This window comes from Lytechinus variegatus, chromosome 2 (genome assembly GCF_018143015.1).
Source record: "Lytechinus variegatus isolate NC3 chromosome 2, Lvar_3.0, whole genome shotgun sequence".
Taxonomy (NCBI): domain Eukaryota; kingdom Metazoa; phylum Echinodermata; class Echinoidea; order Temnopleuroida; family Toxopneustidae; genus Lytechinus; species Lytechinus variegatus.
Window position 1 is genome coordinate 69,846,192 of NC_054741.1, and position 110,654 is coordinate 69,956,845.

The following is a 110,654-nucleotide window of genomic DNA, read 5'->3' on the forward strand; positions in this document are numbered from 1 at the left end:
GTCAACATAACACAACTTTTCAGTTTTCCATTGATCATTGATGTATAATACATATTTCTACAAAGTGAAATGGCCAGACATAATGAGTAATGTAGTTGGACATTTATTGAGTCTTTATTACGCATACAGTAGTGTTATTAACACCTCCATGTATCACAAGTCAACCGCCTGTATGAATCATTTATTATTCTTTATCTCAAGTCTTCAGTTGATATAAAAATTTTAGGTTGAGTAATGACAATTTCTAGATGGAACATACTCCCCTCTGCCAGATTTAGAATATATTGCACATCAAATTTTCATATTCTACAAAAAAAATAATCTAACGAGGGTTCCACAACACGAAGGCAAGTGATTAATCATATGCTTGATTTTCATGGTTAAGGGTACTTTTGTAGTCAATGCAATCAACTGTGAAAAAAATGTTCTATGATTGCTAAACTTTCCCGTCATGAGTTTGTGCACACAACCATGGACATTTTTTAAGTTGATGCTTTAAATGAATGAGACAATCTTTGTCACACCAGGGCTCAGTAACACAAAGATTAGCGATCGATCGATAAATGAATTGACCAATCAAGTTCAATAATACATGCGCATTTAGCACAAAACACTGACCAGGAACCACTCAAAAATGTTCTCTCATATTTGGTATTCATCACTAATCTTTGTGTTACCGGGTGCTGGACGCAATAAGTCCATATCCATGGCATACATAGGTACAGGAAAAGTTTTTTTAATGATTAGGAAACCAGACACTATATTAATCTATTTTTCTAGATATGTTGAATATGAGCCTAAAGAACATTACAATGAATTTCACAAAAATTGATGGTGCACCAAGGGATTTAAACATAGTGGCATTAGATTATCTGGGAAAAAGAACAACTTAGCCTTTTCGTGCTTTCATTTTCACTTCTTGCATAACAATGAAGTTACCTGAAGATTGCTATTTGAAATACATACTAATAATTACAAAAAAGGCTGTGAATGAGGTAGAACCCAATATACTAACTGTCTTATTACTTAAATAGCTAAGGTAAATAATGAAATAACTACTTTTTATTGAAAATATTATTAACATTGGAAATGAATTGAGAAGGGATTAATCATTATCATGACTATATTTAAACCCTATTCACATTGAGGGAAAATGACTAGTTCTGTTTTCAACATTTCTTCATACTCGGGTAGTGGCTGGTTTCTTCATTTGAACCTTGTTCATAATAAGAAGAGTTTAAGTTCTGAATGTAAACCACATTCTTATTAGGGAAGAAGGGGGGGGGGGGGTCTGAACTTCAATCCTGCTCATATTAGAGGAGTTTGGGTTTGGAATCAACTCCTATTCTTATAAGGGAAGAGGGATGGACTGAGTTTAAACCATAGTAGCAGAAGAGGGGGGGGGGTTCTGAGTTTAAACCCTGTTTATATTAGGAGAAAAGAGTGGTTTATGTTGAGTAATTTATCAATAATATATATGCTTTGTACACCAAAGCTATTACATTATTAGATGGATGATGTAGACAAACTTCTCCTCCTTTTCCTCGACTTCTTCCTCTTTTTCTTACCCTTTTTGCTCAATTTGGATCTGCAGGGATAGCAAAAAAAAAATTAAACAGAATAAACAAATTTATTCAAAGAGTTATTCTGCACAAGCCATACAATTAAAATCTGACACAAACACACATAAAACACCAGCTAAAATTTTCTCTTAATTAATTTCGGAGTGCTATGCGTGCAACTCACTGCAAAATAGCGTTGATTTGAGGTCATTTTGGTAACTTAAAAATCACACACCATACTCTTATTATTACATTATAACCGTTTGATCTCATGACAAGGGGAACTGTAACACAAAGATTATTGATTAATTGTATGCTTGATTTTCACAATTAATTGTACATTGTATACAATACAATCGATCATGAAAAAATGTTCAATGATTGCTAAGTTTCATGTTATGGGCTCCAGATTTCAGTAACACAAAGTTTAGCAATCAATCATACGCTTGATTTTCATGATTGATTGTACACTGTAGTCAATGGAATCAATTGTAAAAATGTTCTATGATTGATTGCTAAGTTTTGTGTTACGGGCCCCAGAACTTCTGTTTATGCTCAAAGATTACTTGAATATATTGTATCTGTACGTCGTCAGAGCAACCACAAGATCAAGTTGCAAAGATAGCGGTACAGATTGAGTTTACTATCCGCAGTGGGAACGCCAGATTGGTCATTGACATACCAACCCGGAGCAGACCATTTTGGTCTGACCTGCATAAGAAAATATATCATACCACAAAAAAGTAACTTTTCTTAATCTCAATCCACATTGTGGCCACCACCACCATCATCATTACCTATTTTCTATAGCAGCTATTGCTGTATCTAGAGCTGATCTGAATTCTCCCGACCTCTTGACCTCTGATCTTTCTTTCAATGTCTCTAGAACTGTCGATATCTCATCGTAGTCAGAAACCTATAAATAGTAATAATATGAAACAATAGCTTTACAAATGTATTCAAATTAGTTCTTCCATTACAAGAATAACTCAGAAAACTACACCAAGCAATTTCTTGAAATAGTGTTACAGTTGACTATTGGCAATAGAACTGAAACACAAAACGAAAATCCAGAAAATATATGTTTTCAAACATATTCAATTGTTTAGTATGCATAGTATACTTTTAGGCCTAGGAAGCTTGGAAAAGGCACACAAAATCGGCATGTAGACTTGATTATTAGTACTATGGATCATTCACTATTAATAAAATGCAATTGAAGAAATGATTTTTCAATGTTATCTTTTTATTCTATTTCATGTGTTCTCAACAGAATTATTTAGGTGACCCTTAGATATTGGATGCTGCTCAATGTCTAGTGCTATTATGCATGTGCCAATCCTGTGGAGATTTCTATGATTTAGATCGTCTAGTATGGAAATTAAATAAGTTACTAAATTTGTTTGATAAAATTTTTAGCATAATATTCTTGGGATGCTGTTCAGGAAAGAACACATCATTCTTTATAGCAATTAAAAAAAAAATTAAAAGGGAAAATATCCAAACCTTACCTTATTGAGATGGTGTCCAAGCAATGCACACTGCTGTACAGCATGGACAAACTGAATGGCCATCTTGGCTTTGAACTGAGACCCTTCTCCCAGCATGTCTTGTATGACCAACGTTGCAACCGACAGGATGTGCTTACTGACCTCTGGCCAAGACGAAAGTGATCCCTGGGAATGAATGATAGAAATCACAGATTGTAAATGGATCCTTGTGAGGACCCTGTTTTACAAAACTGATTGCATTGATGATGTGCAATCAATCAGTAATCAATTACAAAGCCTTGTTTTATAGGGCCATGATGAAGAATCAGAGAGGGTAACACTGCAGACTCCCCCTCATTTTATTTTTATGTCTCTCTCCTCTTTCAATTTCATGAAATGCTATCCATCCCCTCTTTCCCACAAATTGATAGTAAACAAAATAAGAAGTGGTAATTCGGGGGGGGGGGGGTGTCATAGGGCAGTTCATAAACCTGTTCTATAAAAGGTTTTACCAATATTTTGAATTTCAAGATTTTGGCAGGCACATTGCAACATTACAGCACAAATGAAATAAAAAATAAATAAATAGAGGGCACAGCATATTTTTTCAGGGCCAATCAAACAGACATCCTATGAAATGCTTTGGTCTTTGAATTAAACCATGCGAGGTTTAGACAACTGGGAAGTAGACCAAATGATGTTTTATAAAGGTTGGCACATGATGATAATAAAAACCACTTACTGAGTAAGGTCTCTTGCTGAGCAGTAAGGTAAGCATTCTACACGCTTGTGTCTGAGGAGAGAAGAAGCACACAACAGTTAAAAAAAAATCAATGCAATGTTAGTACTGCAAGTATGACTTTCATTGAAGATAATTTCAATAGAAAGATATTATCGGTTAATTTCAACAAAGGTTAAATCCTTGATATATTTTGAAAGGATGATCAATTTACCACATTTTTGTGTACAGTCTATATATCTGTAAATAATTTACCATGTAAAGTAGCAATTGTCCATGTTCATCTGTCAGAGTTAAAAATTATGTTCACTCCTAATAAGAATTTTATTTTGTAATTGGAAGCAATACAAAATAAAAATATTAACATCACAGTGTCTCTACAATCATTCATCATGGTTGCTCTGTTGGGATGAATATAATTCACAATTAGAAATAAACATGGAGAAAGTATAATATGCTGAGGTCATTATATTGATGAACAGCAGTATTTGAAGAAAATGTTAAGGATTTTGATACTCCAAGCTTCTTCCTCAGCCCCACATACTCACCCTCCTGTATAGCTGTACACCATTTTGAGCAGCAGTGGTAAGGGTGTCTGACAAATGCCACGCCAGAGCCTTTAATAAATAGAACAAACATTAATATTACTTATTATGAAAAAATAAACAATACATTAAATGCTCTATAATTTGAAACAATAAAACACTATAAATACTTCTGGTCATATTAGAACAGATTCAAGATAAATTTACAATGAAAACCCAATGGAAAAGACAAATAGCAGCCAAAATAAAACAAATATGATAATAAAAAACAAAAAGAAAATTGAAAAGTAAGTCTACCAAGAACTTTTTATTATTATTGCTGTTTCTGTTCAGCCAGTGACCTCAAAATCAGTTTACTCATTTAATAAAGACACCATCAACTTACAAATTATGAAAATGGTGATAATGTATCTATTTTATGGATTTTTATAAACAAGTTTTATTGTATGCTCCCTTTCACTGCATTCTGTTTAATTCAAATTTCACTCATTTTTGGGTGGGGGGCATGACAATAAATAACAATCTTATTTGTATTGATTACTCATATTTTTCAAATCTCAATGTATATATTGTTTTTCAAATCAAATGGAAATGTTAGTGATGAAATATGATATGACACTTACTGGGAATCTAACTATCAGATCTGTGAATAGATTTGGATGCAAACACGTTGCTCTGAAAGATAAAAAGATAAATAACTTAAATATTGATAATTTGAGAAAATTAACTATCATAAACATCAATAAAAGTTGGAAAACATACTGAACTAAATCCAAGATTAATTTGTGTCAAATAATTTCTGTAAAAATACTTCACTTTATTTAGATGCATTTCTTGTACAGTATATTCACAGATCTTTAGGCATTTAGGCAAAGATCTATTTCATCTGGTTGGCATAATACTTTTATGTACACATTCAATAAATTTCAAGACAATTCTCCAAGATGAATGCTAATTGAGGAAAGATGGCACATGGGAGGGGGTAAATCACAAACATCTGTAATTTATTAGAAGATGCTGAAAACCAATCAAATAAAAAAAAAAGAATTAACTTTTTTTTTTTTTTTTTTTTTTTTTTTTTTTTTTTTTTTTTTTTGTTGGTTGTGTGCGCCTGCTGGTGGCCCTTCCCCATTACTCTTACTTTTCTGCTCATTGTTGCTATTTTTGTGTATTTCCATGTTGTATTGATTATATCAAGTGTTTTGTTACTATGTTAGGAAGCAGGTAGACTATTTTGAGTGGCTGGTAAGCTTGTATTTCGTTGTAATTACTCATTTGATTTTTGGATCTTGACCACTCTGTTCACTGTACAGCCATTTTACTCTACTCTCCGTGTACATTGCCAGATAAGTTGCTGTTTAGTCACCTTTGTTGAATGCACCTTTGTTACTTTGAGAATTTGTGCAGTAGGTCTATTGTTAGCTTGTTAACAGTACTGTAATAATAATCTTGTACACAGTGATGCCTCTTGGACTTTGTTTAATCCTATTGTGCTGTTGTCAGCTCCAGCATCATGAATGTGCACTGGATTTCAGCTGTATGCACTCCTCTCAACCTTGTGTTTTAAAGGGGAAGTATGTTGGAGCCCCTGTACAATATTATGCAAACTCCGAATCTACATTTCAGACTTTGTTGCTGATATCTGGTGATATCAATCCGAATCCAGGTCCTAATAGTGATCAATCTAACCTGTCTCAAAAACACATTACTAGTTCCATTACTTCACACTACAAATATGATTCTCAAACACTTCATTCATTCAACACAAGGAATAATTCTCTTTTTAAGAGTTGGTTTGATGCCAACCAAACTGCCTGGAATCGGATTGTATCTCTTGGAATTAAAAGAAAGCGGAAGACACATCGTGGTAGGCGTAGTAACCATACCCATGTAGGTAGCTATATTAGATTAGGTATTCTTAATGTTCGTTCGATTCGCAACAAATCCTCTATTTTCCATGACTTTGTCTTAGATCACCATTTTGATTTTACATGTATCTGTGAAACTTGGCTAACAACCTCTGACGATGCTGTCATTGAAGATCTTCGACCTAGTGGTTACACCTTTCTCCATCGTCCTAGAGTCTCCAAGCGCGGAGGTGGTGTCGGTTTCCTGTACAAGAACGATCTCAATGTGGTTTTGAATCCACCACAAGAACATGACACTTTTGAATCAATGCACGGGACCATTTCTAACAGTTCATCATGCTTGGACATCATGGTTTTATATCGACCACCTGGCAATCAGTTTTTTTCTGCCTTTCTCGACGAATTTTCTGAGCTTCTTGATATGACTCTCCTCAAGCCATCTCCTATTGTCATCACAGGCGATCTGAACATCCACCTGGACAGTTTGTCCTCACCGAACACACAGAAGTTCAAAGATCTCCTTAGTAGTCATGGTGTATCTCAAATTGTCACCTCTCCTACCCACGACAAAGGTCATACACTTGATGCAGTCATCGTGAGGAACTCTGATAATCTGCTTTGCTCTGGTCTGAAGGTTATTCCTGGTATTTCAGACCACTCTGCCATCACCTGCCGGCTTCGTCATAAAAGGCCTCTTCGAACTGACTCCACGTTTACCTGTCGCAACATCAAGGCAATAAATAGAGAAGCGTTTGCCAATGATGTTGCCAGCTGCACCATTACAGCCTCTGATACGGACAGTGTATGCAATGCTGTGCGATTGTACAATCTTCAGCTCAGCACACTCCTGGATTCTCATGCACCGGCCAAGACGAGAACCATCAAGAACCGTAATGACTGTCCTTGGTTCAATCCTGATATCTCCGCAGCTAAGAGGAAACGCAGGAGACTTGAACGTAAATGGCGTTCCAACGGTAAGCTACACATCGACAGAGAACTATGGTGTGCTCAGAAGAACTTGGTAAACTCCATGCTGATGAAGGCGAAACGCTCACATTATGTTGGTCTTGTTGACGACTGTGGTAGCGACTCACGCAAGCTCTTCTCTCTTGCTAACCGTCTTTTGAATCGAAAGAAGTCTACCCCTCTACCGCGTCACACTGATAGTCATGTTATGGCTGAGACGTTCATCCAGTTCTTCCAAGCGAAAGTTCGGACTATCTGCGACACTCTTCACCCAGATGAGTCCTGTCCTCAACCGTTCACTGCGACCTTACTTGAGACTCTGCATCCTACCAATCCAGATGAGATTCAATCAATTCTTAGGAAAATACCACCTAAATCATGCCAGTTAGACCCGATTCCTACCATTTTGTTAAAAGAATGTTGCACTACATTTGCTCCCATTATTTCTCAGATAGTTAATTTAAGTATTGATCAGGCTGAAGTTCCTACTTGTTTGAAGGTTGCCTATATCACTCCACTACTGAAGAAAAGTTCTCTTGATCCAGAGGTACTGCAAAATTACCGTCCTGTATCTAATCTGCCATTCTTATTCAAAATTCTTGAAAGGGTTGTTTTTTCTAGACTTTCTGATTATTTTTCTGACAACAATTTATTTGATCCCTTTCAATCTGCATATCGTCCCAACCATAGTGTGGAAACTCTCTTGGTCAATGTGTCCAACTCTATTCTTCAGGGTATGGACAAAGGAAATATCTCAGCCATGTTCTTACTCGACTTGTCTTCCGCTTTCGATACTGTCAATCATACTGTTCTTCTTAATACACTCAGTTCATTTGGTGTTAGGGGTCAGGCATACAAATGGTTTCAGTCATATCTTTCCTGTCACTCGCAGATTGTCTGTATTAATGACTGCACATCTAGTAGTATGCCTCTCTCTCACGGTGTACCGCAGGGTTCTGTGGGCGGACCCACTTTGTTTTCGATTTACTTGATTAGTTTGGGACATATCTTACAACGTCATAATATCCATTATCATATCTATGCCGATGACATCCAACTCTATCTCTCCTTCAAACCCAACCAGGCTGATGCAACAAATGCAATTGCCCTTCTTGAGAATTGTTTAGCTGACATTCACTCCTGGCTGGATAGTCATTCATTGAAACTGAATCCCTCCAAAACTGAGTTCCTTCTATTTGGTTCAAGGGCTCAACTTAGTAAGGTCAAGTTGTCATCCGTCTCTTTTTCGGGATGTATCATTAATGTGTCCCAGACGTGTCGTAACCTAGGTGTCATGTTAGATTATGGAATGTCTATGTCAAATCAAATAACCAACATTTGTAGGTCTGTAAGGTATCAGCTCCGAAATATTGGGTTCATCAGGAAATATTTGTCAAAATCTGCTACTGAAAAATTGGTTCACGCTCTGATTTCTTCACGACTTGACTTCGGGAATGCCTTACTTTACAATTTACCCAACACCCAGTTGTCTAAACTCCAAAAGCTCCAGAACGCTGCAGCACGTTTGGTCACCCTATCTAAAAAACATGTTCATATCACACCCATTCTGAAATCCCTTCATTGGTTAAAGGTCAACGATCGCATCATCTTCAAAATCCTTCTCCTTGTATTCCATGCAATTAACGGCTCTGCTCCACAGTACAATATTAATCTAATCAGCAAATATACTCCAGTGAGGTCCCTCCGTTCATCAAACTCTGGTTCCCTAGTTATTCCCAAATCCGTTAAAACATGGGGGGCTCGGGCTTTTGCGCATGCTGGCCCTGTTCTATGGAATGGTCTTCCCCTGACAATTCGTGAATGCACGTCCATTGATACTTTTAAATGTTACCTTAAGACTCGTCTATTCAATGCCTCTTACTCTTAATTGTTCCTGGATCGATTATTATTATATTTGTACCTATTCTCTTTCGTTCTTTCTTTCTTCTCTCACTGCGCCTTGGGCATTCTGCCGAGTGGATTTGGCGCACTATAAATTACATATATTATTATTATTATTAACTTATGCTATCTTCCTAAGACTTTATTTCGGTAGTTTGTGAACCATCCCGAGGTCTTGGAAAGACAACGCATACTTTTATTTCGCTGCTTCCATTATGCAATTACTAACCTATGCATTGTGAAGTCTTCTAGAGCATCAGCGTACAGCCCTGTTATCCTTCCAACATCCATCAATCCCATTGCAGGTTCCTCTTCCTTCTCCTCTTCCACTTCCTCTTCTTCCTTTCCACTCTTCTTTTTGCCTTTCTTCTTCTCACTTCCCTTTGCCCTCTGACCTCTTGTTTTCAAGGGTGAGGGGTCTGTGTTGGCAACATTTCCTCGTAGAACTCTCATCTAAATCACCAATCATAACAAACAGGGCTTGATAAGTATCGATAGTGCTAGGTGTTCAGATTAGTATGTTCTCATAGCATGGTAAAATTATGAAACCTGTTTAAAAAGGCCACCCACAACTTCCACAAGAAGAATGGTATTTACGGACAGTTAATATGAAATACATGTTCCTAAGTGGAGAAATTACTCAAAGGAAAACAAACTGGAGTAGACTGGTGGCCCTCTCATACTGCTGTGTGCTAAATCAGGTTGGAATGTAGATCCAAACAAGAAATTCTTGTACCAGCTATGTACGAATGGGCTAGAACAAAGGACTTGTATTCCTAGTCATATGTACCATTACAACCCAACATACCTGGGCTTTAGAAATGTTTCAAATGTTTCAAACTAGCTGTCACGGGATGAAATGCTGTACTCTATACATGCAACTGTCATAAGCTTCCAAAATGATGCCATGTAATGGACTGAAATGTTTTCTAGCATTTAAACATGTTAATGAATCAGGACCCATTTTTGAAGCTTGTTGTCAAGGCCAAGTTACAAGCTTTTGAAATTCAGCCATTTCATTAACGAGAGCTGATTTCTAATAGAGTTCTTGTATCTACAATTGATAAAAAGCTTTATGAAATGTCTGAGGTTACTGGCCGTATCCACACGATTACAGACACGTGGAAAAAAGGCAATATCATGTATTATCTCCAGGACATGAATTCTTCTAGTCTACAAACACACATTCAAATTTAAAAGATGTATCTGCACGTCGTCAGAGCAACCACAAGATCAAGTTGCAAAGATAGCGGTACAGATTGAGTTACTATCCGCAGTGGGAACGCCGGATTGATCAATGATATACCAATCCGGAGCAGACCATTTTGGCCTGACCTGCGACCTTTTTAACATTCCTGTATCTTGTATATGATTATCATTATTTTGATTCATTAATGTGCGATATTCTGCACATATTGCATTCAAAGCTTGAAGCAAACAATTATATAATCCACTCATGCAATATCTGTTATCTATACAACTATTACTATTCGAGATATCAGTACCTGAAGAGAAAAAAAATGTCACAGATTTTTTTTGTTAACTCATTTTTAATTCCGATCATGAATCAGAGGGAATTACAAAGAAATATTGTTGAGCTTTTAGACCCCAGCAAAAGAAGCAAAGGCAAATTGGTGACCCAACTCTCATGGCAAAATATAAAATAAATGTTCAATTTTGAATCAATTACAAAAATAATCTGGAAAACAACCAAATGACAGCACCCCTCTCAATCTGTGCACTATTCACTACTTACCAGAAAGAGACAACCAGAGGAAACAAGTGACACGATGGTCATGGAGTGAGCTGTAAATGAAGAATAACAAGAAAATGAAGTCAGTGTCATATTTCACAACAGCTTGATCAATAATCAACTGTTACAAGCTACCAGTATCATGCCACTTGACTGCAGTAGCACATCCTCTGAACAGTGAGTAATCAATGTGATGTGTCAGAAAACCATAATCATGCTAAGTATGACTCTAAGGGGGTATTGCAAAAAATTCATAATCAAGTGCCAGTACAATTCTAGGTGATTGATTCTTCATTAAAACAATAATTATGATTTTTTTTATTCTAATATATTTATCATTTGCAATTTGTAATTAAATTTGCAATCCACTGCAAATAGGTTTCACTAAACTTTATGTTAAAACCTCCAAGAAGAAATCATCCATGGGAGGGAGTGATATTCTTACCTTTCTTGGCAATTTTTATGAGCTCTTCAATGGTATCATGAACACCGTCTTTGTGGTCAGAGAGATTGTGAGGATACTGGCATATAAAAGATACAAACATACTTCAATTAAATCCAATATTTCTTCTAAGCATACAAAAGGTGTTATTTAGTTTCTCCAATTCTTGTAATACAATATCGCAGGCATACCTATCCAGGTCAATTTCACACAAGTCTAATATCAACTGAAAATTCAAATTTCTAATATTTCATAGTTAAATGTGTTCAGAGTAGAAGGTTGGTCTGCGGTTCCAAGATATTGACCCTTGGACCAGCTGACCAAACAGTGAGCTGAACTGCAATTTGGTTGTATTAAAACAAATTTTGCGAATCAAGAGGGGAAAAAAATACTTCACTTCATGATTACTGCTTCATATAACAACATAACAAAAATAATGAATATGCTGACAAGGTCCATAATAACATTAGTCAATGAAATATCCCTAGATTAAGAGACTGGTGTAATGTTCACTCTGACAGGTACAGATAGTCTGATTATGATAACAGATCTTCTGAGTTTTAGGAGTGATGGGTTTACTCTACCCCCATGTATTACATAACCATGGAAAGAGATGGGCTACTCTAACCATGGGCGTTGATGGGGGAGAAAATATAAACCAATGAAGTCCGAACCCTTTGGAATCTGTTGAAAACTACTCATATTATATACATGTACATGCAGAGTATCCGTGACTGTTGATCATTACCAGTAGAGATGCATTAAAGGGTAACACAACATTTGATCCTGCCACAATTGCTCCAGGCCTAATTTTGCCTCTAAAATGTAGGGTTAGGGTTGCAATAGGGTTTGATGTTAGGTTTATGGTAGGTTTAGTGTAAAACCCAGGGTTGTAGTTGGTCAGTCGATTAGTGTGTGGAATTTAGAGCAGAGCAATTGTCGCCAGATCAAATGTCATGGAACCCATTAAAGATGTCTTTATTCAAATGAAACCAAGTCTGGTAATGGTTGAGTTGACATGCTAGGCAGAACTTCTGTGAAAGGATGGCACACAAATGTGGTTGATTACTATACTACCCCTATCTATTACTATTATTCACCTGTTTAGATATTCTTTGTGTTTTATTTCAAGTAAACAGTTTTAGCCGTGACTATTGTTTCCTAATATGCATACCAGGTGGGTGTTTCATAAAGCTGTTAGTAAGTTAAGAGCGACTTTAAGAACGACTGGTGAACCTTTCTTACACCCTTAACCATCGTCAATGAATATACCATTTTCCACAAGAAAGGATCACCAGTCGTTCTTATAGTTGCTCGTAACTTAAGAACAGCATTATGAAACATCCATCTGGCACGACAGCTTTTGCATTGTAATGCTCAAGTGTAACGACAAATTCTGAACAACCACACTACTCACCTTCTTTATCCTACATAGTTTATTGCGATAGATGTTGAGAGCTTTCTCTGCCAATAATTGGTTGTCTTTATGTCCAGCAGATGATTCTATCACCTTCAGAAGGGGAACCACAAGATCCTGACAAAAAAAAGGAAAATAAACAATGAGCACACTTCATATTTTCCCAAACATATATAAGGTCTTATGGGATAATGCAAGATATTAGCAATTCAGCATAACTGGAATTGATATAACAATGCCATCTAAAGCAAATCAAATGATTCCACACCGAAAATGTCATAAAAATATGAATAAAGAATACTGAAGTTACTGAATTCTAAAGTTTGGCAATATTTTGTGAAAACTACCATACTGTATGCAAGCCATCATTAATATGCAATAGGTTGGCTAATGATGCCATGTCCCCTCTTTCCTTTTCCTTATTTTATTACATGAATCAAAATTATTAATATTTTCATACATATGTGTAATATATTTAAGCAGTTATTATCTCCTGCAGTATATCAAAGACAAGAATATTTTTACGTTCTTGGAAGACAAAAATTGCTTAAATATAATTATATATGATAAAATGCAAAAGAAAAAGAGTGGGGATGACACTATCAGCTGTTCATTGCAAATTCATGACATGCAGACTTCCATAACTTTGTTATTTCTTGTCTAATTTTGATGAAATTTTTAGTGTTCACTTGTCTAATTTTACTCTATCTGTTCAAATTTATAGCCTAGAGTACGCAGCACAATAATAACTTCTGTTGCAAGAACAACACCAGCAATTAACTGCTACTTTACAATTACATGCATAACTTGTTGTTTATCTTGGGGACCTAAAATTGACTTGCAGTTAAGTGGAAGTTTCTTGCAATGCCCCCTTTGGATAGAGATTAAGATGTATGTTTTGCTTTGGGTGCGGATTTTCATGGAGCAATCGTAGCAGGGACATGTCAAGGAATGACTGGTAGGAACTCAACTTACCAGGATAAGAGGGTTGTTTTGTTGCCTCTTGATGAAGATATCCAGAAGATCCAGGACCCTTAGTTTGAAATGAAGCATGATGGTGGATGCTTCCTTCTTGCTCTTCCTCGACCGAGATGCCATGGCTTTGAATGCCTGACTGAGGGCGGCATCATGGGCTATCATTGCATCGTCATCCAGTTCAAAGTCGGTTCCACTGTCCTGAGTGGGTAAGGACATCGAAAGGGAAGATGACAAGGATTGTTTGTTTACTGATCATAATCTCCTTATTCAACTTTGTAACTATTTATAACATTATCATTATCTTCTTCTTTATCACCACCATCACCACCACCACCATCACCATCATCATCATCATCATCATCATCAAGAACATTATAACTGCCATTATCATAATCATTACCATCAAACATCATCATGTCTTCAGATGTGATGCTAACATTCCCCATAACAGCATCAGAGTTATAAACGTAAAGAAAAAGCTGCAGCCTCTGCCTACATTATAGGTCAATGTAATGTTCACTCTGACAGGTACAGATAGTCTGATTATGATAACAGATCTTCTGAGTTTTAGGAGTGATGGGTTTACTCTACCCCCATGTCTTACATAACCATGGAAAGAGATGGGTTACTCTGACCTTGGGCGTTGATGGGGGAAGTCTATGAGCAAACATAATTATGACACCATTAACACCAACACAACACACAAACTACATTAAAGTAACATTCCTTTGGGCGAGAGTCAAAGGTTAATCATTTTTTTATATATATATATGAAGAATAAAATAAGATGAGATTATATAGAGCAGCATTATTAGAAGAAATTTGTAGCAAAAGTTGAAAAACGCCTCCTGGGCTCCGTAACACGATTGCAATCAATCGCTAAATACCACTGACCAATCAAGGTCATCGTAGCATGCGCACTCTGTTTAAAATACTGACCGGGAACCAATCAGTGTAGTTCTTTCATTTGTTCAATCCACTGCAAACCTTTGTTATGGAGCCCAGGGCTATTAACTTTTCTGGAGTGCTGACTTGGATGTCTCCTGATACCATTTTTTGCAGACATTTCTGCAAATGTACATTAAAAAACCCAAGAGGCCCACAACCATGGATCCACAAGAGTTTCAGAATAAAAGTTTGACTAGGAGGTGCAAATTCAAATTAAGGAAAAATGTTAATTCAACACAAGTTTTACCTCTGCATCTGATTGGACTGCTGCATTTCCTAAAGCTGCCTTGATTTGATCTTTCATTGCAGGATCTCCAGCATGCTCATCTTCCTCTTCTTCATCATCGTCATCATCATCATCGTCTTCATCGGAGTCTTCGTCAGAATCATCTGAATCTGCCTTTCTGTGCTGCAAGGGAAAGATTTCAAGGAATAGCAATAACCAACCAAATTCATTTTAAATACATATTTTTTTCTCTAGAGCCTTCAATACTACTTTGAAATGAATGTAAAGACTTATAATCTTGAATGCACTGCAGGAAAAAAAAATTCTTGGGAACATCAGAGCAACAGGAATCTTAAGACATCAAGTTTTACCCCCCAAAATCATACTGTAAAGAGTTGGGACAGCTGGCATATCTCAAAAATATATGTATTGAACTTTTACTGAAACAAAGCAGCTCTTTTACAATGATCATGTTTTAGATAATTTGTTTAATGCCATTTATCCATTTAAAACTATTTAATGTTGGTTTGGATTGGCTAACTAGAGTGTTACGTCAATATTGAGACGCCTTTTAAAACTTTCTAGTTGTGATAGGGACATGTATTTAGTCTATCATCATTCTTGTTGTAATCAAATGACAACAAAAAGCTTACCTTTTTATGACCATTGGTTAATGGCTTTGTAGGCTTCAACTTGGTGAACTTACTTCCCTTTTCTTCCTCCTCTTCATCTTCTCCTTCCTCCTCCTCCTCTTCATCTAGTATGAATTGAAAACCCCAAATTAACAAGTACTACATTAACAACCATTAACAGTCTAAATTACCACTGAAATATAAATCTTTATAGTTAAGAAACCTTCATATTTTAGAACAAATTTTAGTGAGTTATTAATTTTTCACCATTCTGCACTAAAATAAACATATTATGAGTCATACAAAGAGATCAACACCTGTAAAATATGATGTAGAGTTTAGGAATTGAATACAGAAGAATAAGGAATGACATTACAGATGGTATGCAACAAATAACACCCAGTGTCATGGGGGGGGGGGATAGTTTACAAAAACTAATAATTACTTCAATCACTGGACTATAAAATTCTCTTTATGAATGGTTGAACTTGATTTCCTAAATTTTCATGTTACAATCTTTGGGACTGGTTGTAAAACAATGTTAAACACAAATGACCTTCGATATCAATCATATGCAAATGCTTGACAGACCAATATATAAAATCAAACATGCTCATGAATTTCAATAGTTCTGTTTGAAATTATAGCAAATGAAAGAGAATGTACCTATACGTTATCAGTGGCAAACCACTAGGTTTGTCACAGTAGCTGTACAGATTGTGTTTATTATTCGCAGTGGGAACGCCAGATTGGTCATTGATATACCAACCCGGAGCAGACCATTCTGGTCTGACCTGCGATTTTCAAATGTATTGCATTTATTTCCAGCACAGATATTTTTTTAATAAAGTATATTTTCATTTTAGCAAGAAAATCATCCCCTCATGGAATTGCTCAGGTGTTCTATGACCAGCAACCTGTTGAGCGAATACTTCATTAACGTTCATATAATTGTAGCAGTAAACAATCCTATATACCTGAATCTTGGCTGACTTGAACGTTGCTATTAGCAGGATCCAAGACCTATAAGTGTAAGTGACAAGAAAAATATAAGAATGAAGTTCTCTAGGTCTCCCTAATTGCTAAAACATATTTTGGAAAAAAATATAAGACTGATTCAGAAATCTCTTTAACATTTTCTAACCTGTAAATTACTTTAATACACTGTATCTGTACGTCGTCAGAGCAACCACAAGATCAAGTTGCAAAGATAGCGGTACAGATTGATTTTACTATCCGCAGTGGGAACGCCAGATTGATCATTGAGATACCAATCCGGAGCAGACCATTTTGGTCTGACCTGCGATCTTCAAATTTGATTGGCAATGTAAGGGTGCATTCATAATATAATACATTAATAATATGATGATGATGACCATGTATTGCATTAGTTTTCACTCTCAGTTTTAGGCCCATATTACATATGATATTACAAATACATGGATGAATAAATAAATGAAATAAATAAATAAATAATACAATTGAATGTCAAGAAAATAGAGCCTTGGGTTTACTCTGCAGGGAGTCTAGAAAGTGCATATGTCATGTGCTGGGCAAACTAATATGCAATAATCAGGGTAATAATTAATAACTGTAAAAGCACTAGAAAACATTGTATGAACGTTGAGCTGCGTGTTATTGATTTGACATTGTTTTAAGTGTTGTTATCATTACTGTCATATAATTGCGATAGATGTGTTGACTTACATCAAGTAGCTGCTGCAAGGCAGGCTGTGTCATGTGAGGGCAAATCATCTTGAAAGCTAGATCAACCACCGTTCTTAGGAGATGAGAAGGTTTGGAGAGTAGACTAAGAAGGATCTCTACAATGACCTCTACCCACTCAGGTTCTGTAACAGAATGGCAAGTGGAATAAGAAAAATTGATTTAAAAAGATATTGGCATGGAACAAAAGTGTGTGGAAAAAAAAGTATGAAAAATCATCTTTTTTTAATATCAAGGTTGAATTGTAGAAAGAGATAGAGAGGTTAACAACTCAGTGAATTTTAAAGTGTTATATTTGAAATTAAGGCTTTTCATTCACTTTTAAAGTGGTCCTCACTGAAGAAATAAACAGTTATTCCTGTGTATAAGAGGCACCATACCTTTAAAATTATTTCAGAGGGGGTGGGAATACATCTGCCTAAAAAGTAGGCATTTTACATAAAGATTTTGGGTAACAGGAAAGTAAAGCTTTGTCTTTTTGAAGGAAGAAATAATATACGTCACTTCATAATTACTGTTTCATAAAACAATACAACAAAAATAATGAATACGCTGACAAGGTACATAATAACATCAGCCAATGGAATATCCCTAGATAAAGCGACTGGTGTAATGTTCACTCTGACAGGTACAGATAGTCTGATTATGATAACAGATCTTCTGAGTTTTAGGAGTGATGGGTTTACTCTACCCCCATGTATTACATAACCATGGAAAGAGATGGATTACTCTGACATTGGGCGTTGATGGGGGATGTACTGTATTTCAAATTTGTTTCCCTTTCTGTCTGATGGCAAGAATTAATCAATGTGACAGTTAAAGTGCTTCGAGACATTGTACAGTCAACACAAATACACAATTTCATTATAACTACAATTCATTTGCAGGTGGTGGTAGTAAAATCTACATTCCAGTTTATCCAAATTTCATTTACATCATCCATGAAAGAAAAAAATGAATAATAACACCATAGTTTCTCATCCTAGTAATCTCTATTATCTTCTATTATTCATGCTACTCACCATCTTTATCCTTCTTTGTTGATCTTCTCCTTTGTTGAGCCCTCTTATAACATGACTGAAGGTCCTAATATATATACAAGTGATGAAAAATATATATAATGAGGCTTTGGATTATACTGGCTTGCATTCAAACAGACTTGCGATTTCTTCTGTTTAATTAGAATCTGTTTTTCTAAATGTTGCAAGTTACATACCATAGTAAAAAGCAACTGACATTGTGCAATTTGATTTGCCAAAAGCATATTTGCAATAGAATTCAAGCATTTGTAATAACTTTCATAAATCAGATCCAATACTCCTTAAGAAATTATACTGACTTCCATTCATATCATATATGCACATGACTTCCTTCATTGAACGTCTGTCACGTGAAATCTCTATTTTCAGTGTTTTCAGAATGCAACTGGATCGTTGTTTGTGCAACCATTGCTCCTAAATTCTGCACATTGATATCTAAAATCTGCACATCAACTTAAAGGAAATTCTGAACAAAGACTAAACCTGAACCATAACCTAATTGTAAAAGTAAACTGGGCCAAACACTGGATCACAACTCAAACAAGAAAGAAGTTCTATAGAAAAATTTTCAGATAAATATGCATTAGGCACTTTATAAGCAATTGTAATATTTGTTATAATTATTGTCGAAGGAGTGAAGGGTGGTCACCTATAAATATCATAGATACATGTTGCATCTGTGAAAGTACAGGGCTCAAACAACTGTTTCATATTAGTAGACTTTTAAAATGAATATATGCAACAAGGTTCATACAAATAGATATTCTACCAAATGTCTTAGAATATGTTATGACATTGTAATTTCTCATATTTTGCAAACCCTCCAATTCACACACAAACAAGTAAAAAAAAAATCAACATGAAGATGCATCTTAACATCATCAGAGCAACCACATAATCAAATTGCAAAGATAGCAGTACAGATTGAATGAGTGGATGTGAAACTGTAAATGAAATTATATAGCAAATCAAAGAGAATGTACCTATACGTTATCAGTGGCAAACCACTAGGTTTGTCACAGTAGCTGTACAGATTGTGTTTATTATCCGCAGTGGGAACGCCAGATTGGTCATTGATATACCAACCCGGAGCAGACCATTCTAGTCTGACCTGCGATATTTTTCAAATTCTTGTATCAAAATATTTTAATTCATTTGTACATCTATTGAATATTGGCAAATAAAATTATCCCCCCCCCAAAAAAAAAAATAATAAATAAAAAAAATTAATTAACATATAAGCTAAGGTAACTCTCTTACTTGGAGTATGTCTGCACTCTGCTTGGGTTCTGAAAACATTTGCAGTCCCACATGTAAAAAAAGAAGTTGGAAAGCCAGGCCAGAAGACATAGCACTGGTCTTCCCAGACTTTGTCTGTATGGCTGAAACAGAGACCATCATGGAGGACCATGCAGCCAGTGCCTGAAAACAAGTAAGATAGAAAAAATGTAAGACATATAGAGAGATACACACAAAGCAATTTAATTCCCCACATAACACAATTTCTACTGCAATTGATGGAGGAAAGCAATGTCTATATTTGGACCAGGGAAGGGGGCGGGGAGGAAAACAAAAGACATTTCCTGCTGAAAGAAGATCTGTCCAATATTCTAAGATCTCACCACTGCTTTGTGGAAAAAACAGAATATCATCCAATCTGAATGGGAAATTTCTATCTAATTTCAGAGAACAGAGTTTTTGAAGGTAAATCACACCCAAGAAGTCATAGACTGATTAATATGCACAAGTACACATTAAAAGCTTTGATGACCATTTTCATTCATAAAGTGATCAAATCATTTACAACTTATTGAATTCTAACCATTCTCATCTAAAATCTTGGAAGCACTAATCAGTATCATTGATTCGAAAAAACCTTAGAGAAAATAGTGTTTTTATTGAAAAAGAAGAATTAATTCAGTACCAAAACACGTGTTTCAGAAGGTTTGAATGTCAGGAATGTATCAGTACTTCAGTCTATATCAACCACATGGTCAGGTTGTACAGAAAAGCTGTACAGATTGGGTTTCATATCCGCAGTGGGAATGCCAGATTGGTCATTGATATACCAACCCGGAGCAGACCATTCTGGTCTGACCTGCGATTGTTTGTACTAATGTTTGAATGACTATAAACATCAGAGCAATGAAAAGCGTGAACAGTCAATTACATCGGATTTGATATCCTATGACCTCACTGAGCTCACTGAAAATCACATTTAAAAATGTATTTCCATATTTTTTTATATCTTACCTTGCCTGGAAACTCCACATTGCAGGTTACACTTTCACTAGTAAAAAGTTCCTATGAAACAGAATAAAGAATGAAGAATATTTAGTTCTTGTGAAACAAAACCTGGAAGTATCAAATTGAAGGTCTCTCTTGACTGGCCTGAATTTTTGTCTTTGATATAAGCCTATGGGTATTTTGGTTGTCCTTTAATTTGTGCTGGCTATAATAAAGAAATAAGTCTCACAGTAAAGAAATTGAAATTGACAGCCTGCTGATCATTGTCAAATATATCTAGGTGTCCATTTCATAAAACTTGTTAAAACAACAAATTTGCAATTTAAAACTACTGACATCAGTAGTAGTAAATTTGTTATATAAATTGCGTATTTGTAATCATAACAAATCTTCATGAAATGGGACCATGTTTAAAAACAAATCTATCTGTATCAATCATGGTCAGGGAGTATGAGGTAGTCATACCAAAGAAACTGACACTAGACTAATCAAAGCTAATGCATCATTTTGAATGCACTACCATTGGTCAGTTTTGAGTTGGCCTCCTAGGTGTGACTGTCTCAGTTTCTGTCATCCACGCAAATTGTAAACATTCGAGTTCAGCATCACTCTTTTCAAGTTTGTTTCAAGTATTTTTCAAGGGGTAAAAATAGAATACACCTGTACATGTCAGGAAATGTATCAGTACTTCAGTCTATATCAACCACACGATCAGGTTGTACAGAAAAGCTGTACAGATTGGGTTTAATATCCGCAGTGGGAACGCCAGACTGGTCATTGATATACCAACCCGGAGCAGACCATTCTGGTCTGACCTGCGATTTTCTCCTTTTAATATTCTGGAAAGGAAATTGGTACCCTTCTTTTCAAAGTCTGTTGAGGAATACCAGTGCAATGAATGAACACTTACTTCATTGAAAATAGTGATATAAATATTTATACATCAGAAATGTGTTTTAATAAATTTGATATGAAGTGTTTTTATTTTGATATCAGTCTATTGGCCCCATATGATCTTTGACCCTTGCATAGCGACCCGATTTACATTCACCCATTTGCCTATACTGAATAAGCAAGTTAATTTTTATGGAGTAGGGATTCATATTTTCAAAATTATCTTGAAATCCCATGTTTTGCTTGTGCTATGCATGGCAAAAATTGGCTGAACCATGCAAAAATGAGCTATGTCTTTGGGAAGAAAATTCAGAGAAAACTTATAGTGAGAGTAAACCCTATTAGACTGTACAACATACCTGTGCATAATGACCAAGCAGGGACACCCACAGCTCTCCACTTGATGTGGTTCCCATATGTCTTGACTCGGGACTAGAAGAGCGTTCTTCACTCTCGCTCTCCTTCTCTGCAAACAAAAAAAATATATATCATCCGTTCACTTTGGTGAATTGCATGTATTAAGTAATTCAATATGTTGCTTATATGTAAAATTTTAGTACTGTGGTGTGTCATAAAGTCATATGTTCGCTTTATATATGACTGGTGACCCGTTCTTCAGTGCCAAATCAGAACTCAAATCATTATGATTCCCATCAGCTAAAGGCAATATTATTGGAAGATTTTATTAAATAAAACAATCATCTATATTCGAGGTAGTCTCTATGTTGACCAGGCTCATTTGTACATCTACTGGTATTCAAAGAGTTCATAAGGAATTCAATACACTAGATATAGACTATACAAGCTGTATTACTTTGTAAAATTGATTTGAACATATCTAAATGGAAATGTATCTATACATCGTCAGAGCAACCACAAGATCAAGTTGCAAAGATAGCGGTACAGATTGATTTTACTATCCGCAGTGGGAACGCCAGATTGGTCATTGATATACCAACCCGGAGCAGACCATTTTGGTCTGACCTGCGATATTCTAAGGGTAGAATAGATATTCTGAACTTGAAGATGAAACATTTATCAAAGTCAATTCATTCACCTTATCACGTAAATGAGATAAATTCTAACTTTTATATTATGTTACTAAGCAATATACGGCAGCATTTCCAAAACTAGCATGAAATTCTCTTCTCTTTCTCGCTCTTTACATCATAAATGCAACAACGTTCTTTTCACTCTACTTCATTCAAGGAACACCAACAAACATCATCTGTAGACCATACCTTCTGCACCTGGTCTGAGAGAGATTGTACTGAGGACACCAAGAGCTCCATAGAAATGACTGCTTATCACCTTACGCAGTTCAGTGCTAACAGGGGTCTCAAGAACGCTGGAACACTGAAAGTATAAAAATAAACAAATTCAATTGGTAGTTTTATAACATACCTAATTCCGACCCGTATACGTTTCTTTTCCTTAATTTTCTTTTCATAGAAAAGGAAAGATGGTATTTACTACTTACAATCACTTACAAGATACAAGATAATGCTCGTAATTGAAATCAGTGAAAACTATTACTCTGAAGTTACCCCCATACTTGCCCTTATATCAATCCAGAGTCTGTAGTATATCAACCCAGTGTCTGTAGAATGTGTAGCATGTATACAAATATGTACCAGTTCCAAAAATAGCAGGATAAGAAAGTTTGTGTTCAACATCAGAAATAACATAGAAACTCAGAATATCTTTGTTCCTTTCCGTTAACATCAAAATTGTCTTGGTAGTCTGGTCTGTTAGCGTCAAAAATGCCCTACTTGTGGACACGGTGGACAAAAGCATGATTTTTTCTCCAGACCTTTGTTTATGTATAAGAATTAAGAATGGGGTATGCTCCAAAAAATCTGGCTGCAGGAACAGTGAAAAATTGGGTGAAAACGTCAGAATTTATGAGTTCAGATTTGTCTGATATATAGACTAGCGCTAGTGCAAAACTCAATAGCAGTGCATTATTTTGCATTGGATTAGTTCTTGAATTCAGACCCTTTTTGAACAGATCTTCTGTTTGTCCTCGCATCTCAATGCACCAAATATCTGAATGAAGATGCTAACCAAGCCGAAGGGTGACAGTGGAGGGGGTTGAATGTTGGTGTGTGTGTACATATTTTGGTCTTGGGGTAAAGGTGTGCAAGACACATTTTTTGCATGTGTTGGAAATTGTGTTGCCATGGTAACAGTGTATTATTGCAAAAATAAGGTAAAAATCTTGCAGTTAGAACCACTTCCTCTGTTTTTAACCGGTTCTCATGAAATTTGGCACACACATTGGTCTTGAGGTGAAGATGTCTTAGACATACTTTTGTGTGTCTTTCAGAAATCTTGTTGCCATGGTAACAACATATTATATGGTGAAAATTGGGGGGAAAACCTTACAATTCAAACTGTTTCATCAGTTTTCAATCAATTTTCATGAAATTTGGCACACACATTGGTATTGAAGTAAAGATGTACAAGGCACTTTTTGTGTGTGTTTCCAAAATTGTGTTGCCATGGGAACAACATATTATATGGCGAAATTTAGGTAAAAACCTTGCAATTTGAACTACTTCATCAGTTTTTTGTTGTTGTTGTTGTTTTGAACCAATTCCCATGAAATAATTATGGCTCACACATTGGCCTTGAGGTAAAGATGTGCAAGAACCTTTTGTCAGAGAGTGCATTGCCTTGGTAACCACATTTAGCCAGAAATATGGGGAAAACTAATTGTGGATCAGTCTACTTCTCAGTTTTCAGCCTGTGCTCATAAAAGTTGACACAAATATTCATTTTGGGTAAAGATTCATATTCAGTATTAAAAGGGAATCAAGCCTTGGTCATAATGTTTTGTGCATGGAAAGGAGAAAAATAAGAATGGTGAAAGTTTTAAAGAAATCAGACAAGCAAAATAAAGTTATGGCTGCTTTAAAATTAAGATCCCTAAGGCTACTAGTATGTAGAATTCAAATTGGCAACTGGGTAAGTAAATTATGACAAGGGGTGGGGCCGCAAGGACAACTTTCCCATAAGACTAGTAGTTATCAGGATTTTTGGTTTTCTCCTAAATCCCTATTCCATGGGGCCGTAATATAAACCCGGTAGTATGTTTTGTGTCCTCATGAAAGAAAGATATAATTTGAAGTAAAACTTTTGAAAAAAGAAATTTTAGCTAATTAATTATTCCAGTACATGGAAGAGTGGTCCTTGCCTTCTTAAATCACTGTGACATCACATATGCGGTCAATTTGAAGTCTTCATGGGTATAGTGATTACCAATGTTTATAACTTTAATATGTTCACAACTTTGTTATGGTTTGTCTGATATTGTTCAAACTTTGACCTATAAACTTGTCTGATTTTTCATTTTCCTCTAAAAACAAGTGTTTATTTGGGTTTGATTCCCCTTTATAACGTCATATAATAGCGCAGGGTATTAATCACCTTCAATAATATTTAAAGGCTTTTTGGGGGGGCGGAGAAGGTCCTTAAAAACTGACAACATAAAAATATAGAAGGTTAAAGCCCATGACCATGAGGAACTTAAACACTCTTAAAAAACACCCCTTACATTTTTTTTTGGGGGGGGGCTTTAGAAAATTGCCACATAAAGATTAAAATGAAATTATAACGACTAGGAGCTTAACCCCCCCAAAAAAAGGGAAATCCTTTACACTTCAGCATATTAATTTAAAGCCTCAAACATTCTGCTTTGAAAAAAAAAAGTTTCCGGTGTCCAATTAATCAATGTTTTATTTGAAGCATGAAGCAGGGGCTGTCACAGAAATATACTGAAAAAATTAAATGAAAGAAAATATAAGGCTAAAATCTCTTGTGCACATAGGTATATTTTTGACATGGTACGTTACTGAGTCATGGATTTGCAAGTGAATTTCTAAAACAAGTGCAGATATTTTTGTATATATTTATATTTCTATAAAAATTAGTTGCATGATTAAAGGTACACTTTAAAATATGTCAGAAAAAATATACTTAGAGAGAGACAGGAAACAGAAGGAGATGGCATGGTGAAGCTCAAAATCAAGAGTGATGTGAAAGTTAAAAAGAAAGAGTAGGAACGGAATATGAATAAAAGACCGAGTAGGAGCATATAAATGGTTAATTGGGTACTGTAAACAATTTTTTATCAAATCAGAATGCATTAAGCTTCAAATGAATGGTCTAAAGTGCAAAGGACTCTTCTTACCTTTGAAGGGGGGGGGGGGTTTCTGCTAAAAAGTATTATCAGCCCCCTATTTTTTCGGGGGGGGGGTGTTAAGTTCCTAGTCATAATCCTTTAACTGTAATTTTAATGAGGTCATTTTTTAAAGACCCCACCCCCCCCCAAAAAGAGAGTAATGTCTAGCTTTAAAAATGCATTGACCCCTGAGGGACAAAGGTGTAGACTGGTTTGAGCATGGGGAAGTAGAACTAAAAGTGGTATGGGGAGGGGTGCACATCTTGGGGAGGTGGAACTAAGGTTTGGAAAATCAGCTGTTGAAAGTAGAAGGGGTACACATTTTGTTTTGCTTGCCAGTGTTGGAACTCCTCTGCTTCAGCGGAAGGTTTCATATTCACCCAGTGTACCTCCAGCCTATATGCCCTTAAGGGGATGCGTTTTTTTTAAGAGTGTTTATCATTTTTATGTTTCTAACGGCCACTGCCTTTAACCTTCTTTGATGTCAGATTTAAAGGACTAATCCTGCCCCTTCCCCAAACCCAGAAATATTAATGAAGGTGATTAATACCCCCACATTTTAATGCAGAGAAGACATTTAGAATTTAATATGAATCTTTACCCTAAGATGAATATTTATGAGCACTGACTAAAAACAGGGGAAGAAGTTTGATCCACAATAAGTTTTCCTACATTTCTGGATATCATATGTGGCTACCCTGGTAATGCACTCTCTGACAAATGCAAAAAAAAGGTTCTTGTACATCTTTACCCCAAGGCAAATGTGTGAGCCAAATTTCACGAGAATTGGTTAAAAACTGATGAAGTAGTTCAAATTGCAAGTTTTTTACCTAAATTTTGCCATATGATAATTTGTTACCATGACAACACAGTTTCTGAAACACACACAAAAAGTGCCTAGTACATCTTTACTTCAATACCAATGTGTGTGCCAAATTTCATTAGAATTGATTGAAAACTGATGAAGCAGTTTGAATTGTAAGATTTTTTCCCAATTTTCACCATATAATATGTTGTTACCATGGCAACAAGATTTCTGAAAGACACACAAAAGTGTGTCTTAGACATCTTCACCTCAAGACCAATGTGTGTGCCAAATTTCATGAGAATCGGTTAAAAACAGAGGAAGTGGTTCTAACTGCAAGATTTTTTACCTTATTTTTGCAATAATACACTGTTACCATGGCAACACAATTTCCAACACATGCAAAAAATGTGTCTTGCACACCTTTATCCCAAGACCAAAATATGTACATACACACCAACATTCAACCCCCTCCACCATCACCCTTCGGCTTGGTTAGCATCTTCATTCAGATATTTGGTGCATTGAGATGTGAGGACAAACAGAAGATCTGTTCAAAAAGGGTCTGAATTCAAGAACTAATCCAATGCAAAATAATGCACTGCTATTGAGTTTTGCACTAGCGCTAGTCTATATACCAGACAAATCTGAACTCATAAATTCTGACATTTTCACCCATTTTTTTCACTGTTCCTGCAGCCAGATTTTTTGGAGCATACCCCATTCTTAATTCTTATACATAAACAAAGGTCTGGAGAAAAAATCACGCTTTTGTCCACCGTGTCCACATAATTCCGCTAACTGACCAGACTATGGTAGGTGTGTATTCACTACAAAGCAAAACCTTTTCCGAAGATAACGACAGTGCCTTACCTCTGGAATGTCTGGTTGTGCCGTTTCTACTGTGAAGAAGGCATGTAGGAAGAGAAACCTGGTAGCATCAAGCAGCCAGTCTTCTTCCCTAGGAATCTTAGGGTTCTTGATCAAAGTCAACACCTATAACAGAGAGTGAAAGGGATATGGAGTTAAACAAGTGGAATGCCTCTGGCTGTCTCATCTGCATCACGCGATTCAACATAGCAGCAGTGCTGACTTTGAAAACTACTCTAACTCGCACAAGATGTTCAGTTCAGTGACACTTGGTTACTCTTATTTCCACGTTTTATGAACTAGACCAATACACTTACAGAGATAGGATGGCAATTCAACAAATACCCCAATGTTGCCAAAATTCATTGACCTCACATGACCTTTGACCTTGATCATATGACCTGAAACTTGCACAGGATATTCAGTGATACTTGATTACTCTTATGTCCAAGTTTCAAAAGTCAGATCAATAAACTTGCAAAGTTATGATGGTAATTCAACAGATACCCCCATTATGGCCAAAGTTCATTGACCTTTGACCTTGGTCATGTGACCTAAAATGCGCACAGGATGTTCAGTGATACTTGATTACTCTTATGTCCAAGTTTTATGAACTAGACCAACATACTTTCAAAGTTATGATGGTATTTCAACAAATACCCCCAATTCGGCCAAAGTTTATTGACCCTAAATGACCTTTGACCTTGATCATGTGACCTGAAACTTGCACAGGATGTTGAGTGATACTTAATTACTATTATGTCCAAGTTTCATGAATCAGATCCAAAAACTTTTAAAGTTTTGATTGTAATTCAATAGATTCCACCAAATCGGCCAAAGTTCATTGACCCCAAGTGACCTTTGACCTTGGTCATGTGACGTGAAACTCATGCAGGATGTTTGGTGATACTTGATTAACCTTATGTCCAAGTTTAATGATCTAGGTCCATATATTTCCTAAGTTATGATGACATTTCAAAAACTTAACCTCAGGTTAAGATTTTGATGTTGATTCCCCCAACATGGTCTAAGTTCATTGACCCTAAATGACCTTTGACCTTGGTCATGTGACATGAAACTCTAATAGGATGTTCAGTAATACTTGATTAACCTTATGGCCAAGTTTCATGAACTAGGTCCATATACTTTCTAAGTTATGATGTCATTTCAAAAACTTAACCTCAGGTTAAGATTTGATGTTGACGCCGCTGCCGTCGGAAAAGCGGCGCCTATAGTCTCACTCTGCTATGCAGGTGAGACAAAAAGGATGTCATAAAGAAACATTTAGAACAGAAGGGAAAAAAAATTCTTCCTCTGAAGGGAGTTTGAGATTCTTTATAAAGAGATTAAGGTACACAAAAACAACCAAAAACCAAGTAAAGAAGCAAAAGAAAGTAACACATGGGTGACAATATTCCCCAAGAGTTTATGGTTCTTACTATTCCTTGCCCCATAGCTTATGGGGAAGATTTTTTCCAATTGATCATACACAATGATTAATACATTCATTCGCTAAACTTCATATTAAGGGACCCATGTATATCAGGTTTACTTACCTGCATACAGATCCATTTTCTGTCTTCATCAAGATTAGGTTCTTGCATTCTGTGACTGGATTAGAAAAAAAAGGCAATACTGAAATCAATGAACCAACCATTTATGAATATAAAATCTGTGTTCATATTTACAAATTGGCAAATTTGGCAAAATCTGTATCCAAATGTTGGTAAAGATAATAACACAGTATATGCAATATGCACTCAAATAGGTAAGGTGTTCAAAAATATATACCTTATACTTGCTGTCCCGCTGTGAAATAACCTCTTTAGCCATTTCAGATATAGCTTCACTGCTCCACAATTAAACTGAAGAGATGAATAAAAACACAATAATCAAATTTAATGCACTGTATATACCTGTTGGACAGCAAAGTTTCATATATAACAAAAGAAAAACATAAATACATACAGATAAATGTGAAATTAGACAATCAAAATTAAGTTCCAAGTTGTGTGACGAAAGGACTCTCCTATCCAGATTCTATTTGATGGACTATGGTCTGCACTTTTACTTCATAAAAAAGATAAGATTGTCCAACCTTTGGACTTGCTAGACACAGTAAAAGGTAATGTAACAAGAGTGGGTTATTAAACTTCGAAGTCAATACAATACATTTCACCAAGTTTCAGAGTGAATAATATCTCAAAATAGAATAGAATGATGGAAACATATTCCCTTGGAACAAGCAAACTGTCGTAACAAAAAAAAATGAACATGATGTTCAGTGTAATCAAACCATGCTATGTATCAGTACTTCAGTCTATATCAACCACATGGTCAGGTTGTACAGAAAAGCTGTACAGATTGGGTTTCATATCCGCAGTGGGAACGCCAGATTGGTCATTGATATACCAACCCGGAGCAGACCATTCTGGTCTGACCTGCGATCTGGAACTGAGGGGATGTAATCAAATTTTAATCACAACTTCAAATATGCTGTGGAAAACATATATCTTAAATCTTTTTCACTCTGGCTATAACCCAGACTATTTTGAAATTGTAAGGCCTGGGGGGGGGGGGGGTAATTTGCAGCCCTCCCCCGATATCGGCTAACTGAAACTTACATTACTGATGATGGAGTAGACTGTCTTTGACTTGGTGATATCATCAAACTTCACATGCCCAGGTCTTGACAACAGGCATTTGGCAACCGAGAACTGTACAAGTGGATCTTTGATGTTCTTCACAGCATTTGCTAGATTCTCACTCTATGGAAATATGAAAGACAGAATGCAAAATAGTGAGTAATGAAAATAAAATGGCAACATTCATTTAAGAAAGAATAAAGGAAAGGACATCAACAATTACTGTGTGGTTCACATGCAATTGGTTCAATAACCTAAAACTATGCTATAACACATTTGGTCTACAATAAATTTCATCAATAATCATTTGTGATAATCATTTATGGTCTCATTGACACTCAGTCTACTTGGTAAGTTGGTTATTTTTTATTTGTCTAATTTGATCTATAACCCATTTCTTGGTGATGGAACATTCTCTTTTCGGTCAATTGCTTAATTACTGCAACCATTATAAAACAAATTTAGGTGAGAATAAAATCACTAATTGGAACTGCCCAATTTTCTCTTATGAGTCAATCCCTAATCCAAGACTCTTGCAACAAAAAACCTACAAGAATAGCATCCAACAACTTATTTGTATTTACCATTTTGAGAGCAGCTGAATGGAGAATAGCCTGCTTGTTAGCCAAGTTGTTGATCATACTACGGATGAGCTTCTCACTAAACAGTGCCCTCAGTTGTTTAGCTTCAGACAGGGGGACTGCTCGTTCCAGCAAGGAAAATGCCAGGTACTTTGTCTCGTGTTTGGACGTGCACAGACCATCTTTGTACAAACAAATTTTTACCAATGAGTAGGAATGTAATTTTCATGATACAAATAGCCAAGAACTTAATAGATAATTTAAGATAATATGCTGAAATTCCTCATGATATTCTGAAATGTGAGATATCAAGAAGAAACTCTGAAACATTTTAAAGGCAATGTATGTTCATTTTCAAAGTTCAACTCATTCATGTTGTCTGCCCATCATAGCAGGTAATATAGAGGACCACCTGCAGCAGTTTCTGATCAGACATTCAATATCCGCAGTGGGAACGCCAGACTGGTCATTGACATACCAACCCGGAGCAGACCATCTTGGTCTGACCTGCGAGTGCGACTTTCTACTATATATTTCCTTTTCAGGACTACCTTACCTAAATTGTCACCCAGCATACAACAGGCATAGAGCATTGTAAGTGCTTTGTGGCATTGTGACTGGCAGAAATACATTCCTGGGGGCCATTGCATAAAAGTTACATTACGGTAACTTTGCCATCCAATGGTAACTACCATGGGAACAATGGTCAACAGCCAATCAGAATCAAGGATTCCATGCAAGTAACCACTGGATGGCAAAGTTACCGTAATAGCAACATTTATGCGACGGCCCCAGGAGTGGAGAATGTGCAAAGTTCATGTATGGGCAACACTGTAGCCAAGTATATAACATAGAATTGTAAAGAAGACATGAATGTGGAGACATATTACAGATGAATTCATATAGTGAATCATTCTGCAAGGAGTGGGTAGTCCCAAAGAAGTAAAGATGTGCACAGAGTATGTGTGCAGACAAGAAAACAAGTGATGAGTAGGAATGATACTAAAATATGTAACTTGGATTGACTGATTTCAAAAACATGTGATTGACTTGCAGTATAATGAAAGTGGATCATCATCATTATAGGGGCAGTAGTCCCACTAACTTACCATCTACAACAACCTTCCAGAATTGAGCCACTTTTGATGAATCCTGGAAGACCAATGCTAGCAACATATCACACACTGGATGGACAATAGGATGACTTATCATGGTGGATTTCTGGAAAATAAAAAGAATTCAAAAGGAGGTTCATGAGTAAAACGTGTGACCCAGAATCTTTAAATTATGAAATGAGAGACTATCAGTAAACCATCATGTTGCAATGCTAACCAAGAATGCAGATAACTGACAAACAGCTTCAATATTAACCCTAAAAAGAAGGGGGGGGCGAGCTGATTCAGCCCCCCCGACATTTTTCGTGATAAATCTGCCGCGCGAAATTTTTTGACCGCGTTGCTAGCTGACTTTTTACATTTAAGTCTTGCGCAACTTTTGAGACCAAATTTGCGACCCCCGGGTACGCGGTTCCAAAATTACGCAACATTTCGTAAGTGCATGCAGACCAAAAATTGCACAAAAAGGTGAATTTGTGTACAAATCCAATGCAAATAGAGGTTTTAGCCGAAATTCATAAATGTATCATTATTTTTCCTTTTATTGATTGAAATCAATTAATTCCATCTTATTAACAGACCTGCCATCATTTGAAAATGGAAAAAAGGAGTCCACGAATTGCGCGGAAAGCCGAACTCCCAACGGCGGGGGTCAAGGGGCCCGCCTTAGGCCTTAAGGCGGGCCCCTTGTGGGGTCCAGGGGCAAGGCCCCGGCGGGGGTGCAAGGGGACGGAGCCCCCTCGAAGCTGGAGGACATTTAGGAAATTTCACCTTAAAAACAAGCCTTCTGGAGCCCTTCTTGAGCTTTTTATGCCTTGTCCTTTCTCTGGAGCCTTTCATAAGTGGCTTTTTTGGCACCATGTATTACCTCTCTTGAGCAAGTATGGCATAGTTTCTTTCTACTCTCCATAGCCAATTTATGTACCATCAGAGAACTTAATGTTCTTGTGCTCAGGCTTGCTCTCTGCTTAGTTTTGTTCTTTACCACGATGGAAAATACTCTTTCACAGTCACTGTTGCTATGAAAAATTAGCAGAACTGCTTTCATTGTTTTGCATAGGATTAGGAGGGTGTCTCTGTCACTGTGTGCCTTTAACAGACTAAAAAAAAATACAGCAGGGGTCTAAAAGTTTGCAAGAATCGGCACTGAAACGGCAGACTTGTAAAATCCAAAGCATTTAGCTCACTAAGCACATATAAAAATATCAGGAAAACATATTAGTTTAAAATGTTACCGTTTCTAAACCCTCAGCTGGCGAAACAATCCATTTCCCACACGGTATTCCAGAACGGCAGTAGTATAGTAGCGGAGGCACGCAAGCGCTGCGCTGCATCGTATGCATAGAGTTACATTCGCTATGAATCCTCGCGATCGCGGGCGAACTGTCCAATGTCAATACACACGATCGCTGTCGGATAAATAGCGCGCTGGCCGTGGCTTGTTGCGCTTCGTATATGCACACACGGGGCACAGGCCCATCACGCGTTCTTATCCATTGAACTCCACGTACGCGCGCGTAGTGCATGCGTTTAATTAACGTTACGCACGGTATATAGGTACGATCCGACACACGTGCGTACGTACGTAAATGTAACATTGAGAGGACTCAGAGAGAGAGAGAGAAAGAGAGCCGTAGGCAGACGGAAAGTGCGTCATTTCCCAAAGAAAAAAGAAAATCATCTGAAATACAAAGAAAACGGAGTTCTCCGCTTTTGGGCCGCTATAAATTCTGAAAAACGGAGAAACTCCGGAAAACCCGGAGAAGTTGGCAGGCCTGTATTTATGGTCCAAATAAAGTCCCTGACAATTTCCATTGAAAAAACAACAAAAAGACAGAAAGTTGAAAAACAAAGAAATACATAGGAAATTTAGAAAACAATAAAATACATAAGAAAATAAATGTGATTTTGAAATTTTTTTCACTACATTTGATCAGATTCATATAAAGTGTTTGTGAATAAGAAATTAGCATTCTAGGGGCATTATTTAGTTACTTAAAGCAAACTTTTGATTTTATGCATAAATTAGCATAATTAATTAGCAATGAGATTTTTCGCAGAATTTGATCTTGTAGTTTTGTAGATTATGTCATGGGTAACGCGCGTGCCAAGTTTCGTCACGATCGGCGGCCGAGATCATGAGGGGGGCTGATTCAGCCCCCCCCCCCCCGTCTTCTTAGGCATCGAAATAGCCCAGTCTATTTAGGGTTAAATAGTGAAATGTTATCAAACCTAAGACTGGCTGCCAAAAGACAAGATTTTACACCAGGGTTTAGTACCTGAATCTTAATTTGCCACCCCCCCTAGAGAACTGAAATTCAATACTTAAAAAGATTATTTCCATACATAAGCGTGGATTTAATATTGATAGTAATCTACACATTTTGTGAAAACTGTGAACAGAGTCCTGAATAAAAGCAAAGTGATTAATCTAGGAGTGATTTTCACTATTGATTGCGTTGGTCAAATGTATAATCAATTGTATAATACTAATTAACGATATAGACTTAAGGAGCACAGAATCTTTTCACTAACATACATATTCTACTTCACTACATAAGACTCCTAATATGCTCAAAAAACATGAAAATTAAATTTACAATCTGGTTTGACCCCAGTCATTCTACATACTGAAAGAATCTGGATGATATGGTTGAAGTTGCTTGGGTGAACCAGATCAACATGGCCATAGTGATTCTGAAGAAACTTGGATTTCACAACGTCCTAGAATAAAACACATAAAAGACAGCACTCCTCAGATTTAAATCAAATTCGAAACAGCATCAGTATTGTACTTGAACAATATATTTGCTATAATGGTCACTGTTATTCAATTATTATTTCGTATTCATTTAATCACAATGGAATTCAAAAGGTAAATAAATATACAGTTTATATTACTAATATATAATGAGCTGCCATAGAAGAAAACCTTGGGAAAGATCAGTGAAAACTTGAGGAAAGGCAGACAGGGAGGAGGTTATTAAAGACGTATTTCAGACCCCTCTAATATTCTGGCAATGAAGAGCCAAAATAAACATAAAAATTTTCACTAGTCTTACCATAAACATGACAGCAGTGAAAGATCAAAATTAACTTTTAAATCTAAAAAATATTGAATTATCTATGACTGGTCGATCATCAACTAGATTCTGTGATAATAGGCGAATGCAAATAATTAGAATATAACAAATATCTGGGGACTTACTGGAAACTTTTGTCTGCAGACCATGAGAAGGGCCAAATTATTGGGTGAGATATCCTCCCATCCTTGCTTCAAATCGGACTTCAGCATAGGCCATATGTGATCAGAGAATAGCTCGGCCGATGACTAAAAGAGTTTGGAATACAAACATTGCACAATAATATTCCGTTCATGTGTCTTGCATAATGTCTTCATGAGCTTTGACAATACTTCAGATATTATAACCCTGGCTTTAGCCCAGCAACCTTTTAGAGTGCACAAGCATTTCAAGGAATGAATTTCTACATATCTGGAAACTCCAGTAAATTATAAGAATTTATCATAATAGTACTCAATAATTTATTTCATGCAATCTCACCTGCTTCAAGTTCTCATACATGTAATTCAAAATCTATAACTCACTGGAAAATTCAAGCATACAATATTTTAAAAAAATATCCCCAAATGGATATGAGGGATGTTTATCTTATATTCTCATACATGTTCTTATTAAATTCATCTTACTTTCAGACAGGGGAGACTTAACTCTGCTGGTACATAGAATACATGCACACATAACTAAAAAAAAAACTTTATTCTAAAAGACCACATTACAAACTATACTTCTGAAATTCCATGCACTGAATACAATCAACAAGTAAATAGGCCAATAATATCTTTTCTCCATTTTTGAGTGGTAGTTCAGTCCTCAAAAATATTGAGGCTACAAGAGCTGTTCAACAAGAACTTCTCTCTCTCTACTACATCAATAGTACTTACTCTCTTGATAAGGTCAATGACTCCTTGAAGACAGATCAATTGCAGATATGACTTCTGTTTTGACAAGGCATGTAGCTGCTCTAGGACGTACACAGAATCCGCTCCATTGTGCTGAAGATAAATCATATAATCATACATTACTTTAAACCACTGCTCCCTTTTCAACAACCTTTTGTCATGGATGCAATGGGGTAAATATTACATCGCTATAGTGTTGGAGGTCACATCGTGAGGTCAAAGGTCATTTGATGTAAAACATTCAAGTTTACCAGCAATACTTTCTTGTGCATTCAAACTTGGTTAGGGATGTGCTTGTTCAAACATTCACGTTATGAAGTCACAAGATGGCGAGACACAATCTGGCTATTGCCTTGATCTTGATTAATTCAAATCAACATTTTGTAAGGGTTGAACTTGACCTTTAAGCAATATGTACCTATTTTTCTTAAAAAGACAGAGAAGAAAGCAGACTTGTCTACTTGTATACAAACCTTGTTGAGTCTTCCACTCTGGATGACAGCAAGATAGGCAAAGACTTGACCAAAAGCATACTCTTTTTCTTCCTGTGCGTTGCAAAGAAAATATTTACAAAATGAGATGAATCTTTAAAATAAATTTAAAATCTTAACTTAAATTAACAAAATATATCACTTTTTTTTTAATTTGATGCAAAACTGAATATTTTTTTCACTGATATTGCTGACAGTCCTAGCTAGGCTAGCTTCTGAGTTTTGTATCCTGCATTTAAAGAGAAGAAACAAATCAAAATACACATCTAAAATGGAACTTTGATTTGGATGTGGGAATAAAAAGTTCTTTTCCACAATTTTTGATAAAAATGTTCATTCATTTTCATACTTTGTCCTTGTTAATATACAAATATAGCAATGACTTAACTGTTAAATGCATTGCAGTGAATCATCATCCCCTCTTTCAGGAACCACAAGAAGAAAATGATAAGAAAATGGGGTTTGTGTCACATATACCATATCTACCAAGCTTGCTTCATGTCTTCTTGGCTTACCACACAATTACAATAAGGTTTGTACATTATTCTTCATCAAACAGCCTATAAGTGAGGAAATGGTGATGCTTACACTCTTCTTTCCAGACACCTGAAGTTCTTGCTTCATAAGTTTGAATACATCTTCCAAAGCAATCTCTTTCACCTTACAAAGTAACTGGAAAATAAGGGGTAAATACATTAAAACACAGTCATGTCCATCCAAGCAAAAAGAAAAGAAATGGATTTATTTTATGCTGTTTATAATCTCAAAATGTCAACAACAAAAAAATATATAAGAAATTGAAAAAAAAAAACAATATGATACATGTACATAAGAAATTGATGCGATAGCCTAATTTTTTTCCACACACATTTGCTAAGAACACCACAATGTGTTTCTACATAAAAAAAATTAGAACATATCGAGCTATCTTTAGGGATTAAAATGAAAAAGTGCGATTTTGCATACTATTTAAGCATAAATTAGCATAATCAATTGATAGCAATTTGCATAAATAATAAAGAATTTTATAGAGCATACATGTCGCAGACAAACTGTGTGCCAATTTTTGGTGCAATCGACAGAGGCTCATAGATCTATACGGTTGTACTATATGTATTTACAGTGGTTGTAAAGGGGTACTACAAACTGAAATTGATATCTGAATAAATGGAGTAAAATTCAGCAAGCAAAATGCTAAATATTTCTTTTGAATATTAAAGGTACATTTAAGTTTGCTTTCCTCGAGAATCTGACACCATCCGGATATGTATCCAGAATGGAACAAGATTTATGACCAGCAGACGTTACGCAATGACACTAGAAATTGCCCGATGGTAAAAAGTCATAACCTCAACTTTCCCTGGTCAGACAGGATAGCCAAAGGATTTCCCACTGGTACACTAAAGTTTGCTTCCCAAAACAGAGGATCCCGAAAGATTTCTCACTGGTACACCAAGTTTGCTTTCCAAAAAAGAGGATCCCGAAAGATATCCGAAAAAAGAGGATCCCAAAAGATATCTGAAAGTTTGCTGGGACTACGACTCATGTTAACAATCCCACCCCCTCCCCTCCAATTTTTTTTTTCTAATTAAAAAAAATTGGAGAATTTGCCTTTGAAACTTACTTCAGTAAGGGCTATTGCATAACCCTGTCTGGCACCTTTCCTTGATGAAGCTAGACCTCGCACAAGTCTTCTCAGACTATATGATACCTCTGAACAGTATTCATCCTGGATAAAAGAAAAACAAAACGGCTAATCTTTAAAGGATTGCATTGTGGTACAGATTACGTAGAGGATGATACTGATTTTTCAAATCCCGTCTTTAAAATGTACCTGATAAATCAATAAGTTAGGCCATCTCAAGAGTGAAGGAAAAAGCTGCAGTGTAAGAAGACACAGGAACAGCTGCTCAAAAGAGCAAAAAAAGTTCTTGCAAAGGAATTTTTCTAATCGGTGTCAACAGAAGCCAGAATAAATTTAATAGGAGAGAATCCAGTGATGATCACAAGGAGGCCCAAGTCATATTGATTATTTTGTAAACCAGTGTTGGACAGCTTCGATTCGATCGAACATCGATGCATTGAATTTTGAAGGCGGGAAAAATCAAATATTTTAATACATGTAACCAGTGCAAGCCCCTCGGAATTAAATCAATCCAATATCCAACAGTTAGAGCTATCTAAAGGTCAAGTACTTGATTATAGAAAGGAAAATGGCCATGATTGTGCAAAATGGTTGCAGTCAACTTATTTGAGCAAGTGGGGGACTGAATCTTGTGCAACACTGTCAGCGTACAAAGAAAATGTTAAAGCCCTAATGCATTCAAAAAAGAAAATAAAAATAAATCCCGTAAAACAGATGGGCACGAAAGCTTCCTCTCATCCCCTTACAAGTTTCCTAGAAAACCAGCTGCAACAAGAAAACGTAAACATGTTGACCATGATATGGATGTTGAAGCAAGTCCAACAGTGGCATCAGTTCTACATACATCAATTGAAGATAAGGATAATGAAATAGGTCTATTGCATATATCTCTTGAGGAGAAGACAGGTGAGCTTGATGCTGAAAGGATTAAACTTGAACACCTCTCCTCCCAGCAAAGAGAAAAAAATGCTGAATTAAATAGAAGTTGATCTATGACATAGTACCATGAGGGGAAAGTCAAAATATTTAAGAAATATGATCCACAAAGTGACCACATAAACAGCTCTAGAAGATGGATTGATAACATTAGTTGAGACTATACAAGAGATGAAAAGTGAGCACGTTGCAATGTCAAAAAAAATAAAGAACCTTGATGAAAACAAGTCTCAAGAACACAACAGTAACCACCTTTGATGAAAATCAGTAGACCTATACAACAGAGCTTACATGCCATGTACACAAGCTCTTGGAGCATCGTGTTGGCTTCGATCACATTGGTCAGGTCATTAGAGACTGCCTAGAATTTGTCGATTTGAAACCATCAAAACTCCTATCTTGGGACACATCAGGACTCTCAGGAGTATAATGTCAGACAGGGCTTCGACTGAAAAGACATGGCATGAACTACTAGAGTCATTTCGTAAAGACATATTACCAGAAATAGCTCAGAACTGGGGTGATCTTACACCAGAGGATAGAGCACCTGCAGAATCTCTGACCAACTTTTTCTGTGGTTTACACAGCTTCGTTCAACTTGCTGAAGTAGCTGGTTCTTCACTACTGGAAGTTGAACAGTCTAGCCAAGAAGAATAGGTAAGCACTTCTACCCTTTGTACTCACACAACTCTACCCTTTGTACTCACGCAACAGAATGAATCAGAAACAGACTCTTCCGTACAGAATCAAAGGCATTTGCTCCAACAGGGGATCAAAATTCAGGATGTAATGGGGTTTTTAAACTCTTTGTAAAGCCCTATCTCGATGAACATGGTAGAGGTCATACTGATCAATACGAGGTGCAGCTTGATATGGTTTGCCTGTTTTGTTTTTATTTTCATGTCACATCCCTATTACAAGATAGGCCTATCTATACTTCTATACTTCTATCTATACTGAAAATAAAAAAATCATGTGGCCAGTAGAGGCGATGGCCAATATGGGAGACTGTCTCCCATGAAAGAGATTAAGCCTGAGTCGAATCGATTTTAAAATCGGTGTTCGATCGATGTCATCGAACACCGGTGCAGATTTTGCAAAATCGGTGCATCGAAAAAAAAAAAAATACGTCGGCCGGCCGATTCGTTTGGTTTACACAATCAATCATCAAAATATCAGTAATGTCCAACTTTACTACTACTTACTTGATTTCTATTGCCCCCAAAATGAAACCGAATGAGTAATTATGATGCTATTCACCATTAATTTGAAGTTTATTTCGATCATAGTTCGAGTCTTACTCGTCTGCTCGTGCCGAGATAATTTATGCACGATGAATTCATGAATGGAAGTCATGGCCATCGATCGTGCATGCGCAGTACTGTTCTTTAATCAAACCAGAAAATGGCCGGAAATTGACGCGATCAACGTAAAATAAATCTTGCTTTCATGAACAATATTAAAATCATGACCATAGAACATTATTTAATCGTAATATTTAACAATAATTTGCATATGATAATCATTAATATGAATTTAGAGCTTGATGTGAAACGTTTGTATTTCGTTTCAATTTTCAATGGCGGACATCTCATGACGATCGACTTGACTTGAGTCGAGCTAGTGCACTTGTCTAAAAAAAATAATCATCACGTCAGAATTGATTCTCGAACATTGTCTACATGCAAAAACTCTGTTCAAGTTCGTAATATCACCATATAATAACATTTAACATGACAAAACAGAGAAAATTGCGTTTGATATTTTTTCCCATCAATTTGAAGCTAGTTTGTGCCCATTTTTGGGCTCTGATTTCATGAATGGGAAAATGTGTCATACGTCATCAAACACGCATGCGCATTGTGCTTATTTTCTCGGAGCTTGGAGGAGACGTCCAGAGATGGAATAACAATAGAAATAATCCCAGTATTATTTCTTCCATATGAACATAACATACTTTGCTGACATCGTCAATATTCTTAGTATGACCATAAAATCTTGTTAAATCGTAATAATTTAGATGAATTTAGGGCTCGATTCGAAACATTCGTATTTATTTTGATCGCATGCTCATAATTGCGTCTAAAAAACTGGATTGTCATTATCAGGATTAATTCTCGAACATCGTCATAACTCATATTCCACAATCTTTCCTCACAATCGTTATATCAGCATTGAATAGCAATTCAAATGACCATCCAGAGAAAATTACGTATTTATTCCCATAAATTTATTTGGAGCTCATTTTGGATCCAACTACACAATCTCAGGCAAGTTGCAGTGCTCTCCGTTGATTGCACTTGTTTGCTGGCGCTGACGCCAAGCACGCCTGTCGTTTCGTGAGAGTGAGTGTACGGAGCTGCGGACGGGGCTGGTGAATGGACTGCGAATGCTAGTCGACCGAAAATCATTCGGATCGACTCTGCGTGATTCATGTCTTTATTATTGTTTCATTTTGAACTTATATGTTGTCATCTGCAAATATCATTGTTGAAGATATTTTGGGAAGAATTCTGCTTTGGTCCCCGGCCTTTTTTGTGTGTTTTGTGATCATGGAAAATACAAACGAACTTTGCTTTGTCATCTGCTTGTGCAACGCTCACCCGGCCAACACCAGCGCATGCATACCGTCAGTGCGTAGTGCATATGCAAAGCGCATCGCATCGACGCAAAAACAAAAGACTACAAATTTTCCCCGCCCAGTTATATTCGATGCATCGATGTTCGATCGAATTAGAGCTGTCGAACACCGGTTTTCAAAATAATCGATATGACTCAGGCTTAAAAGAGATTATCTCCAATATCAGAGACTTTTGTAAAGAATTTGGGTATCCAATTTCAGATCCAGTCTCCAATTTGGGAGACCAATTTCCTTTGATTACATTTACTGCAAAACCATTACCTGGCTTGGCAGCAAATAAAAATGTGATAAGCAGATTCCTCATGAAAAACTTTGATTTTGATAAGGAGTTTTGTTGTTATCCACGTACAAAACTAATGGGCTTCTGACCTCAGTGAGACAAAATTTTAGGTGGAAAAAGTTACACTTTTGTTGTAGTTTCTTTCGTTCTTTTGCAAAGCAAGTCTCGTATATGGGAGATTGTCTCCCATATTGACCGTGCGCCTCTAACTTTACTGACATAACAGAGTACTGGTGGAATTTCTACAAAATACTGCGTGCGAGGACGATTAATTACTACTTTTTTTTACTTGGCATGCTTTGCCTAACAACTAAATTGAATCACTGGGCCTGGGCCTAGCCTGGAGGCGTCTAGGGAGTAAAAGTCATCTACTCTATGTAGGCTTACTCCCCATTGACGCCTGGGACGCCATATATTCACGCACGGACGGCCACAAAACCTGAAACTTTCTCCCCCGAGATTTCTACTTTCCCTCTAAAAGATCTAGCCCTAAAACATGTACATGGGGTTCAACTTCATTTCCAACATTTCTGCGATATCAATTTCGTATTATCGTTTTTGAAGAATTCATTAAAAAATCGAGAAAAATGTTGTGAAAAGATGGGAAGAGCTTACGGCCGGGTTTACGTCGCTATCTTGATTTCTGTGTCTTCCACTAGGCGACTGCATTGCGTAACGCGCGATTTGCATGCTGTCTCCAAGTGGAAGACACAGAAATCAAGATGGCGACGTAAACACGGCCGTAAGCTCTTCCCATTTTCTCATTAACAAATCTCTCGTTATTTTAATGAATTCTTCTTTAAAAATGAAATCAAATATCGCAGAAATGTTGGAAATGAAGTTGGACCCCGTGTACATGTTTTAGGGCTAGATCTTTTAGAGGGAAAGTAGAATTCTCGGGGTGAAAGTTGAATTTTGTACCCGTATGTGGGGAAATACAGGGAGGGGTCCCAGGCATTAGTGGGGAGTGACCATACGTACAGTAGGGGAAGGCAGGTTAAGTTGAGCATAGGGGCAAGTTGAGCCACCAGCCCCAGGCCAATAATGAATGAGTCAGACATTGTGGTGGTGTCATGTATTGATGACCCATAGCATAACCCCTAACCCCACCACATTAGGTGGTTTCAAACCACCTCGATCACAAGACTCCTGCATTCAAACCGCCCCGAAACACATCTTTCGGGATAAGTTCCCGAAGTTACGAGCATGCGCAGTATGGTCTGATAAGCAGGCAGGGCGCGAGATTCAAAATCACTAGCCCAGCAGCCACCCACGCCGCCGCGCCCAACGACACGCTGGGCTAAAAGTTCCTGTAATTTGCTTTCACATCGCCGAAATACCTGCGACCTTGGAAAAATCCCCACGAAAGTTCTCGTAATTTCGCCAAGTACCTACTATTTAGCGGGTATTTTCTTTTGGGGAAATAAAGCGTAGTTTGCTTTCACATTACCAAAATACCTGGTATTTTCTGATCGGGGTAAATTTCCCGATCAGAGAATACCTGGAACTGGCGAACTTCGAGGCGGTCTGAAACCACCTATTGTTTTCCACTTTGAAACAAAAAGTAGTTTTTTAGATGGAAAAGTATGAATTTCAGCAAAAAAAGTAAAAAAAGAGTGTGAAATAGATAAGTGCTTTATTCACACACACATCTTTAAATATAGTAAAGACATTATAACAACATTGTTAGTCCAGGTATGGACCTTCATTCTTGTCATAGTCTTTTATATGATGGATGCATAATAAATGTGTGGATACAAAATTATCGCACTAAGTTCGGACTGGGGTAAGTTGAGCCAAACAGCATGGGGCAAGTTGAGCCATGGTAATTCTTATGGTAATCTATCTTAAAAAACAAACAAACCATAAAAATCGATTGAAATGCAGGCTGAAAGGAGCAAATTTACATGACTGCTCTTTTCCTTTTAGTGTTTATAGAGAATTAGCAAGTGAAAAGACTTCAAACAAAAAATTGACATGCTGGATCTCTCCCCATACATTTTGTACAGTTTTTGTGGCTCATCTTACCCCAGACGGTGGCACAACTTACCCCATAGGCCTACCGTATTTGCAGGCGTAAAGGCCGCACTTTTTTTTTATGAGAAAATGAAGAAAAGTCGGGGTGCAGCCTATACGTGACGATAGTCAAAAGCCGCGTCCAGCGAACGCTGAATACGTGGTCAAAACATCGCGTGTGCGTACGAATGGGACTACAGTGACGCTTTCATTGTAATGGTAGTTAAAACAGTGCGTTTATAGGATGAAACAGTAAAAATCTTTACTTATTTAATCAAACATTTTCAGTACCGGTACGTGATATCTTCTCAAATTTAATTCTGCTTAGGTGTAAAATTTGTTTCCATAAACGCAGTAGAGCTCAGAGACCGTGCCAGCGATCTGACTCTGTCTGGGGCCGGCAATGTCATGTTTAATACGTTTGCAATGCATGGCTTCCGCGCGCGCTTTAGCGCTCGCACCTACTGCGGGGTACTTGCCAATTGCAGGCTAGGCAGCTTGTTCGCGGCGATCCAAGACATGTATTGGTAGACTTTTGACGACAAAAGCATTGTAATTGTAATGAACGGTCATTACTATTTATTTATGAAATTATGTGGAACATTGATTTAACATGTTTTCATTTCTATCTTCCTTGCAGGAGCCAGGAAGATTAGTAGCACCTCGCTCTACATTTTTCAAATTTATTTTTACATTGTCATCGATCGTAATGGAAAATAAAATGAAAATATTTACCTTTTGATCTTTTTTTTGTTTTGCATCTCCAAGTCTCATCGGCCAATAAATAATAATAAAAACCTACCTTGCGATGTGTGCTGTGGTCTGCTGCGGTGATAATCTGATTAGGCTGGTTGGTAGTGAATAATATTTTGGATGAATATTTTGTCAATGAATTGCTATTTGAAAAATGATAATTAAAGTTACAACATTGAGATGAGTGATTTTAACTTGTTAGGCATTCTGGATTATGATGATGGTGACGACGAGGATGATGATAGAGCATGTATATGTTGACAATAGTAAATGATGATGCACGATTTGCGTGCGATAATAATGATGACACGGTGATACACGATGTTTGCATGCAATTTAATATTCTATTGCAGGTGGAAAAATAGCGTAAGTATTAAAAAAAGATATCATGCCGCCTTCAATATTTTCCCGCTCAGGAAGAGATCGAGGGAACATGACAAGGTATGTCATTTGAAATTGCTTTGTGCGTGAATTAATAACGGTCTTTTTCAAGACCACAAACTTCCAAGAAAGAATCCGTGTTCAACTTTATTCATAGGCGGCGGAAGCGTGGGGGGGGGCATGCAGTCCCCCAAAAAAATTGAGATGGGGGGGACGATCCCCCCTAAATTTTTAGTTGATAACCTTTTTTTTTGCTTGTCAATTTTGTTTCCTGCGTCCCCCCCCCTAAATTCTGGTGGACCCCCCTTAAAATGTCTCTTGCCCCCCCCCCTTAAATTAAGGTTGATGACCTTTTTTTTTTTGCTAGTCAAATTATTTTACATTTGTTACATTGTTACAATTTGAGATGAGGACGATCCCCCTAAATTGAAAAAACCCTTTTTTTTTGCTTGTCAATTTTGTTTCCTGCGTCCCCCGGCCCCCCTAAATTCTGGTGGACCCCCTTAAAATGTCTCTTGCCCCCCCTAAAATTTAGGTTGATGACCTTTTTTATTATTTTTTTTTGTCCATCACAAAATTTCAGGTAGACCCCATCTACTTTTTTGGGCTTCCGCCACCAGTGTCTTTATTTCACTTGGTCTTTACCTCTCTCTCAGTCTTTATTTCTCTCATACTACATCGCCGACTTCAATAAAAACAAACATTGAAACACCGCCCGTGCTTGTGTATTTATTCAACTTTATTTGTAAAAAAAGAAGTTAATTGAAAGAAATAAAACATTCGCCGCGCTTGTTTACCGTCGCAGCGCTTGTTTATCTCCGCCACGCTTGTCTACCTCCACAGCGCTTGTTTATCTCCGCCACGCTTGTTTATCTCCGCCACGCTTGTTTACCTCCGCAGCGCTTGTTTACCTCCGCAGCTCTCATTTACCTCTGCAGCGCTTGATTACCACGGCCGCTTCTTCACGTCTATGGTGGATTATTTTCCTTGCGTCGCCTTCCGAAAAAGATGAAATACGGTAGTAAGTTAGAAGAATTAAAGCATGCGTGTTTATTATTTCCCATTCCTCGGCGATTGTTGAACAATTTTCCAACCAAGATTTTGTCCGTCTTTGCCGGGAATTCTGTCATGCATTTTTTTTTTCAAAGATGATTCGCAAAATCGGGGGTGCGGCTTATATGCCGCCGCGGCCTTTATGCCGGCAAATACGGTATATGGGGCAAGTTGAGCCATTTGACATCGTTTTTTTCAAAGGTCACGATGACTTTCAGTGTAGGGGTAGAAAGTTATATGTAGGTGAAAAACGTTTCCCAAGAATCAAATTTAAAGGCAAGGTACGTGTTTTGGGGAACCACTCGTAGATTTGTGTAGGCGCACTTGTGTACGAAGTGAATGGAGGTGGAAATGGGGAACCATGCGTGTGACTGAATAAAGCACTGCTGTATGAACGGTGGTTCCCAATATCACGATAATGCCCAGCCATAGTCATGTACAGTAGAGGCGCACGGCCAATAATGGAGACTGTCTCCAATGTGGGAGATTATCTCCAATATCAGAGACTTTTGTAAAGAATTTGGGTATCCAATTTCAGAGACAGTCTCCAGTTTTGGAGTCCAATTTCCTTTGTTTACTTTGCTGCAAAAGGATTACCTTGGCGGCAAATAAAAATGTGATAAGCAGATTCCTCATGAAAAATTACCACTTTTCACCGTCTACTTTAAAAATTCACCGTCTACTTTTGTTTTGATAAGGATTTTTGTTGTCAATCACACACAAAACAAATGGGCTTCTGACCTCAGTGAGTCAAAATTTTGGGTGGGAAAAATCTTGCTTTTGTTGGTGTTGTTTCTTTTGTCCTTTTGGAAAGCAAGTCTCCAATGTGGGAGATTGTCTCCCCTATTTAGCGATCGCAACGGGTTCGCGTTTAACACATTTCCTATTCTGCCAACACGCAAAATGGGCAAAGTTCATTGAGCCAGTGTATCAACATTTCAAATCCTTTTTTCATAAAATGTTACGATCTTTTTCTATTATATCTAAACTTCTTATTTCTAGTCAATTTACTCACATTTGCATCGCCAAAATGTTGTTTTTAAGGCCGTTTTCGAGAGCACCACCTGTCCGTCGTCACACGATGGAAGTCGCCATTTTGGAAAATATGACTCCAGAACCGGGTTAATCTTGCAAGTTACTTTTACTTGTTGACGCCCTTTAGGGGCATCAAATAACCATGTGTTATGTATCATTAAAATCGGCAGACTTTCTTCTACAAGTTAGTGACGATTTCAGTTCAATGTCGGCAATGTTTTTCGTTATAAAAAGGAGTTTTTTGGACACTTAAGGTAAATCATGTTTCTATTTTCTTACTTCAAAGCCGTATAAACAGAAAATTTCCCAGGGAACAATCAAATATCAGATATAAATTAATTCTTTGAAGTGTATTTGTATCAGAAAATCTAATTTTGATATATAAGAATGTGTCGCATAGCTGCGCAAGAGGCGAATGCAAGCCCATGTTGTGCCGCCTAGAGTGTGATTTTGGTGCCATGGCTGACCGAAAGGAGTGGGCGTGGTGGCCGTGGGTGTGGTACTTGATGCATGTATGTTATTGTTAAACCCATTGAAATTAGTTGTAGGTGATAAGTTGTGCATTTGATTTCTGCATGAATTATGTGTATTGATGATAAATTAATGATAATTTCAACTTAATATTTCAAGAAAAAAAAAACAGGCGGGAATTAAAGCATGTTTAATTCCAGTCTCATTTTTTTTTCATGTACAGGCGCAGACCATGCATTGACTGCTGCCTGGTACTGGTATTAAAATGAATAGATACATGACTATATCTATATTCTGTTGTTTTGTGTCATCATATCAATAAGCTGTCTCATCAATTCACATGATGTACACAATAATGGGTCCCTGTTTTATTATGTTTACTAGGAGGGAGATTATTTTGTAAATGTGATTTTAAATGTAGTAGAAATTCAGATAATGTCAGAGACTTGCTTTTTAACTTTATATATTCCAATATATTTAATGTTAATATATTCTATAATTCTAAGCAGTGGAGTACATTTCTAGCTACTGTTGCAGCTCCAGCTGTCTGATCTCGTATTCTCGGATCTGCAAACAAGTTTGAGACATCATGGTAATTATACAGAATACAGAGTGAACATGGACAAACAGAAAGAAAAAAAAATTACTTGCGAAACTTAATTTTCTACTTTTGAATGATATAAATCTTACAGATACCGGGAAGTTTAGTGGGACATTCATTTTTATTTTCTGATTAAAGTCTGTTGAGGAATGAGACCCCCAAGAGTTGATTAATTTTTTTTAACAACGCAAAGCGTCCCATGCACTTCTCTTGTCTTATTCTAATTTGTTATCTTTCTTCTTGTATACTATATTTTCACAAATAGAAGCTGTTTAAATAAGAAAAACATGAAGGTAACACAGCCATGCTCTACAAGATCACCTCTTGTGTTGCATTTTAGTCAAATTAACTTAGTAACCTACATGAAAAAAAAGTATGGAAGTTTCTTAGATCTACAAGTACCTGTACTACTGTAGATCTGCCACCCAATGCAATGGGTACTTGTCTTGGGTGGCAGAAAAGTTCCGCGTATAGCGTCCCTTTAAGAGGCCATATCTTCAGTTATGGTGCTCCAATTGTATTGTAATTTGGTCTTCACCATTGAATTTGTCTTGAAAAAACCTTTCAAGTGATGTATAATTTGTCTGTATTTAAAAAAAAAAAAAAATCATGTAATATATGATATATTAATATAATATAATATTAATATAATATATATTAATATAATATAATATTAATATATATTAATATAATAATATAATATAATATAATATTAATATATGATATATTAATATAATATATGATATATGATATATTATATGGAACGTCTCATGAAACTAAAATTACCGAGTCTTGCTCATAGGCGAAGGAGAGGTGACATGATTGATGTCTACAAGTACATGACTGGAATATATTACACACAACACAACCCTTTCACTAAGTCACAGAGGAGGTCTAGACTCGAGGTCATAGGTTGAAGTTGGAGAAGAAATTTTCTAGGCTTGATATTAGAAAGTACTTTTTCAGTAACAGGGTTGTAGATGTGTGGAATAGTCTTCCTGACAGTGTTATTTCAGCCCCTTCAGTCAACTCCTTCAAAATTCGTCTAGATAGGCACTGGTCAAGGAATTATGATTTGCTCTATAAGCCAGTGTAGGCAGTATTGTCTTTGTCTTTCCACGGTTTCTAGCAGTAGCATACATGTACACACTTCTGTCAGTCCTTTCTCGTCTTAAGTACCGGTATATATATTTTGTTTTAATACAATGGATACTGTACTACCACCAGAGGAGATACTCCGATCGATGAACAGGCACTGCACTCAACTCAAGCCTACAGCATCGAGGACTTAAAGTAAAGTAAAGTAAATATAGCTACCCTATTGGAGAGTCTCCCAAATTGGCCGTGCGGCTACTGAGTCATATCAATTCTAACATGCAAAATGCAAAAAGTGTCACAACTTACCCCGCCTTCCCCTATAGGCTATAGGACTTTCACTCCCCAAACGCCTCCAGGCTAGGCGCCCGCATAAGGAACATCCCGGTCACGATCGGATTTGTATCTGTCTAGGCGCAGCCAGCTGCTCGATCGCCCGGCCCGTGCCGCGCGCCGTGCCCCTCTCTGCTGCTGGCCAGCAGGCCGCGCCGTGCTGCTAGCTCCGCTTCCAAACCACGACCACGTGGGTTCGACACACATTGCTCACCTTTTTGTTTTTATTCTGTTTCTCTATCAAAATTCGCAGCAAAGTCGTTGCTCCAGATATCCGTTCATTATCTGATGGTACTGCCAATTTCCAGAAAGTATCTAGAAATTGCTTGTCCGCAGGCATTTTCATTGAATTTTCATTTCTATTTGAAACACTAGAATTGACATGCTGTCTGCTGGTAGCCATCTTTTCATGTTAATGAGTAACAATGTTATTTTATTTATGTAATACAAATTGGATGGTTTTGACATGTAATTATCTTTATTACTCTCTTAAAAATTATTCTGAAATATTCAATATTCAACAATAATATCAACGATTCCGATATTTCAAGCATTGAATACACTCTGTAAAAATTTACAAATTGAAATACAAAAATTGGCAACTTTAAATTGAGACTTGGACAAAATGTCGAGTTTTCAAGATGATGACGATAGGCAAAGAGGTTATTCAGGAGGCGGTGGCGGTGGCTACGGAGGGTAAATAAGTTCGAAATATAGACGAAATAAATCTTTGAATATGTATCTTTGTATAAATTCTATTGAATATTTTGTATATCGTTTATCTGATTATGAAATGTAAGTTTTATTATTCAGTATGTTTATCGTTACTTGTCTGAGTCGTGCCAATGGCCTATGCAATCATGGCATTGGTGCCAATTCAATGCCGGTACCGCTATACCGTCCGTAGCGTAGACCACTCATTCAATGATCAAGCCTGGCTTGAATCCTGGAAGGGAGGGGGTGGGGGGCACTCACATATAGTAGTGGTACGGGGACATGCCGATTTGATGACCCCCTTTAGCTTTTTTCAGACATAATTTTCAGTTCTCTCGACATGCTACTGCTACATGTAGATACTCTGATTCCGAACGACAAAACTAAGTTCAGTCCAGCAGCATTAATCTGAATCAGAACTTAGCCGCCCAGTCGCAGCATCGCACAATGACACATGTCGCAAGACACCCGTTAAGAAGACATCATCAGTTCCCAAGCCCTGCCAAAATTGTCAAGCGCGAGCAACGCATGCGAGAGATGCACGTAGTGACGTACTTCCTCCTACTTCCTAGGCCTAGCATGCATGCCTAGTCATATTAGTACTAGCCGCTCGAAACAGGCCAGAGCCCAGGCCAGGACTCGTCCGTTAATATTAGGGCTTTACTTTAGGCAGAGGGTGTTCTCCAAAATCGGTAGAATGGGGTCGCAATAGCAATAAAACTTAAAAGGGAAAAAAAATCATGCGCTTACCTCGATTATATGGATGAAGGTCTATCGTGACACAGAACCCTGATCGAGGCACAAACTGGACCCTCAGAAAAATGTTGATTTGAATAAATAGAGAAAAATCAAACTAGCATAATGCTGAAAATTCCATCAAAATCGGATGTAAAATAAGAAAGTTGTGATATTTTTTTTCACAAAACAGTGATATGCACAACTCTGTTGCATGCAAATGAGACAGTGGATGATGTCCCTCACTATTTCTTTTGTTTTTTATTGTTTTGAATTATACAATATTTCATTTTTTACAGATTCTACAATAAGGACCAATTTGACTGAGCCATAGAGTATTAAACAATGTTAATTCCACATGTTCAGGGCGGAATTAATCGTTGTTTCACTTGTCAATGAGGAGAAAATTAGAATATTCCACATAAGAAAATAAAAAAGAAATAGTGAGTGGATGATGTCATCAGTCTCCTCATTTGTATACCGACCAGGATGTGCATATACATGATGTAACTGTTTATTGTGAAATTAAGCGAAACTTTAAAATATAACTTATTTTACATCAAATTTTGATGAAATTTTCAGTGTTATGTTTGTTGGATTTTTCTCTTTTTATTCAAACCAAATTTTTTTGGGGATGGACTTGTCCTTTAAGTACTATGAAGGTGCAGCAAAGAGCTCTTAGCTTGTTTTATCAAGCATAATGTCACTGCATCGTATGTAAACTTTGTGCATGCTGCCTGTGCCCCAGGCCGGCCCAAGACAGATTTCATTCATTAAAAAAGTGTGACTGAGCGCTGTGGCTTCTTGCACAAATACAGAACTTCAAGGGTGGGTATGAAAGTAGAATTTTAGTGATTAAAACTTTTGCAGCATCTGCAAATTTAGAATTAATGTGAGGTTGTGAGCATGATAATAGAATTGTGTTCAATTAAATAATTGTCATGGAATTCAGTACACGTGCACTGATTTGACCGGGTGTGTACACGTGTACCCGAAATGGGACTATTAGCAATGTATATTTCAGTTAAGTTGGTCCTTATTGTCAAATCTTTATAAAAAATGAAATATTGTATAGGCCCTAGGCCTAATTCAAACAATAAAAAACAAAAGAAACAGTGAGTGAGGGACATTATCGATTCTCAGCATTATGCTAGTTTGATTTTTCTCTAGAGTATCTGCGCTGGTGTGCGGCTGCTTAAAGATTTTCCCATCTTGTAACTATTTTACACAAACCATTTTAATCCATACATATGGTATTTACCAATTTTTCACAAAAATTGGCCGATAGCAATCGCAATGGTCAAAGTTGACCACCACTTCGGACCGCGATAGCATTCCCCAGTCGATGGCCGCCCTGTCTGCATTACAATGTAAAATTGCTATGGCGCTCCCACAAGCTCCGTGAGGCAGCTGCAATTCACCTCTAAACGGCTCGCGAACGTTGCTAAGTGCGCAGTTCCATTGCAAATGCATGTGAAAATAGCATGCGTACACACATCGGCCAAACTTAGGGCGCTACATTTTGAGGTGTTGTCGTATTTTTTCTATCATTTTTTAATCTTTGCATTGACTTCTGGATAAAAAGGGTGGCCAACATTGGCTTGCGAAAGTGCCAGTTTTTAGTGAAGACATGTTTTCAAAATCCTTTAACATCGGGAAAAACGTAAAAAATCCACTTTTTAGACCCCTTGTTCAGCACTGGCACTGGTCCGACAGTCCCAGACCAGTGTGTGTGTGTATTTGAGTTTTGTCAGACGTGTATCAATCAGATATGATTATTTACGTCTGGGACCGACCTTTAACGTCACCATCCGAAAGACGTGACCAGGGCTCGAACCTCTGCATCAATTTGTAACTTCCCCACAGCTTGGATTACAGGTGCACGCCACAACGCCCAGTTGCTGTTGGGCCAGTAACTTTTCAGAAATAGCCAGATTTACTGATCCGACATGAGCAGTAAGATATATATCAAGCTGATACAAATGATATTTTCTTGTCTTTTGTAAATTAATATTGTCATTATTACATCAAGTGAGGCCATTTAAAATCATATTTCAGGCAAGATATACGAGTATGTCTACAAACTTTGTGAAGTTCTTACACACCCATTATTGCTCCTTCCATAAAATAAATGGTGATGCTACTAGGCGGCTTTCGCAAATGGCAATGGGAGCCTCGAGTACGTGGGGGATTAGTCAACTGCGACCTTACCCAAACGAACCTCCAGTCTCGGCCAAATTGTTGTTTCACTGTTGTGTGTACGTAAACACCATTTTGTAATACTGTACAGCGTATCACATGAGCGTAGCTAGCGCTATGCATACACACCATGCATAAGTCATGATTACTGTTTCACACACAATTGCAACAACAGCGCTGATTGGCTGATTCCATGACAATGTATCGTGGCCGGACCAAACATTAGTTTGGCTCAGTACAGTTGTACATTTCAGTGGTATGGGATCAAGATCAGGGGACCCCCTGCTGGTGTTTTTTTCTGGACGATCCATTCCTGTTGTGTTTGTGAAAGCCATTTCATCTGTATTAGAACATGATGATATTACCCATATTTATGTAAATGATGAAGCAATTGATGTATTTTTCCCCCATAGAGGAGGAGGTGGACGGTACAATGACAGAAGAGGTGGTGGAGGAGGAGGAGGGGGCAGGGGTCCCCCACCTCCATTTCCAACTGAGCCCCCATACACAGCTTATGTAGGAAACCTTCCTGATGACACTGTCCAGGGAGACCTTGACTACATATTTGAGCAGATGAAGGTGAGTCTCTCTGTCTCATAATGTTCTTTGACAGCAGTTGCTTATCAGCATTTTAAGTCCAAGTTTAAGAGGCTAAATTTTAGATGCTCAGAATAATGATTGAAAACAGCCAACTTTGATGTTCCATGTACAGTACATTTTACTGTTTACTTGTATGAACTTATTCCAGTAATAAGCCCCTCAATCTGTCAGGGTGTACTAGACCTTTATCCTTTTTCAAGCAATTCTATTTTGAGTATTTCGATAAAATAGACTAAGAACATTTATATTCTAAATGGATTTAGAAAACTTTATTATTATTATTGTTATTATTATTATTAACATTATCATCTTCATCTTTGTTGTTATCATCATCATTTATTCTGCAAAGAAAATGACAAGGAAGAATAAATTTCAAGATGAGAAATATCAACGATTGAGAGAAGGGAAATTGAGCTGTGTAAGGGTTGACTCGATAGTAGTATGCTTACATTTCATTTGTTAGTTATTGTGTCATAGTGTGAAATGTTCCCATTGTGCAATTAACCAAGAAATATACATTTTCCCCCGCAGATTCATAGTACCCGCCTTGTACATGATAAGGAGACAGGTCAATTCAGAGGTAATAGAGTAATACTTTATTTGTTTTGTAGCTTACTCTATATTCAATTCAACATGGCCTTCGTTGGTCATACTAGCACTTATGACTCTGACCGATGTTTTGGATTTCAGTGGAGTATTTACATTTTAACTCCAGCACAGGAAATACATGAGGTCAAAGGTTGATTTCACCACCCTCATGACAGCCAACAATCTGACACAAACAATATTCAAGAACAAGTAGAAAAGCAATACTAGGCCTATACATATGGCTGAATAAAGAGATTTTCTTCTACACTACAGCATGATTGCTTGTGACATAAAACATAGCCTTTGAAATGAAAGAAAAAGCCTGGAAAATTCAGTCATTGCCCCAATGTTGTACAAATTAGCCCCTGAAAAATCAAAATTATATCTTACCCTGCCTTCCAAACTTCCAATGAAACAAGTGACAGCACAGGAATTTTATTTGAAAATAAAGCTTTTAGTGTTCTTGTTGTTGCAGATTTCTCACAATATTGAAATTCATATTTGAAACTGATATCAGTGAATTGGAATTAGGAAAGTAGAATACATATGTCATGTTTTATGATTGTAATGTCAAAATTCATCAAGATATTTAATGTTTCCTAAAAACTGTGGTTGGTATGTTGGTATGCTTATTTATTAGTCTGCAATCAGTCTCGATGCAAGTCAATTGAAATTTAACTTGCAGCTCTGATATTCAAGCGCTTCCTCTGAAGCAACAATTTTGCATAATGCTGCACCATCAATGTTAGGAAGATAAATAAAATGTCATTTCTATGTCCATGATTCAATTATATTTATATTGATTGATAGGAAGAAGATAAGGCCTTTTCTGTTTTAATTTTGATCCAGAATTAACAGCCATCGGGGCAAGTTACAAAATGTGGAATGCTTTCTTTGTTATATATTGACAGGAAACCTTTGTGTACTTGATCAGAAATGGATTTTTTGTTTTTATTTTTCAGGTTTCAGCTATGTAGAGTTTGAAGACGCAGATTCATTAAGAGAAGCATTGAAATTGAATGGAGCTGTAAGTGTGCTTTGTTTATCAATATTCATTGTTATTATTTTTAGAAGGTCTCATTATTGCATGAATACATGTATTTTGGTCTGCCTGAATTGTCTGAAATATCAGGTCATATTGCGTGATTTGCTGCAACCTGACATATATTTTCATAGGTTTATGTACAAGACTTGCTCTGCAATATCCTTCCATATTGCATAGCCAAATAAGTAATCATTTAAGATACTGATACTGGATGGCTTTTCTTCATCCGATACCACAAGTATTCCACTGTTTAGGGCCAATATTGCACTTAATAAATTGTTACAATACTTCCTAGCTCGTGAAGTATTTATGGTATTCCATTTCTGATATCCCATTCTGAGCCATCCAAATATAATTTTGTGTTTTGTTTACATTGTTCAAACCATTATGTATTAGGAGGCTCCATTCTACAAGCTTCGCTTTTTAGCAGCTTCCTCCGTTTCCGACCTGTTATCTTTATTATACATAATAAGTTTCTTTGTTTTATTGATTATAATTATATCAAGATGTATGTAACAAAACTTATTGTAAGTGATTATTGGAAATGGAAAAATAAATGAAATAAAATTTACTTTTATCAGGCTGATTGATAATATTCCAATTTTGTGTTGTCTTTTGTTTATTGTAGGTTATTACTTTCTTACGAAGAACAATTTCTAGACCAGTATGATCAATGAGTCTTTTTTTGTACCCAGGAAAGTAATATCAAGTGTAGTTTGTGAATCGATAAAATGAATGGGTTAAACACTCTTAACTACATGAAGCTTCAGCCTGCAAATCTACAACCATTGTACAGGCATTGTAGATTACTATGAGGTCCATATAGTGCAAAATCCACCACGATATTAACATCCTTTTGCAGAATATTTTACACTCTTTACCATGTTGGTTTGGTCATTGCCAGAATAATGTCTAAACACTGTGAGCATCTTCACATTGTGATGGATATGAGTGGTGAAATTTTGGCAGTTATAGTTACCGTTATTTCTTTTTCTTTTGATAGATATATGATGACCGCCAACTCAGAGTAGACATTGCACAGGGAAGGAATCAAAGGAGAGATGGGCAAAGAGGAGGTAAGTCATTTGAAAATTAAAAATATGTTGGTGGTGGCGATGATAACGATGATGTCGAAGACGATGATGATGATGATGATGATGGTCAGTGTGATAGTTATCATACATGTAATTGTAAGATACATTCTGATTGTAATTACTAAAGGTTATATTCTCCCACAAAAGCTTTTATTTGTAATGTTGCTGTAAATGTATGCTAAAATTGAAAATTCTTCTGAAGAAACATTGAGGTGAACATTTTAACCAAATTCAATCTCATTAGGATTTTATCTCTCATGCATAGAAAATCTAGACTAAGTTTTTAAAATATCATCATAACTTAGAATGTATATTGACCTATTTCATAAACTCTGGCTATAAAGGGTTATTATCAATGACTATCTGACATGAGTTGTTGGTCTTGTGGTGTAGGTCAAAGGTTATTAGGGGCAAGTGACTTTGATATGAATATCAAAAACCTATCCAAGGTTAAGATTTGTTTTTTATTTAGAATAAGTTTTCAAGTATAATTCCGTCAATAAAACTTTCTTATAGTGGTTATTGACAAATGGGAGAATGTAATATCGGGTCACTGGGCAAAGGCCATTCATTAGAGCCCATGAAATGGGGACTTTATTATCAAATGAATGTTGGTTTATTTTTCCTCTTTTTGAAAAACTATTCATCTTAGTTGCTTTCAGTGTCAACATTGCTGCTATGTTGAATGGCATACAGCAGCAACCAGAGGTGTTTCACATGTTCAAATGTAGAATTTTATCACCATTCTAGTTCTCTTATCTTTTAGTTACTATCAAATATATTCCTATTCTTACAGGTTCTTCTGCAGGTGGTGGAGGCAGAGGCGGAGGCCGAGGTGGCTATGGAGGAGGTGGAGGTGGAAGGGATGGTAATAAAGAATATTCATCATACTTGCTCTGTTATCTCACTATCAATGTTGAGTTACAGTGCTAAGCTAATGAAATAGCACTTGATAAGCTTAGTATATACAGTCAAACCTGTGTTAGTGGCCACCTGTCTATAGTGGCCACCTGACTATAGTGACCTCTAAAACCGATTCCCATGGAGGCAGATTGTGTGTATAAGAACCTGTCTATAGCAGCCACCTGTCTATAAAGGTCACATTTTGTGTTTCCCTTTGGTGGTCACTATAAACAGGTTTCACTGTATATTGTTATAGATTTTTATTTCCAATAATATTACTTGGTCGAACAACACTTGGTAAATATTTCTTAATTTACTTGGTATTTATTTTTTTGAAGAATTTAAAGAACTATGACACTTTCTATGGTATCTGTAATCAGTTTGTGGATATAGATGTGGAAGTCACAATAAAAATCTCTTCTGACCTATGTTCTACTGAAATTATTTGTAAAGCATGTGAATTCCTTACAAAACCTGTGACCAGAAATCAAATTCCTTTTGTTCAAGCTGCTATTTGAGCTATCTATGGAAATGACAATGCCTCTTTTCTGCTCTTCTTAGGAGGATACAGAGGAGGCGGTGGTGGAGGCCGCTATGAAAATTCCGGAGGCGGGGGATGGGATGACAGGAGAGGAGGCGCCAGTGGAAGGGGAGGACGAGATGATGGGTACGGCAGATCAGGAGGATACGGTGGCAGGGATGGCTACGGAGGGGGTCGTGATGGGTACGACAGAGATAGGGGTTATGGAGGAGGCGGCGGCAGGGGAAGAGGTGGCAGAGATGATTACAACAGGAGACCACAAGAGACATTTAAAGAACCTACAGCAGGTGTGTTATATTTTGTATTTGAGCATCTAAAGGTACCAGACCGACTAGCATTCATGCTATTTTCTGGTTCCTATAGTATTATCCTGTAAACTATTAATTTCATTATACTTCTTTGATGTATGTTTTTTATGCTGTAATTGGTTGGGGTTTTTTTATAATGAAATTCAAGTTCAGGTTCATATTGCATCATTTACACGTTATTTTAAAAAAAGCTAATGTCTGTATAGAGATTTAGTAAATATGAAGATTATTTTCAGAGTTTGAGTTTGTTGTCAGATCAGTATTTTTATTGATCAAAGCTTTTTTCCTAGAAAATTAAGCAACTTTCATAAATTCATTGTTCTATTAAATGATGCATACCCTTTTTTCTCTCTCTTTCTCTCCCCATCTTTCTCTTTTCTATGTCTCTCTGTTTTCAACCCCTTTCTTTCCTTAAAATATTTTTTAATGATACTACAGAGGACGCAGCTGCCAGGCCAAAGCTCAAATTAGCACCACGCACAGTTAAGGACCCGGTCGGAGGTGCACCTTCCAGGAGGTCAGACATTTTTGGTACGGGGAAGCCACGCGAGGAAAAGAATGTGGACAAGAAGGAGGGAGAAGCTTCCTCATAGCCGCACCAACCAGAATAATTGCTGTATGTATATGTAATTATCAAATGCAAATTTGTTATATGAATTCGATGCCTGTGCATTGGATTCTGTCCCTAGTTTCTGATGTTGTGTGAGAGTAGCTCCCACTTCTTCAGTTTAGTTAGTGATTACATGAAAGGCCACCTCTAGAGATCATGTGGCTTGCTTCCACAATTCCTACCCATGGCAGATGTGAGTTTCTGTAAATATTTCCTGTATTGTGCATTCATTGGTCCATGCAGAATGACCTCCTCCCCCTTCTTTCTCTTAATTCTCTCTTTGTTGAAACATGTTTTAACAGATCATTTTCTGTTTGTGTATGAAAGTCTATATATAGCATGATTCCCCTATCACACATCAAGTATGTGCTTTAAGAAAGAGCTATAAATGTGAAAAGTATTCAGAATAGCACTTTGCTTTGTACCATCTTAAACCAAATGTATTAAGCTTTTTTATTTATTTTGATTTTGATATTCATTCAAGAATTTAAGTTATATAATTTCAAATGAATGATGTACTCTGTTTGATTTAGACGGCATTTGATTATAGATGTTACTTGGAACACCATTATCATCTCATATAATGCAATTCCAGCTTTCATACCATTGTTTTGTTGGATAGCTTTTTACTGAAAAATAAAATCGTTAATATTTATTAGCAAGAACTTTTCATAATTCACTTTTTTTCTCATGTAAATTTGATACAAAGCACAATCTAATTCATGATGACATTGATTGAAAATTATTTTAATGCTGTTATAAGTATAAAATAGTCTCTGTTTCTTGTGAATTAAGTTTGGCAGTGTATAATGTAATGAAAATTAGCACTCATTTGAGGACACATACTTTCAAAACAGAAAAACCAATCAGTATTTTCCAGTAGGTGGAAGGTTTATGTAATGTATGTGTGCAGAATATATTTTTGGGGAATGTCTATGTTTAAGGAAATATGCTAATCCATGCTCAAGGCATGATGTAGAAGTTCAGAAATCAAGGATGAGAATATATAAGTGTAACAATTAGTCCAGTTGGTTGACTAATACCATGGTCACATTTGCTCTACGGCGGCCGTACGGCGAGTCAAAAACACCCGTTTGAACATTTTTGTACCAACCACATTTAGGGGGTTTAGATAAAAATTAAGAAAATGGCTGTTTTCGACTCGCCGTACGGCCGCCGTAGAGCAAATGTGACCATGGTATTACTAGTATATTCTTTGTGAGATGCACTTGTTGTGTATTTGTCCTGCTTTAAAGGCCCAAAAGATTTTAAGTTGCCAAACAGGGGAGGATCAACTCATCAACTGAATTTATGTTCATCATATCTCTCTTTTCTATATAGTTAGAAACCACTTCGCCAAACATAAAGAACACTTTTTGTATACTATCAATTTTAGTTATAGAATGTCTGTTTTCTTACACGTGAAGTGATATGTGTAGAAATGTGAAAAGTCTTAGGTCAAATGCAGTCATATCATAACAAAATTTTTCCTGTTTTCCATTCATCATTCTTTGTTTTATTTCGTGTAGCCATACAGCATAATAAGTCAACAGTAGTGTGCAAGTAGTTTTGCAGCGTTTTATTTCTGTGTTGCATGACATAATCTTTCGCTGTACATAATGCATATAAATACTACAACTCTCTTCTTATAATGCCGTGGATGTAAAATGCATCTGACTTTGTTCATATTGGACAAAATGTCAACATGATCTGTCACGAAATGATCTGGTAAAGGTTTGATATCCCATTTTAAATTCCAGATTGCTGGAATTTGTTATGGTCACATTTTTAAAATTGGAAGAATATGTTAGTTAATTCATACAAAAAGTAAATCTAGTTGAATCAATGAAGTTCAATTTAACAAACAAGCAAAATTTTGTGAAACTTCAAAATATATTTTCATTACATAGTTACAGCATTGTAAATTTGGTTCATTTAAATCAGGGGCCCCCTTTTGTTTTATTGCTTTTCTGGACAAAGTTATCATGACTCCTGTTGGAATATGTCTGACAAGATTTTTATACACATATAAACCTTTGAAAAGAAAGGAAAAATTGATCTGTATGATAATTAAACAATGCACTAAAGGGATTAGAGGTTGGATATAACTAGATATTGTGTGTATATTGCCTGTTATATGCATGTCAGCGTGTTGAGAAGTGATAAACTCCAAAACAATTCAATATTAATTTTTTTTTTTATCGTATTGAAATTTTACCCATCACTTTTTCAAATGCATTTACTCTTAATTCAATAGCAAATTATTTGGGATGGAGTTTTTAGTTGGCACTCTGCATGTACCAAATCGTATGTTTTGTATGTTAATACATTTTTTGTCATATATCTTATGCTAATTTGTGTTTCTCTAATATCTGCTGCTTTTCCATAGCTCTTTATTTTTCTGTATACTTGTATACCATTTGAATGATGGAACTGAATAGTTTGCATGATATTTGATTAAAGAGGTACTTTGGTCTGAAAATATATCTAAATAGAGTAAAATTCACAGAGCAAAATGCTGAAAATTCTATCAAAATCAGACAACAAATTACAAAGTTATTGAATTTTTTAATTTAGCAATGTTTTGTGAAATTAGTTGTGTGCACGTCATCATGAATATTCATTAAGTGGGCTGATGATGTCATATCCCCACTTTCCTTTTTCATATGTTATTACATGAAATCATAATTGTTTCATTTTTTCATACATGTGTGAATAATTTGTCTCCTTTATTATAAAATAGGTCGCAGCAATGAATATCCAACACAGTAAATCAGTTGTCAATCCATTTCTTTTTCAGTTCTTGGTAGAAAAAAAAAATGGAATAAACCTAATTTCGTATAATAAAATAAAAAAGAACAGGTGGGGATATGACATCATCAGTTTGCTCATTGAATACTTTTGAAGACATGCCTAGAACTGTTTCACCGGAATAATGCAAAATCTTTAAAATTTCATTATTCCTTGTCCGATTTTGATCAAATTTTCAGTGTTTGTCTGATAAATCTGTTTAAATCAGATTATTTTCAGCCCAGAGCATCCCATCATAAGAATGTTGTGGGGTAACTTGGGTTACTTACTGTGGTTATCAGTAAATCAACACATGGTATTTGCATGTATGCAATTTGATTCACTCTTGCATTATCATACTTCCATGTTAAGATTTATTTAATTTTTTAAGCGAACCATATTCTGTCGGGTATAAAAGAATGAATCAGTGTTTTCAGTCATGTTTCTGGCTCGAGAAAATTTTGCATTTCAATACTTTACCAACTTTTTTATAATATTGCCATGAAGAATGTGAACCCTGTTCATGCAGTAATTGCAGTGATTATAAAAGTCAGTCCACTGATCGGTCATTTAACTCTGTGTTACAGATTACTGAACTTGCTCTGCCAAACGAGAGCCAAACAGCAGACTGAGGTGACATGTTTAAAGCTGTATTATGCCTTATACCAGTTGTCTAAAAAAAAACACAATGGTCCAACATCAGACATTTTTGGATCCACCATTAATTTGGTTTACGATATAATTTGGTCTTATACACCAAGTGGGATCAACAATTTTCCAGTATCATCAGCCTGATTAAAAGAACTGGGGAGCATTTCATCAACATTTTTTCCCCGACAATCCTCGATTTTGATTGGCTGAGGAGCTATGTTACTATGGAAACTGTCGGATAAAACGTCTGACAAGTCTTTTCATCAAACGTTCCCCCGAGCTTTTAGGTATGATTTTGCAGCTATACATTGTAAAATAATATCTTTAGAATTCAAACTTGAAAATAGGCCATCAGTGATAGCAATTTTTATATTAAACTTTCATATTGTTTCATGTGTAGTTGATAAATTAAAACAAAAAGTAGAATATGAAAAAGGGGGTATCAGGGGAGCGTTTCATGAAAGGAATTGTCAGACTTTTTATCTGACAAGTCCTGTTTTATCCGACAGTTACTATAGTAACAGTGCTTCTCAACCAATCAGAATCCAGGAAAGTTGTCAGATCTGACAACTTGTCGGACGAAAATATTGATGAAACGCCCCCCAGGTCAGTATTTCTGAGAAATTCATTGTTTTTTTTTAATCCATTTTCATACATACAGCCTTACATGAATGTAATAACAAGAATGGTGAACCTGCTTATTGAAAGAGAATGTGAACATAGATTTCTTTATGCTTTGTAATAACTAGGAAAATGAATGAAGTGTGGGTTTAACCAACATTAGCAATTAGAATATACGCATTGTGCGAATGAGGTGCTTGTTATTGTAACGACAGAAAACCTTATATTTCGACTTTTTAACAAGATACCGTTCTTGGAAAATATTTTGTGGAATGAATTCATTCTATAAGCATCAACTAAAATAGAAAATGAAATTGATGTGTTATTGTGAATAGAAGTTACAGGATACTGAAAGTGAATTATTACCAGTAACCTTGTAAAGAAAATATAAAATGAATCTATTGCCAATTACATCAACCCATTCATGGAACATGTGTGGAGAAAACAGGCTTCCATGATTTACAGTTGACGATCGTATTGATAAATCTGATCATGACTTCAAATATTCATGACATGAAACTTTTATGGGAATGATCTTATGGTCCTATACCATTCGATCTAAATCGTGTCGATAAATCTGATCATGACTTCAAGTATTCATGACATGAAACCTTTATGGGAATGATCTTAAGATCCAATACCATTCGGTCTAAATCCTAGATGGTTGTGACCACTATTGCTACACCTTCCTCAAGTACTATCAGTGTTTGTGTGTCATTTTGGCCAATTATCTCTTCATAACACAGACTCGTTTCATTTTCACCCATTTCATTAAGTGCTTATTCATCCAATCAAACGATAGATTTAGAGTTTAGATTTAATGGTGTTGGAACAAGTATTCAATAGAATACATGTGGCCAAACTGGAAATGAGATTTGATAGGAACATGCATTTTTGACAGTAGTCTCCTGTCCGGGTGGGTGTTTCATAAAGCTGTTCGTAAGATAAGAGCGACTTTAAGAACGACTGGTGATCCTTTTTTTGTTAGATGGTATAAACCATTGGCGATGGTTTAGCGCGTAAGAAAGGTTCACCAGTCATTCTTAGAGTCGCTCTTAACTTACGAACAGCTTTATGAAACGGCCCCCAGGCAGGAGACCAAAAGGGCATTAGACCAACTGGCTATTCACATTTGCATTATTGCAAGTCTTGGTCAAAAAAGAGTTTCTTTTTAACCACTTTCCACATTTTATTCTGTCCATTACATACAATGCTAGTGAAAATGTCAATGATGATATGAAAAATTCTGTTTTAACTCGTCATTTTGGGAAGCAACAACAAACGTATTGAATGCAACACTGAAATTTGTTGTCTCCCAGGTTTGAAACTGTATTGTTGTAGGCAGAGAATGTAAAGGTTGTATCTAGAGTGTGGCACCTCCATACACATAAGTAGTCCATTAGGGTAGAGCGATAATTGAAGAACACTATACTGACGAGTGTTGATATTTTGCCTACATACAAACTCATGCCGAGTGCGGGATAAATGTTAAGGGCACTTAAAACGTATGTTCATATGAGTGCTTTTTATATTTAACAATTAAAAAAAAGAAAAATATGTAAAACAAAAAAATAAATAAAAAAGAGAGGCAATTTTGCGTGGTGCCTGATATGTATTGTACAATGTAAATAGATATAAGGTACTTTGCTTAATAATATTAGTTGTATAAACATGTAATGTAGCAAGCATGTTTTTTTTTCTTTGAATTTGTAAAATAGATATTCAACGTTTTGTGGGGAAAATCTTCGAGATAAGTTTGACTTTTGAGACGTAAAGTGGCCGTGTTATTGATAATGGCCATGTGTTGTTTGTATACATGAGGAGGCAGGTGCTTTTTTTTCCCTGCTGACATGTCTTGTAGGTATGTAAAATAAAAAGGACTCGTCACCCATATATTTTGCTGTTTGTCAGTTTGTTATCTGTCTTGGTGTCAGAATTTGTATTCTATACAAGCAGTTGGGTCTCCTTCTCAGATAGTCTAATACCACGAGATGGAGTAGACCCAATTGGTCTGTCAATTTGGACTAATTATCTGTTTAGTTTCATGCCCTAACGGTCTAATTTAAACTTTGTGTACTAAAAGTTTGATTCATTAATAGTTCATCTGACTTCATTAAGACTACATGATGTAGATCAAGTGGATATCAGTTTATTGGATGAAATGAGAAGCTTTGTTGGAAATTAGACAGGGTAAAATGGGCTAAATGGCAACTGAACCGGTCGGGTAATGGACAAAATGGTTGTAGACTAATTAAGATTAGACCATGAGGGATGATACCACACATAACAGTCAGACCGCAGGTCCCTATGCTAATGAGCAATAAGGCCAGATTCATCCAAATCATCTCGTGGCTGAATCCTTGCAAAATCTCGTGATTCGTGAGATTTTCTTTCTCTTCCTTAAGAATTTACCTGTTTTAACCTCAAGTTAAATGAAATATTATTGCACCATCAGATAGAGTAAAAGTTACTCTTTCATATTGGTCATTTATTTTGTATACAATATTTTGTTAAATAAGTAAATTTCTGGCCTGAAAATGTGCCTCAAAACTAAATTTTCTTTTGCAAATAGTGCAAAACTTTTTATTTTGAGCCTCAATGATATCTATATCACCATAAAGCTGAAATTCTGTACTTTCTCACAATGCCACTCTTGTATATGGCACCTTTTAATCGGGTCAAGATCACACTTTTCCCACCAAGGTACAAGACGAGATTTCTTAAATTTTGTACTTGCATGAATTCAGAGTTCTGATTGGCTGGATAAGGTTCACAGAACAGGCGCGGGGTATTAGAGGAGATTACCACATGGGAAATGTGACCTTCCCATGAACCCAGGCACTGGGACCGTTGGAATATGCCATTGTGTGGTCTCTTTGACCAATCAGAGTGCAGTATTCTTGTTTTCAAACTGCTTTATGTACTTGGCAAATGAAAAGTGTGATCTTGACCCAATTAAACCAATTCTTATTTTGAAACCTATATGATTTCAAAGCATACATATTCAGCTTTATCATGATATAAAAATCATTTGGGCTCAAACAAAAATAAAGCGTGAAAATAGCAGCTTTTGTCAGTTGAAAATATTTATTTTGTAGCATATTTTAGATCAAAATTTTAACCTATATTACAAAATCTTTGAATAAATCCAAACACATGACCTGAAAGAATGATTCTTCTTCTTTACAATGGTACCAAATTCATGAAATTCGATGCACAATTAGAGCAGCAATGACAGAATGAAAAGAGGTGTTTTAGTCCACATCAAGCTCATTAAATATGCAAAACATCTCGAGTCATGAATATCACTTGGATGAAAGAAGCCACTTTCTTGGGGACCTGCAGTCTGACTGATAATACCTCTAAAGTGATGCTTAAAGACCTAGAGTGGAGCTTAGAGGAAGTCTGCCCCCCCCCCCCATTTTTAATATTAAATATTTCAACACAATCAGATATACAATAAAAAAAAGTTATGAAATTTGTAAGTTTCGCTCAATTTCACAAAACAATTGTGTGCACATCTTGCCACCTGTATAAAAATGAGGGGACTAATGACATAACTGTTTCTTTTGTATTTAAAACATGATATATGAAATATTCAAATTTTATGTGCACTGTCTTGCTTGTTAAACAAGTTCTATTCCTCCCAGAACCTGAGGAAAATCTGTAAAAAATGAAATATTGTTTAATTAATAAAAACAAAAGAAATAGTGAGTTCCATCATCAACCCTCTTCTTTGCATGTAACTGATGATGAATTCATTTCTCTATTTTTCAAAAAAAATTTGCAGAGGAAAATGGCACCAACAATTATTCAGTGCTCAAATGGATTGAAGCTTGGAGCTCTTGACCATGTTTTTGTGATATATTCCATTAGCTTTTATTTGGCCTAAATTGTTATGTCAGGAAAAACTGTTACAAATAATCAGAGTTTAAAATCTGCATAAAATAAGAAGGCATTAAAGGGGAAGTTCACCCTGAAGAAAACTTTGTTGCAAAAATAGCAGAAAAAATAGTAAAAAATATTGGTGAAGTTTTGAGGAAAATCCGTTAAAGAGTAAGAAAGTTATTAGAGTTCAAAGTTTTGCATTTGTGACGTCATAAACGAGCAGCTGCCCCATGTGTTATGTAATATAAAATGCATGAATTTCAAATTTTGCATGGTTCCTGATGACTTAATTTTATTTTCTATCCATGATCGGGTGTGAAATAATTTGTCTATTGATATACAAAAGGTACAGGGAAAACCATTATCAATTTTCTGAGAAAATGACATTTCATTGATGGCAAATAAGTCCACAGCTGTACATTTCATCACTTACAGCACACATGAAAAGGTAGTCATTATAAATCTGTATTGTGATGAGAGTGAATACACTCTAATGTGTAATCTGGGGGGAAAAATCCAATCATTCAGTGTACATAAGCTATGGAATTACAATGCTTCTGACACAGAATGATGCCTCAAAGCACAATAAATCCTATTTTCGAAAGACAAATAAATGCAGCTTCTCAAGCAAAATACTTGACAAATAGTGATATGCATAAAACTGCTTAGATTTGTTTTGTAGTTTAAAAGGCTTTGAATTGGTAATGAACTACTTTTTTTTTTACTTTAGGTCCAGTCAGGGTCTTCTGCCTAGAGATGCCTATTTCATTATTCAGTTTACTTAGCTACGGATATTTCATTTTGCAAGCGTTCAAAAATAAATAATGATGGAAATTAATGCCAGTCATCAACAGGAAGTATGCACAAGTACTACAAAGACATCTCAATAATTGAAAGTTTGACAATTGGATAAATGTTTTATCAGTCAATTTTATTTCACTCAGTATTTGTTAATAATTAAACATTTTGCATGCAGATTTGATAGGTATTATGCACTTGGTTAAGAAACTCCTTTCCACAAGTTGAATCTAATTCAGTCATGCAATTGCCCTCTACTTCAGGAATATATATTACTCACACAATGAGCACATAACAAAAATATTTGCAAAAAGTACATAAACATTGATTGTGTGCTTAAACATGAATGTATTTAATGCCTGAAATTTTTCACTATTGAACTTATCATTAACAATAAAAGGCAAAAAAATGTATCTTGAAATATTACACTAACTTTTCATAATTCACTAAACAAGGTCTACTTGCTCTAGAGAATGGCCTGATCAGAACCTGGAAATATGCATTCATTGCAGTGGTAGGATATTTCTTTTTAAATTTCCATTACCATTTCCATTTTACACAGAGGGATATTAGGTCATGAAAGGGGGATATTGCTATTTTACTTCACCACCCCCCCCCCCCAAAAAAAAAATTAAAAATGGGACACGAGACAGTCCATAAAAAGAAGAGACAATGGATAGATATTGGGTAAAACAGTTTTGTACATGATTACACAAGGTGATGTATCCATTTCTCCAATATCTTGGTCTTCTTGGCCTTAAGTCTGAACAATCCTCATATTTTTTACTCTTGCAAAATGGGACTTTATATTAACAAATTAGGAATAACCTTCAAATCAAATCACTTTTATTGCACACATATTTTGTTCAAGTCACTGACCAGAAGCCAATAAGAATTTTTCATATCTTATCCATCTCAAATCTGTGCATCACAGGGCCAAAAATTTATAATCTAGACCTCTTGATTCTGCCAAGGCACCACCAGAGCTGCCAACCAGTACATTTTTGCTGTATTTAGTACGTTTTTGCAACCAAAATTCTTCTTTATTTTTAAATCATAATTTATCATGAAAACCATCTCTATATGTCTCTATTTCATAAAACTTACACAACTATGGTTATTGGATCAATGTAATTTCAGGTAACTTGTGTTTTTTTCAATCATTTTGTTAAAACCAAGGTGAGATATACACATGTTTCAATGTCTTGTTTTTTTTCATCTCCAAGAGCAGTGCGCATTTTAGCTTGCATGCAGCTTGAGCACCGTGATGAGCACGTGCGCCACACATTTCATTATGAAATATTTTTTTGAGAAAAATATGTTTTTATATCACAGAATATATTTTTTTATTCCCAGAGGTTGGCCTGCATTGCAGTTTTCAGACCCAAAGACAGCATATCAGGTATCACTATTCATTTATTTTACATTCTCATATGATTTTGATACTGACATCATCTTCATGTAGAGCACTCTCCCTGCCAATTTATCCCATAAAAACTTCTATCTCATCTTGGTCATCTTTGCAAATGATGGCCCTTGTCCTCCTCCTGCTGAATGAACATCATAGTTCTCGTTAAAATGGGGCAAATGAAAAAAAATGATTAACTGAATATTTTACTTAAATTGTTCCAGTCAAAATTTCGAAATTCTGTGTAGAAATTTGGTGAACCTCATGAAGCTCTACCAGATGGAATAAAAAAATTAAAACTCGGTCAACAAATAAAGAAGAAAAAGCATTTTATGTGAATTTTTGAAAATTTGCATAAATTAATTTCGCATAAATTAGCATAAAAATTGTTCTGGTCAAAATTTCAAAATTCTGTGTACAAGTTTGGTGAACCTCATGAAGCTCTACCAGATGGAAGCAAAAAATTCAAAATCAGTCAACAAATAAAGAAGAAGCATTTTTTGTGAATTTTGAAAAATGCGCATGAATTAGCATATTTAATGAATTTCAAAATTCTGTGTAGAAGTTTTGAATCCCCCACCTTGTGCTATCATATAAATCAAACAGAATTGAAATCGGACTTGAAATGGCGAAAACATAGCATTTTGAAATTGTGGACGGACGACAGATGACGGACGCCACGGCATAAGCTCATCTTGCCCTTCGGGCTGGGTGAATTATTGGAAATAGGGACCTCTTGGGCTTTGCTGTCCTACTGCCATCATCCTCCAGCCGTTATGGGAATAATTGTATTTGAATCATAGTCCTTGATGAACTTGGAGGCAATAACAGAGATTGAAAATGGGGTTATAAGTGATACCCCTCATGCTTCAGTACCCTCATCATCATCCTCAAGATTTGCGGAATCCTAACCTGACCCTGGGTCTAGAAATCGATGCTCATTCTGAACACATTGCTTCCACATCCTCACATCTTGGCCCTGGTAAATCTGGCATGATCATGCTGAAGACATTGCTCCTTTATTCTGCTATAACCTTCCTGAAGATTATAGCAACAACCTCTCTTCCTGGCTCTTGTTCTAGAGGTTGGTTTCCATGCAGAAAACATTGCTCCAGCATCTTGCGATCACCTTCCTCCAGATTTTAGACATCCAAGATCCTTGACACTCCACATCTCACTCCAATCTTGGATCAAAAATTGAACCCCCCTCCTGCACCCTCACCCCCGTCATCATCTTCATCGAGATCTTTGGGAATCTTGACGTCCTGGTCTTCATCAAACTGGAGGTTTGTGTCGATGCTGAAGAGGAGGTCACTCATGGAGTCCTCCTCTGAGGGATCCAGGGGAAGGAACCTCACCAGACTGTAGTCATCAATCTGATATGCAACAAAAACACGAAACGGATTGAAATGGTTAGTACTTCAGACTGGTTTAATCACTAAAGGCTGCTCAGACATGCTGGACATTTTCTAAAAACCCCAAGCAAAAAAAAAATCATGGATGAATAAAATTCATAGTTTTCCCAAAAAATTATAGTAGTGAACTCATATGTTTGAGGGGACAAACTTGTGATATCGTCATAAAATATGATGTCATGAGTTGGCCTTTGTAACTTGAGCATTATTTTCATAATACAAAATAATCATACTTGCTTATATAGCGCTTAACACTTACTTTATCAGAAATCTCTATGTGCTCTAGAGTAATGCAGCATAATTACACGATTTAGCACAGCAGCCGTTATGCTTCAGGAGTGACGACAGTTAACCTGCCATAAATATTGACACTTCTTTCCCGCTCCTGCTCTACAACTCCATTTGCAGACTCAATCTAGCCTTCTTTCACATACTCAAGCCTCTCTCACCTCTCCAACCCAACTAGCCTCTAACTCGAGCCTTCTTTTCAAGCCTCTCACCCCTGCCTACTACTCAAGCTTTCCACTCCTGGTTTACAGTCCTTTTAAGGACTACATTCAATTCTGAGAGATATTCTACTTCCAAACCTGCACTTTCTCACCTCTCCATTTCACTTCTACCTCTATCCACTTTTATCTCAGTCCTTTCTAGGACTATTAAACATGGTGTACCATAAACTACTTCTGCCACTGTTCCTACCACCATGCAAACCTTCAAACATTATCTAACTCTAAGAGAGTACAGTTACTTACCAATGTAGCTATTGCTTGGTTGAGCTTCTGAAATTTCTTGGACATATGTTCACCTTCAGCAGCTAACTCCTTTGGATCAGGATCAAGAAATCTACAAACAAAATAAACATGGATATATATAATGTAAATTAACTCCTTATATAATCTCTTAAGGATAAGGATTACAAATCAAGATATCCAAATAAATATAGATTAATATGTATATCAACTCATGTGCATATGGTTATTATGCAGTGTTGGGGTGTTCATTGATGGGTTAGCCCTTACAAAATGATTAAATTACTTTCTTCCATTCCATAAAGTTACTATTATGGTCACTCTGCCACCCAATGGTAAATTCCAGGAAATAATTGACTTTAATTGGCTGTTCAGGATTGCTACTGTTTGAAAGCAAATCTGCCAAGATAGTAACTTTTGTACGCATGGTAAATTTCCTTTAATATCAAAGTACATATGATTTCTTTACCACATTCTAGTCAAGATTGCAAGAAATATGGTCACTATTTTATTCCCCCCAAAACAAATACTTTGGGCATCACACTTGGCACTCCATACTTCCACATTGAAATACTCGGTCATATATCATAATATCCCATATCATACCTTTCTACTGTCTTCTTGGTGGCTGCATTAAGAAGGTCCATTTTGCTCATGATATTGATATGAGGAATCTCAAGGTTCACCATGGTAGACAATGCTGACAGCATTCCTGAAAGAAAAAAAAAAATCTTCAAGTCACCTATAATCCTTTCATGAATTTTGAAGATGCGGAATATTTCTATTCTAAAAGCCAAACCAACATAATAATCCAACTTAAATGAATGGGAAAAAATGACAAAAATTCTCAATAGACATACACAAATATCACTTTGTTATTCTTTGAATGGAAAAAAATGAAGAAAAAATTGCATTAGACATACACAAATATCATTTTGTTTTTCTTGATTCCCTCAAAATGATCTATCATGGACTTCCGTCATTCTTATATACTCAGTTATCATTCTGGACCATGTCAGCACAAGAGGGTTAATTCATGAAAAGAGTATAATCAGTCCAATATAATAGATGGGGAATCTAACATTGATAATAAAATATTTCAAAAGAACCAGCATTTTTTCACAACGGGGACCATTAACCCTATGACTTCATGAAACCAAATCAAGTCAGAACATGTTTGCTCCCATATACCTACATATGTTTTAGAGAACAAAGTTTCCCAAGTAAATACATTAATTACATGTGATCTTTGACCTTGTGACCCCAAAGTCAGATCAGATGATAATCACTCCATAATGCTAGTTAGAAATTTATTTCTAGTTAATTCTTAAGCTATAATGAGAACATAAATGGATGGATGCACAACCTTTGTCTCCAGCAACTGACTACAGGTGAGCAGAGACAAAAAAAGGTTTTATGAAAGCTCCCCGACAAATCCTGATAATAGCTAACCTGAGAAGAACTTGGCCGTTTCAACCATGAACTGTGCATCTATGAGGAAGACTCCACAGATTCTGAAATCCCAGCTCCTGAGTACTTCAACCAGCTGTTTCATGACAGGAATGTGAGTGTATAGCTCTATTTGACCTGGAAGGTTGAGCAAAAACAGAAAAAGATATGTTGAGACTTCCCTTTTTATTATGCAATTTTCATCCTTTCACAATATTTCGCTTGCTCAGATTACTTCAGAACACTTACTTCATCAAGAGCAATTTTTTTAGCATCAATAAACTCTGTGAAATTTACTGGATGTTTGACTTTTAATCATGTAATGTGACCAGACCATTGTCACTACATCAGGCATACATGAGCCAAATTTACAGTTGATTAATCAGATAGTTCTTCAGTTGTTATAAAAAGAGCTATTTTCAAGTTACCAATAAAGTCAGAGCCCTCTGACCTTTTAACCTTGTAAAACCGAAATTCAATTCATTCATTTTAACTCCATATGAGCCAAGATGATCACATGCTCAAACAAAATATTCTTTAGTTGCAGTGGAAATAATAAATAATTTCAACATTTAAATGAAGTAATATGAAGTACAGTACTACAGTTTAATAGTTGTTAAGAAATAAGGAAAATTTAGAGGCTCATTTAGGGAGGCACTTCTTATTCCCATTATAAATAATGTCATGCATAGTTTACATAAAACTGTATGGATCCAGCACCAGGCATATCGAAAATTAGTTTACCTGGGCAGTCAAATATGATGTAATCTCCATCAATGTCTCCTAATTCTTCATGCAACCAGTCAAAATTTTGGGCAAAGTACCTGGAAAGCAAAATATATATAATGGTGGTTTAGTAGGAAGAAAAAGGCATTTTTAGGTATCTGAAAAATATTGTTCAGGAAAAGGTTAAACCAATTATAGGAGAATCAAACCCTTTGAACAAGTTAGCTTGTATGAAAACAGAACAAATAAAAGAATAAGATCAACAAAAATTTGAGAAAAATTGGACAATAAGAAAGTTATAAGCATTTGAATTTTGAAAAAACTTTTTTTTTAATGGATATCCTCTCATTTGGCAATGTGACCAAAATTTGTGATGCTACACAAGTACAACTCTTAGGTTAGAACTGCTTTTAGTGAAAATGTACCCAAACATCTGTTGTCCTCAATATATAACATTCACATACTATTAACTGTGGCACATTTTATGATACCTCTATTCCATGTCTTCCCATGAAAAAAAAAAGATAAGAGAATTTTGAGAATAGCACCCCTGGTTGTATCTCTCAAAAAGATTCCATATCATATTTTTATACAAAAGATTTCAAGGGAAGGTCTTTGGAGAAAGTACCAGAGCAGGATGTGGAAGGAATAGCCCTTTCAACAATTGTAGGAAACACACTTACTCCATACAATAGATCAGTCCTCCATTAGGTCCCAATTGCAGAGACTCATCCTCCATAACATCACCAACTTCAATTAGCTCACGAATATCTTAGTTATAAAAGAAAAATCAAAGTAATTACAATTAGCTGACAATTACAAAGCTTGTAACATCTAGTCTGAAAGCACAGACCTTAATTCACTCGCTTCCTTATCATAAAATGCAGTTTGAGTACTCATTCCAAATTAAAATTTTGTAGGCTACTATTTCACCTTATCTGGGCTGTTTTACATAATATGTTCACAACACTAAAGCTCTCCCAGCTACAGTATGTTTTTGGGGGTACATTTTCCTTCTATTTCTGCATCTTTTGAGATCAAATGAGCAATGCCTGGGTACATGGTTCACAAGATACACAAAATTTTGTACATTAATCATTCACGTTGCTCAAAAAGTTACCTAAAACATGATTTTGTGAACAGTTCTAATACAATTTGTGTTTTCAGCCAAATATCATAAATACATGAATATTTTTTTGTTTTTTATACTGATTCAAATTACTTGATTTTATGCTGTTTATGATTGCATAAGTGGAACCAATAAATTGAAGAAAAAAATGAAGAACAAATAAATAAGAAATTGCAAACACAATACAATACATAAGAAAGTGATCTGATATCACAATTTGCTGAAAATAACATACAGGACTTCTACTCCAATAATGAGCACATTTCACACAAAGTTTACCTGCTACAGTCTGATAATCAAAATATTCTGCTGCAGGATCTAAGTTGACCACATGAACTTGTCTCCCTATCGTCTCACAGTGTTTCTGGAGATTACTGCAGTATGTTGACTATAATAAAAAATAAAATACAAAATGTTGACTTACATGTATGTATGTAATTCACTATCATACACTGATTTGCTCTCAATAATTTAAAACAAAATTAAAGATAATCCAGGAGACTTCCTACAGGGAATAATTTTAGCTTTACAAATTAGAATAACATTTTTGGTCTCAACTAAGTAATGTACAGTCCTATGTAAAAATATGCTATACAATAGACTTTATGCATAGCAGTCTTTAAAAAATGTGGAGAAAATTGCGATGCGATACCAGGAAAATTATTCCCTGCCCTATCAGCTAGCAGTGCTTAGATTTAGAACTGCAAATTACTGCAGTCTTTCTTGATATGTTTCTTTCATTTTCTTCTTAATTTGATGGTGGACTTAATCCTTTCAGATTTGTGGATAAATACTTACTTTTCCACTACCGGCTGGTCCCATCACAATCTGAGCATAGCGCGGCATCTTGTTAATGTTACTGGAAAAACAGAATGTGAAAAAAATGCCAATGAATGTTATAATAATCATAATAGCCAATTTTTATAAAGCGCTTTTCCCCAGAATGGCCCAAAGGGCGTTACAGCATATTATTACCCCGGTCATTGGATTCATTTCAAGCACCCCTACTATCAACATCCTCAGTGGCATAAATCTAGTAAACAGTGGTCTTGAATGCAGTTCCATTGAGGCGAGTTTTAGTTCCCCCAATAATTACTGAATTTTTTAAATCAAGGTTTCAAAAGTGAAACCGGAAGTTAGTACACCGTAAGACTTAACCAGGGTGAGCAGAAGTCCAGTATTTCCCAGGATCGGCCCGTATTTTGCTCCTTTGTCCCGGCGTCCCGACAAACCCTTCCTAGGATGCCTATTTGTCCCGTACTTCAGAATATTGAACCTAATATAGTTAATACATTTAAAAGTGATGAATTTTCATCAACTAACCAACAGATGACGAAGCAGAAACGACAATAAAATTGATAACTTTAGCAAGTTCTGCGGTGATCTTCTTGCAAACCCAATTTATTGCAAACTGGCCTCCTGACTGTGTGTGGCAGGCTATACTAACTAGGCATTAAGGATCGGAGCAGATTCTCAATAGAGCAAACAATAACATGATAAATAGTTTTTCCACCAAAATAATCACAAAAATCGGTGGGAAATTTGTATAATCATGTTATGGATTCTCAGATTACTGATTTGGAGATGTAATCGGAGGAACAAGTTATTGAGTTTCATAACTAGATCTATTTTTTTCAGATTTCGTTTTGAGACTTGTTGTATATGATGCCGCGATGTTTCATCTAATTTCTAAAACATATTAGTTTTTCAAAATTTCAAAAATATACTAGTATTTAATTTTTTTTTTTAAAACACCAAATATCATTATGATTTTTGTTAGATGATTGGATTGTTTTTGTTTGCTTGAAGTTTGAACTTTTCCCCCTTTCTTTTCTATCCTTCTTTCTTCATCCTTCCTGCTTGCCCTTTTTTGTTCCATTTATTTTATTTTCTATCTTCCTGTCCTGATCCTTTCTCTATGTGTTCATTTCTCTTTCTTCCCTTCTTTCTCTTACCTGCCTTTTTTATTAAATATCCTTTTTATTTCCTTCATTCTTTCTTTCCTTAAATTTTTCTTTGCTTCCTTCTCCCTTCCTCTCCTTTTTCTTTTTGTTCTTTCTCTCCTTCCACTATTTTCTTTTTTTTTTCATTCTCTCCTCCCTTCATTCTTTCCTCCCTCTATTTCCTCCTTCCTTATTTATTCCATCGTTCCTTCTAATTCTTTTACCTTATTCTTTCTTTCCCTTATTCTTTCCCTCCCTTCCTTCCTGTTTTTCTTCTCTTTTTTTTTCTTTCAAAGAATGAAGGAAAAATTTTCTTTCTTCTCCCTTTTTCTTACTTTTTTCTTTCTATCCTTTATATTGTGTTTCATACATTTATTCATCTCCCCTTCCTTTCTTTTTCTTTCTATATTCAATTCAAAGAATGATGGAAACCTTTTTCTCTCTCTTTTATTCTTTATTTTTTCCTTCATTCTCCCCTTCATTTTTTCTTCCTTTCTTTCTTCTCAATTCATCTTTTTTTTTCATCTTTTCTTTCTCTTCTTCGTTCTTTTGTTCACCCTCCCTTCCAATTCTTAATATTTCTTCACAAATCTAACGCTGTGTAGCCTTCTTAGTTTATCTTTTTCTGTCGATTGTCCTGTATAGCACTTTGTGAAATCTGGTCACCTTGGACTTAACATCCTATCATAACCTTGTTCATTGAATAAGTGTCCTTTTGATTGTTTTTTTTTGTGTAGGGTACATAATACATATTGGACTCTTTTTTTCCAGCTCACCTATGAAACAGAATGAAATATTATCAGTTAGCAATAAAAACTCATTCACAAATGTGGGAAGATCTTCATATTTGGTAAGTTTTTCAGTTTCCAACATGTACAAATTGAAATCAGTCATCTTTTTTTTTAAGTAGAGACAACTTTATTTAGAGGTTTGTGAAAATGTAGTTTCAAAATTTTATCCACAGACCACAATGCATTTGATTTGTATGTTTGTGCTCACAATTTTCACAAACACAGTTAATGCAATGAACTCATGAGCAGATTTTGGCCAAAATTTGTTTCATTGTTCAGCTTAAACAAAGGTTGAATCACTCATCCAATGAACAAGGTTATGATATAACCTTGTTCTCGGTTACATCTCCATGTGTGGCAAAATAAGGGTGGCAATGTTTGGCTTATTTTTCTCTTTTTATATAGAACAAATGCTTGATTTTCTTACACTGTCAGTTTTCATTACAGCTATTAATCATATAACTTGGCTCTTATGACTATGTAAATTTAATCCTTTAAATTATTTTTTCTTAATTGAAAATAGAGATTGAAAAATGAAAATTTTCTTGCCATATTACTTTCCACCAATAGAGGGTGTACACAAAAATATGCCCAAAATTCAAGATTTTGAGCACTCTAGAGTCTAGTGAATACAAAAATTATTCTCAATTTACTAATGAAAAATAAATTGCAACTGTATCATGGGAATGGCTGGGGGACGGGACAACTCGGACCACGGGACATCTCGGACCGCGGGCCGAGTTGTCCCTCCCAGTAAGAGATTTTTTTTCCACAAGTTTGCGTCTATTTTTCCGTCATTTCGAAATTTCTTGTAAAGATTTTCTAGAGATATGGTCTGATGGTAATGTTCTTCACTTTCCATTACTTTTTTTTCGCTGAAATAAAAAAAAGTGTAATTTTAGGCGTTTTTCGACAGCTCGCGATTCCCATAGGCGAGCGTGTATTAACTGTGTCGGTGCTCGGCTCGGCCCCGCTCAATAACTGACTTGATTTTGTGATCATTTCTCCTCAAAGTACCACTTTTATCGCAGAAGATGGACTTTGTTGTATTCCATTACCTCCATTTTCTCATCACAAGGATAAAATTTGGTGTATTTGCACGATTTTGATCAAGTTTTTCACCTTTTTCTCTCTGGTCGCAAAAAGCGAACAACCGATGAACGGTCCGCTGCTCTTCATCGTAATTCTCCGTAGCTCGGCCGCCTAAACTGGCGGGGTGGGATTCAGACCGAATCCACAATGGAAGTGGGCGTGCACAGCAAAGAGCTGAGCTTGACTGAGTGAGAGAGAGTGAACTCGAGTTTGAAGCTTGGCAGTGTCGTATAGGCTCTGCCTTTTTTTGTAAATATATATTTTTCAATTTTTTCTACATTGATTTTCCCTGGTTTCGAGCTCTAAGATTGTAATGATATAATTATGCTTCAATTTCTTTGACTGAGTGTGACTATGGTGTGGATGTTTGAGTTGCTCAAAAATATTTTTACGTGGGTGGGGGCTCGGGGCGATTTCACTCTTGCCCCCGAAATGCGAAAAAAATATATTCGGGGTGTAGCTGTGTGGGCATGCCGGGCTGAGGCTAGCCATCAATAATTTTTTTTTTTTTTTGAGAGAGAGGGGGGGGGCTTAATTTTTCACTTTAAATTGATCATTTTTAGGCCTTTTTTCCATTTTATTTTTAATATTGAATTTCCGTGGTGTAGAGTTGAGTTTTAAGTTGCAATAAGCTTTAATTTCTTTGACTTTGAATGTGACTGTGGTGTGGATGTTTGAGTCGAACAAAAAATACTTTTACGTGGGTGGGGGCTCGGGGCGATTTCACTCCTGCCCCCTAAATGCGAAAAATATTCGGGATGTAGCTGTGTGGGCATGCTGGGCTGAGGGTAGCCCTCAATAAAAAAATGTTTTGGTTTTTTTTTTGGGGGGGGCTTAATTTTTCACTTTAAATTTATTATTTTTAGGCCTATTTTTTGTACATTTTATTTTTCATATGGAGTTTCCCTGGTGTAGAGAGTTAAGTTCTAAGTTGCAATAATATGCTTCAGTTTCTTTGATTTTGAGTGTGACTGTGGTGTGGATGTTTGAGCCGAACAAAAAATACGTGGATAGGGCTCCGAGCATTTTCACTCCTGCCCCCGAAATGTGAAAATGTTCTAGGTGTATCTGTGTGGGCATGCCAATTTCATTTTTAATTTTTATATTGAGTTTCCTTTGTGTAGAGAGCAGAGTTTTGGATATAGGGTAAAAGGGACGACAATGTGAGGGATGGCGATGCATACCGGCGATAACGAGGGGTGGGCCTTGATGAGAGGGACGAGGAGGTGAGAGATGGTGATGATAAGAGGGATGAGGATCTTTGATGACTCTTGATGAGGGGGGATGATGAGAGGGACAAAGGGAAAGAGATGGAGATGAGGATGTGAGGGATGGCGATGATAAGGGGTGGGCCTTGATGATGAGAGGGAAGAGGTGCATGAGGGATATAAATAAGAGAGATGATGATGATGACTCTTGATAAGAGGGGTGCATGAGATGGTGAGAAGGACGAGGATGTGAGGGATGATTATGGGAGGAAATCGGGGGGGGGGGGGACGTGTCCCCCTACCAAAAATAGGGGGACACAATACCAAATGTCCACCCTACTATTTTTCTTCATGGAGAACAAAATAATGAATCATTCACAATTGAAATGATACATGTGTTTAGGACTAAATGACCTTTTATTATTGAAAACCCCCTTTTTTTTCTTGTCAATTGTTTTGGGGTTAAAAATTACCCAACATTTGGGCGAAAACCTTTTTTTAAATGTTTGTCAAATTTTGCAGCCTGTGGTCCCCTCTACCTTTGCGGACAGTTTTGCGCCCAAGGGGATGATGATAGGGACGAGGATGATGGGGATAAGGTGAATAGCCGGCAGAGATAGATTTAAGAAGAAAAATCCGTCCCACGAATGCCGCCATGTAGATTCCGTCCCACATAACCCAAAAATATGGCTTGATTTTTGTTCAAAATCATGTCATGTGATGAAAAATCATATTAGGCCCTACAAGTATTTTGGTTACATTGAAAGAAAATAGGGGTAATCCTTTTTTCCAATTATAAATAAATTAAATTCTTCATTCAATAAAAATGACGAATTTATGATTTTAGATTTAATTTCTTTTACATAGCATGTGGTTTTTCTTTTTGATTAAATTCATTTTATTGCTTTATTTTTCATCACTGTGCATGTCATGATTTTTGTCTCACCTGGATGGCAGAGTGAGACTATAGGCGCCGCTTTTCCGACGGCAGCATCAACATCAAATCTTAATGCTGTCATTTAATAACCGAAGGTTATTAAATGACAGCATAACTTATATCACTGAACATCCTGCAGCGAGTTCCAGGTCACATTATCAAGGTCAAGGGTCATGTAAGGTCAATGAACTTTGGCCACATTGGGGGTATTTGTTGAATTACCATCATATCTACATGGAAATAAGAGTAACCCAGTATCACTGAACATCTTGTGCGAGTTGTATATAGTAGTTTTCAAAGTCAGCACTACTGTTATATTGAATCACGTGATGCAGGTGAGACCGCCAGAGGCATTCCACTTGTTTTATTGTAGAGACTATACTCTTTCTCGAGAAAAAGAAATAATAAATAAATCATTTAAAGGGATGCTCCGGGATGAAAATATTTATATATGAATAATGTAGACATAGCAACATTCACATATCAAAGTGCTTATTTCATAAAAATCTGATAACAAATAGCGGGGTTATTGAATTCAACTTTAAAAAATTAATCTAATTTCACATAATAAAATACAAAGAACAAGTGAGGATATGACATCATGTATGAGGTTGCTGATTAAATATCCATGAAGAAACGCTAGACCTGTTTCACCAGAAAAATACAAATCATTCTTTAAAATGCAGCGATAATATTGTTTTTCCTTATCCGATTTTGATCAAATTTTTATTGTTTCTTTGCTAAAATCATATCATTATCAGCCTCGGGTTCCCCATTGTCACTTATATATAGCTAATTAATCTTGCCACAATTTGGTCCAGTTGTTCAAATTATCTAGTAAATACAATATATTTTATTAATTGCAGAAGCTTGTCTTAAGAGTCATTGAGAAGGTGATCATACCTGCAACTTGCATGATTAATGTAAATATATACCAAAAGTCAACAATTTTCTAACTGGTACACCTTAAATGATTTCATCCATACATGATACAAGGAACTAGAAAATGTAGATTGGAAAACAACACTAGGGCAACTTAGTGTTAGATACAAAGTTCACTTTCTAGAGTGGGTGAAACAAAAACAACATCACTCCAAAGGAACTGCAAAAATTATTTGATAAAAACCAAACCCTCTTCATAGTTGCTATTTGCAATATTGTATTGACGACTCTTCTCCTGTTTTTAAAACCCAGACAAGAATGACTTGTTGTTACCCCCCCCCCTCCTTGTACCTGTCATTTCTTTGTATTTTCCCTCTTTTTCTTTGTTTTTTTTCTATTGATGATGTTTCATTGTTGAGTATTGTCTTTTTTTATTCCAGTAATAGAATATAAATTTAATTGAAACGGAAATTCAATATTAAAAATAAAATGGAAAAAAAAGGCCTAAAAATGATCAATTTAAAGTGAAAACTTAAGCCCCCCCCTCTCTCTCAAAAAAAAAAAAAAATTATTGATGGCTAGCCTCAGCCCGGCATGCCCACACAGCTACACCCCGAATATATTTTTTTCGCATTTCGGGGGCAAGAGTGAAATCGCCCCGAGCCCCCACCCACGTAAAAGTATTTTTTGTTCGACTCAAACATCCACACCACAGTCACATTCAAAGTCAAAGAAATTAAAGCATATTGATTATTGCAACTTAAAACTCAACTCTACACCACGGAAATTCAATATTAAAAATAAAATGGAAAAAAGGCCTAAAAATGATCAATTTAAAGTGAAAAATTAAGCCCCCCCCCCTCTCTCTCAAAAAAAAAAAAAATTATTGATGGCTAGCCTCAGCCCGGCATGCCCACACAGCTACACCCCGAATATATTTTTTTCGCATTTCGGGGGCAAGAGTGAAATCGCCCCGAGCCCCCACCCACGTAAAAATATTTTTGAGCAACTCAAACATCCACACCATAGTCACACTCAGTCAAAGAAATTGAAGCATAATTATATCATTACAATCTTAGAGCTCGAAACCAGGGAAAATCAATATAGAAAAAAATTGAAAAAATATATATTTACAAAAAAAGGCAGAGCCTATACGACACTGCCAAGCTTCAAACTCGAGTTCACTCTCTCTCACTCAGTCAAGCTCAGCTCTTTGCTGTGCACGCCCACTTCCATTGTGGATTCGGTCTGAATCCCACCCCCCCCCCCAGTTTAGGCGGCCGAGCTACGGAGAATTACGATGAAGAGCAGCGGACCGTTCATCGGTTGTTCGCTTCTTGCGACCAGAGAGAAAAAGGTGAAAAACTTGATCAAAATCGTGCAGATACACCAAATTTTATCCTTGTGATGAGAAAATGGAGGTAATGGAATACAACAAAGTCCATCTTCTGCGATAAAAGTGGTACTTTGAGGAGAAATGATCACAAAATCAAGTCAGTTATTGAGCGGGGCCGAGCCAAGCACCGACACAGTTAATACACGCTCGCCTATGGGAATCGCGAGCTGTCGAAAAACGCCTAAAATTACACTTTTTTTTTATTTCAGCGAAAAAAAAGTAATAGAAAGTGAAGAACATTACCATCAGACCATATCTCTAAAAAATCTTTACAAGAAATTTCGAAATGACGGAAAAATAGACGCAAATTTGTGAGAAAAAAATCTCGTTTTGGGTGGGACAACTCGGCCCGCGGTCCGAGATGTCCCGTGGTCCGAGTTGTCCCTGATTCTTAGTAATTCTGGTCACAAAAGTGATATTTTAATTGATTTTTTAAAGTGTGTGCTATATACAGCATTGGCATACCATAGTCCTACCTGTAGATTCTCCACAGGCAGGATGGTAGCAGTGAACAAGTGGGTTGAATAAATGACTGAATGAAGGGAACACTTGGCGCCCCATAATTTGAACACATTCGTTTAGAGACTTTACGATACCGAACACTGTTGCCACCCCGATCCGCTCGGCGGCCGCTCCACTGACGCCCCGATGGGATTTGTTGGAAAGATCACGGGTAAGAATGACGTCTTCAACTCTTGATAAATGATCACTTTAACCAAATTATGAAATCGTCATCATCAGCTACAAAAATTACAGTGACCTGAGAATATTGTAATGTTCTTACAAGAAAACTTAGCTTCGCCAACAAAATTTCAGATGTTTCCCAGTACCGTATCCACTTTTTCTCGGTGCTGCTCATGTAACGACGTACGTAGTATAGTACGGACGCGCACGCGCACGCACGCGACACATGTGGTTTACACACGTATGGAACGCCATGGTGATCGATATGCGATCCACGTACATACTGGTAATGCAGAAAGGTTTTTGAAAGCTAGGCGAGCTCATATAATATACTAATGTCTCTATGATCTAGCTGCAGATTGAAATCAGAGTGGATATGATATTTTCGAGGGAAAATCTCTTACTGGCTTATAAAAATACTAATTTTACCGATGAATGTTGATTTTTGTTTTTTTTACTTTTTTTTTACATTTTAGATCTTTTTTTTCTCATATATGAATTAAAAAAAAACTTTGTCTTTAGTAGGTCTTGGCAGAAAAAATATATTTCTAGTAGCTCTATAAGATGATACCAAAGAAAATTTGAAATTCCTATTAAAAAGTGACCTAAAATGGAAAAGAAAAATCACTTCTTTTTTTTCAAAAATAGGGATTAGGTCCACTTCATTTTAGTTGCAAAAGGGGTTTAGGTCCACACATAATTTTTTTGGAAAAGATTATCTTAAAAAATATGAAGACAGGTAGATTTTTTTTATATCAAATTTTATGTTCTCATGGTAGGGTATCATGAAATTTCAGTCTCGCATAAGAATGTTGCAATATGGGAGAATGAAAAAAGTGATTTTCTTGGAGTGAACCGTACATTTAGGAACCAATCTCTATAGCTTCTGAAGAACTCATTTGTCAAAAGGGGTTAGGTCCATTTTTTATAATTTGTTTGTTTGTTTTCTGTCTCTAAACCTCTAAATTTTTAGTCACTCTGATGATACCAAAGAAAATTTGAAATTGAAATGAAAACGTGAATGAAAGTGGCAAAGAAAAATCACTTTTTTATACAAAAGAGATTGGATTCATTTCAGTTTCAGCAAACGGGGTAAGGTCCACAATATTTTTTTTTAGATATAGAGAAAAAAATTGAAGAAAGCTAGATTTCTTTTATACCCAATTTTATGTTCAAATGTACATAATTACAAATTAGTTTCCCATATGAATATTGCAATAAGTGAAAATAAAAAAAACATGTTTTTTCTCGGAATGGTCCAAAGTGGACCTAACCCCTTATGCAACTAAACTCTTCAAACTCTTCCCTGGTTCTATCCCATTAGTATAGCATTTTATTCTGTATTTAAAGCTGTAGAACCAGGTGTTTTTAGCAAAAACTGCTGACTGCCAAAGCAATTTCAGGTTTATTGTCCCAGAAACATTCCACTTCCTTAAAGGGGAAGTTCACCCTGAAGAAAACTTTGTTGTAAAAATAGCAAAAAAAAAAAAGTAAAATATTTTGGTGAAGGTTTGAGGAAAATCTGTTAAAGAGTAAGAAAGTTATTAGAGTTCAAAATTTGGGATTTGTGACGTCGTAAACGAGCAGCTGCCCCATGTGTTATGTAATATAAAATGTATGAGTTTCAAATTTTGTATGGTTCCTGAATTTAATTTTGTTTTCTTTTCATGATCGGGTGTGAAATGATTTGTCTATTGATATACAAAAGTTACAGTGAAAACCATTTTCAATTTTCTGAGAAAACTGACATTTCATTGATTTTTTTATCATTCGCTATGTAGGAATGCTGCTCGCATATGACGTCACAAATAAAATAATTAAAATTCTAATAACTTTTTGATTATTTGATGAATTTTTCTCAAACCTTCGGCAATATTTTTTATTATTTTTTCCGCTATTCTTACAATAAACTTTTTGTCAGGGTGAACTTCCCCTTTAAGTTGATTTAACTAACAGAAATAATTCAAATAAACTTGCAACTTTTTCCTAATAAGTCACAGCCTTGCAAACAATGCTTTAAAGTTTAAACAGTAAAAAGCTCCAACCGTGGCTCACATAACAAAGGAGGTTTAATAAATAAATGAAAAAATAGTTTTCTTTTATACATAATTTCAGTCCTTGGCTTGATCGAGAATGGTTCTCTTTGGATGGAATTCTGTCAAAGAACTGATCCTCATTTCGTGTTTGAATAGGAATACTAACTTTGTAGTAGGCCTATAACCAGTCAGTAGGAGCTATACCTTACACGATAAAACAGCATCTTCATCATGACTTTGAATATTCTATATAAATTCTATTTTGACTGGATTTTTATTAAAATAGTGTATAAATTAATAACAATTTTAGTTGCGAAATGTATGATTTTGAAAATAATTTCAGTGTAAGGATTATATTATATGTGTTTCCACTTTAATTGAGAATTTAAAAAAATGAATAAATATCAAATCAATCCGATTTAAGAAAACTCTGATTTAAATAAAAAAAATCCTATTAAAAAAATTATTTAAAAAATCGCCAACCCTGTGCATTCAAATAGCCAAACTTACTGTAAAATAATGAAAATACCAAATTCGGTCTCCTCGACATTCGTTGCTGTTATTGTGGTGGGAAATGATAAGCTCTACAGGGGAGGGGGGGGTGAACTGTGCATAGCCTCGCGTCTGTCACTGTCCAAAAATTGACTTCAGCCCCCCTAGCTCAAAACTGAAAGCGTTCTGGTGCGCCGGAATATAGAAGAACAGGTGAAAAATACATAAATCAAAACATTAAGCCCCCCCCCAAAAAAAAAAAAATAGGTCATGTACCACGCGTAAATACGAGGACATTTTGGGGGTTTTTTCTCGTAAGGGAAAAACGTACGCCCCTCCCGTCTCTACCGCGCCTGTCTGATAAAATAAATTGCAGAAGTAACAGTTTAAAGGTGATGGTACTTGTACTAGGTAGGAGACCAATTCATTAAAAAATACTTGTAGTAAAAAAATACATCACGCAATTACACCCGCAGCCCCCCCCCCCCCCCCCCCGGCCCTCGCCTAACGATCTGCGTTGCAAACTTCATGCCACGGGCCGGTCTGTCTGGAGAGATTTTTCACAAGGCCGCTGTGAATCTTACAGGTAAATAAAAACGAAAAGTCCGAGTGACATGTGATAATATTTTCCTCCTCACATTCATACACTATTTTTATAATAAAACATGTCGTTCTGTTCATTCTTCCAAGACCAAGTCCCAAGTTGCTTGATAAATCCCGGAGTCATTGCCAAAATAGCACTGTTATGTTAGTTTCAGTGCGTGCGATATGTGTATGCACGCAAGTAAACGGGCGATGACACAATACCGTGAATATCGAATCCAAATTGCGCATGAGCCTAATCGCCAGGGGCTATAATGTGAAAATTGTCTCGGGACGTTCCACAGTTAAATCATGTATTTTTCTCTAAATTTTACAAAGAGATTGAAGTTTCCTTGGTGTTTAAGGGGCCACTGCCCTCAGTGCCCTGGCCTGTGTTGGTATTAAAGCCATATAAAGGGTGCATGCATGTCTGATATCCACCCAGTCATCTGAAAATTTAAATTTTAACTTCAAGTTCAGACGGGGACGGGACAACTCGGACCACGGGACATCTCGGACCGCGGGCCGAGTTGTCCCACCCAGTACGAGATTTTTTTTCCACAAGTTTGTGTCTATTTTTCCGTAATTTCGAAATTTCTTGTAAAGATTTTTTTAGAGATATGGTCTGATGGTAATGTTCACATTTTATTACTTTTTTTCGCTGAAATAAAAAAAAGTGTAATTTTAGGCGTTTTTCGACAGCTCGCGATTCCCATAGGCGAGCGTGTATTAACTGTGTCGGTGCTCGGCTCGGCCCCGCTCAATAACTGACTTGATTTTGTGATCATTTCTCCTCAAAGTACCACTTTTATGGCAGTGTATACAGCCACACGCGTGTGTCTTTACCATCCAGCCACAAGCGTGTGGTTATATCCAGAACACCTATCTGTGGCCGTGGATACCGCCACACGCCGCCAGTAATAACAGTAAAACGCGTATGTAGGTATCACGATCAAAATAACGCGTATCACGATCAAAATAACCTAATTTCTTCATTAAATTCTTACATTCTAAACCACTGATTTCTTTAAATCTTGTCAATTTCATTCTCACCGTCTTCTTTCCTTGCTTTTCTTGTCTTGTTACAAAAGGCCGCCTGTTAAATAGCAAATTTCCACACTTTTTCTACTTGTGTCGATTCTCTACTGACTCTAGGCTATGTGCGCGTACGTGCGTACGTACGAAACTCGGGATTCTTAACGCTTGGTACGAAAACTGTGTATGTCTACTACTGCGCTGCTGCGCTAACGCTGTATGGGTCTGCCACCGCGAAGGAGGCCAGAATCGACACAAGTAGAAAAAGAGAATTTGTTGTTAAACAGACGACCGTTTGTAACAAGACAAGAAAAGCAAGGAGAGAAGACGGTGAGAATGAAATTGAAACGATCTAAGGATATCAAAGGGGTTTAGAATGTAAGAATTTAATGAAGAAATGAGGTTATTTTGATCGTGATATAGACGGTCAGACCTACATACGTGTTTTACTGTTATTACTGGCGGCGTGTGGCGGTATCCACAGATAGGTGTTCTGGATATAACCACACGCTTGTGGCTGGATGGTAAAGACACACGCGTGTGGCTGTATACACTGCCCACTTTTATCGCAGAAGATGGACTTTGTTGTATTCCATTACCTCCATTTTCTCATCACAAGGATAAAATTTGGTGTATTTGCACGATTTTGATCAAGTTTTTCACCTTTTTCTCTCTGGTCGCAAGAAGCGAACAACCGATGAACGGTCCGCTGCTCTTCATCGTAATTCTCCGTAGCTCGGCCGCCTAAACTGGCGGGGTGGGATTTAGCCCGAATCCACAATGGAAGTGGGCGTGCAGTCAAAGAGCTGAGCTTGACTGAGTGAGAGAGAGTGAACTAGAGTTTGAAGCTTGGCAGTGTCGTATAGGCTCTGCCTTTTTTTGTAAATATATATTTTTCAATTTTTTCTATATTGATTTTCCCTGGTTTCGAGCTCTAATGTAATGATATAATTATGCTTCAATTTCTTTGACTGAGTGTGACTATGGTGTGGATGTTTGAGTTGCTCAAAAATATTTTTACGTGGGTGGGGGCTCGGGGCGATTTCACTCTTGCCCCCGAAATGCGAAAAAAATATATTCGGGGTGTAGCTGTGTGGGCATGCCGGGCTGAGGCTAGCCATCAATAATTTTTTTTTTTTTGGAGAGGGGGGGGGGGCTTAATTTTTCACTTTAAATTGATCATTTTTAGGCCTTTTTTCCATTTTATTTTTAATATTGAATTTCCGTGGTGTAGAGTTGAGTTTTAAGTTGCAATAATCAATATGCTTTAATTTCTTTGACTTTGAATGTGACTGTGGTGTGGATGTTTGAGTCGAACAAAAAATACTTTTACGTGGGTGGGGGCTCGGGGCGATTTCACTCCTGCCCCCTAAATGCGAAAAATATTCGGGATGTAGCTGTGTGGGCATGCCGGGCTGAGGGTAGCCCTCAATAAAAAAATGTTGGGTTTTTTTTGGGGGGGGGCTTAATTTTTCACTTTAAATTTATTATTTTTAGGCCTATTTTTTGTACATTTTATTTTTCATATTGAGTTTCCCTGGTGTAGAGAGTTGAGTTTTAAGTTGCAATAATTAATATGCTTCAGTTTCTTTGATTTTGAGTGTGACTGTGGTGTGGATGTTTGAGCCGAACAAAAAATACGTGGATGGGGGCTCCGAGCATTTTCACTCCTGCCCCCGAAATGTGAAAATGTTCTAGGTGTATCTGTGTGGGCATGCCAATTTCATTTTTAATTTTTATATTGAGTTTCCTTTGTGTAGAGAGCAGAGTTTTGGATATAGGGTGAAAGGGACGACGATGTGAGGGATGGCGATGATAGCATACCGGCGATAACGAGGGGTGGGCCTTGATGAGAGGGACGAGGAGGTGAGAGATGGTGATAAGAGGGATGAGGATCTTTGATGACTCTTGATGAGGGGGGGGGATGATGAGAGGGACAAAGGGAAAGAGATGGAGATGAGGATGTGAGGGATGGCGATGATAAGGGGTGGGCCTTGATGATGAGAGGGAAGAGGAGGTGCATGAGGGATATAAATAAGAGATGATGATGATGACTCTTGATAAGAGGGGTGCATGAGATGGTGAGAAGGACGAGGATGTGCTTTAAAATGCAGCGATAATATTGTTTTTCCTTATCCGATTTTGATCAAATTTTTATTGTTTCTTTGCTCAAATCATATCATTATCAGCCTCGGGTTCCCCATTGTCACTTATATATAGCTCATTAATCTTGCCACAATTTGGTCCAGTTGTTCAAATTATCTAGTAAATACAATATATTTTACTAATTGCAGAAGCTCGTCTTAAGAGTCATTGAGAAGGTGATCATACCTGCAACTTGCATGATTAATGTAAATATATACCAAAAGTCAACAATTTTCTAACTGGTACACCTTAAATGATTTCATCCATACATGATACAAGGAACTAGAAAATGTAGATTGGAAAACAACACTAGGGCAACTTAGTGTTAGATACAAAGTTCACTTTCTAGAATGGGTGAAACAAAAACAACATCACTCCAAAGGAACTGCAAAAATTATTTGATAAAAACCAAACCCTCTTCATAGTTGCTATTTGCAATATTGTATTGACGACTCTTCTCCTGTTTTTAAAACCCAGACAAGAATGACTTGTTGTTACCCCCCCCCCCTCCTTGTACCTGTCATTTCTTTGTATTTTCCCTCTTTTTCTTTGTTTTTTTTCTATTGATCGATGTTTCATTGTTGAGTATTGTCTTTTTTTATTCCAGTAATAGAATATAAATTTAATTGAAATGAGAGTGATGAACATAATGAGAAAGGGAGACAATGATAAGATAAGAATGGAGATAAAATATGATTTGAAAATATTACAATTTACAGAATATAACATATTATTTTCTATTTATTCAAAGTTCATAATTCATTTTTATTCAGGTTTGCATTTTAAATTCAAACAAGTTAATTAGGTGATGCATTTTGGAACAATACTAAATTAAATACATTTTACTTGAATAAACAATAATTGGTAAAAATGCAAAACATAAAACTTATTTAATTTGGTATTCTTTCCTCCTGTAAAAATTAAAACTAAATAATATGGACATAAGTTCTAGTGGCGAATCGAGGGAGGGGGCACATTCGCCCCCCTTAAAAAGTACTGAAAAGGCAACTTACAACATTTTTTTCTTTTTTTTTTGCTTGTCAAATTTTTCCTGAGAAAAAATTACTGTGATTTGGCAGTAAAGACCTTTTGTCAAAAATTCCTAGACAAAATGCCCCCCGGCCCTGTAGGGAAATTTTGGATCCGGCCCTGATTATATTTCAAATGGGAATAAGACTGAGTGGCCTAAAACTTGATTAAAAAATATTCTAAGCTGTAGGGCAAGGCTTCAGTCTCCAAGCTCACGACTGTACAAGTATGTCCACTTCCATTGGCAATTGTGGCTGAATTCCATCCCGGCAGCCTGACATCCACCCTTGAGACCAAGAAATGAAATTAAAGAAAGTAAATCAGTTTTATTTTAAATCCTGTAAAAAATACAAATAATTAATTTAATTAAAAATCAAGCCCCCAAATAAAACACTTTTTTTAATTGATGGCTACCCTCAGCCTGACATGCCCACACAGATACACTTAGATCATTTTCACATTTCGGAGGCAGAGTGAAATCGCCCTGAGCCACCACCCTAGCTCGTAAAAGTATTTTGTTCGACTCAAAACATCCACACCACGGTCACACTCAAAGTCAAAGAAATTGAAGCATATTAATTATTGCAACTTAAAACTCAACTCTCTACACCAGGGAAACTCAATATGTACAAAAAATAGGCCTAAAAATAATAAATTTAAAGTGAAAAATTAAGCCCCCCCCAAAAAAAACAACATTTTTTTATTGAGGGCTACCCTCAGCCCGGCATGCCCACACAGCTACATCCCAAATATTTTTCGCATTTAGGGGGCAGGAGTGAAATCGCCCCGAGCCCCCACCCACGTAAAAGTATTTTTTGTTCGACTCAAACATCCACACCACAGTCACATTCAAAGTCAAAGAAATTAAAGCATATTGATTATTGCAACTTAAAACTCAACTCTACACCACGGAAATTCAATATTAAAAATAAAATGGAAAAAAGGCCTAAAAATGATCAATTTAAAGTGAAAAATTAAGCCCCCCCCCCCTCTCTCTCAAAAAAAAAAAATTATTGATGGCTAGCCTCAGCCCGGCATGCCCACACAGCTACACCCCGAATATATTTTTTTCGCATTTCGGGGGCAAGAGTGAAATCGCCCCGAGCCCCCACCCACGTAAAAAAAATATTTTTGAGCAACTCAAACATCCACACCATAGTCACACTCAGTCAAAGAAATTGAAGCATAATTATATCATTACAATCTTAGAGCTCGAAACCAGGGAAAATCAATATAGAAAAAATTGAAAAATATATATTTACAAAAAAAGGCAGAGCCTATACGACACTGCCAAGCTTCAAACTCGAGTTCACTCTCTCTCACTCAGTCAAGCTCAGCTCTTTGCTGTGCACGCCCACTTCCATTGTGGATTCGGTCTGAATCCCACCCCGCCAGTTTAGGCGGCCGAGCTACAGAGAATTACGATGAAGAGCAGCGGACCGTTCATCGGTTGTTCGCTTCTTGCGACCAGAGAGAAAAAGGTGAAAAACTTGATCAAAATCGTGCAAATACACCAAATTTTATCCTTGTGATGAGAAAATGGAGGTAATGGAATACAACAAAGTCCATCTTCTGCAATAAAAGTGGTACTTTGAGGAGATATGATCACAAAATCAAGTCAGTTATTGAGCGGGGCCGAGCCGAGCACCGACACAGTTAATACACGCGCGCCTATGGGAATCGCGAGCTGTCGAAAAACGCCTAAAATTACACTTTTTTTTATTTCAGCGAAAAAAAAGTAATAGAAAGTGAAGAACATTACCATCAGACCATATCTCTAGAAAATCTTTACAAGAAATTAAGAAATTACGGAAAAATAGACGCAAATTTGTGAGAAAAAAATCTCGTAATTGGTGGGACAACTCGGCCCGCGGTCCGAGATGTCCCGTGGTCCGAGTTGTCCCTGATTCCTTCAGACATGCCATAAATTTATTTATTCCACACAAAAGTATCAGTTGATATTGTTATTAATGTTCCTTATGAGTATACAGTAAAGTGTGCTAAAAAATCTCATTAAGAATTGAGAGAAATGTATGATTTTCTTGTAAAAAAACTTGGTCAGTAGAGGCGCACGGCCAATATGGGAGACTCTCTCCAATAGGGGAGACAATCTCCCACTTTGGAGACTTGCTTTGCAAAAGGACAAAAGAAACAACACCAACAAAAGCATGATTTTTTCCACCCAAAATTTTGTCTCACTGACGTCAGAAGCCCATTTGTTTTGTATGTGATTGACAACAAAAATCCTTATCAAAACAAAAGTAGACGGTGAATTTTTAAAGTAGACGGTGAAAAGGGGTAATTTGTCATGAGGAATCTGCTTATCACATTTTTATTTGCCGCCAAGGTAATCCTTTTGCCGCAAATGTAAACAAAGGAAATTAGTCTCCAAAACGGGAGACTGTCTCTGAAATTGGATACCCAAATTCTTTACAAAAGTCTCTGATATTGGAGATAATTTCCCACATTGGAGACAGTCTCCAATATTGGCCGTGCGCCTCTACTGTTGGTCAGTCATTTTCAAATTAAACCAAAAAATGGAACCCCATGTATTTTTACATGTAACCATTCACTTTACACACGATTCAGAGATTTTGATTTTGAGGCCGTCACATGAAATGCGTGGAAGTGAAATTCATTATTTTTCCACCATTTTGAGTCAGATTTTTAATCATCTGTCTATTTACATTACACAGATAAAGTTTGTGGTCGTTGTGTGTCTCTTTATTTGAACAGAGACTCCAACCCCAAACACCTGATCTGGAGATTCCCCCGCCTGGATCCCGTAGCAAACTGGAGACTCGAATGAGATGTGCACTTTGAGTGCGAAGTCCCTTGCGGCCAGAGTCCTGGGCCCACTAAAAGGGTCCAGGAAGCTCTAGATAGATGCTCTCTTATGCTATCTCAGGCTAATTTTTTAATACGACAGCAGCAGTGGTGTAATGAATTAAAAATTCGAAGGGATAGATATGGCATATCGTGTAAAATGTGAGCAAGTGAAAATTTTGATGTTTTATTTCAGAAATCCAATTTTGTTGTAGATTTCGACATATTAAAAAAATGATATCACATTTCGATCACCCGACTGTCTATCCTTTTCTCTCTTTTATTTCTTGGTCATGACTTTTTTGCCCCCCCCCCCCAGAGATGCCAAGCTCAAAGACCAGCTATGCGTGAGATTTTCTGTGAATCTGAGTGAGATCACAGACATTGTGTACAATGTATATGGGGATAGGCTGTGATAGTTGCGTGAGACAGAGATTTGAGGGAATAAACAAGAGTCCAAAATGCTTGAGTCTCACGCATAATGCGTGAGACTTGGTAGCTCTGCCCCAGTGCCCCTCCTCCCATCTGTACGACTTAGGAGGGTACCAAGTAGTTAACAATTGAATGAATCAAATCATACATTTTGGCTCGATAAAACTTAATAAAATTTCATATATATATCATTATTCATGCATGCATAGAAAATTGATAAGCATGTGCGAAATCATTTTTGTGATGCCTTTATCTGTATCAACCAGTGAAGACATACTACTTCACCTGACACTGCCTTAAAATTGACATTTCCATCTATCTTGTCTCAATACTTGATGATTTCTGGAGTAAGATTGCTCCAAACGCCATAGCGGGGCGCGCCCATGGACGAGATCGCGCAGCGTTGACGCTCTACTTAAGTCTTAAACTTGAATATCGGCTTTGATATGGAAATTTAATTCCAGTTTTTTAAAAAGCGTTTGGGCGGGAGAAAGATCATTTAAAGCGGGAGAAAAATATGCGAGAGACACAGGGCCTGGGCAGGAGATAAAAAATCTCAAGCGGGAGAACAGGAGATTTTGTGAAAGCGGTAGTGTTGGAGTCTCTGTTAGAATCGAGCAGATACGCATATGTGCAGACTTTGGGGACCTTAACATACTGACTGCTGGAAGGACAAAGCTTCTTTGGTTGTTTCGCTGGACTACTTCTTGCTTTGAACACTACATTAAAAAAAAGTTTCAAAAATGTTTCAAATTCTAATTCTTCCAAGCAGACGGATTTGAACTGTCTTGTGAGTTGTAGGAGAGCAATTTAGAAATCTAAATTACATGTAGCTGGGCTGACGTCTATTTAGAGGAGTTTTCAAAGATATACTGGTAGTGGTATACAGTTGAGGCCAGAAGTTTACATACACCTGGTGAAAAAGATATTTTTCTCATTTTTTCATCATTTTTTGTCCCTCAACCAGTTGTATTGCCAATTAGATTAGAAGAATTATCCATATACTTTATGCCCAAGGTGTATATTTCATATAAAATGCTCAGATATTTTTAACATGGTTTATAATATCTATATTTCTGAAAAATCAATGGGTCAAAAGTTTACATACACTTCACTGTTGAAGTGATAAAATGCGTTTAAAAAGAGGTGCCATGGCTTTCAAGTGGACTTGGTTTCCTTTAAATGACTTGAGGAATGTGATAATGCTATAATGTCAATTGAATAATGGCTGCAGAATTATGCATACCTCTTCCTTGGACATTTGAAGCATGATTCACATTCCATCTTTGTCAAGCAAAGCTAGAATATGACCGATGAATAGGTTTTTGACTTTTGAGTAGACTAGAAAATGGCAAAAAATGTTGCCCCGAAGTTCCTGCAGTGATTCAGTGTTGGTATCTATAAATGCTACCACCAATACCATGTTGATCAGCACTGCAACATTAGCACCATGGAGAAGTCAAAGCATTATACCGAAGACCGTAGGAAACGTGTTGTTGATTTACACAAGTCTGGTTCCTCTTTAGGAGTCATATCAAAGACTGTAATCATGCCTCGTGCTTCTGTGCAAACCATATTACGCAAGCATAACACTCTCGGCACAGGGCAGACTCTACCAAGATCAGGGAGAAAGCGAAAACTCAACCAGACAGCAGTACACAGGCTTGTCCGTACAGTTCAGCTTAACCCATGGATGACAAAAAAGAGATTTGCCAGGATCTTGAGGTTTCAGGAAGCAAGGTATTCCTCTCTACCATAAAGCGAGTCCTCCATGATCATGGACTGAGAGGCTGCAGGCCGGGGAAGAAGCCTAAACTCCAGGACCAACACCGTACAGCCAGACTGAAGTATGCTAATGAACACCTGGGCAGTGGCGGTGGCAGCATCATGTTGTGGGGATGCTTTGCAGCAAGTGGTACTGTCTCACTCCTGAATATTGATGGCACCATGAAGAAAGAGGACTACCTGAAAATTCTTCAGCTAAACCTGAAAAGGTCTGCTAAGAACCTCAATCTTAGTCAAAATTGGGTTCCAACATGACAATTAACCCGAAACACTAGAGTCCAGACCTGAACCCTATTGAGAACCTATGGACAGAACTCAAAAAGCATGTTCGGTCAAGGAAACCAAGGAATGTGACTCAAGTCAATGTCATCTGCCAAGAAGAGTGGTAAAAAATCCCATTGGAGGTCTGCAAGAAGCTAGTGTCGAATTGGCCACGTAGGCTGAGAGATGTGAAGACGAATGGAGGCAGTGCTACCAAGTATTAGGGCTGGTGTATGTAAACTTTTGACCCTCCAATAAACTGGAAATATATCTATTATGAACCATATATATGTCTCCAAGTGTTTTTATTTGAAGTATATGCCAGATATATTTAGAAAAGACCACACTTGTCTGCATCCATGAAATCATATGTTGGCAGGAATGAGTGAAAGTGTAAAAATTTGAGGATCATTGTTTGTCTACTAGGTGTATGTAAACTTTTGGCCCCAACTGTATATACGTGTATATATATGGATATCTTGGAAGATTTTTTTCCTGACCCTTTCCTTGAAAAATTCAATATTTCCCAGAATTTCTTAAATACTGAGAAGAGTGAAAACACTGCTCATACATGTAGGCTCAATGTCCCCCCCCCCCCCCCCCGGCATTGTAACTTTAAAGGACAAGTCCACCCCAACAAAAACTTGATTTGAATAAAAAGAGAAAAATGCAACAAACACAACACTGAAAATTTCTTCAAAATCGGATGTAAAATAAGAAAGTTATGACATTTTAAATTTGCTTCATTTCACAAAACAGTTATATGCACATCTCGCAAATGAGGGAACTGATGACATCACTATTTCTTTTGCATTTTATTATGTGAAATATGAAATATTTTTATTTTCTTGTCATTTTCATGTGAAATGAAGTTTCATTCCTCCCTAAACATGTGGAATTTCATTATTTTAACATTTTGTGGTTCAGGCAAGGAGGTCCTAATTGTCAAATTCGTAAAAATTGAAATATTGTATGATTCAAACAATAAAAAGCAAAAGAAATAGTGATTGAGTGACATCATCGACTCTCATTTGGATGTAACTAACTCGTTCATATAACTATTTTGTGAAAAATAAGCGAAACTTTGGAATGTCATAACTTTCTTATTTTACATCCGATTTTGATGAAATTTTCAGCATTGTGCTTGTCGGATTTTTCTCTATTGATTCAAATCAACATTTTTATGAGGTGAACTTGACCTTTAATGATAGTGTTATAAAAATGTACTGACTGAGATAGCACTGTTGATTACTAGATTTTTATATGCCAGTCTCTATGCCTACGGGATGTATTATGGTAGATCACGCTCGGTGTCCGTCCGTTAACTTTTCCTTCTAAATGTGATAACTTCAGTTTAACTTATACTAGGCTCATATAATTTGGTGTATATGATACTAGCATGGACCCCAGGAAGCCTATTAATTTTGAGGTCAAAGGTCAAGGTCACACTGACATGTTTTCATCTTACCCTTCTGAAGTCCTTTTTAACATGATAACTTTAGTTGACCTTAACCTAGGCTGATATAATTTGGTGTATATGATACTAGCATAGATCCTAGCAAGTTTTGAGGTCAGATGGTCAAAGGTGAAGTCGCCATCTTCCACTTTTTTGCGTGACCAATAGTTCCATTTTCCGCGTTACAGACGGGCGTTTTATGTGCTCGCCTTAGCGACACTCTTGTATTATTATTTTCAAAACTTAAATGATAAATCATATTCTTAAACCTATATTTTGGTGAGGAAATGTTATTTTAATGCTAAAAATCAAGAATTAATCTTTTAGCCATGGCATTGGTTCTCTGTATAGAGTGTATGAATGACTTCAGTCTATGGAGGAGGTGAAGCAAGAAGTAGTCCAGCAGAACAAACAATGAAGCAGAGACTAAAGCTTTCGGTCCAATTTGTCATGAATACTACTTAAAAGTTATAGAAAGTCCATAACTTTTGAAAAAGTGCAAAATAGATCATATATATGTATATATATGTAAAAGACGTAACTGCGCAGCTGTATGTCACACACGTGCGCATATCATAGTGTCTCGAGTGTAGACTTAGCCCTGTGCTGATTAAATTTCATGAAATTATTTATGCAAGCCTATATCTATGGCTTTGCTAAGCCGGTGCTGCGTTGCGCTGATTTTACAACCATACACCAAACTTCAACAGTTGAAGTTTTGACAGTGATCTTAAGAGTTGGCTTACCATTGTGGCCTGCAAGTCCTCCTTCGTCTTGGCATCTCTGATGAATGTGTTAAGTCCTTAGGAATTCCAGAAAAACATTGACCCATGTTTAATTGCTTTTATACATCTTAAAAACATATTTATTCTGTATTCATTTCTTCTCTAAATTGCTTCTAGATGCCTCATGCGGTATCTTCCAGCTATTGAGTTTTCCTTGAAACAAAAATGCTGGCATGATGTGAAACACCTCTCTAACTCTGTCATACATGATTGATCAGCATTCTTTTCATCATAAGAAGTCTTCTAGGATCAAGGTCTCGCAGGATATTTCTCACTTCTACTATTGAGTATTTTGCAGGACAGTCACTTGACAATAAACAGCCTAGAGGTATATCCTTCTTTGGCCTTCAATTCCTCAGGAATATACACTTCTATTAAAGAATTCTTCAAATTCTGAGAGAGTCTCCGGTCACACTTAAATGTCATGGCTGGGGTCAAGAACAAGCCCACTGGCCCCAGCAGCTTCTTGTTATGGCTATTCTACCGCATGTATTCGGCCAGGGTCACCATACTGTGGGTTATGACTGTGCTTCTAGTGCTTGTGTTTGTCATCTTTGGCTATGTGGATCAGTTCTGTCGGCACTGTGTGGAGTTGGATCTGCAGAAACAGCTTTCTAGAGATGGAAGGATCCAACAAATGGATCAGAACCCAACAGTTGGCAGCAGTAAGTTCAAACCTCTAAACAGCCCCTGAAAGTATATTCTTTGCTTTCTGTTTGTATTCTGCTATTTCCCTAGTTTCTCTTCATTCATGTTTATGGATGGCTCCTATTTGCCTTAATCGATTCTCGCATACAAATAATTTACCCTATACGCCATTATATTTGTATTATCAGTTTGGGTACCCCGGTAATCATTTATTTCTCATATTAAAATTCCTGTGTAATTGAACCCCCTTCCTTTCAAGAGAGATAGAGAGATGATTGAAGACCATTCATGGATAAATAACTTTATAAAAATAAACACCCTCACTATTCACCTGTCACCATTACCTATGCATCTTGTACTAGAAAGCGGAGGGACACTTTATATTAAAGTGATAATTTTGCATACCGTGCATGGAGGTTTCAGTACAATACTTCAAATTTTAAAATCTTGCCTGTATCCCTTTTCACTTTCAGACTCCTGTTTAGCAGTGAATTTTGCAGAGGAAGGCAGTCAAACGCTGTTAGCCTTGGCCAGCTATCCAGGGTCAGGGAACACTTGGTTGAGACATCTAATGGAACACTCTACAGGCATTTATACAGGCAGTGTCTACACTGACAAAAGACTCCAACAGGGTGGTAAGTCAAATGGAATTTTCTCCAAGAAGCATTCTGCCCTTAAAATGCAATAAAAATACTGAAAGGAATAGATCAATGGAAATAAAAAATTGAAGATTTTCAATAAAACCCCAATCTAATGCAAGTTGCAATAAATAATGTGATGCAATTCATAAATACAACTTAATAGTTAAATCTGTGCAGCTTTCTTCTAAATGCTAGCAAGGCAACCCTGACATGATGCAAAATTATAATGTTAATTGTTTGAGTTTTAAGCATTAAGAATTCTTATTTCTGAAGTTTATTATCTTTTTTAATGTCAGAAATGGAATTGAGATTGTAAAGAAAAGTTATTCTTTCAACTTTTGAATCTGACGATTTTTTTTTTTTTGGGGGGGGGGGCGGGGTTGCATGATTCAAAAGACATCATGCCGAACCTCCAAACAACAAAATATTGTAAAGGGTTTCATTAAAATCTATCCGTGGTGATGAAATGATTACATGTTTCAGAAGAATCGGCAAAGGAAGTTCCACAATCGAGATCTCCTAAAGTACAAAATTTACATTTTGGTGGGTAGATTATAATTACGGGTAATAGTAAACTAATTAAAACTAATTTTTTCATGGCTACTGAATGGGGCCAGTAGTGGCAATGACTTTTGAGAAGGAAATTTGATTCCATGTTCAATAGGCCTGTTAACTAAATGAATAAATTTTGCGGATGTCTATTTCCTGTCAACCTAGCAACAAGTTCTGGCTGTAACTTATTATTAATGAAGCTACAGTACTTGGAATCCAGTTTGCCCACATTAACTGTTGCTATGTCTGTCATTATATGACAAGCTTTATCATTGTCAATAACAACTTTTGTTTGAAAAGTATGCCTAAGATATGTTAACAGTCTTATTCAATTCAATTCTGTTTGTCCATATAATCTCAGGTTTCCATGGAGAAAGTGTCAACTTCATGAAGAAGAGCGTTCTTGGTGTGAAGATGCACCGATGCAGTAAGAAAGAGCTAGTGAAGTTTGAGGCACTCATTCTTCTTGTCAGGAACCCGTATCATGCCATGATCTCAGAATGGCATCGTTACCACTCCTCAGGCCATGTCAACAAAGCTGATGAAAAATCATTCCGCACAAAAGGTGAGTGTTCCTCAGTTGTATCCCCTTATACTTCTTTTTATTTGATTGCAGTTTGAAGTCAAAATGATAGCTCCAATGATTTATGCTACAGCCACACCTTCGCCAATTTGGCTTCATATTGATGCTTATTGTTCATACATATTATGGCCCGTATTCTGAAGTCAGGTTTAACTTAGACCATGGTCTAACTTTGTGCTAAAATTATTGGGAGCCAAAAATTCTGTTTATATTGTATAATTTCTTATGTTTACTATTTTGTTTCCTTTTGCTTTCATAATGAAGAAAAATACTTCAGTTATCATTCCCAGATAATTATGAACAATTTGGGTGTCATATGAGTTTAATAGTAAATTGAATGTATACTGTTAGGGATTTGTGCTCCAATTGGCTCTCCATAGTTACACCACAACTTTTAACTAGGGTTTGATTTAAACCAGAGTTCAGAATACGGGCCTAGAATGAAAGCACAGGTACCTGTTATATTCCCTTTGTTATTAAAAACAAAAACAAATACAACCATTGCAACCAAGTGCAAAGTACAATTGGCTCTTCCTAAAGCTTGTATGATTATGCTGTTGCTCACACATTGTGATTCCAGCTCTCTTTTCAATGTGCATGTTGACTGGTCTCATTAAGTTTTCTTAAAGGTCAAGTCCACCTCAGAAAAATGTTGATTTGAATCAATAGAGAAAAATCAGACAAGCACAATGCTGAAGATTTCATCAAAATCGGATGTAAAATAAGAAAGTTATGACATTTTAAAGTTTCGCTTATTTTTAACAAAATAGTTATATGAACGAGCCAGTTACATCCAAATGAGAGAGTTGATGATGTCACTCACTCACTATTTCTTTTGTTTTTTATTGTTTGAATTATACAATATTTCAATTTTTACGAATTTGATGATTAGGACCTCCTTGCCTGAAGCACAAAATGTTAAAATAATGGAATTCCACATGTTCAGGGAGGAATGAAACTTCATTTCACATGACAATGACGAGAAAATCAAAATATTTCATATTTCAAACAATAAAAAACAAAAGAAATAGTGAGTGAATGACATCGACTCTCTCATTTGGATGTAGCTGGCTAGTTCATATAACTGTTTTTGTGAGATGACGCAAAACTTTGAAATGTCATAACTTTCTTATTTTACATCCAATTTTGATGAAATTTTCAGTGTTATGCTTGTTGAATTTTTCTCTTTTTATTCAAATCAAGTATTTGTTGGGGTGGACTTGTCCTTTAAGTTACTTTTGGTATGTATAAAAAGCTGTTAATAGAAGATTTTATTTTCCATATGAGGTAATTCAGTACATCATCTCATGGTTACTAATTAAAATCCATGAATGCATCACAGTCAGATTGATGCGAGTCATACATAGGAGCTGATATTTTACTCCTGAAAAGAGCTGGAAATAGTGGAAAATTATAAATGTATGTAACTTATCTGAGTGGCGTTCTGAGTGACTTAAAGTGTGACTTAGAGTCGTAATTAAATTCCCAATTTTTTTTCACATAACAAAAAGGTATCACCACATTGGTCAAATCATACTAAGAGGATGCGCACACTGCGTATTGATCAGTAAGATTGTGCGTAACATAACATGCACATCAGCAATTAACAATTTCTCTAAGTCACTCTTTACTCTGTGGGAATCACCAAAAAAGGTTTCAGTTTGGAAGATTCCAGTAAAGTAACCACATCTTTTTCTCTCTCTCTATTCTTTCCTGTGTGTACTGTAGAATGGGAGGAGTTTGTTGAAGAAGAAAGTAGCCATTGGGAGAGGATGATGCGCAACTGTTTGAAGGACTCCCTGCGGACGATGGTTGTGTTCTATGAAAACCTTCAGGCCAACTTAGAAATGGAACTGGCACATATTCATCGCTTCCTACGGGTGCCCATAGACATTGAAAGGTTAAAATGCGTGAAGGGCCACTCGGAGGGGAAGTTTCATCGGGGGTCAGATCAAGAGTTTGACCCTTATACAGAAGAAATGGTTACCAAAATCAATAGGAGGATTGAAAATGCTGCAATTACTCTCAAGGACAAGGCCGATGTTAAATTTCCAGTGGATTACAGGAAGTTACCTGGCTCATAGCACAGGTCTTTAGATGAAATCATTTTGAATTAAAGCCAAACATTGCTCATGTAGGTGTAGGTACAAAATGCTTTATCACAATCATGAATTTTCTTTTACCAAGCCAAAGTTATTTTATACAGTAAGTTATGGGGATCATGAAAGAATCATGTCGCAACCCAACAAAAACCAAAAGCTACAGCATTTTAGAAGTGCCAGTAAGCAGGTCATTTAATTTTATGATACTATATACCAATTTGCAACTCAGATGATCAGTACTTGTGTGAAAATGTTACAGCAGTGAATAGCTTCAACAGAGATACCAGATTTCCAGCAATTGCTCTGAAAATCCAGCCCAGGCAGTGCATACTCAAATCATACTTTTTTTGTGTGTGTGCTTTATACCCCATTAACATTTGGTCTATGATCATCATAGAGTGCCCACCTGGGGATCGTATTCTGTTAAGCCTAACAATTTTCCTACAGTGGACTCAGGAATAAAATAGCGTACTTGACCTTGGCAACAGGCGTAAATTTGGCGCTTTGTGACAAAAGAGCACATCAGCATTGGACATTTTTTAACATATGCAGTAAAAAAGCGTAATTTATACAGGAAATCTGCATAAACCATGGGTTCAACCAATGATTTGCATAATCACCTTTGTGAATTTGGGCCTCAATGTAAGAATAATCCAAAGAATGATATCCAAATATCCAATAATATATCCAATAATATCCAATATCCAAAGAATAATAATCCAAAGAATAATATAAGAATAATCCAAAGAAAATGTGAAATGAATTTAATATGGTAATAGGAAATAAAAATATATTGGTGATGTTCTTTCTGAAATTGAGAGTGAAACAATGAATCATTATTAAGTCTGTGGCTTGCTTTTTTGGCTAATTACTAGTAACAAGTACCTGGTAGTTGCTCTTTACTACTATTATATGCACATTATATTTCTGAAGATGCAATGACAAGTTGGTCTCCTTTTTTTATTCTATTGGAATTAATTTCTTAAGCCCAGCACACAATATGCGATGCGATTGCACCAAGATTGGATTGCAACAAAATCACAAGGTGTGCGCCAACCGACAATGCGCTACAACTGCAACCCGCTTTGTTGCAGTAGGATCGCAGACCAAATCCCAGACATTTGATGTGTCAAAATTTTCTGCAATTTTGCTAATTTAAGCCAATCAGATTTGTCCTAGATGATGACACTATTGCAAATTTGCTGTGCTTCTGCAGCACAGACAACGTACACAGACAGGAAGAGGTGCCATGAGATGCAGTGCCCTGCAGAGCTGTTGCAATGTGTGCACTGGCCTGCGATGCCATTGCACTGATAATTGATGTTATTGGATCTCCGTGCAATGCAACCGCTGCTCATAGAGTGAACTGGGCTTTATTGTTACCACAATCGGAGCTCATTTTAAAATGCAAATGTAACCTCAAATTAGCATGCTATGTCCTTGCAATTTAATGCATGCCTGGTGCCTGGAATGCCATCTTACTATGATGCTATCTTGTTCTCTGTTATTGGTTTTAGAAGAACTTAGTACAATAAATTTGTACCTTGCGCTTCACGTCCAATGTTTTATCCGTAGGGAGATATTTTGGAGGTGACTTTCCTATTAGAAGCTGTTAGAATTTTTGTTGAATAATGTGTACATCATTGTATAATTTGAGCGATGCATTTTCAAATATTTTGATTAAACTAGCCATCAAGAGAATATCAAGGTTATATTAATTTCTTATGATGATGCATAGTCTTGTCATAATATGGGCATTTATGGTGGAAAAATTAAGTTTTAATTGCAAGAGCATGTAAAGATATTAAATTACCTGCAGTATATAGAGATACCAAGTGATCAATTTTTTCCCAATATGATTTTTCAAGGTGATTTTTTAAGTCTTTTAAATGTAGGGAAAATGTATGACATAATTTATAATTTTCAGAAAAGAAAAAAAAATCTTTCTTTTTTTTATTTGATTTAACATCAAAAATTATTTTAATGGGATATGGATGAATATAGGTATGCATGTAAAATCTAAAATTCCAGTATTATCAACATTGCATGTACAGCAGTTTCATAGTACTACTATTGTTTTAATCTCTGTGTGTGCTTTAATATTAATATGATCTGGCTTCTTTTTTATTTTGATGATGCATATATATGTATGAGTCTTGAGTTTTGCAACTTATTTATTTGATTTGTATGTTTCTTGTTGCTTTCATTTAACATTCTCTTCATTATCTTTAAATTAATTTACAAATTAATTCCTGACTTATTTTAACACACTTAAAATGTGAAATGAAAAATAGCTTTCTGATAGATGTATCTCTGCACAGTGTACTGTAAAGTGATTTTTTTTTGTATGTTCGAAACTTAGAATATGTTTGTTCCTTTATGCAATTTGAAATTATTATCAATCAGAATGCTTTTGTGGTGATGGTGTAATATTTTTCATGTAAATTTACTTGTGGTAGAATGTAAATAATGAATGCCATGCAATACCCTTATCATTTGCTATCTTTTTTTTTGTATCTCTTTTCATATTCTATCTCTGTAATATATGTAAGTTAGCATTGAATTACAGGCTTATCCTCCATTTTATTATCTCAGTCACAATTGTCCTTTAAATGTGTGCATGTAATCATAATTCTAAAAGTGTGAATATTATAGATGGCAGATTTTGGGAGAGGGGTTAAAGAAGAAGCAAAATCCTGTCATCCACGGTCCACCCAATTAAATCAAGATTAATATTTTTACTTTAAAATAATGATTTCACTGTTAGCTATCAGCATTCTCTATGATGTGATATGGGGTAAATGTATGTAAGAGGGTAGGACATCAGATTCTGGATGAAGTTGTTTTTTTAATTTAGACTTATTTTAAAGTTGAGCCTTTACTGACTGAGCACCTGTTAATATTAAATGTAGGCTTAGTGAATGTGCTCATGTTCATCAGATTTAGTCTTGCCTGTCCATGTTCACGCTCCACTACCGGTATATGCATTCACATTCTCCACTTGCCTGGGAGGAATTTTGAAGGCATATTTGAAGCACCTTTAGGGCTACAGATTCTAATGACTGTTAATATGCACCAATTTTCATCAATACACCCACCTCTGAGGGAAAAGAAATAGTATTGTTGGTTGTTTTTTACTCTTTGTAACAGTGAACTCATTTGAAATGGATATTTATATGCAGAATAGCTAATATATTTTTTATTCCAAATTATTGATCAATGTTTATCAAATAAATTGGAGGTGAAACAGATGTATAATATTAGATAGTGCCAAAATGTTCATATGTTAAGAGAGAAAGTCATGTCAAGTTTTTATGGGAAAATATGAAATGCCGGACTTAAGCCGGGCATACATAGTTTTGTATGTGTATTTTGAAAGAGACACAAAAATTGTATAAATGTCAAACGTTTCGATAAATTGTTGCTGACATAACTGCTTTTATCAGGCGAAATCTTGACTAAAAGGCTGATTAAATGTGCTCTGAGCAATTTTAGACTTGATCAAGTTTGTTGTATACAACTAAGTTAGTGTGTAGTTAAGTTTGAATTCAATACTATATCACATATATACTTCCACTTGATTCATATTAGTCAAAATTAGCAAAAATCAATATTGTCAATTAATGTTATGTAGCATTTCGTGGTTTCAAATTAATTTTCCAGTATTAATTAATCTACCATGTAAGTTATTGGGCTTAGTCTTGTCATCTAATATTTTCACATTAGTAATGATTTAAGTTGACTTATGATTATTTGCACAACTCTCTAATTAGAAAATCAATATGTATTTCTCAATTGTTATTTACACAACTGTAACTTTTGCTAATCATTTTGCATGTCTTAATATACATTTCCATGTAAAGGTGTATGTATTTATGAATTATCAGTATTATTGAATATTATATTCCTTGAAAAGTGGATAAACCTTTTGGACTAGATTATTGGACATACATGAAATCTGGTCCTGTTTGCATTAAACTTTACCTCGACAATCACTACACGGTACAGTTGCTCTTAAAACAACTTTAAATTAGGTTTTTCTGTGGAAGTTTGGATAAGTAGCCATTATTTTATTTTTTATCTTTCAATGAGTCTCCAGACTGATCATAGAGTTAGAAGTTGATGTTCTTTTTGATATTCACCAGTGCCACCAAAACCAAGGATTTCACTGAAATATTAAGAGCAAACATTAGTGCTGGTAATTTTCATGAAATTTCCCAAACTTTAAGAGAAAGTTGACCCTGAAGTTCAGTCTGTTTATTCAAATAAATCAAATGTGAATATTGCATATTTGAAATCAGAAAAAAGGATGATTATGTAATTTATGGTTTTCATTATTTGAGTGAAACAGAGTCATCAAAAAAGTACTTTTTTAAATTTTTTATCAGATTTTAAAGGGAAAGTTCACTTGAAGATGACTTGGTTTTAATGAATGCAGAAAAATAGAGAAAAGGGTTTATTTTCAATTGGTCCGACCAATGCCAATTTGTCCAATTACCAACTTGTCTACTATCATTTGGTCTATCATCAGTTCACTTTTCACATGGTCTAACTGCCATATCATCCACTCACCATTTCGTTGATAACCAGTTCGTCCAATATCCATTTAGTCCATATACCATTTGGTCTAATTGGACTAAGTGCTAATTGGGTGAAATGAATGAAAATAAAATGGATATTAGACCAAATGGTCATAGACAAACTAATGATTTGAAGAAGTGATGATTGGACCAAATGGTGGTTAGAAAAAATGGCAGACTAAGTGAAGGTAGTTCCTGTATGCAAGAAGTGGACTTTTTATTTCTTCGAAATCATGCATTGGAAAATGGGGGAGAAATAAGTATATTGAATAATGTGAATTATTAAGGGACAAATCGTAATAAAAAAATGTTTATTCCTCTGATGATCCAGCTGGCACAAATAACTTTAAAGTTATATGTTTACTTAAAATGTTCATTGATAGCAAAGCAATTTAAACAAGTTGCAATGTAATTTTGTTTTCCCCGAAAGGGGGGGGGATAACGTCAGGGATCTGGCTTGAAAATACAATGCGAGACATTTCAGGAAGTATGTGTTCTTCACTGCTATTCCCGCTTATTCATCTTTCCATAATAATCATTACATATGATTGTGGTCGTTTTGGGGGGCATCATCTCGGAGGGAAAAATGTTTTAAAAGATATATGAGCACGGTGAGTTCCGTCGTGTTCTCGCCTTCTTCCTTGAGAACGTGATCATTTAGAATTCCATCGCAAACCCAATTTCTTCACAAAAATGGGCTATGCTTAAAAGGTACTCAGCCTCAAGCGTAATATTCTGGCAAAAATCACTGCTATATTTACAGAACCCTGCATGGCTACTCCCCCCCCCCAAAAAAAAAAATCTACTTACAACTCGTTCCCTCTACCTAATAACGCGTTCGTTTGGAATTTCTTTCCAATTATTCTCCCTTTCCCCCATTCATTGTCTTAATTTCTTCTCTTATACTCATGACTTCATCTCCCGGGGGGGGGGGGGGGCACTTACATTGACGAGAGGATACCATGCGCTGCCAAAAAAAAACGCGTAAAAGGGATGTCTTTTTCAAGATAGGGCACGTTACGTACGTAACGGGATATGGGTGTTAAAAACACAAAAATAATGAAAAAAGGGTATCTATTTCGCTAGGAAAGCTACGTGTTTAGAGTCCGATTTGCGCGAGGTGTGGAAGGTGGGGCCGTACAAAACCAAATGACAGACGCGCCGGAACACTTTCAGTTTTTTTTTTTTTTTTTTGGGGGGGGGGGCAAAATCCCGAAGGGGGCACAATATTTTTGACAGTGTGAGTAACCGAAGCGATCGAGCGGGAGAGGCTTTGGGACCCCCCCCCCATGGTAAGGACTTTGTGTAAAAATGGAGTATAAAAGTTGCGTTTCTGAGAGCATTCAAAAATAAATTTCTTGAGAATTAAACAGTCTTGGAGTCAAGGCTTTTTGCTCCTTCTGTTTCCTTCCTTCTGACCCAGACTGGTGTTTCTTCATGATCAGGGTCGCAGTTCCAGCAAATTACGAGCCTTATCGCAAACGAAATTGTTTTAAACCAATGTAATATAGGCCTTTTAAAGACTTTAAGATGACAAACATGACCGTACGCAGCCGGGGGCCGCCGATCGAGAGGGCAAAATTCACCAAAAGTGTGCACGAAATCCTTCAATTTTATTCTAGAAAATGCAAAAGCTCCCCCATCACAAACCCCCTCGCTCTTAAGTTTCTTCGAAAATTTAGGTCTTGCAGCCCCACCCACTCCCGGATTGTTTTTTTTTTTATTTTTGCAAACGTCCATGAATAACAAAAGCTGGGATAGTGAACCAGAGGCATAGCTGCCATCTCGATCTGATTAGTAACAGGTAATGGGAAGAAGTTTTGGAGTGCTATATCATATGAGCTGAAATAGTATCAGACAAAAAGCCTTCATCATGCCAATGAAAAGGAATAGAGGAAAATACGGGGCTGTGAAAATATCTTGAGATTTTTTTTTTATAGTAGAGCAGTACTGTAACGCTTATTTTTTCTTTTATATTCTTTATTTACATTTTTATTCATATCTCGGATAATATGAGTCCGGTCAAGAAGACACTTTCACAGATGATTTTATTTTTTCATGTCTAAACATTATCTCAAGTTGCTTTCGAGTGGCATTCACCATTTTCACAAATTATAAATTATAATCCTCTACACATGATTATTCTGCGTGTAATTTTCTGATAACATGTCTATATTGAGTTGAAACGACCTTGGTATTTTCTTTATGGCACTGACTTGTTAGCACTGTATTAACTCAATTTATATTCAGTTGAAAATGAAATAACTGAAACAAGTTTCTCGAGATGTTATTGTTTCTGGGCTTGACAGCTATGACATAGATTCCATATGTTGCTCGAGTAACTAGTGTTCACACGCGTTAGTGATATCGGGTCCGGTCTGAGCGTTTTGGGTTACCGCGCGTTTGCTAGACGACACAGCCGGCATCATGTAGAGTTATAAACCTAATCATTTGTGGACCACTATCAATTTGCCATTCGCTTTAGTCTGAAATGTATTCATTAAAAGGTTAAACGTTATCACACTGTAATTAGATGGAAAAGGGGCTTATCAAAGGTATGTTTCACAGAGGAAATGTTCGTCGAAAGACGCGAGGCTTACTATGATAATGTACTTGCCCCGTCAGGGGCAATTTTTTTTTTCCTTTTTGACAATGGAAATGACAATTTTCAGGCAGAAAAGTGCCTTCGTTTGCTTTTGTCCTTAAATAATTTATCATTTTTCTACTTTCAGGGGGGCACATTGGGGGGGGGGGGCAAAATCTCGTTTTGTCCCCCAAATTTTTTCATTTTTTTTTTGGAGTGCCCCCCTGCCCCCCCCCCCCCCCCCCGCTTCCGGCGCCCTTGCCAAATGATGTGTAAAGGTAAAACCGACGACCGACGGACCCGTGACATAAGTATCGCTGTACTTGTTTAGGGGGTTCATTTCAGGGAATTATACCAAGAGTATCGTTTTGTAGGGTTTCACACGCCAATACTTGTTAAGGTGTGCATTTTCAGAATATGGAAAATACGTGTTTAGGGTGCTTTTCGAGACCCCATGGTCGCGCATGGTATCCACTCGTCAATGGAAGTCCCCCCCCCCCCCCCGGTGATCGGGGTGACGACAGATATGGTGAGTAGGGGAATAACATCTAGAAAAAAAATATGATAAAAAATAACTAAAACAATTATACGAACACAATACAAAGGAACACATTGAGAAAAGAGACCTATATTTTTACACACTCCCAAAGACACGATGATAATTTTCAATTGAGCAACTTTTACAGAATTAGCTCCTGAGAACATGTTATTTAGGCCTACTTTTACAGCGAAACCATCAGTGGCGTACAGGAGGGGCGGGGCTTATGGAAAAAGAATGCAAGGAGAAGGAGTGAAATGTAATATATTTTTCTATATATAATTTCAAAATTTGTTACAGAAGAGTCACTGGGTTTTTTTAATTTACATAGAATGTCAACAAAATTTGCTCCTCGCTTTGGAGTGTTCAAATTTTTCAG

General features: G+C 36.4%; 4 protein-coding genes and 1 long non-coding RNA gene across 6 annotated transcripts; 3 read left to right on the forward strand and 2 right to left on the reverse strand.

Annotated features, from left to right (window-relative positions):
- Positions 1-449: 449 nt before the first annotated feature.
- Positions 450-49,789, reverse strand: LOC121408839 (myb-binding protein 1A-like protein). Its single transcript, XM_041600506.1, has 33 exons — positions 49,504-49,789; positions 37,674-37,778; positions 36,638-36,721; positions 36,032-36,103; positions 35,541-35,651; positions 34,785-34,907; positions 34,208-34,300; positions 31,571-31,682; positions 30,465-30,643; positions 29,860-30,003; positions 29,027-29,100; positions 28,792-28,846; positions 27,239-27,361; positions 22,616-22,730; positions 21,734-21,840; positions 20,487-20,537; positions 19,494-19,655; positions 18,216-18,279; positions 17,176-17,318; positions 16,446-16,491; positions 15,490-15,593; positions 14,858-15,019; positions 13,660-13,860; positions 12,685-12,801; positions 11,271-11,346; positions 10,829-10,878; positions 9,302-9,525; positions 4,960-5,011; positions 4,340-4,408; positions 3,795-3,845; positions 3,074-3,238; positions 2,360-2,478; positions 450-1,588 (listed from the first exon to the last, which is right to left on the reverse strand). Exons 1-33 carry the CDS (start codon positions 49,690-49,692, stop codon positions 1,507-1,509), a joined length of 3,624 nt encoding a protein of 1,207 aa, XP_041456440.1. The 5' UTR covers positions 49,693-49,789; the 3' UTR covers positions 450-1,506.
- Positions 49,790-49,879: 90 nt separating this feature from the next.
- On the forward strand, positions 49,880-61,118 carry LOC121408838 (glycine-rich RNA-binding protein 10-like). The gene is made up of 8 exons (XM_041600505.1): positions 49,880-49,985; positions 53,351-53,516; positions 54,069-54,117; positions 55,088-55,152; positions 56,174-56,246; positions 57,061-57,132; positions 57,729-57,995; positions 58,455-61,118. The coding sequence occupies exons 1-8, from the start codon at positions 49,915-49,917 to the stop codon at positions 58,607-58,609; spliced, it is 918 nt and encodes a 305-aa protein (XP_041456439.1). The 5' UTR covers positions 49,880-49,914; the 3' UTR covers positions 58,610-61,118.
- Positions 61,119-69,414: 8,296 nt separating this feature from the next.
- On the reverse strand, positions 69,415-83,374 carry LOC121408841 (GPN-loop GTPase 3-like). Its single transcript, XM_041600509.1, has 9 exons — positions 83,284-83,374; positions 75,049-75,109; positions 74,530-74,638; positions 73,805-73,892; positions 73,140-73,219; positions 72,399-72,533; positions 71,553-71,658; positions 70,950-71,040; positions 69,415-70,158 (listed from the first exon to the last, which is right to left on the reverse strand). Exons 2-9 carry the CDS (start codon positions 75,094-75,096, stop codon positions 69,973-69,975), a joined length of 843 nt encoding a protein of 280 aa, XP_041456443.1. The 5' UTR covers positions 75,097-75,109; positions 83,284-83,374; the 3' UTR covers positions 69,415-69,972.
- A 2,835-nt stretch (positions 83,375-86,209) lies between these two features.
- On the forward strand, positions 86,210-103,073 carry LOC121408840 (WSC domain-containing protein 2-like). 2 transcript variants are annotated; one of them, XM_041600508.1, is made up of 6 exons: positions 86,223-86,297; positions 93,239-93,490; positions 98,165-98,712; positions 99,169-99,330; positions 100,250-100,453; positions 102,200-103,073. In XM_041600508.1, exons 3-6 carry the CDS (start codon positions 98,472-98,474, stop codon positions 102,553-102,555), a joined length of 963 nt encoding a protein of 320 aa, XP_041456442.1. In that variant the 5' UTR covers positions 86,223-86,297; positions 93,239-93,490; positions 98,165-98,471; the 3' UTR covers positions 102,556-103,073. The 2 variants fall into 2 exon arrangements, with proteins under 2 accessions (XP_041456441.1, XP_041456442.1); XM_041600507.1 differs by lacking the exon at positions 93,239-93,490 and having other exon boundaries at positions 86,210-86,297.
- A 219-nt stretch (positions 103,074-103,292) lies between these two features.
- On the forward strand, positions 103,293-106,946 carry LOC121408842. The gene is made up of 2 exons (XR_005969091.1): positions 103,293-105,215; positions 105,302-106,946. It is a non-coding gene; the product is annotated as an uncharacterized LOC121408842 (long non-coding RNA).
- The last annotated feature ends 3,708 nt before the right edge of the window (positions 106,947-110,654 follow it).

What these genes read in the sequence shown, in the direction of transcription:
- LOC121408839 (XM_041600506.1), bottom strand. Translation starts at nt 49,692, where the DNA reads ATGGCTACCAGCAGACAGCATGTCAATTCTAGTGTTTCAAATAGAAAT. An exon ending in AGCGGGACAGCAAGTATAAG is followed by an intron (nt 28,847 to 29,026) that starts GTATATATTTTT and finishes TTTCTAATCCAG; the next exon opens with TCACAGAATGCAAGAACCTA. An exon ending in AGAGTGCAGACATACTCCAA is followed by an intron (nt 18,280 to 19,493) that starts GTAAGAGAGTTA and finishes TATATATATTAG; the next exon opens with GACCTTCAGTCATGTTATAA.
- LOC121408838 (XM_041600505.1), top strand. Translation starts at nt 49,915, where the DNA reads ATGTCGAGTTTTCAAGATGATGACGATAGGCAAAGAGGTTATTCAGGA. An exon ending in CATTGAAATTGAATGGAGCT is followed by an intron (nt 55,153 to 56,173) that starts GTAAGTGTGCTT and finishes TTCTTTTGATAG; the next exon opens with ATATATGATGACCGCCAACT. An exon ending in GAGAGATGGGCAAAGAGGAG is followed by an intron (nt 56,247 to 57,060) that starts GTAAGTCATTTG and finishes CTATTCTTACAG; the next exon opens with GTTCTTCTGCAGGTGGTGGA.
- LOC121408841 (XM_041600509.1), bottom strand. Translation starts at nt 75,096, where the DNA reads ATGCCGCGCTATGCTCAGATTGTGATGGGACCAGCCGGTAGTGGAAAA. An exon ending in GACCAGCCGGTAGTGGAAAA is followed by an intron (nt 74,639 to 75,048) that starts GTAAGTATTTAT and finishes TTTTTATTATAG; the next exon opens with TCAACATACTGCAGTAATCT. An exon ending in ACCAAGCAATAGCTACATTG is followed by an intron (nt 70,159 to 70,949) that starts GTAAGTAACTGT and finishes GTTGCATATCAG; the next exon opens with ATTGATGACTACAGTCTGGT.
- LOC121408840 (XM_041600507.1), top strand. Translation starts at nt 98,472, where the DNA reads ATGGCTGGGGTCAAGAACAAGCCCACTGGCCCCAGCAGCTTCTTGTTA. An exon ending in GAACCCAACAGTTGGCAGCA is followed by an intron (nt 98,713 to 99,168) that starts GTAAGTTCAAAC and finishes TTTCACTTTCAG; the next exon opens with ACTCCTGTTTAGCAGTGAAT. An exon ending in AAAATCATTCCGCACAAAAG is followed by an intron (nt 100,454 to 102,199) that starts GTGAGTGTTCCT and finishes TGTGTACTGTAG; the next exon opens with AATGGGAGGAGTTTGTTGAA.